The sequence below is a fragment of the Eucalyptus grandis genome, chromosome 5, assembly GCF_016545825.1.
Source record: "Eucalyptus grandis isolate ANBG69807.140 chromosome 5, ASM1654582v1, whole genome shotgun sequence".
Taxonomy (NCBI): domain Eukaryota; kingdom Viridiplantae; phylum Streptophyta; class Magnoliopsida; order Myrtales; family Myrtaceae; genus Eucalyptus; species Eucalyptus grandis.
In genome coordinates this window covers 23096448-23240626 of record NC_052616.1, presented here as the reverse complement: position 1 = coordinate 23240626, position 144179 = coordinate 23096448, and the positions used below count along the sequence as shown (strand labels likewise).

Genomic DNA, 144179 nt, shown 5'->3' with positions numbered 1-144179 from the left:
CGTTCATGCCCTATTTCTTCCATGAAATCAGGTGAAAATCACTCAAGTCACGAGCAATTTATTCGACTTTGGATAAAAGAAAAAGGAACAGATCAAAGTAAGCACAAAATCTTGTATCCACATGACAAAGCAAGAATGTAACCGGTCTGATATAAATAATATTCATATTACGTATCCAGTAAAGAAGAGAAAACCAATCTGGAATAGGAAGGAAGGGTCAGTCTGAAATCATCATAAATACAAGTTAAAAAATGTTCATCATGATTATCCTGTGCAAATCAAGGGGAAAAAGGACAAGAAAAATGAGCAAAAAAGCAAAGAAGCTCATTGCAGATTCGTTCTCACCTCTCTCAACCCAAAGAAAACGAACTCCTAATACCAACTCAGTAGTATAAGTACAATGACCTTAGTCAACAATCTGAAGGACTAAATCCTCAGTAGAAAAGGAGCTCAGGGGTTGCGGACCAACCATAGAATCCCATCGCAGCATTTGAGAACCACGGATCAACTATGACAAGACAGATTAGCCAGAGAATGACATATCTAGTTGGAGAGAGAGTACGAACACAACATGGATGCAGATTAGGCTAATTAGAGCTGTGTGAAATCGGAGGAATCAGATGTATAGAAGATACGAAAAAGTACGATCATTCACCTTAGCGAATCCAAGAAGAGATCGGCTAAGGAGCTTCGACTTAGTCGCCTCAACGTGGTTCGTGAAGCTGCAGACTACACGAAGATCGTTCCTTTGCCGCTATGATGAGTGAACAAGAGAGCTAAGGAGAAGGAGAAGGAGATGACAGGGTTTCGGAAATTGTCAATCTACGTGAATGCTCTATTTGTCTTTTTCCCTTTTTCACATGTGAAGGTACCGTCTGTCTCTGTCTATCTCTCTCATCAATTATTTGTTTCTCATGGGCGTGTGCACTCACGAGAAGGGGAAAAGGAAATGCATGCTTGGGACTTTTATTACAAGGAAAATGACACAAATAATTTCAGAATTTTGATTCAAAATCCTTGAATTTTTAATATATATTTAATGTAGTTCCTAAATTAATGAAAGAACTATTTTGAACATTCCACATTGAGCATATACCAAAAATATATGGATTACATTGAACAAATCAAAAATAACATTTTACGTTATCTGCTACGCAATAATTTTAAATAATGAAAAGAATAATGATGAATGCTTAGTTTTAAATAATCACTTATGAAAATAAAATAAAAAAAAAAACTGCAATAACCAATTAAAATCAGCTATTATTTCAAGCTTTAGTGTTTAAATCTTTTTTTCCCCTAAAAGAAAATCGTAATATGATAATCATTTAATTTTATGATGTTAACAAGCATAGTTGGAGAATACGAAATGGGGACAAAATCAAATGTCGGCAAATGGAATTGGTGGAAGACAAGATAAATCAAACTTGTGTCGGCAAATGGAATGGGTGGAAGACAAGATAAATCAAACTTGTGTCCGCAAATGGAATGGGTGGAGGACAAGATAAATCAAACTTGTGTCGGCAAATGGAATGGGTGGAAGACAAGATAAATCAAACTTGTGTCGGCAAATGGAATTGGTGGAAGACAAGATAAATCAAACTTGAATAAGATTAGATTGCCAGATAAGAGACATTAAACAGAAGTTATCTCATCTGTCAACAGATTACCAATCCTTATGAGCAAAGAAGGAAGTAGATTTATGTCACAATACCTTCTTTTAGCCTTCCAAAACGCGATATTTTATCCATATTGATTTATATCAACAAAAGATTCTTGTTCATTTTGCTGGGGAGCACGACAAATTTTTTTTGAGCAACCAAAATCACATTATAAAATTTGAGAGACGGCAGTTATCAAGGGCCTTAATACATACATGATGCAAAATAGTCAAAAGAAAACGTCAGCATTACAAAGGGAAATTGTGTTTGCAAAGTGTGATCAAATCAAACTCCTTTTGTTGAAGTTGAAATTCTAGATTCTTAGAGCTCAATGTAACAAGCAGCATCTTCAAACTGCGGTTAATGTCATGTAACTCCAACGAGTTTCGACCACATCAAAGCTGAACAAGCTCAGGACAATCCTCTAGACAAATCTCGAGCTTTTTCAAGTTAGACAAGGCAACTTCGCCAATGATGGAAGTCCCACAAGCTCTTATGATCTCAAATTCTCCAAACCTCTATAAGTCCTTCAATCTCTGTTACCTTAAGACGATACCAAATTACCAACCTTCATAATGATTTCAAAAACGAAAGATCATTCGTGGTTTTTGTTGGAGAAATCTTTCCAGAATATTTTGAAGCTGACAAAACATTTCTATCGCCTAAGTCTGATATCGATAGTTAAAGTCTCAAGAATTTATAGTCTCAAGACTTTGTTATCTCAAGACTCAAGACTCAAGACTCAAGACTCAAGACTTAAGATTGTTCTCTCCATGCGGTCTTTCTAATCCAAGGTTGAAGGAAATCCAAAATCGAGGTTTATGATTGAGGATTTGATCCTATCCTTTGGAATAGATTCTTTGGTTGGATAATCATTTCGGATTCTTTAATTCTTATCTAAGATCGATTGAAGATCCGATGGTCGACTTAAATAATCTTGGATTATTCTATTCTGGAAACCGAGATCCTGATTGTATGGGCGAACAGGATTGATGGGCTATCATCAGATTCCTTATATAGCTCGGATGATCTTCTTGATTGATTCCGTCCAACGGGTAGATTGGAGGAATTCCTTTGGTAAGTGCCAACGGCTATGATGGCATGAAGGAGTATAAAAGGAAGACGTTCTAGTTGTTTTAAGTGTGTGATCGATAGAAAAATTCCAGTCGAAGATCCTTGATTGTTAGTTGAGACCGAGCAAAATTGCATACCGAGAGTGTTTATACTTGGTGACGCTTGAGTGAGTGTGGTAGATCATCTACACCTAGAAATCAAGGAAGATCAACACCGTAACAACTCTTTGATTATAGTGGAATCCAGCCACCGGTCAGTCTGCGTAAGAGTGGACGTAGGCTTGAATCAAGCCGAACCACTATAAACCGAGTGTTCAATTCTCTCTTTCCCTTACTCGGTCTTGCGATTGAATTTTTAAACGTTGCAAATTCTCTAATTGTTTAAAATATCGTGCAAGCTTCGAGAAATTGTTTGTATACCTATTCACCCCCCTCTAGGTACTAGTACTAGCTATCTCAATTGGTATCAGGGGACCACAAAGAATGAAGAAGGGACCGACTCACTTCGATCTTACTGAGGAAGAAGACTTAAGAAGTCAGCGACAAAGTCCGATTCGCTCTCCTCCACGTCATTCAGCATCTCCTACCCCACAAGGTGCAAGTCACAATCTGGAAGAAGAGATAATCGAGGATGCCGACCCAGTAAGAGTTCAAAAGCCCTCCTTTTTGTATAATCTTTATCGTGCATTGAAAAGCATCGGTACTCCATTGAACTATATAGATGACTTCCTTAAGGACAAAAATTATGGAAATGAGTATCGTTTTCAAGAAAATGGAGGAATTGGGAATTGCCCGAAAGGAAAAGCAGAGGAAGCTCTTGCGAACATTCCAAGAGATCCTCGTATGCCGGAGGACAAAATCTGATTGACGGGAACGATGATGACAAAATGTTCCTTGAATTTAAACCTAAAATGGGTGTGGCAGCAAAGGTGAAAGGAAATCGGATGGATTTGTTTAAATCCAAGGATCGGGAAAAAGTGTATCTCATGCATTGAAAAGAGGGTAATCAACCCTAGAAGTGTCGATTTTGACTTCGGGATTCCATCAACTTGAACCTAAGAGAGAAGTTAAATTTGCTTCAACTTGAGACTTTCTCGCTTCCGACTCTGAGACGGGTATGATCATCGACCGCTTATTTCTATTCAAATCTTAGCTTTTGGATGCGAATAGAATTTCATTCGATGTTCGAGACAAAGTCTATGTGCTAGATGTGAATATGTTGGCGGACATAGTTGGAGTTGAACGGGGACGCTATCTCCCAATCAAAGTCTCACCTGCTCGAACTACTCTGGATCTTGTCAAAGATAGGGATGTAGATAAGAAAATTATCTATTCCAGGATGAATGCTATCAACATTGTGCTTCACAAGATTGTGATCAATTGTCTCGACCTCAAGTCTACTTCAAAGACTTCTGTGTCTCTTTCTGAAGCAAAATTGATGTATGCGATCAACTCAGGACGGAAGTTCTCTCTCCCGCACACTATTCTCTTCCATATGTACAGAACAGTGTCAAAAGACAAAGGACAATTGCCTTATCCTGGTCTGGTGACCAAGATCTTTGACATCGAATATTGAACCGCCACATTCTTTTTGTGTTCGAACATGTGATAAGATGGTGGTAGGGTTGAAAATGTTAATGAAGATGCGTCTGCAAGAACTCTCCAAGGAAATGGAGAAATTCAAAGTGAAATCTCCAGTCCAGTCTGATTCAAAAAGGAAAGGAAAGAAGGCCATTGGTGCTTCATCGAAAAAGAGGAAAAGAACTCTTATCCTGGAGGATGAGGATGAGGATGAAGATGATGAAGATCCCTCTATTCCAGCTCTGACAAGAACAAGACGTTCTGTATCTTATCCAACAGAACTTCAGCAAAGCAGAGAAGAAGAAGAACTCAGAGAGAAGGAGAAAGAAGTTGAGGAAGAAGGAGAAGAAGTAAAAGAACAAGTCGCTGAAAAATCTGAGAGAAGGGAAATCAAGAGATTGATCATCACTCTTCCCCTTTCGATGTCCTAGAGACAGGGGGGGAGTTAGCGAGCAAGAGAGGTCTCCACCTCATGCTACCGAAGATTCAAGACAATCTCCAGAAGACCCAGAAAAAGTTCAGATCTCTCAATTGCTCGAAGAAGGTGATACGTCGATACCAAATCTGCCGGACCGAATGAGCGCCATCGTCTCGCATTCTCACCATCCGAGAAAGTCAATGCCGCATACACGACGGATGATTCGCAGATCTTCGTAGTATCATGAATATTCTTCGGAAATGCGTAACTGGATATATATTCGGACTGTGAAATCCAATCTTTGAAGCATTGGACAAGCATCTTGATCTCTCTGGAAGATAAATACCAAGACCTCGCTCTGCAACTTCAAGCCAATGCCAAGAGAGAAGAGGTAGCTCATCCGAGAGAAGATCGAAGAAGCTCGAAGGAGTAGTCAGTCCATTGGGGATTTCCGGATCGTGCGCATTCCCAAACAAGACATGACTACTTTCTCACCCTCTTTTTAATGATGACAAAAAGGGGGAGAACCAATTTGAACAAACTTTATTTTGAAATGTCTTTTATATTTATGACTTGAGTATACTTGAACTTGAGTGTTAGACTGAATTGGCTGTGGATTTTGATGCTTGACTGGTTGCATTTATATCAAGTATTGCTACATGGTATTACTCATGAAAGACTAACCGATTTGCTGTGGATGCAGAAAGTCTCGGTTGTTTATTAATCTTTATGAGTTAGCCATATTGCTTGAGAAATGTTTTTGCAGGTCAAAGTTGTTCAAATCTTCAAGAAAGTTTTGTCACCATCAAAAGGGGGAGATTGTTGGAGAAATCTTTCCTAATATTTTGAAGCCGACAAAACATTTCTATCGATCTAAGTCTCTGGATATCGATAGTTAAAGTCTCAAGAATTTATAGTCTCAAGACTTTGTTATCTCAAGACTCAAGACTCAAGACTCAAGACTCAAGACTTAAGATTGTTCTCTCTGACAGTCTTTCTAATCCAGTGTTGAAGGAAATCCAAAATCGAGGTTTATGATTGAGGATTTGATCCTATCCTCCTGGAATAGATTCTTTGTTGGATAATCATTTCGGATTCTTTAATTCTTATCTAAGATCGATTGAAGATCCGATGGTCGACTAAATAATCTTGGATTATTCTATTCTTGAAACCGAGATCCCGATTGTATGGGCGAACAGGATTGATGGGCTATCATCGATTCCTTATATAGCTCGGATGATCTTCTTGATTGATTCCGTCCAACGGGTAGATTGGAGGAATTCCTTTGGTAAGTGCCAACGGCTATGATGGCATGAAGGAGTATAAAAGGAAGACGTTCTAGTTGTTTTAAGTGTGTGATCGATAGAAAATTCCGTAGTCTCGAAGATCCTTGATTGTTAGTTGAGACCGAGCAAAATTGCATACCGAGAGTGTTTATACTTGGTGACGCCTTGAGTGAGTGTGGTAGATCATCTACACCTAGAAATCAAGGAAGATCAACACCGTAACAACTCTTTGATTATAGTGGAATCCAGCCAATTGTCGGTGCGTAAGAGTGGACGTAGGCTTGAATCAAGCCGAACCACTATAAACCGAGTGTTCAATTTCTCTTTCCCTTACTCGGTCTTGCGATTGAATTTTTAACGTTGCAAATTCTCTAATTGTTTAAAATATCGTGCAAGCTTCGAGAAATTGTTTGTATACCTATTCACCCCCTCTAGGTACTAGTACTAGCCATCTCAGTTTTCAATATCCTGTTATCTCCTATCCATAAACATAACAAATTTGTTGAAAACCTAGGTAGGCATTGCAAATTTCTGCAGTCCAGCTTGAGTTCCTTCAGCTGAGAAAGGCAAATGATACCAAGCAATAGGGTGGTGATCCTAGGACACAACAAATACAATCTTATTAAGTTTAATAGGTTCGGGAGTGGCAACATCTTTATTGAAGTCGAAAGAAAAAATAGATCGATTAGACTTTCTGGCAGTTGTGGTGCCATTGAATTCTATAGATATTCATCCACAATCTTCTCAAAAGTGGTAGCTTCCCAATATTATCGGGAATCTCTCCTCCCAATTTTGAAAATGCCCCTACCTGTAACTCTTCGAGCTTCTCCAGCATTTCGATGGTGCTAGGTAGTTTTCTAAGGGAGCTTTTGCGCATCCTTCATGCTTTCAAATTTTTCATGTTGCCAATTGAATTGGGTAACTCCTGAATTGCTGCACATTAGATCCAACTCAGTTAGTGAATTGAAATTGTCGATCAACTTAGGTGATGATGTTGTGCAACCAATGAAATTGAACTTATTCAGTGATTTGCATTCAACCATGTTGAGGATTTCCAGTTTCTTCATCTTTCTCCATTCATGATCCCTTCTATTGATGTAGAGTCCAAAAGAAGTTCCCTTAAAAATTCTAGTTCCCCATCTCATCTGGTAATATGCGGAGATGATAATAATCCTTCAAGTTTAAGGAGACTAACCACTTAAGGTGACTAATTGATGGATGGATTTGAACCAAACTCCTACATCCTTCGAGAATCAGCTGCACTAAATTCACATTAAAAGACAAGTCTGGAGTTTCACGCAATTCTTGGCATCCAATTAGATTTAGGACTTTCAATTTCCCAGCACACCAAAAAGAAGACAACATATTTCTCTTCAAGTAAAATTAAGATAACATACAACAAAACACACATTGATTTTATTTGAAAAATCATACCTTGATCTGGCTCCATCCATCCCATTCTTTTGTGTCGTTACCCTATAATAAATCAAGGATTGCTAGCTTCCTCAAGGAGAAATTGGTCAGCTCGTAATCCATAGGAAAGTAATTCCATGAAAGCCATCGCAACTCTGGAAGGATAATTGTGGTTTGAAGAAAATTTGACCTCTGATAATATTGGAAACAATCCACTTGAATAAGGATAGACACTGAGTCTTCATTGAACTCTCTACTATTTATTTGAGGAATAATGAACTTTTTGTCCACTCCAAGGACCTTAAATTTGAAAGACTTGCTAAGAATTCTTTTATCAAGGAGTATCGACATAGTTCATCGAACTCAAGACATATTGCTTCAATGCTTCCAATTCCATGAACACTATCCCCATTCTGCCAAAATAAAAATAGAAAGAAGTTAGAAAAAAAAAACCATGGTTTACAACGTTGATCTCCTTCAAGGGAAAACAATTAAGTCTTCTCCTAACGTTGAAAACAATTGATAAGCCACATCAGTTAGTTCACTGGAATAATAAATCCACTCTTTAGAAATGAAAACTAAAACAAATATATTGGTGACCAATCTCCTTTTAAAGGGATGAATCAGTACGATTTACTTGCGTTTTTTCCAGAACATCCAATGCTTGCTCATAAGTCCACACCCATTGTTGCTTCTCTGGTTTCATGCCACTTCTTTCTTGTATAAAATTTCTTCCAATATCTCTTAACCAATCATGCATCCATAATCGGTCATCATCTCTAATCTTTATCAAAGATCTTTGCTGGAGGATTGAAAAAAAGATTGATGAGGGCAAAAGTTACAGCTTTCCCACATGTGAATCACAATTCTTTTTATCACACCCAATGAAGAAAACAGGCCACATCCAAAAATATATTTCTTTGGTTTTCATTTAATGCCTCAATGCTGATTATCAACTTCTTCTTTAACATTCTTCTGAGGAGATTCTTCAGCTCCTTTAATATGGCATCCCGGTCCTCTATGCTTTTTTCAAATAATAAAGAACCTATGACCACTAGAGCTAAAGGAAAACCGCCCCAAATCTTTACTGCTCTTTCAGATTGAGAGACGTATTGTTGCATGGGATAATCCCTTCTGAAGGAAAGTTTGCTAAAAAGTTCAACAGAATGATTAAAATTCATGCCATTAAGTTCGTAAGCCCCATCAACAAGTGTAAGGACTTTGAGAATTCCCTGGTCTTTACTAGTAATAATAATCTTGCTTCCCTAACTAAACCACTCCCACTTCTGCGTGAGCGCATGAAGTTGACTTTCATTATCAACATCATCAAGTAGAAGAAGCACTGTTTTACCTTCTTAGTTATTGTTAACACAAAAAAGGAATTTCTCTTTCATGTGACAGATAGCTTTCTCTGTTCCTAAAGAAGTTATCCCTAATTCCTTCTTTCGTTTGATGAAGAGGTTCATTTATATACAATTATCATATTATGGCATGATAATTTTAGTACTTAAAGTATGAATTATTCTAGCGATCCCTCCTATAGGAAAATATCCAAGTTTACAACCCAAAATATCAACAGCTGTTTGATCTTCCAAGGAATCTTGTGAGAGTCAAATTTATTTTAACAGGGTTGACTTCAAGCCCCAAAACTGCCTGTCAAAATAGAAAAATAAATCTGTCTAGAAATAATTCCATGTCACTTGTGCATAAGATCAGTTCCTTCTTAGCAGAAGTTGATAAAATAGGTTGTCCCTGAGAACTCTTACATAATTTAGAACCATTCACAAAAAAAAAAAAATCTTCTCAGCATTACTAATCCTTTCTTGTAATCCTTTCTGATTAAGAGAATAGAATACGTAGAATACTCTCTCTTTCAACACAAACAATTGCAGCTTTTTTATCCAATAAAACTTGCCATAATCTGCAGAACATATGTAGCATGATAACTTGCAAGCTTAAAACAAATTAGGTATTAGAGGAAACGAACACTTCAAGAAATGTTATTAACACGTACAGGATTATTTTTTGCAGTAATTTGTACTTGCAAGCTCATACAGTTCTCTGATACTTTGCCTCCATTAATAGAATCAAGCTCTGCTTCAGGTTCTTTGGAGTTGCGGGAGAACCCATCCGATTCGTGTGTATCTAAGGTAATTTAACTCAAAACTGATCAAATAAAAATAGCATGAGCGAACTCAGAAACTGACTATGCAAGTACCAGTATGATCAGGGATTTTGTCAAGTCCTCTACTCTTCATGTGTGCGAGACACATGCATGCCCTAGGACAAGCAAATGACACATAAAGATAATATCTTCCAGATTTAGCAGGGAAAGGAGAATCTAAATCTTGAGAAATCAATTTGAAAGATGCTGAACGTACTGCAAGAAAAGAACTAGATCCTGAGACACTGCCTCTTTTCTGACCTAAACACGGAGGTCTAATCTGTTACTGAAATAATAGGCATATAAGAAAATCCAGCTTCCCAGAGGTCTAATTTTCAAATTTTCTTTGAATTATTTTCAATAAAATCAGACTTAGATCACATTCGAATTCATTACCAACTCTATACAACATCAAATAATAAAATGTACAAAAATCTCAAAATTCTCACTAGGCCATCTCTGCACTTTCTGTTGATCTACTTTAGCAATTATGTTGATCCATGAACTAAGTTGGGAGTGACAGCATTTCCTTCATGGATCCTTTTGGTCAGATCTGAAAGAAGAGCATCTTTGTTGCTTTCGTAACAAGCAGTCATAAATGCAGCTAATGTTACACGATCCACTCTGGTTTCCTTGTCAATTAATTTATGGAAGAACAGTGCCGCCATTCCCACTTTTTTCTCACTGCAAAGCTTCCTCACTAATGTTTTCACAGTTCGGATCCAGAGTTTATTTTCTAATCTCTCCAAAATTAGCAATGCATTAGCAGATTCATCTTTTTTGCAGTATTCATAGGCCAACGTCAGTCGAGTAACCTCGCATGGGGAAAGTCCCTTGTCTATCATTGAGTCGTATAATCGACAAGCCTCCTTCAACCTGGACTCTTTGCAAAGTCCGCTGATCAAAGCACAGTAAGTGATACTGTCAGGAAGACATCCATGGTCACTCATCCTGTGGAAAATTTTATTGCTAAGTTGGCATTCCCATCCCGACAGAATCCACCAATCATGGATGTGTAGGTTTTTGGTAGGAACTAACCCAAGCCTGATTGCTTCTTCAAAAATCTTTTCGTTTCCTTCATTCTCTTTTGCTTGCATAAGGCAGAAATCATTATGGTGTATGTATGTATATCAGGTTGCACAGCAAGTTTAATCATCCTGCTCAGAAGTGCTAGGGCTTCCTCAATGCTGGCCCTCTTGCACTGCTCATTTATGAGTATACTATATGTGAACAGATCAGCTTCCAGTCCATTCAAACAAGCAACCTATATTCAGAGAGCAGCAAGAGTGGATGGCATTGTACCATAAAGACAGCAGTCCCCAAGCTTACCCTCCAAATTGGTACTGGCAACACAAATTAAGCAATAAGCAAGAATAAACATTAGTCCACACGCTCAAAAGCCACAGAGACGATACAAGAAGAAAGAGGCTCAAACAAAGCAGCACCAAGAAAGAGGCTCAAACAAAGCAGCACCTACACTATTGATTCATCTGAAAAGGTTTATCTACTGAGGGTTCCATAGAGAACATTGGCATTGCAACGTGATTTGGTTAACTGAGAAAGTGAGAATTTTTCCCATAGAAATTACTGAATATTGCCACATTGCAATTAATATGTGAAATCATGACATCTGTGGCAATATTCAGTCACTCCTTGTTCAAATTAACAGCTGAATTCTATAATTTTAGGTGTCATTGTTGAGTTGATCTTTTCTTAAATTCATTATTTTATCTACTAATGGTTACATCGAAAACATTGCCATCATTAACCAAAAAAGAAAAAAGCAAAAAGGAAAACAAGAATTTTGCTGATAGACGTAATAAACATTGCCACACTACTTTACCCAATAAAAACATTGCCACACTGCAATACACTAATATAAAGTGGAACAAGGTTCAAGAATTACTAAAGAAAGCCAATTTAGCAAGGAGAATCCATCCCATAAACAGAATCAGACTTCTAAACACAAGATTCACACGTTATATTTATTCTCAACTCTTTCGAACTTGTCTTCTACATGGAACTAGTATAAAAATTGTCAAGGAATTATGTCTGGAAGCTTCCAAGTTGGAAAGCAAATGTCAAGTATCACAATGTATTTTCTCCAACGGATAGGAACATCAAGAATCGGATAAAGAAGACAGCAATCTTATACTTTTGCTAATTTGACATGTTGTACATAAATTGTCAGTTGATTTATATAACTTGAGCAAAATTACCAAAAGTAGTGGTGATACTGAAGGACGGAATTTGACAGTGGGGCCTGAATAAAATGGAGGCAACAACTAAGAGACGATGAAGAAATGGGTCTTGAGTGAAGAAAATGGGTCTTGAGTGCTGCCTGCACTTATCCTCGTCCCACATCAAATGGAGAAAAAGAGAAGAGGAACCTCCCTTCTTATGTGGAACCGACGGGGAAATGTGGGAAGTGATCCCCCTTTTCTTGATTTCACACGCGAAAGCAGTTCTTTCGCCTTTCTTTCTTGCTTTTGTAAATTTCTCATCTGACCACTTAATTTCATCGCTTATGGTCCATACCCTACGCTCACGCTCGCTCAACCCAAAGAGTCAAAAGACTCTTTATCAACATGGCTAAGAAAAAGAGGCGAAAGGGGAAGGAAGACGACATGCTTAAATAAAATGACAAAAAAGAAAAGAAAAATTAAAAAGGGCAGACCATCCAGCAAAAATATACAAGTAAAGGGAGACCCTCCAGTTCATATTTTTCTTTGATTTTCTCGTCTTTTACTTTTCAATGTATGTCGTACTTCAAATTGAATTGGTGATTAGTCAAGGATTATATCCACAAAGAGCGGCTTTATTTAGATGGTGTGAAAGGTTAAGTAAATAAATATCAGAATCTACACGACAAAAAAGAAAACGGAGAAAGGTTATCATTATTGGATGTTGCGTCCAAAGATGTGAACTCAAGAGGAAGTGGAAATGTCAATCCATTACAAAGTGTGTGCTTGAATCTTAGGTCACAAGCATGTAGAGATGCCTTTTAAGGCCTTTGTTAGCACAATGGTCTTTGAGATACTTTAAGAATTACAACTTGTTGTAAGTCATAAATTTTTAAAAGAGTAGATCTCATAGCAATTCATAATTATTTATTATTTGATTTTTTATGGACTCGCAATAGATTAAAAAATTGTCACATAATCATTTCTCTTTTCTTAATAAGCCTTGATAGCAAAAAGACATTTAGGAAGATCGTTCTTCTTGAATTCAAACTAACACTTCCATAAATATATTCAAACTTGTTACAATTATTGTATCGAGCTTATTGTTACAATAAAGCACAAGCCACTGTACTGGTGTTTTTTATTATGTTGGGACAAAATAAATATAGATAGGAAATTTGCTAAACGGTGACTATTTTACCTTGTGATTACCGTTTCAATAATTTTCCTTTCTCATGTTTGCGAAATTGTGGGCGGCTATGTTAATCTTGAGATTACAATTGAAGTGATTTACCTTTTCATGTTTACTACTTTTGTGCATAGTGGGTTTTGCTGACATAGGTGGTGTGTTTTATTCAACTTTTCCAAAGGATCTTGGGCCTCAAGGACACTTGTGCAAAGAATGAGGTATTTAGTAATACAATCCCAAAAGCCTCTGAACCAAATTTAGCTTTTTAAAGTCCCTTTAGCCCAATACAACTCTCACCTAGCATTCGCATTTCCGCACTTTTGAAATGCTATTTAGGGACAATGAATTTTTTTTCAATCCAACTTTGCCCTCACTAATACAATGTATTCCTGTTTTGCCCTTATTCTACTGTTCATTGTCTCTCTCTAAACCAAACACACCCATTGTAGCTAGGGGTGAGCGTGGTTCCGGGTAGAACCGGGGAACCGGAACCGGAGGAGGTTCCTGTTCGGTTCGGGTTCTAAGGGGACCGGTTCCGGTTCCACGTTCTCTTTTCCAGAACCGGCGGTTCCCGGTTCGATTTCAGTTCCCATAGGAACCGGAACCTGAGGAACCGGAACCGGCAAAGTTAAAAAATAAAAAAACCCTAATCCCTTTCGCTCGATTTCTCCCCCTTCAATTTTCCCCCTTTCCTTTCTTTTTCTCTCTCTCTTTTCTCCTTTTCCTCCTCACGTCACTTCCTGCCCCCACTTTTTCTTTTCCTCTCTCTCTCTCTCCTCTTTCCTCCTCTCTCAGCCGAACCCTCCCACCTCTTCTTCTTCTTCTTCTTCTTCTTCTTCCTTCCTCTCGCCAGTTGATGCTTCACCCACCACCACACCGCCGCCCCACGCCCTACTCACCACCACCTCTTGGCCACCGAACCCCACCACCCACTGCTCGTCCGACAAGCCGTCTCACCGTTTAGCCCGACAAGCTGTCTTGCCGCCGCGTCGCCGTGAGGCACCGCCGTCCCAAGCCACCGTCACCACCTCTTCTGCCGCTTGCTTGGCCGTCCGGGCCGTTGTTGCTCCGAACCGTCACCACCTCCGCCGAACCCAACTGTTAGGTTAAGCCCCAAATTAATTTACCCTAGTCTCAGTTCCCACTTTCACTTCGCACTTCCTCTCTGTCTCTGCCCGACGTTGCTCACTATGCTCGTGCTCGCCCTCGACGAGTTCCTCGACGAATCTCCACACGGAGTCGGGCCTCAAGTCCTCGACGAGTTCCTCTCCGGCAAGACCTACATCTCCGGGTAAAGCTCATCTACAAGAAGCCGGCGAAGAAGACGACCACATCCCCATCTTCTCGGCTCGAGGACCTCGCGTGGAACCATGTATCATCCCACTGAGGCGCATGTGTGGCAAAGACCATAAGCTCTCTCTGCATCGTTCTTTTTAAGCTCTTGAGCATTTGTGTTGTATTCTCTTTGCTCGATTCGTCACTCTTCATGACAGACTTGTATTGCTGGGTTGGGAAGGATATATAATGATAATTTTGAGAATGCGATTGTGGGGTAGAAGTTGATTTTCCATGTGGAAACAATTCTAGGGTTAGCTTCAAGTTCGTGCATTTTGGTTTTGGCACTGACCAGAGACATAAGAAAAGAGTGAATGGGGTCCCTGATGCTTGATATTGGTTAAAACATGAAAACCTATGGTAAATTCGAACTTTAATCTTTTTAGCTTCTGTCAGCATGGAGTGCCACTGACTAGGTGTTGACAAAGTTACTGGCAGTGACAAACTTTTAGTGTTTTGCTAATTACTTCGAGCTTATCATTTTCTTCTAAATTTGGTTAGCAAAGCTCGACTTTGTGGCAAAAGCCGTTGATGTGGCTGCTGAAGAATTAATAGCACGGCAACACTGGACAAGGTTCATGCTGCATCTGTTTATTTTCTTCAATGTGTCATTCTTGTTATTTTGTTTCTAGTGTGCCCCGACACTAATTGAAATTTTTTTCTTTTTGGCAGTTACTCAAGTGCAACTTAATCGCACTAAAGAGTCTACAAAGTCTGCGGTCTGATGAATTTGGAATCTAGAGTATGGTTCAAACTCCATCTCGAAAAGCATGTATGTGAGGAAGCAGCCAAAGGATTTCATGATCCGGAATAGGACCTGGACTTATCGGTTTCAAGTGAAGGATCAGATTGGAGCGTAACAACTATGATTCTGAACCTATGCTGCGTTCATGCGGGTATAACAATTAGCAATAGCTTTACTCAAGTTGAAGGCCGTGTTCTACCGGCTCCTAAGGTGCCAATGCTAGTTTCCCTTTTTGCATTTTGTTTGCTGGATAAAAAAAAAAAAGAAATTTGTTTGTTTGCAATGGACTGTTAGACAATCATCCGCAATAACACAAACTGTGGCTTCCTTCCCAGCTAAACGTGGGCAATGGAGAGGATTTCTTCCCCCGCAATGGACGGTGGAGCTTTCATAATAAGGTTATTTGAATTATCTGCCACCAATTATTGTGTTCAATAAGTCTGTTTATGCTATCTTTTCACTCTTCGCAGAAATTTGTTGAGCCAGCTAAGATACAGAAATGGGCTGTGGTGAACTTCTTTGCTCGGTGTGACATGCGTGGGCTTATAAGAGACCCGACTAGATTAGCTGAAATGAAAGGACTTGTGAGTCTTATATCCCATCGCTGCAACATTTTCCTTGATGGTGATAGACACCTCTTTTATCCCCGATTGCCCCGTTAATTGTGTTTCTTATATCTTGTGTGTCAATTATAATGCAACATCTTCCGATAAGCTAATGAATAGTCCGTGACCATCAATGATGCAGCTCACCGAACAACCTTTTGACGTGTTTGAGGAAAGCCCCTAATTCAGAAGAGCCCCTCCCGCTGTTAGAGTGGATAAAATGTTTGAGGAGATACAAAGCTAAACTACCAAAGGTGCCGCTCTTCCTCAAAAGACTAAAGTATATCCTTATCAACCCCTGATGCGCATTCCTAATTTGAACGTGAGCATGCCGAGTTATTAAGCTGTTTAGTTATCCTGTGCAGCAAAAGCAGCATGGCTCTTTGTCACGTGCGTAAGTAACCCTTCTTAGCATATCTGGAAGTTTTAGTTGTTTGGGTCTTCTCTTTTTTAATTTTGGTGGTGCTAAGTTATGTTTGCTGCTGTTTTCAGCTTTTAGAGATGGGATACTCAATCCAATTGGAGACAGGGTACGTTAGTTCCGAGCACAGCAAGAAACTTTCGATTTGATTAAGGCAAAGATCATTTAGAATGAAGTGTGTTGTTCAAATGACAGCTTGTTTATTACTTCTAAAATGCTGTTTGCTGTTTGTGTTATATTATCTTCAATGAATGACAAGTTTGTTTATTATTGCTGCATTCATTTTCATTTTTTAACTAAAAATGAAAAAAAAGAACTGTTGGAACCGAACCACCCGAACCCGTGACAGCAGGTTCCAGGTGTTCTCGGTTTGACGGTAGGTTCCAGGTTCCAAAAAATGAGGAACCTGTACCCGAGGGTAGGTTCCAGGTTCCAAGCGGAACCTGTAAGGAACCGGGAACCGCTCACCCCTAATTGTAGCTCCAGATTTTCGTTGATGTGAGCCGACAGTCGACAGTCGCTGTGGGACGGTCATTGACAGTCAACCACCACGGGTCTCTTGGGCGACATCTGGAGGACCGCATGGACAAATTACACACAACTGTCCATTTGGTACATCTCCCGACTCATCCTCTGCAATGTGAGTGTTGGCTTCGTCGCCTGCAGCATGGCTCTGCTGCTGCTGCTCCTGCTCATCCCATCTACGCAGCCTCCATTTTCTCTCTCTGTTCGAATTTATTAGGAAAGACGATTCAGCATAAGCCCAGTAAAGTCAAAGATTATCATGTCTTGAATTCAACAGGATACAGAACATGGGTTACAAGTTTTACTGGGTTGACAGCTATCAACCTTGAAAAAGCAAATCCAAGAGTACCAATTGACACCTTTCCAAGAAGAATACTACTCCAGAACAGTTATCTTTGTCCAGCAGGCAAGATTAATAACCATCTGAACTTTTGTTATCTTGGTACTGGAAAATGTCAAGTCAGTCAATTCAATAGTAGACGACACTGTCAAAAAAGGTCTGCCTGCGCAAAATCTAAGTAGCAGACCCTGAAGAATAATAACTGAATGCTCGAGACTGAAAAGCGTAGCCCTGTAACAGATCAACCTTTATTTGCTCTGATATCTCAATATCTTTAGAATCACCATGTATTTAAATGTGAGGAAAGCAATAGCCTCCCTTCTACCATGATATAACAGATCAACCTTTATTTGCTCTCGAGAAACTCAGTTCTTCTGAAAGAATAGAACTCTCCCTACCTTTTAATTTGGATAAAGTACCTACTCTATCATGCACTGTCCAGTGTTCAGGACATGAGCACCATGTGATGCCCCAATGCAACACCAATTTTGACATGCCTACCATCACAATTATATTTACAGTCTCCCAGACATTTCCAGCGTCAAAGGCAAAGATAAAATGTGATACAAAACCAGGAGGTACATGACTCCTAGCTAAAGACAAACATTATGTAGTGTAATCCCACTCAAAGAACAGGTAACATAAGCTTTAACAGCAGCTTTCCTATGAAATATAGCTTAAAAATAAGAACTAACTTCTGGAACAATTCTACTTAATGTTCTTGGCGAAGAGGATTTATGTTCCTGTGAGGATCTGATAAGAGAGCCTGTAGATCCATAGTCCACCCGGAAAATCCCTTCCACTCATTGGATATGCACTTCATAATGAAAAGAAAAGATCAAGCTTATCAAAGGATCATGCAAGACTGAGGTAGACAGGAACAAAACCATTTCATAAAAGCCATGATTGACACGAGTAATTATGACATTTTAATGCATGAACCACAACTTGCTTAAATATGCAGATTTTGCAAAACTAAGAGCGACTAACCTGTCTGATCATTGATGTTATAGTTTTCAAAAGAAAGAAGAAGTACAAAAGGGAAATTACTGTATAGTTGCAGTGAGATCCATAGAGCAGATAACAAGATATGCTGAGCCACTTAATTGGAAATCACAGATAGATGAGAGAAGGGTGTCGGCACCCAGTGCATGTAAAATCCCCTCAAATATGAGAGGACACCAAACAGCAGGGAGAACCTGAATCCTAGATTTCTTTTCTCTACTTTCTCAATATTGATCTTCTTATTGCTTATTCTGTAGGTATGTACACCAAATCAACATTGTGATTGTGTCTTCCCAAACCGGACAAGTATATCCTTCCTAAGGCCCAAAGGCACTGGTGCATCCATCTCCAACCCATTTTGATTCCCCAAATAAGAATACCTTGAAGAGGGAGATGAAAGTGGTGCATCTATCTTACTGCAACAAGTCACTCTGTTATTATTATCTTTTCCTCCTCTCATCAAGACCAAAATTACACCAAGTACGCTATCATAAAAAACACATCGCACTTACAGAAGAAGGAATTCACATGTTAAATCAACACTATTTGCTTTAAGCTAGAAAACTCTCAACTTTCTAAGTGTCAGGTTTACACCACATCAAAAAAAGAAGAAACGAAGTAACACAACCATACCAGCAAATGCACTTACACCAGATAATGTAGCTAAGTCATCAATGCAGCCTCCCTACAAATCATGAAATCCTCCATTGTCTCGACATCCACTCATATCGAGACCAACCATTCAGAAAAAGAAGCAGTAACGACTATGACATTTCCAAGACTACATACACCAAATTCACAAGGGCTCCTCAATACTTTGATGGTGAATTCACCTCCCCTTCCGCAGTCTTGTGGTATTGAAAGAGAAGACGAAACATCCACCCACTGAGGTCGGCAATACAAGACATGACTTGCTTACACTGATGCAAAACATGCGGATAGAACATACGAACATGAGACATACATCTAGCCCATGTACACACCAAGTGAACACATCTTCATAGTAGGCCCATCATCACATGTAACAGAAAGTATACCAAATTACGCCGAACACTCGAGTAAAACTAATCCATAACTGTGCGTGCACACACACTTACATTTTGAGTCCTTCGTACGATCACCACCCCATCGCCGGAGTCCTGCGAGACCAAGATATTCCGCCTCAAGCATTTCCACGTCTCCCCTTCGACGGCCCATTTCGCCTCCACGGGACCACCCGCGGTCACGAGCTCCTCTCCTCCCGACCGGCCCTACGAATCGGACTCCAAATACGAACCGCCTTCAAAGAGAGCACAAACCGGATGTCTTTGGACAGCGGCGTAACCAAAGGTCGGGCCAACGACAGCACCGTCGAACGGGAGAGGGCGAAGTTGGGGAGGAGAGAGACCATGGCTTGCTCGTGCGAGGACATGGCGCGGTTTTGGGGACTTCAGTGGTGGTAGCATGGTGTGGGGTTCCTTGGCGGCCACACGTGAGCGGAGAGCGGTGGTAGTGAATGCGATCCGAGTTAAGTCGGTGGCGTGTGGGGGCAGTGGGAATGGCTCTCGGCGGTGCGGAAAGAGAACACGTCTTCACATTAGAAGAGCTAATTGGCATTCAGGTCATGTCCTGTTTGTTTGGTCAATGCCGAAGCAAAAGGGCTCTTTTAATTTTATCAGAATCATTTGTAATTTAGGAAACTGATGAGAAGATTCAAGATGACCTTGAAGGCTATTATTGTTCATCTAAATTGGATTAAAAGTCTGATCTCAAGCCATACAAGTCAAAAGAGAAAGATAGGAACCCAAAGTAAGAAATAGATGCAACTAAAAAACACCATGAGCTAGGGAGAGCCTCCTGCCATAATCTGTCCAATGGCAAACTTCTCAATGTGTTGATAGAATTTGAGCTTTTCAGTTGAGTTATTTTCAATAATACTATATCAATGGAATTAATAATGACATTGCATGAATGAGAGCTAATTCAGCTATCGGTGGTTCGTCTTATTTATGTAAACCCAATGCAAGGAGTTTCTCCCTAATTTGGCGCAGTTGATGTGGAACTTTGTTGATACATATCCGTCTTTCTGGTACTTGATATGAGCAAGCAATTCCAATGTTATACACCATAGCCAAACATTCTTGAAATATCTCATCGCTTTCAGAAAACAAATGCCAACGACTATAGGGGTCTAAATTGCCCTCTCTTTCTTGAAGCAAAAAAATGTCCGTAATTTCTAGCACTCATTCAGGTAGAGCTTCTGCAACAAAATTATGAAGAGTCAAATTGTCTCCGAATGTGTGACCTGTGGGACTTAACCCTGTGAATAACTCCAACAAGAGAATGCCATAACTATAGACGTCGCCTTTTCTTGAAGCCTTGCATCCCATTCCATATTCTGTCACCCATTTGGATCATAGTACAAATCAAGTTAAATTGCGGATCATCAAATCAAAATTTAATGTGCACAAGACTATAAGAGTTATCATTAGCTACCAAACTTAACACAAGAAGACCATCAATAATTTTTTGGTATACAAACTCTCTTGGTTAGAGAGAGAGAGAGAGTACAAAACTTAACACAAGAAGACTATCGATAATGTTTTGGTATACAAACTCTCTTGGTGAGAGAGAGAGAGAGAGAGAGAGAGAGAGAGAGAGAGAGAGAGAGAGAGAGTACCTGGTGGAATATAACCCGTTGTCCCTCTTACCACCGAGCTCATCTGATTAGTTAAAGTATCAAGGAATTTTGCTAATCCAAAGTCGCCAACATGTGCAACCATCTCAGCATCTAAGAGGATATTGCTTGGCTTTAGATCACAATGCACAATGGGGACGTGGCATTGGTGATGAAGATAATATAGTGCAGAAGCAACATCAATAGCAATATTTATCCTCTGAATGAAATTCAACTTTTTTGAAAGCCCATTACCATGAGATGATGTTGTACATGGGTGCAGCCAGCATTTTAAGCTTCTATTCTTCATGTATTGATAGATTAAAGCCTTAAAATAAAGTCCTTTACGATCACTATGAGAGCAAACTGTTAGTATCTTCAAAATATTTCGATGTCTCGTGTTCTTTGATACCTTGCACTCGACTATAAAGCTATTCAGAGCACTCGGACGGTATAAATGAAGCACCTTCACGGCAACAACCATTCCAATGTCCTCGACTATCCCCTTGTAAACAGAACCAAAGCCTCCAACACCGATCAAATTCCTTGAAGAAAAACCTCCAGTTGCTTTTAAGAGTGTTTCATAAGATATTTTCAATGTGAATCATGCACAAAATCTGAATTTGGTACATTTACGTTCTTCTTCACCCAATGAAGATATATAATAGCTCCATGTAGAGCCATCCCAAGAACTCTAGGAATAACAAAAGCGAAAACTATTATTATATTGATCTTTGTACTCTTGAGGCTTTTGGAAATGCAGTTAGGGAGGTGAAATTCTTGTAGTCCACCACAAAGCTCATTGTTCCCAACAATAGAAGTAGCAGTAGCATTCTTAAAGACTCCTTCACGTGGTAGCATGCCTTCAAACTTATTGTATGACAAATTCAGAAGTTTTAGGGAACGATATGTCGCTAAGAATTCTGGAATTTGTCCCGACAAATTGTTGCGTGAAAGATCTAGTTCTTCAATGCCTCCTAATGATATGATTGATTGCGGAATGGACCCATGGAAGAAGTTGCCCCCCATCCTTAGTGATGTCAATGCAATGCAATAACCTAAACTACTAGGGATTTCACCTACCAACAAATTGTTAGAGATGTCCAACACATTCAAATTTCTCAAGTTGCCAACTTCTATGGGTAAAACCCCAGTCAGATGATTTGAGACAAGTCCATAATGATGGCTGATGATGAGAGACCGATAAGTTGTTGGGGTATGACACTACTGAGATTGTTATTAGATAGGTCAAGTAGATAAAGAGATTGGCAATTTGATAGATGTGAAGGAATTTGCCCATGAAAGTTGTTCCCACCCATATGTAGCTCAATCAACTTGGTTAGATCTCCTAAAAAAGATGGGATAATCCCTCTTAGGTTATTATGACTTACCTGCAAAATCCTTAAGTTTTGTAGATTTGCAATATTTGAGGGGATAACACCTGAAAGATGGTTGAGATTCATAAACAATACTTCCAGTTGACAATATTCCCGATTTCTTTTGGAAGCTCACCAGATATTTGATTCTTGGTTGCATAAAATGCTTTGAGAGTGGTGGATAAATTACCTAGGCATTTAGGTAACACCCCACCAAACTTATTCTTGCCGATACTAACGTACTCTAATTTGGTGCTATTAGTTAATGAGCAAAGGAAGTTCAAGTCTTCAGGTTTTCCACTTCCAAGCTGATTACCAAAGATTTGAAAGTGACCAAGCTTAAACAAATTTTCCCAAGAAGGTACTTTCCCGGAAAACTTGTTACTTCCAATTTGAAGCACATCTAGCTTAGTGTAATTTGATATCAAGGGAGGAATCGGTCCCTCAAGTTGGTTCTCAGTAACACTAAAAAATTCAAGATCTGGGAGTTTAAGGCCTATGCCTGCTGGAAGAGTCCCTTGTATCTGGTTGTGTGCAACATCAAATTGAATTAAAGAAGAGAGATTGAGTAAGGAAGATGGAATTGTACCCAACAAACTATTAAATCCAATGCCGATGAGATGCAAGTTTGGTAGGCAGCCTAGAACTTGGGGAATGCTCCCGCCCAAGTTGTTCTGGGTTAAATAAAGGATCTCCAGTGAAGATAAGTTCCCAATGGAGGAAGGCACACTCCCGGCTAGATTATTAGCATATAAATTCAACTGCCGTAGCTTTAGCAATGAACCAATATCTCCTGGAATTTCTCCAGTTAGTTGGTTGTTCCCAAGTGAGAGTATGACCAAGTCCAAGCAACCCGATATGTTTTGGGAATCTCACCGATCAATGAATTGTTGTGCAATCTTAGGATACGCATGCTGTGCAATTGGCCGAGTTGTGGAGGGATTTCATGATTGAAACTATTGTTTTGGAGCAGCAATTCCCTTAATAAGCTGAGATTTCCGATATGAGGAGATATTGATCCAGATAGTCCTTGGGATGACAAGTCCAAGACCGTGACCCTCCAGTGCCTCCGACTGCATGTAACACCATACCACTGGCAAAACCCAATGCTATTATTCCATGAGTTAAGCACACCGAAAGGATCTTTGATTATGCCAGCCTTGAATTGGAGAAGCACAAATCTGTCTGTTTCATTGGTGGTGGAGACTTGGTTAAAACTCAGTGCAAGAGCAATACAAAGAAGCAAATGGCATGCTTGAAACTCAGCAAAACTAATGCCCACGAGTTTCATGACTCAAAGCTCAAGGAAGCGGTGGATATGAAAGCCAAGCAGGAAGAAACAAGAGGTAGGATCAGTGCTAATGGAAACTGGGAAAAGATTTGCAAGGAGGAGGGATTCTTCAGGACAGCTTTTTGTAGGATTTTTCTTTTTTTTTTCTTTCTTTTTTTTTAGCGCTTTTCTTCTATTCGAAAGCGCGTTTCTGCCTTTTGAGAAGACTTTTCTGGTCTTCTGCCTGTATTGTGGGGGCGGAATGTTGCTTTTCTGCCTCTCGAGAAGAAATTGTCTGGACATGGACCTGGGAGACATGGGGCTGCGATTGCTTTTCTCGAAAGCGCGTTTCTGCCCTTCGAGAAGATTTTTATGGCCATCTGCCTGTATTGTGGGGGCAGAACGTTGCTTTTGCATATATATAATTCTCTCTATGTTGTTCCTAGTTGCTTTAATCCTCAATCATCAATATCAATGGATTAAGGGAAAATTATGGCATTGTAAATGTGTCATTTTAATTATCAATTTCGTTTTTCACTTGTTAAAATGAGCAAATCCCCATTACATTTAGGCCCCATGGTAATGTTTCTGTTCCTTTTTCTTCCTAAGCAAAACAAAAAAAAAGTGTTTATGTTAGGAGAACGTTTTTGAACAAAAGAACGCGTTTGGTAACGTTTGTTCCGGGAATAAAAATGAATAGAAACATGTTTGGTAAATTTTATTCTTTTTTGTTTCTTTTAATTTTTTAAACATTTTTATTTTATTTTCATTTTTCCTTTCTTTTTTTTATTTTTCTTTTTTCGGCCGGTCACCGGCCTCTCCCGACCGGGCCGCGGGGCCGGCAGCCTCGCGGACGGGGCGAGCCCGAGCTCACCTAGCCAAGGCGAGGCTCGGCGTCGCCGGCGGGCGAGGCCGACGACGCTCCGGCGAGGTCGCCGACCCTCGACGGCGTCGCCAGCCATGGCCGAGGCCAGCGACCGGCCAAAGAAAAAGAAGAAAAAGAAGAAGAAAAGAAAGAAGAAAAGAGAAGAGAGAGAAGAAATTTTTGTTCTTTTTGGCTTCGAAGAAGTGTTTCTTTTCTTCAAAAACAACTTTTTGTGTTTCTTTTTTCTCTCCAATTTTGTTAAGGAACAAAAAAACAAAAAAAAAAAAAAAAACGCAACCAAACGCTAAGCGTTTGTTTTTTTTGTTCGGAACAAAATCCGTACAGAAGTGTTCCAGAAACGTTTCTTTGGAGCGTTTCCATGCACGCCCTTAGATGACAAGAAAGAACAGAAAATACATACAATAACCTTAATCTTCACTATCATCACAGTCCATGGAAAAAGCGACAAAAATTCAGTTATTTAACATTCGCGAATACCAAAAAAATACATCATACACTTATTAGCTATGTGGATCTCCAAACCTTCAAAATTTGGTTTCGAGCACATTAGTGTTTGAAAAGCGCTTAAAAAGCCTTCAATATATATATATATATATATATTTGAATCACGGGACATTCAAGAAGAGAACCAAATGCTTTATCTCCCTGGGGGCATTTTGGTGGTGTTCTAGCGAGAGACACTCTAACGAATGAGGACAAGAAGAACGAGAAATAGGGCTCGAGAAAGCTGCGACAAGGCAAATGATAAAAGTCCCTAGCGTGGCTAGGCCAGGCCGCCGGCCCTCGTCGACCGGTCGCCGGCCATGGCCGAGGCCGTGACCGGCCAAAAGGAAGAAAAAAGAAGAAAAATAGAATAAAAATATTAAAAAAAAAAAACAAAAAAAGAACACAAATTTACCAAACGTGTTTCTGTTCTTTTTTTATTCCAGGAACAAGTTTACCAAACACGTTCTTCTGTTCAAAAATTGTTTCCCTGAACAAAAATAAACTTGAACAATTTTTTAACAGAAATGTTACCAAACGTACCCTTATTCATGTTTCGCACTCCCCTGAGTTTCAGTCTTTGGATGCAACATCCAATAATGATTGGCTTTCTCCGTTTTATTTCGTGTCGTGTGGATTCCTATATCCCCTTACATATCCTTTCACACCATCTGAATAAAGCCGCTCTACGTGGATATAATCCTGGAATAATCACCAATTCAATTTGAAGTATGAATGGTGACAAGGCAACCACGAAGATATGCACTGAAGAGCAGAGGAAAAATCAACTATTGGGTCCCCCTTAATTTTGTTTTTCATTTTTGCTGATGGTCTGCCCATTTTCTTTTTTCTTTTCTTTTCCTGTAATTTTATCTAAGCGTGTCGTCTTCGTGTCCGTTTCACCTCTTTTTCCTAGCCGTGTTGGTAGGGTCTTTGACTCTTTCGGTTAAGTGAGCGTGAACGTGGGGGCATGGACCATAATCGACAACGCGCTGCGTATGCCTCACGAGAAAGCCTATTGAGACAATAGTTAGTGGTGAGATAAGAAATTTACAAAAGAAAGAAAGAAAGGCGAAGGAACTGCTTTCTCGTGTGAAACCAAGTAAGGGGAATCATTTCCCACATTTCCTCGTCGGGTCCACATAAGAAAGGGATGTTCCTCTCTTCTTTTTCTCCATTTGATGTGCCACGACTATAAGTGTAGGCAGCACTCAGGAATCATTTTCTTCACTCAAGATCCATTTCGTCATTGTTTCTTAGTTGTTGCCTTCATCTTATTCAGGCTCGCCACTGTCGAATTCTGTCCTTCAATATCACCACTACTTCTGGTAATTTCGCTCCAGTTATTCGCCATGCTTGCATCGGTTTATTGTTTTATCAAGTTTAAGATCAGATCTTTATTGTAATCAGTGATTGATTCTCGCTACCTGTAAAGTAGTTTAACGCCTTAAATCTTGATTTACGTTGGGTGGGATTAATTGATTTCATTCTGCTCAATTCTTGTTTATAGTTGGGGGTACATAAGCAATTCAAGAAAAAAGAATTATCACAACAGAAGTACACGGCCCTAAAACTTAAGCACACGAGAGATAAAAATAGAAGAGGCCAGAATAACATTTGATTTTGACGCACACATTCTTCTGTACGCCAGCTATGGCTTTTATATTCATCACATATTCATCCGCAACTACTTGATAACTTTGACTGTGTCTCCCTATGTTTGGAATCGGTTGCTTTGGAGTGAAAAGGAGAGCTTTTGCGAGTCACCAGGGAAAAGAAAACGAGAAAATAATGGATCTGATTTATCCCGTCTATTTGTGCACTTTCACATGCTTTGATTCCTTCAAATTTTCGCAGTTTCAACTACACTTTCAAATCTTCTTTAATATTTCATGAGCTAATTTGAGCTACGTCAAAGCTGTTGACTCTGTATGTAGTTGCGTTATCAAGTCTATCAGAGTCTAGCATTGCTCGAGAGGAATTCGCACAACGACATCTCTTCTTCAGAAGGGGATATAATAGTCAGGGATTCACAAATGATTGGTTTACTTCTCTATCGTTAGTAATTAAGTGATACTTGATTTCAATCGTCAATGCATTATTAATAGCTTTAACCGAAATATAAGCAATTTTCCATCTTAGTACTAACACACCGGCCACCTTTTAGCGGCCATCGGTAGTTTTTTACTTTTTTGGGGGGTCTAATCTATCAGTAGATTTCACTCCACTAAAAATGGCTACAAGTCATTGTATTGAACACCCTTGATTGCGAAACTTCCACGTTATATTCAGTGGTAAATTTCTGGAATTTGTCGATCATACATAAATGAGCCTAAAGAGAGAAAGCTAAGATAGCCGCCAAAAAGTAATTTTGTATAAAGACAATCTTTCATGGCATAACAAACTAATAGGGAATATAAGACAAATGTTAACCGCAAATGGAAAACTCTACATAGTTAAGATTGACACTCATTATCTCCCTAGAAAATTTCCACACAGATCTGCCTGCGCAACAACACAAGAAAAGTGACTTGTGAACCATAACCTGTAATTGAGCATTCTTCTCAATTTCCTTCCTACTGGTTTTAGACGAATCAAACTTTCGTTGCTATAGTGTCTTAAACTTTGCCATGAAAAAGCATGTGCATTTGTTGATGGGGTTTCATTATAATTACTTAAGAGTAAATCTCTACATTTGAATCTGATAGAAATCAGCCACACCGTACCATGTTATAGTAACTTTGAACTTATCTCTACTTTTGCTTCGAATAGAAATTAGCCTCATCATCCTGCATGTGGTCATCATTTTTTCGGGTAGCATTTCAAATTCTTGTTGCACAGACAAATTGCACCAACCTTTGTGGTTGAACTTTGCATTGACAGTAATTGGTACTAGTTTTCTGTCTTTTGTACTAAATGCAGCCTTATAAGGAGATCGTGTACAGAGACCAAATAAACATGTTGAACGCCTCTTCTAATAATCAGGAACTAGAGAAATTATTAGGATATGATTACGAAGTATTTTTGAGTTTCAGAGGACCAGATACCCGTAATGATATTACTGATTACCTTCACACCAGCATGATTGATGCTGGAATTCGGGCATATATAGATGATGAAGAGCTCCGCATTGGTGAAGAGATCAGCGGCCAGCTTCTCCAAGCGATTGAACAGTCAAAGATCTCGATACCAATCTTTTCCAAAGGATATGCAGACAGTACATGGTGCCTTAGGGAGTTGGTCAAGATGGTGGAGAGCAAGAACACAAGGAGACATAAGATCATGCCCATTTTCTACAATGTCGCACCATCCGAGGTAAAATACCAGACTGATCACTACAGCAATGCCATTGTTTCTCATACAAACAAGAAGCGGTTCGATGATGAGACTATCGACAATTGGAAGGCTGCTCTCAATGAGGTTGGAGCACTAAAGGGATGGGACTTCCAAAGCATGCCAAACAGGTATTTGATTATATCATGGACGGTCTACTTGTTCTAGATGCATTATTTTTTCAGCTAAACTTAATGTCTTGATGCTTTTTCCTCCAATATTTTCAGAGGTAAAGGTGAATTTGTGAAAGAAGTTGTCAATAATGTTTTGATTGAGTTGAAAACTGCCTACTTAGAAGTATCTGATTGCTTAGTCGAAGTAAACAATCATGTGGATGAAATCATGAGGATGATATGTACACACAATCATGAAACAAAGATCGTCGGAATCCACGGTATTGGTGGCATGGGAAAGACGACTCTTGCCCAAATAGTGTATAATCAAGTTTCTGATGATTTTTCTAATTGTTGCTTCCTTTCTAACATTCGAGAAACAGAGATTACACGCTTGCAAAATCAACTCATATCGAACATCCTGAAGAAAAGATGGCCCGATATCAACAATATCATGGAAGGAAAAAAGGTGATTAAGGAAAGGTTATGCTCTAAAATAGTGCTTCTTCTGCTTGATGATGTTGACGAAGCAAGTCAACTCGATGCGCTCGTGCAAAAGCGTGAGTGGTTTGGCAAGGGGAGCAAGATTATCATTACGACTAGAGATCGAGGAATTCTCAATGTGCCTACACTTGTTGATTGGACTTACGAACTTACTGGCATGGATTTTGATCACTCTCTTCAACTTTTTAGTAAGCATGCCTTTAGAAGAGATTATCTCATAGAACAATACATCTTTCACTCGAAAAGAGCTGTAAATATTTGTAGTGGTCTTCCTTTAGCTCTTGAGGTTATAGGTTCTCTTTTATCCGGAAAAAGTATAGAGGGTAGGATGCCACATTAAAGGAGTTGGAAGAATTTCCTCATCATAATGTTCAAAAGAAGTTGATGATCAGCATTAAGGCTTTAAATGAAGACCAAAGAAAGATATTTTTTGACGTTGCTTATTTTTTCATTGGGATTGATAAAGAATTGTGATTTACATGTGGGAAAACCGTAAGTTTCTTCCTCAACAATCTCTTAACACCCTCAGCAAAGATCTTTGATAAAGATTAGAGAAGATAATCGACTGTGGATGCATGATTGGTTAAGAGATATTGGAAGAAATCTTATACAACAAGGAAGTGGTTGGCAACCAGAGAAGCAACGATGGGTGTGGACTCATGCACAAGCATTGGAAATTCTGGAGAAATTGCAGGTAAAATCATATAGCTTCATTCCTTTTTAATGAGATTGGTCATAGGACATTCAGTTTGATTTTGCTTATATCATAGTTGATTTATTTCTTGTGCATGGTTTATCAGTTGTTTTCAACAACAGAAGAAAAGACATAATTGCTTTCCCCTTGAAGAAGATCAACACGGTAAATTGTATTCTAACTTTCATTTTCTATTTCTATTTTGGCAGATGGGAGGAGTTCATGGAATTGAAAGTATCGAAGCAATATGTCTCAAGCTTGATGAAATATCTCAATACTCCTTGATTAAAGAATGCCTAGCAAGTCTTTCAAATCTAAGATTCCTTCAAGTGGATAGCAAAGACTTTGATGATATCACAAAGTCTGTCCTTACTCAAGTGAGTGGTTTTCTAAGTTACCAGTGCTCAAATTTTGTTCAAACCACATTTAGCAGGCTTATCCTTCCGGAGTTGAGATGGCTTTCATGGAGATACTTACCTCTGGCTTTTAAGCTGACCAATTTCTCCATGAGGAGGCTACTAATCCTTGATTTGTCAATGAGTAGAGTCACCGAAAAATGGGATGGATGGAGCCACATCAAGGTATTTTTAGATAAAATCAGCGTGAATTCTTTTTCATGTATAATCTTAATTTATTTTGAAGACCAACATGCTATCTTCTTTTCAGTTGGCTAAGAATTTGAAGGTCCTAAATCTGACTGGATGCATGAAGTACCGTAAAACCCCAAACTTGTCTTTTCATGTGAATTTAGAGCGACTAATCCTCGAAAGTTGTGAGAATTTAGTTCAAATTCATACATCGATTAGTCAGCTTAAGAAGTTAGTCTTCTTAAACTTGAAGGATTGTAATAATCTTCGAGAGCTACCAAACGAGATGGGGGCACTAGAATCTTTGAGGGAACTTCTTCTTGACTCTACAGCTATAGAAGAGATCCCTGAATGGAGAAGGATGAAAAAACTAGAAATTCTTAGCTTGGACAAGTGTACATTACTGAACAAGTTCAGTTTTGTTGGTTGCGTAGCTGCAGCAACGACCCTCTCATTAGTGGATAGCCACTTGACTCAACTACCTAAGTCGATTGAAATTTTCAACTCTCTGATTCACTTGAATCTATCAAGTACAAATATGCGGGAGTTACCTAATGTAACTGGGAACATGAAAAATTTGAAAGTTCTAAAGATGAGATGCCCCTTGAGAAAACTATCTAGCACCATTGGAATGTTGGAGAAGCTTGAAGAGCTAGAGGCATGGGGTACTTTTAAAGAAATTCCCGATAATATTGGGGATCTACGACTTCTAAAAAAATTGATATTGGGTAGCCCCAGAATTTCGATGGTGCCTCGACTTCCAGAAAGTCTAGTCAATCTATGTTGTAAAACAACCTCGATGGAGACTTTGCCAAACTTCTCAAACCTAATAAATTTGAGAAATTTGAGGTTGACTTTGTTGCTTAATCACAAGGGTCCTTCTAAACTTGAAGCAACTCCAAGTGCACAGTGGATTGGAACATTACAGATGCTCGAGTTCTTGAAGTTGTCTTCTCCTTATATCGCCACCCTATCCTCTGATCTCATTCTCCTTTCTCAACTGAAGAAACTCAAGCTCGAATGTTGTCATTTGCAATGCCTACCTAGGCTTCCGACAAATTTGTCATACTTAAGTATCAAGTCTTGTCGGAGAATGAAAACAGCCAATGATCTTTCAAATTTAAAAGCATTATTAGATTTGGTCATTGTTGGTTGTGATGAGCTAACAGAGATTCGAGGCCTCGAAGGTTTGGAGAACCTAAGAACATTAGAGCTTGTGGCACTTCCATCATTGGTGAAGTTGCCTGATCTGACTAACTTGAAAAAGCTCAAGAAAATTCATTTAAATGATTGTCCTAAGCTGTTTGAGATTCTAGGTGGTCCAGAATCGTTGGAGATACTTCACATTGTCAACTGTTCAAATCTGCAAAAGTTTCCTGATCCATCAAGCTTGAAGAATCTCGAAGTTTGGAATCCTGAAACCAAGGAATCAACATCAGATCTTGTTTTCCAAGAATTCGTTAATGTCAACACATGAATGTAGAAAGTTATTCTTTTGTGTTGAAATAGCAGGTGTTCGTTTTTTTGTTCCCCACTTTCTCCTCTTAAAGTACAGTGAGAATGAATAAATGTGTAATTTTATTAGCCACGGACTAAATGAACATGATTTGCTACTGATTAGCTTGTGAGTGCTTTTGTAGTCATAATAGTAGAGTGAAAAAGACAAGGGAGGGGTGACCAGCCGCTATCTGGGCATTACAATAAGGATATCATACTTGTCACAAAATGTTCGATTTGAATCACAACTACTCTGTACAACCACTTAATCAAAGGTCTGAGGGTGGTGAACCTGCTATCCCAATCAGGAAGTCTCTTCATATGAGATATGCCATAACTAGGCAATACAACAAGAAAGTACCACAAATGAAATCATGGAAATACCGTAAAAGTGAACCCAAAGGGAGTTTTGTGGTTATAATATTTCCTTATCATGTAACAGAATCTGATCATCCATGCGGTCCCACAGAGAGATAAGTTCATCTTCAGCAAGGTTGACTTTAAGCCCCAAATATGCCTCTAAGCAAGAAAAACTGATCTATACATCGCATCGATGATGTCTCAGTTGCATAGGATCATTTTGTTATCAGCAAAAGTTGATAAAATCATTGTAACATGGATTATTTAGAAACACAAACCTGTTCTGAAAGCCAATCTTTGCAGCCTGTCTGGATTAGCATGGCATTTTGCTTGATACATCCATAACTAAAGTAAAAAGTATGGGGTAAAAGGGGTAGCCTTGTTTGGTTCCCAGAAAAATTGAACAGATCATCTGTGACTCCATTCATCAATTAGGGCAGAGAGGTTGAAACCATTGTCCAAATGCAACGTTTACTACCATTTATAACATTTTTCAAGTAGCCGTCTGAGAATTACCTTCAGCAAGTTGTTTTCACCTCATTCATTTACACATTATCACTCTTTCATAGAACATATTTGACGTTCCTATGGATGTCATTAGAAGAGTAGGGGAAGTATGTCCCACCTTGTCATTTGCTAGTCTATATGTTGTCAACCTCAAACAAGAGGGATGTTCTACCACTGTAACGAGAATAATTAAAAAGCACACATGTTGCAATCTTTTACATATAACACTAGTGACAATTAACAGTTGTGAAGATAGGACCTCTTTGTAAGGCACCTGCTGCTTAGCAAACCCACACTTATAAACACCATTGTGTATGCCGTTGTATATCCATCTCTTTTTTTCCCTACTCAGATAGACCGATATACTCATCCCTAATAGACGATCCCCCATTTCCTACCTCTCTCTCTCTCTCTCTCTCTCTCTCTCTCTCTCTCTCTCTCTCTCTAGAGTGGCCCAATTTCCAGCTACAAGAAAGGAAAAGGCGTTTGTCTCTGCGGTGTGAAAGACCAACACAAGCACACTTCAACAGCAAAAAGAGATCAAATCAAGCCTGCCTTATAGATGATAGAATTATCGCAGAGAGCATGCTGATAGCTCTCACATATATCAAGAATCAGAGACCCCAAGAGACACGGCTACACCACCTAAACTTTGTCACAGTGACTTCAGCACATATACTTACTTTTATTCAATACTAGTTCATTGACTGTAAAACCACATAGTCCAAAGCCTCATGTCAACTTGACCAACAGACAAATAGCAACAAATTCCCAGGTAAGGAAACTGTTCTGCTCAAAATAGAAAGGTTTTCTCTAAGCGTCTAACACAACCAGTGACTTCTGCATATGTACTTACTTTTATTCAATACTAGTTCATTGAATGTGAAACCACATACTCCATAGCCTCATGTCAACTTGATCAACAGAAACAGCAAAATTCCGAGGTGAGGAGCTGTTCTGCTTGATATGGAAAGATTTCCTCCGACTTTCTAGCATGACTAAATCTTAGATGCAAGTCAATTCTTACTTTAATTTCATCTCATGTTTCAATAATATCTTCAATAGAAAGGGTTATTTTTGTCAGTAGAAAATCTATATATTTCCCAATCCAAACCAAACGATTCATAGGTGCACCCTGAAAGTTCTGATATTTATTGTTCAATGATGAAGTACAGTATTGTATGTGCTAGTAAATCGAAAAAAAGAGTGCATTGGAGAATCAATCATACCTCATCAAATCTTATGAGTGTGACGAACAACCGGATATCTGTCTCGGTTAGTATATTGCCACAAATAAAGGGTTGCTTGCAAAATATTTGTTTACATTTGTCCAGAGCTTTGTATGACTTCTCCCAGCCTGCAAGAATGGAATGGAATCAACTAGAACGTTTCTTCCTTCTTCTTTGTTCTTTTTTCATAAAAAAGTAAACCTTCACAGGAGTGCACTGTCACAAAACTGATTAGAGAACCCGCAGCAAGTAGAAAGAGAGAAAGAAGGAAGAGAGAAGGAGGAGAAAGAGAACGTAAAAGAAAGAAAGAGAGGGCTGTAGTTTTTGTAATCACAGAAACCCTACACCCATTGTATTTATATTGAATATAAATTGTATATAACAATAATATCCTTACGTAAGTAAAAAGGAAATAAAACTCTGATAATAAAGGAAACTCAATTAAAGTAACTTAACACTCCCCTCAAGCTGGAGCATATAGGTCACCCATGCCTAGCTTGGAACAACCAGCAACAAAAGCAGGACGAAATAATGCTTTGGTAAACATATCAGCAAATTGATCTCTAGAGGCAACGTAAGGAGTAGCAACCAACTTCTGCTTCACAGCATCACGAACAAAGTGACAGTCAACTTCTATATGCTTAGTTCGCTCTTGAAAAACAGGATTCCCAGCAATATAAATGGCTGCTTGATTATCACACATCATGTCAATAGGTTGATTAATAGAAAATCCAAGCTCTGGAGAAGAGATTTCAACCACAACAATTCAGCCACAGTATGTGCCATAGCATGATATTCAGCCTCTGCACTAGACCTGGCAATGGTAGTTTGTTTCTTACTTCTCCAAGTAACCAAATTACCACCAATAAAAGTGCAATACCCAATTGTAGACCGTCAATCATATGTTGACCTAGCCCAATCAGCATCAGAATAACCAACCAAAGTAGAAGAACCATTAGATTTATAAATGAGTCCCTTACTAGGAGAGCTTTTAAGATATCGAAGAATGCGACATACAGCATCCCAATGAACTTTCTTAGGTGACTCCATAAACTGACTCACCACGCCAACAGCAAAAGAAATATCGGGACGTGTAACAGTAAGATAAATTAGTTTCCCAACTAGACGCCGATATTGATGCTTGTCTTCAATTTCTTTTCCATCATCAACTCCAAACTTTTGATTTGGATCCATAGGAGTATCAACTGGCTTGGAAGCTAGTGTACCTGTCTCAGACAAAAGATCAAGAACATACTTTCGCTAAGACAAATTAATACCTTTTACTTCGTAAAACTTCAATTCCCAGAAAATATCTAAGAGTTCCCAAGTCCTTAATCTGAAATTGCTGCTGAAGAAAGGACTTAATCTCAAAAATGCCAGTCCACATCACTACCAAAGACAATTATATCATCCACATATACCACAAGAATGACTACCCCGATTCCTTCTTGCGAACAAAAATAGAATGATCGAATAACATTGGTGGAAACCACATCTGGAAATCACCGAACTAAATTTTTCAAACCATGCTCTTGAGACTGTTTCAACCCATAAATTGCCTTATGTAGCCGACATAGTTTACTACGATTCTCCCCCGAGCAACATACCAGGGAGGTTGCTCCATATATACTTCTTCAGACAAATCACCATAAAGAAAAGCATTTTTGACATCTAATTGATATAATGGCCAATTGAAATTCACAGCAAGAGAAATAACAACACGAACAGAGTTGAGACGTGCCACGGGGAAAAGTCTCAAAATAATTCACTCCATAAATTTGAGTAAAACCTTTAGCAACGAGTCGAGCTTTAAGACGCTCGATTGAGCCATCCGGATTGTACTTGATAGTGTACACCCAACGACACTTCACCACATCTTTCCCAAGGGAAGATCAACCAATGACCACGTTTGGCGAGAGACTAGAGCTTCCATTTCCACATCCATAGATTTCTTCCACTCAAGGCGAGACAAAGCCTCAGTGGTAGAAGTAGGAATTGTGTGAGTTTGTAATGATAGAGCAAAGTCATGTAATGGACAAGGAAGATGTGAGAGAGACACATAACGCTCAATAGGGTAAGCCAAAGAGGATTTTTGTGTGCAAGACCGAGTACCTTTGCGAAGGGCAATAGGAAGATCGTCTGGACCGGGAGACAAGGAGGAAGATTGATTGGAGGGCATTGAAGAGCTGGAGGCGGTGGTGCCGTAGCGCTTTCGCCTGATACACTTGGAAGGGAGGAGATACTAGAGACGGACTAACGAGAATCTAAGGGGATTTGTTGTGGGATAGGAGGATCAGCTACAATGTCAGTTGAAAACTCTTTACCCTCAGTAGAATAGTATGGTGTGCCCTCGAAAAAAGTAACATCAGCACTAACATATTGAGTATAAGTTGTAGGATCATAACACCGATATCCCTTACGTGTACGTGAATACCCGAGAAAAATACATTTAGTAGCACGAGAAGATAGTTTATCGAACCAGAACGTAGGTTATGAACAAAAAGACACACCCAAAGACGCGGGGTAAGAGAGAATAACGGCTTGTCGGGAAATGCAACACGATTGGGTGATGATTGAGGACAGTGGAAGGCATACGATTTATGAGGTAACATGCGGTAAGGACAGCATCACTCCAAAATGATTTTGGCACATTCATATGAAATAAGAGTGAACGAGCAACTTCTAGAAGGTGACGGTATTTTTCTCGGCCACACCATTCTGCTGAGGGGTATAAGTACAACTTGTTTGATGTATAATGCCAAGATTAGAACCAAACAAAGAAATTGATTTCTGTGTATATTCTAGAGCATTATCTGTTCGCAAAATTTTCAGGGATGTATTAAACTGATTAGTAACCTCATGATGAAATAATTGAAAAACATGTAAAAATTCAGAGCGGTCATGAAGCATATAGAGCCATGTTAAACGAGAATAATCATCCACAAAAGTAACAAAGTACTTAAAACCATTTCTACTAGCAATACGGGAAGGTCCCTAGATGTCCGAATGAACAAGTTCAAGTAAAGTAGATGCACGAGAATCATTACGATTAGGAAAGGAACTACGATGATGTTTCCCAAGTTCACAAGCCTCACACTCAAGAGTAGAAATTGATTTACACTCGGGAATTATTTGTTGTAACTTAAATAAAGATAAATGCCTAAACGAGAATGCCATAATAGGGGGTAATAGAACTAGCAGCTAGACCATTGGCGTCAGCAGTGGAGACACCATTGAGATAGTAGAGTCCATCACATTCATGCCCTCCACCAATCATCTTCTTTGTCCGAAGGTCCTGAAAAATGCAATGAGATGGATAAAATGTAACTGAACAACTAAGAGCTTTAGTTAGCGACTAACAGATAACAAATTTAAAGGAAGTTGGGGAACATGTAAAACAAGAGGACAAAGATAAGGAAGATGTAAGTGGAGCAGTCCACGATCCAACCACTTGAGTCGATGAACCATTAGCTAAAATAACTTCGGATGAAGGACTAGAATTAGTGTGGGAAGAAAATAGTTCTTGCTTACCCGTCATATGACTAGAAGCCCCGAGTCAATGACCCAAGAGGCGTTAGGAGACAAAGTAGAGAAAGAGGCCATGTTACCGTACGTGCAAGAGTAGCGGTGGATGAGAAATTGGAAGCCTCTAGTTGTTGGACACGTTTCATGAGTTGTGCAACCATATCATCTCGAGCCGTAGACTCGGAAGAACTACCCCGGGTGGGAGAGATGGGTTCATGTCGCCATTTTTGTAAGACACATTTCGAGCACTCCCCTTCAGACATAGCAGTATTTGCAATAGCGATCGTTGAGCCCACTCAGGCTTGCCATGCTTGGCCCAACAAGTGTCAACAATATGACCAAATTTGCCACAATGTATACACTGACGGCTGTCTCGATCAGAACTTTGTCCATTACGTCCACCACCACGACTACGATTTCCCCCGAAACCACGACCTCTATTGGAAAATCCACCACGACCACGACCACCACTACCAGCCACATATGCTGAATTGTCTTTAGATGAAGTAGAAGACGGAGGGACAATGCGCTGAATTCACCAAAATGCTTCATTCATAGAAGGAACTCTCTCTCCAGCAAGAAGCTGACTCTTCACAGGCTGTAAGTCAGCATTCAAGCCAGATAAAAATTTGGCCACTTGAAATTCAGATCGTTGTGTCTTTAGTCTCTCAAGATCAGTAGTGATGGGCTAATAAAGATTGAGTTCTTCCCACATACCTTTCAAAGCACTATAATATTCTCCAAGAGACTTGTCTCCTGTTTAAAATTAAAATCTTCTCTTATAGTTCATAAACTCTAGACATATTTTTGTCTTGTGAGTAACTCTCCATAAGATCATCCCACACTCCTTTAGCGGTTTGTGTGGAACATGACATTAGCAGCGATGGATGGTTCCATGCTATTCCATAACCACACCAGAAGTGTATCATTCTCTCTCATCCAACCATTATAGTCTCTAGAATTTTCATCAGGAGGGTCTGTGGTAAGATAATGAAGTTTCCTTTGGCATTAATATAGACCTTCATGGCTTGGGCCCATAACAAGTAATTGGAGGATCCATTTAATTTAATAGTGGTAATTTGAACGTTGACACTATCTGTAGAAGCCTTAGTATCACTCATGATGATAATCTCAATATAAGTATATCTACCACTAATCAAGGAGACTGAAACTTTAGTGCAAGTAACAAAGCAGCAACGCTAATGTATAATCAGATGTAATTGGCTCCATCAATTAACTAAAGGGATGCTGAAAACTCATAAATAGAGACTGTTGTATAGAAGAAAATATCTGACCAGAAATCTCGATTCAAATAATTATATGTTTGACGGAAAACCAGCAAGACTAGTCAACCATATCTGGAAATCAATAGAATACTCTGATTCTTGAATCCGCTGATCAGCAAGTGTTGTAATCCATGTTCATAAACCGAACCTGATGAATCCGATATCTTTTGATCTCATATGTATCGAGACTTGAAGAGAAAATAGATAAAAATTGCAGCTTTAGGTGGCTACGCACCAGAGAAGAAATAGAGTTACTAGGGGACTCTCAAACCAGCAATATGATTAAGTAATCAGATAGTTAGACCTGCTCTGATACCATGTCACAAAACTGATTAGAGAACCCGCAGCAAGTAGAAAGAGAGAAAGAAGGAAGAGAGAAGGAGGAGAAAGAGAACGTAAAAGAAAGAAAGAGAGGGCTGTAGTTTTTGTAATCACAGAAACCCTACACCCATTGTATTTATATTGAATATAAATTGTATATAACAATAATATCCTTATGTAAGTAAAAAGGAAATAAAACTCTGATAATAAAGGAAACTCAATTAAAGTAACTTAACATGCACCAAGGAGGTGCAGCCCATATATAGAACTTGGTTTAAGATTGCGCTCTTCAGATATTTTATCTTTTGGTTAGAAAACAGATTACAAGGAAAAGGTGCAAAAAGTCCAATAAAGAAAGTGTATTAAGTTAAGAGACAGTAAAGACCCAAGGAATCCAATTTCCCTGAATTCGGATCAATTTTCCATCAGAATGAATTATTTGAGGAGCTTTACCTGTCTTGTAAAGAAAGAAGAAAAATTATCTTCACAAAATCTCTACAGATTCTCGAATGATGTTTCTTTTGTAATGATTTTTTTTTTTTTTTTTGGGGTCAAATTTTGTAATGATTAGGATGCTTGATTTTTAATTGAACTTTTGGTTTAGTTGTCGCACTACCCAAGACCTTTTCAATGCTTGAGAGGTGTTAGAATCCCTCTCTCGCAAGAGATTGTTTTAAGTTTACCAGCCTTGGTACTCATCAATTAAGCATTAAGAATCTGATCATCCATGTGGTGCCTCATAGAGATAAGTTCATCTTCAGCAAGGTTGACTTTAAGCCCCAAATATGCCTCTGAGCAAGAAAAACTGATCTATACAACACATTGATGATGTCTCAGGTACATAGGATCATTTTGTTATCACCAAAAGTTGATAAGATCACTGTAACATGGAATAATTAGATACACAAACCCATTCCAACAACCAATCTTTGTAGCCTACCCAGATTAGCATGGCATTTTGCTCAATATATCCATAACTAGAGTAAAAAGTATGGGGTAAAAGGGGTAGCCTTGTTTGGGTCCCAGAAAAATTGAACAGACCATCTGCAACTCCATTCATCAATTAGGGCAGATAGGGATCATAGGATGAAGCAATTGTCTGATGCAACGTTTACCACCATTTATAACATTTTCAAGTAGCCGTCTGAGAATTACCTTCAGCAAGTTGTTTTTCACCTCATTCATTTCCACATTATCACTCTGTCACAGAACATATAAGAAATTCCTATGGATGTCATCAGAAGAGGAGGGGAAGTATGTCCATGATGTCATTTGTTAGTCTATATTTTGTCTACGTCCACGATGTCATTTGCTAGTATATATGTTGTCTACGTCAAACAAGAGGGATGTTCTACCACTGTAATGAGAACAATTTAACAGCATAAGAGTTGCTATTTTTTACATGTAATATTAGTGACCATTCACAGTAGTGAAGATAGTACCTCTTCAAAAGGCGCCTGCTGCTTAGCAAACCCACACTTATAAACATCACTGTTTATGCAGTTGTATATCCATCCATTAACTTTGTCTATCTGGGCTGCACGTGAGGAGGATAAAGGTCAAGATTGGGAATCTAAGCTAAACCATTGAACTCAGAATTAAGCATGCGAATGATCTCTGAGCTCTCATTGTTCACGATTGTCTTCAGCTTCTTATCCCATAGAACCTATCATAATGCGCAATACATCTGTTGTGAGCTTTGGCAACTTGCAATCTTAAAACACATATGGCACTAACAGAAATAGAACAACACTTCACAGAAATGTCACATACAGGAACTGAATATTTTCCAGAGTAGATTAGACTCGTAAAGTCCTCTCACACCTCCTGCTCCATTTATAGGGTCAGGCTCTTCTCCAGGTTCTTCAGCATTGGAAGCAGGGAAGACCCACCTGATAATTGTGTCTCCGTCTTTTGTTCTCCCCCACTTCGATTTGACTACCTGACATGAAATAAATTAACTAAAACAGATCAAATAAAAACACTTTTACTATGCCCGTTACCATATGCCCAATGATCTTGTCAAGTCCTTTAATCTTCAAGTATGCAAGGCACCAGGAACAAGCAAATGACAAATAAAGATGGTATCTTCCACATTCGGCAGGGAAAGGAGAATTTGGATCCCTGGAAATTAAATTACAGAATCCAGAAGGGGTTTTAACAAAAGCACCAGATTCAGAGACCTACTCGATTGAGGAATGAGCATTCTTATTGAAAGCTGAAGGAGAAATCAGAAGGAGGACATTAGTTGCTTCCATCATTTTGCAATTAAGTCAAGGCATTATCATGCAATATTATCATACTCAGATTCAAAGAGCAGATCAAGTGGTACCAAAGGAAAGAAAGAAAGATCAGTTAAAATTTTTATTAGCGGAGGACTAACACAACATGATGGAAGGATCCCACTGTTTAAGTTGAACCTTTTGACTCGGAGGAAAAGAAAAACATTAAGAGGATGAAAATGGAAAACACAACATAAGTTAAATGACACCAAGTACCAACAGATGTTAACCAACTGAAGAAAATCTAACAAGGAAAGGCCCCATGATTCATGCAGCGGAACATCTTCACTTTATAGAGAAGTAGCAGGGTTAGTAATATGGTTCTTTGTGAGATCAAATCGACCTTGGATACTTAGATGAAAGTGACCAATAGTTTCACATCGACATCATCATATCCCAAATGTGCCTATGAGTATTTATCTACTGAGGGCTGCCTGGAGAACATTGCCATCTACAGCCTAAGTACAACAAAAAGAAAACAAAAATTTCTCCAATCGAAGTACTGACTGAACATTGCCACACTGCAAAACAGTAACTTAAATTGGATTAGGGTGCAAGAATGACTCGAGAAAGCCATTTTAGCAAGGAGGATCCTTCCCATAGAAAGAATCACACTTCCTAACACAGGATTCGCACATTATAATTATTCTCGAACCCTTCGAACTTCTCTTACACGTGTAACTAGAACACATCTAACATGTCAAATTGTCAAAGAATCATGTCTGGAGGGTTCGAAGTTAGAAATCTGAACCCAAGATTATCAGCTGACTTTGCAGAGTTCTTTTGTGTTTTTTCAAGACACACGAGTGGCTAAAAAGTGAAAGGGGAAAGAAGCAGAAAATCTCAATAACCAAACCTTCATTTCGAAAATTTATAACCAGGAAGACCGGAAGATGATAATAATTACCAACCAAAAAAAAATGATTATTGCCCACCAATCGCAAAACACCATCAGCAAGATTAATCAATCTTCCAGAATCATCAACGCATGGAAGAGGCACATGAACTTGTATATCGGTTCAAAGACAGACAAATACTGGCAATATAAAGCCACCGGCCTTGGTGGCTCCGCTGGATAAAAAACCTCAATCTTGGGAAAGGTCGAGGGGTCAAACCCTAGGGGAAGCATCGGCGTATGTCTGGGTGGTGGGTCCTCCGCTAGCATCGCTCCAGGCTTTACTTGGCGGCTATGTACCGCTGCAAGGCAACAAACGGCTAATAGGGTTTCTGGGTATCAAAAAAAAAAAAAAAAAAAAAATACTGGCAATATAAAGAAACTGAAGATAGAGAGAGAGAGAGAGAGAGAGATGAGACCTTATTAGGAGATGGCGAGAATGCGAAGCGTCTCTGCTTCCGACCGCGAGCAGCTGGAGGGACAAATATGGCCTGGGAAGGGCCGACAGAGACATGGTCCCGTTGTCTCCCTCTGTTTTTCTGTTTACCAGGCTTTTGACTCCAAATACTTCGGCGTATTTCCCTTTTCCTTTTTTCGCGGTTAGATTCTTGAACTATATAATATTTTTTGTTCGAATTGGACCTTTCATCGAAATTATGAACGAAAATATTACTGATAAATGCTGACGGATATCTTAAGTGGCATTTAAAAAAATCAAAAAAACAATTCAGAAATAAGAAAATGTTAAAAGCAAAACAAATATTTAAAAAAGAAAAAAGAAAAACAGAGACAAGGCCGCGTAAGCCCTGGCTACGACCGGTAAGAGCTCCCACCCTTCAATCGGTGCTTGGACAGGCCCCCACGTCCCCTTTTATCTCTTACTCTCGCCTCCGGATTGGTTTTACTTTTCTTTCTTTTTTCATTTTTCTAAATATTTTATTCAAACGCCACAAGAAGAATACATGTAGCCACTCATTTGTCTCGAATCCGCTCTGACGTAGAACTAATGTAAGAGTCCACATCAATATTTTCATTTTCTTTTTAACCGAACGATTAACTCAAATAAAAAGATACGAAATTTAAGGATCTAAATTGAGCCATAGAAATTCAAGAACCAAGTTGAACGTTGTGCGATTGCTTATGAATCTCTACTATTTCTATTCCTTCTACCTATGACTGCCATGAAAATAGATTTGAATCCATGATCTTATTTATTATTGAGTGGAATGATATAAGATAAATTTATGGTTGATAGCAGTACTTTGATTTGTCACAAAGTTACACCACCCGTGGTGGTGACGTAGGTGGTTGAGCAAGGGAACTTTTCACGAGAGGTCCCGAGTTCGATCCACGGCGTCGTCGTTGCTTCAGTGCTAGCCGCGCCTTACCCAGGGCACGTGGGTGGTGGTTTCCCACGTGTCTCCCCAGGGTTTACTCTCCACCGCGAAGCGGCGATTGGAGATTCCCTCGGTCACCAAATATATATATAATGAAGTTACTCGAAATGAAAAATAGCATTGCTATGTATACCATAAAAATCAATAAGCTTTTAATTTATTATTTTCAATATCATTCCCTAGTCCGGACATTAGATCCGATGATTTTATTGGGAAAATTTTTTCCTAAACAAAAGTTTAACCTGGCTTTCAATCCTAAATAAACCAAAATTGATTTAGTGCTCCTTGAATGATTGAAATTTTTTTTATTTATCTTAAATGTTATTCAAATTTGTCTAAGACAAAAGATTAACTTCTTTCATTTTTTCATCCAATTTGCCTTAGATGGAAGATTGAGTTTCTTCCATCATTTTTTCCCCTTCTCCCCAATAGTAATATTGAATTAGTCCGTTGCTCGTAATAGTTAGGTTTTTTGCTACATATTTAGGCTTTACAATCTCTAATTTTGTGAAACTTGTGAAGTATAAAAGCTAGTGGGATCGAAGCCCTTAGTTTAGGAGTTAGGATCCACATATCATGATATTCATTAGAAAAAAAGGTTAATACAAAATGAAGAAATGTAAAGTTGGATCCATGCGATTGCATCTCTTAATCTACAAAGAGCTGTCCCATACTAGTAGATGGTTTCTTATTTTGAAAACTTTTACTTATCATGTCAAAAAAGACTATCTACTACCAGTAAGGTGATGGGCCTAGTGATAAAGGAGGAACTGTCATCCAATAGATCACTAGTTCAATTCATATTGGGAACAAATCTCTAAAAGATTCATGCTTTTTTGCTTAGCTACAGTAAATCTTGTGTGGATAAACTTTTTGATTGAGACAACTCGCTCGCCAATCTCAAATATCTATTCACTAATGGTGTGGAGTAATCATGATTCAAATTAAACATTCTACGAGAGATTCTTATTATGACGCCCATCGAACGTCTTTAGAAGCTGGTCTTCTCCCCCCACATTTTTTCACTCATGATAAAAAAAAAGGCTATATCTGCTAAAAAAATAGAAAAGAAAAGAAAAGGCTATCATTTATGAAAAATCCTATATAAAACTTCAATAACCAATTAAAGTAATCTATTGTTTCAAAATTGTGTTGATTCTTTTTTCAAAAAAAAAAAAGCCTGACCCAATGATTACTTGGATGTCTTTCGTCAACGAGCGTAAGCGAAGAATACAAAATTGTGACAAACTCAAATTATGGCATAATGGAATTGGTGATGATGAAAAAATAAAATTTGAATAGGATTAGATTGCCAGAAAAGAAGTAGAATTATTTAGTTTGTGGTCAGAAAAATAAAACACGTATTAATTTTCATTGTGTTCACTTGATGATATATATTTATATCAATAATAGATTCTCCTTCATTTTGCAAGTAAGCAGGATTGATTTATTTTTCAGTAACGAAAATCACATCACAAAGCCAGAGAGACCACACTTATTAAGGGCCTCAATACATATATAATCTGAAATATTCAAAAGAAAAACGTGAGCATTACAAAAAGAAAAGGATTGTTTGTAAATTGCAATCAAGTCCGTTTCCTTTTGCCTAGAAGTGGAACTTTCAGATTCTTGAAGCTTGATGGATTAGGGGCTTTTGTAGTTTGTCACAGCTCCCAATATCCCGTGTCTCCAATGATTCTAGACACTCTGGAATCTCAACCAACTCAGTTAGATTAGGCAACTTCACCAGCTGTAATGACTCGAGCACTAACGTTCTCAGGCTCTCCAAACCATCAAGACCCTCAATCTCTATTAGCTTCGAACAATGATGCATTTCCAAACGTGACAATGCTTTCAAATTGGAAATATCATTCGTTGTTTTTATTTTGTGGCATTCCTATAAATGTAAGTATGACAAATTCGTTAGAAGCCTTGGTAGGCATTGCAATTTTAGGCAACTGATTTGGAGTTCCTTCAGCTTAGAAAGGAGAACAAGATTAAAAGATAAGGTGTGGACATGAGGACAATACAATTCCAAGACCTCAAGCATGGATAATCTTCCAATCCCCCAAGAACTTGGATCTACTTCAAGTTTTAAAAGACACAAGAATCTTACCCACAACTTCAAATTTCTCAAATTTAATAGGTTTGAGAATTCCAGCATTGTCTTCATTGAGTATGCATCAATGGTTAGAGTGATCAGACTTTCCGGAAGCTTTGGCATTGCTGGAATTTCACCGAATTCTAACAACAATTTTTCTCAAAATTAGCAGCTTCCCAATATTACTGGGAATTTCTTTCAATTCTGTTGGAAATTCCCCACTTGCCTCTAGCTCTGAGCTTCTCCAACATTCCAATGGCGTTGGATAGTTTTGTTAGGCGGCAACACCATATCTTTAGCACTTTCAATTTCTTCATATATCCAATTGAATATGGTAACTCCTGTATACCAGTGCTCGATAGATCTAACTCAATTAATAAGTTGAAATGGTTACCCACTAATGAGAGCTTCACTGCTGATGCTGAGCAACCAACGAAACTAAATTTATTCAATGATATACATCCGACCAAGCTGAGCATTTTCATATTCTTCATCCTTCTCTATTCATGAATCTTTTGTATAGATGTAGAGTCAAGAAGAAGTTCCATCAACGATTCCAGTGCCCCAATCTCATTAGGTAGCTTCTGAGATTTTTACAGTCCCTCAAGTTTAAGAAGACCAAGTTCTTAAGGTGACCAATGGATGATCAATTTCCGCCAAACACTTAGATCCTTCGAGAATCAGTTGCTCTAACTTCTTATGAGAAGACAAATCCGGATGTTTATGATAATTGCATCCAGTCATAATTAGGACCTTCAAATTCTCAGCCAACTAAAAAGAAAACATATTGCTCTTCAAGCCAAATTAAGATAACTTGCCACAAAATGCATTTATTCTATTTGAAAAATCGTACCTTTATGTAGCTCCATCCACGCCATGTTTCTCGGATTTCACTCCTTGAGAAATCAAGGATAATTGGCTTCCTCATGGAAATATGAGACACTTTAAAAACACTAGGGAAGTTATTCCATGAAAGCCATCTCAATTTTGAAAGGAGAAATCTTGACTCTAGAAGGATAAATGGGCCAAATTCGTCTTGAAAATAATTTTGGTCTTTAAAAAATTTGACCTCCAAATATTTATCATATAGAGCTTACCTAGAAGAAACATATACCTTGATGTGGGTTGAGGGCCTAACTTGAAGTCCATTTGAAGGAACCTTATATTTGAAAGGCTTTCTAAGAATTCTTTCATTAAGGAGTATCTAGATAGTTCAGTCAGCTCAAGACATATAGCTTCAAAGCTTCCAATTCCATGAACACCACCTCCACTCTACCAAAATAAAAACATAAAATGGAAGTTAGAATAAACCATGATTTACCGTGTTGATGTCCTTGAAGGGAAAACAATTAAATCTTCTCCTAACATTCATAATGATGGATAAACCGCGTCAAGAAGTGCTATAGAATAATTAATCAATGCTATAGGAACGAAAACCAAACTTATCTTCAAAGAAGGAATAAAGTTGTACGATTTACCTACATTTTCTCTAAAACTTTGAATGCTTGTGCATGAGTCTACTACCCATTGTTGCTTCTCTAGTTTCTCATCACTTCCTTGTTGTATAAAATTTCTTCCAATATCTCTTAACAAATCATGCATCCATAATCGATTATCTTCTCTAAGGGATTCTGAGGGATAGATGAGGATTGTATTTTTAGCTTTCGAGATGTGAATCGCAATTCTTTTATTATATCCAATGAAAAAACAAGCAACATCAAGAAATATTTTTCTTTGGTTAACCTCTTTTCAACATCCTCTAGAGGAGATTCTTCTAGCTTCTTTAATATGTCATCCCACTTCTCTACTCTTTCTCCAGATAAAAGAGAACGTTACCTCAAAAACTAAAGGAAGACTGTGACAAATATTTATTATTCTTTCAGAGTGAGAGATGTATTGCTCTAAGGGATAATCTCTTCTAAAGGCATGTTTGCTAAAGAGTTTAAGAGAATGATCAAAATCCATGCCAATAAGTTCATACGCCTCATCAACAAGTGTAGTCTTGCATGTCTAATCATTAGGTGTGGGCACTTTGAGAATCCCCCGGTCTCTAGTGGTTATGATGTTCTTGCTTCCCTTGTCAAACCACTCATGCTTTTGGATGAGTGCATCAAGTTGACTTGCTTTGTGGGCGTCATCAAGTAGAAGAAGCACTTTTTTACTGGGTAACCTTTGCTTAGTCACCTTTTTCCCTTCCAAGATATTTTTGATATTAAAACATTGTCCTTTAAGGATGGTCGATACGAGTTGCTTATGCAAGCATGTAATCTCTCTTTCTTGGATGTTTGAATGGAAACAACAATAAGAAAAATCTATAGAAAGTTGACTATACACTGTTTTGGCAAGAGCTGTTTTTCCCATGCCACCAACACCATGGATTCCAATTATTTTTGTTTTCAAGGTTGTGTGCACCTATCATCCTTGTAATTTTATCCACATGATTGTCTACTTTGACAAAGCAATCACATACTTCCAAGTACGCAGTTTTCAACTCAATCAAAACCTTCTTTCACAAATTCACCTTTGCCTCTGATAGTATTGGAGGAAAAAAGTATCAAGACATTAGGTTTAGTTGAGCAAAATAATGCATTTGGGTCAAATAGTCCGTATGTGATATAATTAAATACTTGTTTAGCATTCTATGGAGACCCCATCCCTTTAGTTCTCCAACCTCTTTAAGAGCAGCCTTCTAGTTGTTGATAGTCTCATCATTGAACCGCTTCTTGTTTAAATGAGAAACAATGGCATTGCTGTAATGCTCATTTTGATATTTGACCTCCGACGATAATACCTTGTAGAAAATGTGCATGATCTTTTATCCCCCTATGTTCTTGCTCTCCACCATCTTGACCAAGTCCCTGAGGCACCATGGACTATTAGCATATCCTTTAGAAAAGATTGGTATTGAGATCTTTGAGTGTTGAATTGCTTGGAGAAATTGGCCGCTGATCTCTTCCCCAGTGCAGAGCTCTTCATAGTCCCTATATGCCCGAATTCCAACATCAATCATGCTGACGTAAAGGTAATCAGCAATGTCCGTATGAGTATATGGTCCTCTAAAGCTCAAAAACACTTCATAATCATATTCTGATGACTTCTTCATTTCTTGATTATCAGAAGAGGCATTCCACATATTTTTTTGTTCTCTGGACATGCTCGCCTTATAAGGCTTCATTTATTACAAAAGACATTAAATAGTAGCAACTGCTATCAAAGCAAAGTTCAACCACAAAGGTTCATGCAAATTCTTCGTGCAACAACAATTTGAGATGCCACCTGAAAATAATGACCACGTGCAAGTTGATGAAGCTAGCTTCTACTAGAAGCAAAAGTGAAGATAAGTTTGAAGTCATTGTAACAACATATTGTGAGGCTAATATCTATCAAAAACTTGATGCTAAAATAAAATAAATAAAGCACCTATCAAGGAAATAGTATTTTGAGTCTTTTGCTCAAGTCAAGAAATTTTTCCATGTCCAGCTAAGCCCAGCTCCAATAATGCAGTATCTTCATGTTGAACTAACAATGGTGCTGGTAATTAATACGTAAACGACGCTTATTGATAGAAAATACTAGAGCATGAATAATTTACTTAATGCAATCACTACCCAACGGTTAAACAGAATCTGATGTTGCTGCCAAAAAGCGGAAAGTAAACATATCAAATGTCGAACACAGAGAGAGTTAACTATCTCCTTCTCAAATTGTGCATAGAATAGTTACCAAATATTCTGACCATACAGAAAAATAAGTTGAATCAGCTTCCAAATAAAAAGTAACAATAAACATCAAAGAAACGAAAACTAAAGGGCAACTTGAATGGCCCGACTTATTTTGAGAAAATTAAACATGTAGAGGAGGAGATGGAGTTCCTACTTTCACTCATCCAATTCAAAACAGAACACTGACTATAGAATGCACTTTGAGCTTACGTGGGTTTCTAGTAGGGAATAGAGCGTGGCAACTGAGCACGATCGTCGTCCTCCTACACAGAGCGTACGAAGTGCCTTGAGTTATAGTTGAAGCAGGGCTCACCTGGACATAGAAAAATGTCCTGATTTAAGCAAAAGACCCATAGCACTATTCCCTCGAATACGTGTTATTTTTTTATTTTTTTGTCCTATATGATCAAGTGACTCACTGTTGAAAATTAGCCTGTTCACAAACACATTCTCTTTAAATGGTCAATTTTTAGACCCTGTAGCAGCGAAAGTTAGATTCGTCTAGAATCTGTGGATAGGAAACTGAAAAGAATGCTCAATTATCAGTTGCGGTTCATGAATCACTTTCTCTGTGTTTTTGCCTTGACAGATCCATCATAACCAAAATGTAGAGATCTGCTTTGTGCAAATATAACGAAACCCAATACACAAATGCACCTGCTCAGAGTTCCATCACTTTCGATTCAGCCACTAATCCGATTTTCGTTTTTTCACTTTCCAGTGATCAGAAACTGAAGGAGAATCGAAAGAAAAAGAACAAAAAATTTATTAGAAAAAAAAACACACACACACACACAGAGCAGGAAGAAGATTGGGAGAGAAAGGGCGACGGACCTCGAGGTTGGAGCAAGAGCTGCAGAAAGAAGGAAGATGAGTTCGAGACCAAATGCGAGAGGGAGAGAGTCAAGGATGGAGGCGGACAAAGTAGGAGGAGAGTTTGTAAGGTTTTGCTGGCTTCTCGTCGGTTTTAGGATGGATATTTTAGCAATTTTATTATTCTTTAATAGTGATAATACCTTTAAAAATCCTACATCTATTGTTCGCGTCAAATCCCAACCTGCTAATGAAGGTCGATTTTCCATCAAAGATACCGATTTTGAATTTTTTTGTGATACAAAATTAATTTGGGTCATAAGGTGCAGATTTGGGTAATTCAATTTGGTGTAAATGTGCTAGGTAAGACTTTAGGATTCTTAGAGCGCGTTTGGTAACATTTATGTTTAAAAATTGTTCGAAAACGAAATAGAAAAAGTGTTTTGTTCCTAGGGAACAATTTTGAACAAAAACACGTGTTTGGTAAACTTGTTCTGGGAATAAAAAAAATGAAAAAAACACGTTTGGTAAATTTGTATAATTTTTTTATTTATTTTATTTTTTAATATTTTTTTATTTTTTCTATTTTCTTTCTTATTTTCTTATTTATTTTTTTCTTTTTCTTTTTCTTCTTTTAGTCGGTCGCCGGCCTCGACCATGGCCGGCGACCAGCCGACGAGGGAGGGCGGCCTCACCCAACCCGGCGAGGCTCGGCCTCGCCCGGCCACCGCCAAGCGACACCGACTGGCGGTGGCCCGACGAGGCTAAGCCTCGCCGGCCGTTGGGCGGAACTCGGCCTCGCTGAATCTGGCGAGGCCAAGCTCGCTCGGCAGCCGGCGAGGCTCTGCGTCGTCGGGGACACTTGCCAAGTGCCGGTGGCTAAGCCTCGCCGGCCGGGTGAGCTCGAGCTTGCCTAGCCAAGGCAAGGTCGAGCCTCGCCAGGTCGCGACGCTCGGCCTCGCCGGGGCCGGCAATGCTCGGCGAGGTCGCCAGCCCTCGACGGCCGGTTGCCCGGCCATGGCGAGGCCGGCGACCAGCCAAAGAAAAAAAGAAATAAAAAGAGAAAAAATGTTTTTAAAATGTGTTACAGAAACAAGAAACAACTTTTTTTTGTTGCTTATTTCTGTTCCAGATGTGTTTCAAGGAACAAAAAAATAATTTTGGAACAAAACGCAAACAAATGCGTTTCTGTTCGTTTTGTTCCCAGGAACAAAATAACAAAAAGTTGTTTAAAAACAGAAAAAAGAAACGAAAACAAACGCAGCCTTAATGTCATTTAAATGATTTTCTTTGATCAAAACTCGGCAAATTCTTTTTGTAATTCTATATCATCATGAAAAAACGATAACGACCTGGATTGTTTTTTCAGTTCTGGTCTATGCGCATGGAGTCACAAAATATATAAATCCTTTATGTCCAAGTCAGGTTGGTTATTAGACTATTAGTGGAGACTCAAATCGAACAAGTCTATTAACACTCCTAATGGCTGCCATTTTATTACTTTGTAGGAAAATGGTCGGATTTTGGTCGAAGCATATCAATTGCCAAAAAGGTTAAGAAAAGATTGTAGCGCATTGATGAGTGAAATCAAATATTCCTTTCATGCTAATTGCAAAATGTTGCCAATTTTCAATAATCATCAAAGAAGGTTTTTTTTTTAATTGAAAATCATCACAGAAGCTTACCCATATGTTTATTTCGATCGAGAATGTGTCCGGTTCATAAAGAAGTCAAGATTTGGAAACCATTTTTCGAAAAATGATTACTTGTTTTCTTTTTTAAAAAATGATTGAATAAAAAAGTTTCATCATCCATGAAAATAGTAAGAAATAAATTATTATCGGTATTGAGATTATTTTTCTTTGAGTAATTGTCGCGACCAATTTTTTTCGGGTGTGAACCACCTAGGTTTTAGCTAATGGATTGTTAAGCCTAAACTTAACTTGGGCTCTCCCAAGCCCATACCAATTTGCGACTTAGGTTTGAATTTTTAACATGCAAATTGATTTTATTTAGGAGTCGCCACTAATCAGTTTATGGTAGGTCGATTAGACACCTAAGTAAAATAATGAGAGAATTACTTTACTCCTACGAACCAGAGACTAAGGGTACGGGGACTTGATTACATTAGATTTTTCTAATGCCCTTTCGGTACCATTCTTTTTATTTTCAAAAAAATGTTTGGCAATTGAATTGATTTTAATTTAACTTCCTAACATGTGAGGTGATCATACATGTGCGCATACCACCAATTTAACACTCAAGAAAGCAATTAAATATTGCAAAACATACCTAGGAGCAAAAGCATCGCATTGTTAAATCAGAATTCACATCAGTGACCCTAGATATGATTTCTAATTAACACGCAATTTCAATTTTTGTTTTCACTTTATTTAATGAAAATCATGACTTATGCAATGCATGTTAATAATCTAATATGACATGGCAGCATGACCTAAACTATATGACATGAAGAAATGCAATAATTAAATGCAATCTAAATGGCCTAATTCTAATGACATGCAATGCGATGCAATGACATACAAAATTATTTAAACTAAGATGACATGCCGCATATAATTTAGCACGAGAGTTATATATCATGCAACATTTATTAAATGATTTAGTCTAATGACGATTAAGTTCTAATTAGAAATGAACCTAACAATAATCACTAAAATGACATGCATTTCATGGACTTAATTCCATATGACGTGGACATTTTTATTTTCTTAACAAAACATGCAATTTATCTAGGAGAGATTATCTACCTATAATTGATAAACATGCAATCCTAACATGCAATGACGTGCAAAGAATGCCCTAATTCAACATGATATATGGATGATGATTTTTTAGTTTTTATATTAATTTCGAAATCAAAATTTCATATGCAATTCAAATAATGATAAAACTAACAACCTAAATGAATGCATTTTTTGTTGTTGTTTTTCTTATATTTTTTTAGATTTTTTTTTAGTGATTCTCTAAATCAACTAAACAATAAATCTAAACAATCAAGATATGCAATCATATAAAGGATCAAAATAATCGAAAAAATAACTGTTGTCTCACGGGTTAAATTAATGATTATCCTAACCCTAATTATCACGACAAAGGGTTCAAAATAACTAAAAATCTGATCCGAATTCTTACGGATCAAATTAATAATTATATTGATTTAGTACTTAAAAAACTATCAACAAACCCCAAAAATTAATGTAATTAAAAAAATAACCCGACATCTTACGGGTCAAATTAATAATTACAATAAGTTTAGGGATAACTTATGCGGATAATGCCTACAAGATTCATAAAGTGAACATTGGGATCCAATTAAGTAAATAACTAAAGAATATAAACAAAATAAAGAAATAAATGAACAACCTAATAGATTTTGCTTTTTCTGTTGTTTTTCCTTTTCTTCTGAGCAAGGCAGCACGTGGTGGCCGGTCCGGTGAGAAGTCGCCGGCGAGGCAAGGCAGGTGGGTTGGGCGGCAGAAACACGTCGAGGCAGAAGCAGCTTCGCGGGTTGCTGCAAGGGCGTCGGCTCAGCGTCCGGTGGGGCTTCGAGCGAGGCGGTCGCGAGTGAGGTTGATCGGCGATGGTGCAGGCGCGGCGAGAGGAGGCGCGGCGGTGCGGATCCGGCAGGCTTAGGCGTTGGGCACTGCAGGTGGAGCTTCGGATTGAAGTCGGGTTAGAGCAGAGGGCACAGAGCGGCTTCACGGGGGCAACGCCTCTCGATTGCGGATTGCAGGTCGTCAAGTGGAGCGATGAGGGTGGCGACAGATGCGGCACAGCGTCAGGCAAACAAGGACAGGGGCAACAGAGACAAGCGGCGCGGCGGAGAGGCAGGCGCGGGTGAGTGGGGCTCCGGCGCAGTGGCGCGGGTCGTCGAGGCTTGCAGACGGAGACCGGCGGCCACGTCGGCGCGGGGAAGGAGGCTCGGCTGCGGCACGGCTCGGGGCCTACTCGCGGAGGGTGGAGCGTCGAGCTTCGGGTCGCCGGGGCAGGGGCAAGGCTCGGCGCGGCACGGTGGCGGAAGCCTCGCGGATGGAAGTTGCAGAGGAGGGGCAGCGATTTGGGGAAGATGATGAACAGTAGGGGTCAAATCACCCCTTTGCTTTTCTCTCTCTCTCTCTCACGTCACTCTCCCTTTTCCTTAGCTTTTCTGCAGAACCTTTTTGCTTTTTTTCTTTTCTTTCCTTTTAACCTCCACGGATGGCTTCTCTCCCCTTTCACTTTTTCTGAATTTTTTAACAGAAGCTCCCCCCCGGACGAAGAGAAGGCCACCCCTATTTATAGAGTGGAAACTTAGTCTGCTCAACCTACGAAGATTTGCATAACAACTCAATCGCTGAAAATCATCTTTTCGAGATTATCGCGTATCTTCACTCATTCAAAATGAAATCATATTAAAATCTTCCAAGTGACTCATTCGACCATTGAAGATTTTATATGCCGACTCAAGCAATTGAAGATAAACTGGAATTTTTGTGAAGATTTTCCAAATAATTCACTTTAGATAAAACTCCATTATCCAATTCTAAAATCTTTCGAGATATCCATCCGCAACAAAATATTTTAGAATATTCCTTATCCTCCTTAATATTCCCAACTTTAAGATTACGGTGCGATTTTAAATTTCCAAAAATCATCATAATATCGCATCAAATCTTAAATTTTCACAAGATAATCAATTAAACAACAACGACGGGCTTTTCATGAGCCTAGCCCGGCCTATTAATTTAAAATTCAAAACCACCGATTCAACCCATCCACCACCGGTCCAGGTAAATGCAAATAAAAAATAAATGCACCTACAACTAAATGCTATGCAATTAATTAATTATTGATTAAACCCTAATTTTAATGCGATAAATGACTAAACGGACCGTCAAAATCTAGGTGTCAACAGTAATTATTTTAAATTAATGACCAATTATTTTTCGAAAGTGTTTTTCAAATCATGAATTTTTCATGATTCAAATGCCCACTAAATAAGAGATTGGCCACATGGATTCCCCATGAAAACACGTTTTTTTCCTCTAGCACCTAAACTTCAAGATTTTGAATTCTTGACCAATATATCCCCAAAGAAGAGACGTCACTAATCCGATTTCTTCTCTACCGCCACTAGACTTTGAGGAGAGAATATTGGGTAGATCTCGAAAGCACATGGAAAGTACACAACATATGACTACATTAAAAATCGGAAAAATATTTCTATTTTTTTTTTTTTTTTTGTTTTCCACATTCCTACTATTATGTTTCACTATCACCTGCTCTTTACTCTCTCTCTCTTCTCACTTTCTTTTATTCCACTTCCTCACCTTGACATTCCTAAATGTAAACTCCAAAAGGAAAATTCGTTAAAACGACGTAGCTAGTCACATCATGGTAGTAGCCGTTGCAATTTCGCGGTTGTAGCCGGCACGATCGGTCACCACCGTTTGCTGGTCTCCTAGGTGGCAAAATAGAGCATGCCCATGTCTCGATTGCAATCATCGCCCCTCTTGTGTTGCCTTCCTAACCGTCAAGATTCGTTGTTTGCAACCATTTTCCATCGCTATTTGTTGTTTGCTATCACAACAATCACAATTGCAGGGCGAAACGCTTTTGGTGGGTTCCAAAACCGACACCATTTGCATTGGTTATTGCTATGACTATCCAAGGTTGTCTACTATCCATGATCTGCAAGAATTATTTATTTTTTGAAAAAATGCTTATGCAACTATTCTTTGGATGTATTTGATAACTATTCTATTTCCGGAAACAATTTTCGTTCATAAATTATTCTTTTTTATCCAATTCCAAAAAAACAATTTCGAGCATTTGGAGACATTTGGTAACTTGTCCAAAATTTTTATTCCCAACTTAGAAATGCGTTTGGTAGAACTATTAAATTTTTTTGTTTCTTTTGGTTTTTTAATACTTTTATTTTTTTTCTTTTTTCATTTTATTTTCTCTTCTTCTTCCTTCTTCTTTGGGCTGGTCGCCGACCACGGCGATGGCCAATGATTGGCTATGCAAGGTCCGGTGAGTTTGTCGGAGGCTCGCCTCGCCATTAGTAAGGCTTGGCCTCGTCTAGATTTGTGAGGCTGAGGCTCACGGTGGCCAGGCGATCCTTTAGTGAGCTCATCGAACCTCGCCCTAACCTAGCAAGCCTTCGACAAACTTGTCGAACCTCGCCCAACTGGTCATCGGCAATGACGGCAATGGCCAGTAGTGATCAATGACTGGCTAGGAGTAAGAAGAGAGAAGAAGAGAGAAGGAGAAAAGAAGAAAAAAAAAAAAAAAAGAAAAAAAAAATTGGGCTTGATTACGAAATTGTTTTCTAGGATAAATAAACGATTTTTTTTTTTTTTTTTACTTCTTGATTTTGTTTTAAATTTATTTCCGGAAACAAATTTGTTCTCAAGAATAAAAAAAATTACCAAACAGATTTATTGTTCCTTTTTGTTCTTGTGAGCAACAAAAATAGAATCGGTCACTAATGTGGAAGTTAACAAATAGACCCTCAATCTATTACGAGAATAATAGCACGTTTTGGGCACAAAAAATAAATAGCCTATAATCAGAAATGGTGGTGGGGCCTACTCATTTAAGAATGTGTACCTCACAACATAGATGCTATTATTTTAACAATAGCCAAAAAAGACCCAATAAATAAATTTATTTTTTAATGAATTTTGGGCAAAAGTTGTGGCAACCAATCAGGCCTGAATTTTGACATCGTGTGTAGGATGTGGGGCAAAGTCGGACCCTGTGTTTTCGATTCTAGATGGACTTTCTTTGGTAATTGACTCGTCTAGGAGATATAACATGCCAGTATAGAACAAGTTAATATCCCAAACAACATTTTCTTTTTTTATGGAAGTAAAAAGTATAGAATTTAATTAGTCGATTAAACAAAAGTAAATTGAAGAACCAGGTTATCCGCTAGGCAATAGCTTTAAATAATGAAAAGAATGATGATAAATGCTTAGTTTTAAGTAATCACTTACCACCAAAAAAAAAAAAAAAAAGAGGCTACAATAGCCTATTTAAATAAGCTATTATATCAAGCTTTAGTGATCAAATCTTTTTTTTTTCCGTAAAAGAAAATCGTAACCCGATAATCATTTAATTCTTTGACTTTAGCAAGCGTACTTGAAGAATAGGAAATAGGGACACAATCAAATGTCGGCAAGTCGAATCGGTGAAAGACAAAATAAATCAAATTTGAATAAGATTGGATTGCCAGATAAGAAAAACCAAACAGAAGTTATCTTATTTGTCAAAAGATTACTAGTCCTTATGAGCAAAGAAGGAAGCAGAGTTCCGGCCCAATACCTTCTTATAGTCTTCCGAAAAGACGATATTTTATCCATATCGATTTATATCAGCAGAAGATTCTCGTTCATTTTGCTACGAAGCATGACTGATTTATTTTCTAGTAACCAAATTCACATCATAAAGTCGGAGAGACGGCACTTATCAAGGGCCTTAATACATACGCGATGCAAAATAGTGAAAAGAAAACGTCAATGATACAAAGGCCTACAGCGTGAGCAAAGTGTAATCGGATCATACTCCTTTTGTTGAAGTTTAATATGTAGATGTTTGGAGCCTGATGAAGCAAGCAGCATGTTCAAATCGAGGTTATCAACGAACTCCACTGAGTCTAGACTACACCAAAACTTAAAAAGCTCAGGACAATCCTTTAGATGAATCTCCTCGAGCTCCTTCAAGTTAGTTAGATGAGGCAACTTCGTCAATGATGGAAGTCTCTCGAGCTCTAATTCTCTCAAGCTCTGCAAACCTTCAAGGCCTCGAATCTCCGTTAGCCTGTGACAATCCCGAACTAACAACTTCTGTAATGATTTCAAATACGAGAGATCATTTGTAGTTTTCCACTTGTTACTCTCCCTTATCCATAAATATGACAGATTTGTCGGAAGCCTAGGTAGGCATCGCAAATTCTTGCAGTGGATCATGAGTGTCTTCAGCTGAGAAAGAAAACTGATATCGGGCGATAGGGTGGTTATACTTGGAGAACACACATTCAATATTCTCAAGTTTAATAGGTTCGAGAGTGGCAACATCTTTGTTGAAGTCGAAAAAAAACGTAGATCTATCAAACTTTCTGGAAACTGTAGTGCCGCTGAAATTCCACAGATATTCACCACACATCTTTTCAAAAATCGTAGCTTCCCAATATTAAAGGGAATCTCTCCTCTCAGTTTTCCAAATGCCCCTACCTCTAACTCTTCGAGCTTCTCCAACATTCCAATGGCACTGGGTAGTTTTTTTATGGAGCTGTTACGCATCTTTAATACTCTTAAATTCTTCATGTTTCCAATTGAATCGGGCAACTCCTGAATTGCTGAACGCGTTAGATCCAACTTAGCTAGTGAATTGAAGTTTTCAATTGACTTAGGTAGTCGAGTGCAAAGGCTATCCACTCCCACTATTGCACAACCAACGAAATTGAACTTTTTTAGTGATTTACATTCAACCAAGCTGAGAATTTTCAGTTTCTTCGCCTTTCTCCATTCAGGGATCTCTTCTATAGATGTAGAGTCCAAAAGAAGTTGCTCTAAAGATTCTAGCTCCCCCATCTCATTAGGTAGCATATGGAGATGATAACAATCCTTCAAGTTTAAGATGACTAACCTCTTAAGGTGACTAATGGATGGATGGATTCGAACCAAACTCCTGCATCCTTTGAGAATCAGCTGTACTAAATTCACATTAGAAGACAAGTCTGGAGTTTCACGCAATTCTTGGCATCCGGTTAGATTTAGGACCTTCAAATTCCTGGCATGCTGAAAAGAAGACAACCTATTTCTCTTCAGGTAAAATTAAGATAACATACAACAAAACACACATTGATTTTATCCGAAAAATGATACCTTTATGAGACTCCATCCATTCCATTCTTCTGTGATGTTACTCCTTAATAAATCAAGGATTACTAGCTTCCTCAAGGAGAAAGTGGTCAGCTCATAATCCATAGGAAGAGAATTCCATGAAAGCCATCTCAATTCTGAAAGGATACATCGGTTTGAATTCTGGTAATATTGGAAAGGATCAGCTTGAGTAAGGATGGACATCGAGTCTCTATTGAAGTCTTTACTATCCACTTGAGATATGGACTTTTTGTCTACTCGAAGGAACCTTAGATTTGAAAGGCTAGCTAAGAATTCTTTGATGAAGGGATATCGAGATTGTTCATCGAACTCAAGACATATTGCTTTAATGCTTTCATTTCTATGAAAACCACCTCCATTCTACCAAAACAAAAATAGAAAACATAAGTTAGAAAAAAACCATGATGTACAGCAGTGATATCCTTCAAGGGAAAACAATTAAATCTTCTCTTAATGTCGAAAACGATTGATAAACCACATTTGTAAGTACACTGGAATAATAAATTGATTCTTTAGAAACGAAAACCAAAACAAATATATTGGTGACCAATCTTCTTTTAAAGGAATGAAGCTGTACGATTTACCTGCATTTTCTCTAAAACATCCAATGCTTGCTCATGAGTCCACACCCATTGTTGGTTCTCTGGTTTCATACCACTTCCTTCTTCTATAAAAGTTCTTCCAATATCTCTTAAGCAATCATGCATCCACAATTGGTTATCATCTCTAATCTTTATCAAAGATCTTTGCTAGAGGATTCCAAGAGATTCATGAGGAAGAAACTTACAACTTTCCCACAAGTGAATAACAATTCTTTTATCATACCCAATGAAAAAACAAGCAACATCGAGAAATATTTTTCTTTGGTTTTCATTTAAGGCCTCAATGCTAATCATTAACTTCTTTCTAACATTCTGTTGAGGAGATTCTTCTAGCTCCTTTAATGTGGCATCCCACTCCTCTTCGCTTTTTCCAGATAAAAGAGAACCTATTACCTCAAGAGCTAAAGGAAGACCGTAACACATATTTATTGCCCTTTCAGAGTGACAAATGTATTGCTCTAGGGGATAATCTCTTCTAAATGCATGCTTGCTAAAAAGTTTGAGAGAATGATCAAAATCCATGCCAGTAAGTTCATAAGTCTCATCAACATTGAGAATTCCTCGATCTCTAGTTGTAATGATAATCTTGCTTCCCTTGCCAAACCACTCATGCTTTTGCACAAGCGCTTCAAGTTGACTTGCATCATCAGCATCATCAAGTAGAAGAAGCACTTTTTTAGAGCGTAACCTTTCTTTTATCTCCTTTTTCCCTTCCATGACATTGTTGATATCAAGCCATTTCTTTTTAAGGATGTCTGATAAGAGCTGATTCTGCAAGCGTGTAATCTTTGTTTTTCGAATGTCACAAAGGAAGCAATAATCAACAAAATCATTAGAAAGTTGATTGTACACTATTTTGGCAAGAGTTGTCTTTCCCACGCCACCCATACCATGGATTCCAACAATCTTTGTTTCATGGCTGTGTGCACCTATCATGCTCATGATTTTACCCACGTGATTGTCTACTTCGACAAAGCAATCAGATACTTCCAAGTAAGCAGTTTTCAACTCAGTCAAAACATCATTGACAACTTCTTTCACAAATTCACCTTTGCCTTTGATAGTATTGCTGGAAATAGCATCAAGACTTGAGATTTAGCTGAGCAAAATAATGCATCTGGAACAAACAGTTCGTATGTGATATAATAAAATACCTGTTTAGCATGCTATGGAGATCCCATCCCTTTAGTTCTCCAACCTTTTTAAGAGCAGCCTTCCAGTTGTTGATAGTCTCATCATCAAACCGCTTCTTGTTTAAATGAGAAACAATGGCATTGCCGTAGTGCTCATTCTGGTATTTGACCTCAGATGGTGCAACATTGTAGAAAATAGGCATGATCTTTTGTCCCCTTGTGTTCTTGCTCTCCACCATCTCAACCAACTCTCTAAGGCACCATGGACTATCAGCATATCCTGTAGAAAAGATTGGTATTGAGATCTTTGACTGCCGAATTGCTTGGAAAAGCTGGTCGCCTAGCTCTTCCCCGGTACGGAGCTCTTCATCATCCCTATATGCCCGAATTCCAGCATCAACCATGCTGACGTAAAGGTAATCAGCAATGTCTGTACGAGTATCTGGTCCTCTAAAGCTCAAAAACACTTCGTAATCACATCCTGATGACTCCTCCATTTCCTGATTATCAAAAGAGGCATTCCACATATTTATTTGTTCTCTATACACGCTCGCCTTATAAGGCTCCATTTGTTACATAAGACATAAAATAGTAAGAACTGCTGTCAAAGCAGAGTTCAACCACAAAGGGTCGTGCAAATTCTCAATGCAAAAAAGAAGGCTAGCTTCTACTAGAAGCAAATGTGGAAATTAGTTTGAAGTCATTGTAAAAAGATATCGTGAGGCTAATATCTATCAAAAGCTTGATGCTAAAATAAAATAATTGAAGCACCTATCAAGGAAATAGAATTTTGGGTCTTTTGCTCAAGTCAAGAAATTTTTCCATGTTCAGCTTAGCCCAGCTCCAATAATGCAGCATCTCCATGTTGAACTAACAATGATGCTGGTAATCGGTACATAAAACTTATTGATAGAAATTATTTGGAACATGAGTAGTTTACTTTTAATGCAATCGCTTGGAGACAGTTACCTAACAATTAATTCTATGAACTGATCCAATCATAACATAATATCGAGATAATTCCTCTTGTAAGTGGAAGTAGAAGAAAACACTATAATTAGTTTCAAATAGTTTTTAACTTTCGCTTCTCTCTCATTTCATGAATTTGTATTAAAGATAACTAATTACATTGCTCAACGCCCGTACAATGCATAATAGCAATATTCTTAAATTAAAAACATTATGTTAACTGTCTTAATTTACCAACATGTTCATGGGTTGAAATTATTCTCAGTTTTTAATGTAGGGTTGGTAAAAAGCCAATCAGAGGCCTAAGCTAATTTCGTTGCCAACCCCGCCAATTATGTTACTCATAAAATTGGACGGCTATTATTTTTAAACCAGACATGCTTTTTATGTGTTAGTTCAACATGGAGAATGCTGCTTTTAGCAGGTACAAGGAACAATCGTTTGTCCTCTCCCCTTCACGAAGTACCTTGAGTTGAAGTTGAAGCAGGGCTTGGCTGGACATTGAAAAATGTCTTTACCTGAGCAAAAGACCCATAATACTATTCCCTCGAATAGGTGCTATTTTTTTTTTTTTAATTCTATCCAATTGAAGTGACCCACTGATGGAAATTAGCCTGTTCACAAACACATTCTCTTTCATGGCCAAGCTTTAGACCCTGTAGTAGGGAAAGATCAATCTAAAATCTATAAGAAGGGAACTGAAAAGAATGCTCAATTATAAGTTATGGTTCACAAACCGCTTTTCCTATATTTTTGCTTTGGCAGATCTATGTGGAAATCTCATGAGAGATAATGAGGGTCAGTCATATCTATGTAGAGTTCTCAATTCCTGGTTAATGTTTAGATCAATTGTCTTTCGCATAGAGATGCTTATCTGTCATGCAAAAATACTCTTTCGCGGCTGTCCTAGTCTTTCGAGCTTGTTGTTCCAGCATTCCCTACTCGTGCGGCCTTAGAAATTACAATCATGAGTCAGCTTTTACTCACATTGGCACAAGAAGTCTAGAGAAGGAAAATATCATTCAAAGAAGGATTCCACCTCTTCAATCTATCTTGAGTTGGCAGCTTATTCAGAATACAAAATTGTGTTTAGGTATGTTCGAAGTGAACCGGATCAGCGTATGCCTGGGCACTTCAGCAGATGAATATCAAACTTTAACCTACATATCAATAAAAAAATTTCCCAGTAGGAGAAGGCATCCAAACCATATTATGATACTGCTAAACATTTTGCTGCATTCCACATAATGCGGACTGAATACGAAGTAGGTTCTCATACCTAGCAGTAGGCCACTTATGTCACGTACTTTATGTCACGTACTTTTGCAGTACGAAGACTATCTGGATAAAATATATTACGAATATATTACGTAATTCACTATTTGACCAAAAAAAAAAAAAGACAAGAATATATAGCATGTTCTTCTCATTAGATGTGGCAGATAAGAGCTATAACATCATTTTAACTCCAGTGAAATATTTTCAAAACAGAACATGTCCACCTGAAGCAGAGGATTTAAGAGTGTTTAACAAAGTATGACAATGGTCTGACCATGACCATTCATGCCCTATTTCTTGCAAGAAATGAGGTGAAAATCACTCAATTCACTAGCGATTTATTCGACTTTGGATAAGAAAAGGAACAGATCAACGTAAGCACAAAATTTTGTATCCAACTGAGAGAGCAGGAATGTAACCAGTCTGATATAAATAATATTCATATTACTTATCTAGCAAGGAAGAGAAAACCAATCTGGAATAAAAAGGAAGGGTCATTCTGAAATCATCAAGAATACAAGTAAAAATGTTCATCATGATTATCCAGTGCAAATCAAGGGATAAAGGACAAGAAAAATGAGCAAAGGAGCAAAGAAGCTCATTGCAGACTCGTTCTCACCTCTCTCAACCCAAAGAAAACGAACTCCTAAATACCAACTCAGTAGTATAAGTAGTATGACCTTAGTCAACAATCTGAAGGACTAAATCCTCAGTAGCAAAGGAGCTCAGGGGTTGCGGACCAACCATAGAATCCCATTGCAACATTTGAGAACCACGGATCAACTATCACAAGATAGATTAGCCAGAGAATGACATATCTAGTTGGAGAGAGAGTACGAACACCACATGGATGCAGGGTAGGGCTAATAAGAGCTGTGTGAAATCGGAAGAATCAAATGAATAGAAGATGAGAGAAAGTATGATCATTCACCTCAGCGAATCCAGGTAGAGATCAGCCAAGAAGCTTCGACTCAGTCGCCTCGACGTGGATCAAAGGCTGCAGACTACACGAAGATCGTTCCTTTGCCGCTATGATGAGTGAACAAGAGAGCTAAGGAGCTAAGGAGAAGGAGATGATGGGATTTCGCAAAAAGTCAACCAAAGTTTTTTCATGTCAACCGGAACACGGCACCTCTCTCTCTCTCTCTCTCTCATGAATTGTCAATTGTTTTTGTCACTCTTGGGGGTGTAGTGGGATATCGCCTAGGTTGTACCGACACGCGACACGGACACGCAACACGACACGACACTTCATTTTTCAAAAGTAGAAAATTTCGATACGTTAGGACATGTTATATATTAAATGAATATTTTTATTTTTAATTAATTTAATTCAAATTAAAAAAAAAAAAACCTACAATGAATTTACACTAATCATTCAACATACAGTACTTTTATTTTTCAAAATTATTTTTTAATTTCATTTAACAATTTTTTCGATTAAATAAAAAAAACCCCACCCCATTCGATTAAATAAAAAGCCCCCAACTCGCGCCCAAACCCCTTCAATTAAATAAAAAGCCCTCAACCACCCCCCCCCGGGCCAAACTTCCTTTTCCCTCGTCTCTTTCTCACCCCCAATTTTTTTCATTTTTTTCCCTCCACCTAACACATGACACCGTCACTTCCTCCTCCCTCCAACACACCAAGTCCATCTTTTATTCTTTTATTTTCCTTCTCAAAACCCTAACAACGACTTCTTCTCCTCCTCATCGCCGCACAACGGCTTTCCTCTACTCTTCCTCTCAATCTCTGCTTGCCAGAGATGGAACACGCGGTCCCTGTGCACCGAGAGGCTGCACACCGTCCCTCCTCCTCCTCCTCCTCCCCTCCCCCTTGCCACCACTGCCACCACCCCACTCGACGACGCCACCCTCCCCCATGCGCGACTCCCTTGTGAAGTTCCTCCTCACGGCCCTCGCCTCAATCTTTGCTCTTTCTCTAGCCGACTATTGCCGTCGCGGGCTCACCTTCGCTCAGCTCGCGGCCTCATCTCTGCTCCCTCGCCCTCGCCTCCACCCTCGGACACGTGTGTAGAAATGTGTCGATAAAAGTTGATCACATGTCGACAAATCCGACATGCGGTCAATGCATGTCTGAGCGTGTCGATGTATCCGACACACTCCGACATGTGTCGGACACGACACGGAAGCACGTGTAATGTGTCCATGCAACATAGGATATCGCCCTGTAAAACAGAATCATGAGACACGACAAAGGCAAAAGAAAAAGCATGCTTGGGACTTTTATTTTTTTGCAAATAATCTATAAATTTTAACTTAATATACAATATGATTCATAAATTCTTAATTTATTTAATGTGATCTTTAAATTTTTACCTAATATATAATATGATCCCTTAATTTTTAATTTGCTTAATGTATTCCTTAAACTTTTAATTATATTTAATTTAGTTTTTGGATTTTATGAAAATTTCAATGCTGTCATTGATCTTAAATTAATGAAAGAATTACTTTGAACATTTTGGTGTGGTTCGAGGACTATATTGAACATGTACGAAAAGTTCATGAACTATATTGAACAAATTAAAAGTTCAGAAATCATATTGAATATTAAAGTAAAGTTTAGAAATCTCATTAAACAAATTAAAAATTCATGAACCATAAAGTACATATTGTGGCATTATCCCTCTATTATTTGGCTTGTCGCAACATTTTCGTGGTCAAAAATAGGTACACACTAAACTAAACCACACTGCACAATTCGCAAGTTCTCTTTTTTTTTTTTTTTTTTTTATTATTCGTTAGAGTGTCTCCTACTAAAACACGACGACAATGCCCCAAAGGAGACAAGAGGATTTGGTTCTCTTCTTGAAATTCATGCGATTCAATGAAAAAAAAAATACTAGGGAATCTTAAGTGCTTTTGAAACACTCTATAAGCAAGAATTGGGTGGGCTCGAATCTTGTGAGCTCAACTCGCATCTACCAAAATCATGTGAATCTCATGTGAGACCTACTTCATCTAGTAGTAGATGTAAATTGAGCTCACATGCATTGAGTTAGCTACAATTTTTCATTTGTTTCTATTCATTCAAGTCATATGCTATGTATGAAATTATCATTATTCTAGCAAGAGAAGGAAAAAAAAAAAGTCATACTGTTTAACATAAGGTGCTTCATTTGAGTGGATAAGAAATTCATATACAAAGAACATTGAGTTGTTGACAGTTTAGGGAAAAATTCATCAGATTTTTTAGGCATAGTGTTGTTATGATAATGTGTGTGCATATATATCGTTAGATATTTTTGTCATATTCACATTTGGTTATAAATATATGATCAAAGTTGACACGTGCAATCATCACATTTGAAGGAGATATGGAATATATCCTTTTCCCAGTTAATAAATAATTTCTATAATTTTAGGCCCCACTGTTGAATTGATCTTTCCTTAAATTCATTCTATTTTGGAGAAATGAACTAGGAAACAGTTTCTCCTCTGTGCATGCATTATTAATATGGATTTGTGTCCGTCTCATTACAAATAAATCATCTAATAAAACTATGTAAATTAGCAAAGCTAAGTACACAAAAAATCGTGTGATTTTTTAGTGTACATGCTTCTCAATGTAATTGAAAATGATTCACGAAAAAAACTCAATTAGATTCTTTCTGTTGGATAAGACAAATAGGAATTTAGTTTGATAGAGAAACACGAATCCCAAAGTTAGAGCAAAGATCGAGGCTTGCAAGTGAGGAAGATAGAGGTCAAGGTCGGCATTCTCTACTAAACCATTGAACTCGAAATTAAGCATGCAAATGATCTTCGAGCTCTCGTTGTTGACGGTTGTCTGCAGCTTCTTATACCATGGAGCCTATCATACTATGCGCAATTCAAATGTTGCGTAATTTCAAATCACTGATATATAGCGGCCACTACGCTTTCATTCTACTGATCTACCCCGAAATTGTTGCAGGTTTCAAATCACTGACTTGTTCAAGAATGAAAGAGTGGTGGACACTAAGTGTGGGGCAACGAAATGTGACGTTGTTGCAACGGGAATTGATCAGCAGGAGACGCTGTTTAGGTGCTCTCTCCAGCTTTGTAATGTGATTTTGGTTTCTGAAAAATGATTTTGTGATGCCCACAAACCAAATGAATAGGAATCTTTTTATCGATATAAGTCGATATGGAAAAAAATCATGTTTTAACGAGATTAAAAGAAGGTATTGTGACATTATCTCTTCTTTGCTCATTAGGATTAGTGGTGTTTGTCGAACGGGATGAAAAGATGGTTCTTTTTATTGTGGGCCCCAGACATTACGAATTGAAAATGGGTATCGAATATAGGGTGCATAGCGACATGAATTATAAGCTATTTCTCCAGAATAATTAGAATCTCTAATACCTAACATAACCAAAAAGTCCCTTCCAGATAGATGCCCCAAAACACACCAAATGGCAACATTAGTCAAAGCCAATCTCTCCTCGACTGCGTTTATATGTCAAATTCTTAGATTCTTGAAGCTTGATCGATTTGGCAACCTTTGTAGTTTGTAACACTTTGTAACGTCAAGTATCTCCAACGATTTTGGACTCCCTTGAGTCTCTGATAGATTAGTACAATCATTTAGATCAATTTTCTTGAGCTTCTTCAAGTTAATCAGATCAACCAACTCCGCCAATGATGGAAGTATTGAGAGCTTTAATGTTCTCAAGTTCTCCAAACCTTCAAGGCCTTGAATCTTTGTTAGCTCATCACAATCAAGAATTTCCAAATTTGATAATACTTTCAAATTTGAAAGATCATTGGTCGTTTTTATTCTCTTGCAAAATTTGATACCTAAGTATGACAAATTTGTCAGGAACCTAGGTAGGCATTACAAATTACTGCACCGAAGTTGGAGTTGCTTTAGTTGAGAAAGGATAACGAGATCAAAAGATAGACTAGAGATATGAGAAGTATACAAATCCAAGCACTTGAGCATGCGTAATCTTCCAATCCACCAAGGACTTGAAGATTCTTCAAGTTTAGAAGGACCGCTACAAAAAACTTGCAACTGCAAAGATCTCAGATTTAATAAGTTCGAGAGGTCGGGAATCGTCTCCATTGAGAATGTATAAAAGTGTAGAGTGATAAGACTTTCTGGAAGTTGAGGCACTACTGAAATTCTAGTGGCTTTCAATACCAAGATTCTTAAAAACCGTGACTTCCCAATATTGCTAGGAATTTCTCCTCCAACATATGGAACCCCCCAACCTCGAGTTCTTCGAGCTTCTCTAACATTTCAATTGGCACTAGGTAGTTTTTTAGTAGAGTTGTTGCCCATCTTGAGCACTTTCAAATTCTTCATGTTCCCAATTGAATTAGGTAACTCCCCAATTTTGGATGACGATAGATCCAACTCAATCGGTGAATTGAAACTTTCAATCGACTTGGGCAGTTGAGTAAGACAGATCTCTACTAATGAAAGCTTTTCTATTGATGATGTGCAACCAACCAAGCTAAATCTATTTAGTGATGTGCATTTGTCCAAGTTAAGAATTTCCAATTTCTTCATTCTTCTCATTCAGGAATCTCTTCTATTGATGTACAATCAAGAAGAAGTTCTATTAAAGATTCTAGTGCCCCCATCTCCTCTGGTAGCTTTTGAAGACTATGACAATACTTCAAGTTTGAGAAGACTTAACTTTTTAAGGTGACAGATGGATCGATGAATTTGAACCAAACTCTCACATCCTTCGAGAGTCAATCGCTCTAAATTCTCATGAAAACAAAAATCTGGAGTTTGATGTAATTTCTGGCATTCTGTTAGATTTAGGACCTTCAAATTCTTAGCGAACTAAAAAGAAGATAACACGTTGCTCTTCAGATAAAATATCGATAACCTACAACAAAAGAACTCACATTGATTTGATCTAAAATCTTACCTTGATGTGGCTCAATCCATTCCATTTTTCTGTGATTTTACTCATTGAGGGATCAATGATTACTAGCTTCCTTAGGGAGATATGAAAGTAATTCCATGAAAGCCATCTCAACTCTGGAAGGATAAGTGGGCCAAATGTGTTTTGAACAAAATTCGAGCACTAGTAACATAGGAAACAACCCACTTGAGTAAGGCGAGACTTTGTCTTTCCATTGAAGTCTTTGCTATCCACTTGAAGGAACCTTAAATTTAAAAGCCTTTCAAGGCCTTCTTTAATCAAGGAGTATTTAGATAGTTCATCAAGCTTGAGACATATTGCATCTATACTATCAATTCCACGAACATCACCTCCTATCTGGCAAAATGACAAAAAAGAAAATGACAGTTAGAAAAAAAACATGATTTACCTAGTTGATCTTCTTCAAGGGGAAAACAATTGTATCTATCTCCTAATCTTGAAAACCATTGATAAACCACAAATGGAAGTACATTTTAGAGACCAATCTCCTTAAAATGGAATGAAGCTTTACAATTTACCCACATTTTCTCCATAATCTCTGATGCTTGTGCATGAGTCAAGCGAGGAGGACCAATGTCAAGATCTCCATTCTCACCCAAACCATTGAATTAAGCATGCGAATGATGACTCAGCTCTCATTTGTCAACAAATTTCAGTTCATATAATCTAATAAAATGCCAGAACATATGTAGCTTTGGCAATTTGAAAGCTTAAAACACATGTAGTACTAGTGGAAATAAACATCGCAATAAACGGTACCTACAGGTACCCAGTATCTTTACAATAGTTTGTATTTGCAAGCTCATACAGTTCTCTGACCGTTCTTGCTCCATCAAGAGGATCAGCCTCTGCTCATGTTCTTCAGAGTTAGAAAGCAGGGAGAACCCATCTAATATGCGCGTCACCATCTTTTGTTCTTTCCCACTTCAATGGGACCACCTAATGTAAAATAAATAACTGAAAACTGATCAAACAAAAAATAGCATGAGTGAATTGTAAAACAGACTATGCAGGTTCTGCTATGACCATAGATTTTCAAGTCTTTTAATCATCATACATACGAAACATCTACATGCCAAGGGACAAGCGATTGACATATAAAGATGAGATATTTAAGTTTGGCAGCGAAAAGAGATCTAAATCTTGAGAAATCATATGTTGAAGGTACTGCAACAAAACAACCAGATTCTGAGACACCGTAATATGATGACCAAACCATTCTTATGACGTGAGGTGAAATGAAGCTAAGGGCCCTTTCACGCTTAGACTAAAACAGCAAATCACATGGAAGGTGAACTGGATGAAACTTATCCTAAGTGGTACCCTATTTTGCAAAAATTTCTATATCTAAGAAGATTTATCAAAAAAAAAAAAAAATTGCATTTAGAATGGTGCCAGTGCAACTATAAATGCATGTTTGTCTCTTCCAAATTCTAGAAGAAGAAGCTGGAGAAAAAAAAAAGTACTCCGATTGAAATACTAAACTTTATTGTCTAGCCACGACATGATTGAGTTCCTTTTTCAACAATAATTCAAAAAGAGAGCTGCATTTGCAAGGAAGATCTGTCACAGGGATAAAATCATGCTACCTAGCAAGAACATCCGCCCTTATGTCATTTGAAACTTCTTACACAAGTAGCACACACATAAGTCCAGAACCATGAACTGAAGGGTCCAAATTTGGCCATGGAGATAAAGCTAATTCAATATGAAAATGATACTTCCATACAAATACTATCATCAAGAAATCGCATCATTGAAACATCGCATCTTTTCTGACAATGGAACAGGGGTCTAATCTGTTACTGAGAGAATCCAGCTTCCCAGAGGTCTACTTTTTAAACTTCCTTTGAATTTTTTACCTCCTTAGTTATCATTAAAACAAGAAAAATATTTCCTTTGCATCTCTTTCATGTGACAGATAGCTTTCTTTGTTCCTAAAGAAATTACCACTAATTTCCTTCTTTCGTTTGATGAAGAGGTTCATTTATATACAATTATCTTATTATGGCACGATAATTTTAGTACTTAGAGTATGAATCATTCTAGCGATCCCTCCTATAGGAAAATATCCAAGTTTACAACCCAAATATATCAACAGCTGTTTGATCTTCCAAGGAACTTGTGAGAGTCAAATTTATTTTAACAGGGTTGACTTCAAGCCCCAAAACTGCCTGTCAAAACAGAAAAATAAATCTGTCCAGAAATAATTCAATGTCTCTTGTGCATAAGATCATTTGCTTCCTAGCAGAAGTTGATCAAATAGGTTGTCCCATAGAACTCTTACATAATTTAAAACCATACACAAATTAAAGTCTTCTCAGTATTACTAATATAGCTATCTATTAAATTCAACCAAGTTGCTTTTCATCTCATTGATTTCTACATTATCATTCAGTCATAGATCACAGTCCTGTAAAAGTTAAGAGCAGAAGAGAGGAGGAGAACTCGGTTCAAAATGTCAGTTGCTAGTCTACAATCAACATGTGGTCCACAGCAAACAAGAGGGATGTGCTACCATTCTGATCAGAATAACTAAAAAGCATACAAATTGCTATTTTAAATATAGAGGCTGATAATTTACAGTGATGGAGAAGTACCACTTCATAAGGCACCTGCTGCTTTGCAACCCTGCACTTGTAAGCACCAATGTTTATACTGTCATGCATCCATTAGTTAGCTCCTTCGCTTTGGGTTTGCAGTGAGGAGGATAAAGATCAAAGTCTCCATTATCAGCCAAACTAAGGAGCTTAGAAGCATGCAAAAGTCATGGAGCTCTCATTTTCAAACAATTGAGCTTTTTATCCAATAAAACCTGCCATAATCTGCAGAACATATGTAGCACTATAACTCGCAAGCTTAAAACACATTAGGTATTAGCGGAAATGAACACTTCAATAAATGTTACTCACATGTACAGGAGTACTTTCCACAGTAGTTTGTACTTGCAAGCTCATACAGTTCTCTGATACTTTTGCCTCCATAAGTAGAATCAGGCTCTGCTTCTGGTTCTTTGGAATTGTGGGAGAATCCACCCGATACATGTGTATCTAAGATAATTTAGCTCAAAACTGATCAAATAAAAATAGCGGGAGTGAACTCAGAAACTGACTATGCAAGTACCAGTATGCCCAGGGATTTTGTCAAGTCCTCTACTCTTCATGTGTGTGAGACACATGCATGCCCAAGGACAAGCAAATGACAAAAAAAGATAATATCTTCCAGATTCAGCAGGGAAAGGAGAATCTAAATCTTGAGAAATCAATTTGAAAGAAGCTGAACGTACTGAAAGAAAAGAACTAGATCCTGAGACACTGTCGATTGATGAACATGCCATTCTAATGGTGAAAGGTGAACTGGCAGAAAGTTATGCTAAGTGCCATTTCATGCTTAGATTTAAACAGCATATCAAGTGAAAGGAAAACTCAAAAAAACTTATCCAAAGTGCTATCACATCGTGAAACAATTTCTATATCAAAAAGATTGATCAGTAATCACCGGATTAGAATAGTCACACGGCCTCTTTTCTGACCTAAACACGGAGGTCTAATCTGTTACTGAAATAATAGGCGTATAAGAAAATCCAGCTTCCCAGAGGTTTCAATAAAATCAGACTTAGATCATATTCGAATTCATAACCAAATCTATACAACATCAAATAATAAAATGTACAAAAATCTCAATATTCTCACCAGGCCATCTCTGCACTTTCTGTTGATCTGCTTTAGCAATTATGTTGATGCATCAACTAAGTTGGGAGTGGCAGCATTTCCTTCACGGATCCTTTTGGTCAGATCTGAAAGAAGAGCATATTTGTTGCTTTCGTAACAAGCAGTCATAAATGCAGCTAATGTTACACGATCCACTCTGGTTTCCTTGTCAGTTAATTTATGGAAGAACAGTGCCGCCATTCCCACTTTTTCTCACTGCAAAGCTTCCTCACTAATGTATTCACAGTTCGGATCCAGAGTTTATTTTCTAATCTCTCCAAAATTAGCAATGCATTAGCAGATTCATTTTTTGCAGTATTCATAGGCCAACGTCAGTCGAGTAACCTCACATGGGGTAAGTCCCTTGTCTAGCATCGAGTCATATAGTCGACGAGCCTCCTTCAACCTGGACTCTTTGCAAAGTCCGCTGATCAAAGCACAGTAAGTGATACTGTCAGGAAGACATCCATGGTCACTCATCCTGTGGAAAATTTTTATTGCCAAGTTGGCATTCCCATCCCGACAGAATCCACCAATCATGGATGTGTAGGTCTTTTTGGTAGGAACTAACCCGAGCCCGATTGCTTCTTCAAAAATCTTTTCGCTTTCTTTCATTCTCTTTTGCTTACATAAGGCAGAAATCATTATGGTGTATGTGTGTATATCAGGTTGCACAGCAAGTTTTATCATCCTGCTCAGAAGTGCTAGGGCTTGCTCAACACTGGCCGTCTTGCACTGCTCGTTTATGAGTATACTATATGTGAACAGATCAGCTTCCAGTCCACTTCGGAAACATTTTTTCAGCATTTTACAAGCCTCTTCAAACCTACCCCTCTTACAAAGACCATCAATAAGCGCATTGTACGTACAGATGTTAGGACTGAAGCCCGCATCTGTCATTATGCCCATCAACTCATATGCTCTTTCGAAATTCCCACCTTTACAATGGCCATCAATGAGAGTCGTGTACGTATTGGTGTTAGGAATCAATCCTTGTTCTTGCATTCTGCCGAATAACATCTCTGCACGGTTCATCTTGTTTTCTCTGCAATAGCCACTAATCATGGCAGTGTACGTAAGCACGTTCGGTTTGTAATTTTCACTCCGGACTAGCTTAAGGAAGAGTCTAAATGCCTTATCACTCCAACCCTTCTTGCAGAGACCATCAATTAATGCCGTATGAGTATACACATTTGGCTTCCAACCCTTTCTAACCATTTCCTCCAGGAGCTCAAATCCTTGCTTGATGCTGCCTTTCTTGCATAACCCATTGATCAGTGAGGTATAATTTAACACATTCGGTGCCAAACCCATATCAGCCATCTTCCGAAAATACCAGATAGCTCGAGTCACAAACCCCTTCTCACAAAACGAATTGGTGATCAAGGTAAGAGTAGCATTATCAATAACGAAATCTCTATCAATCAGTTTTCTCAACCAAGCGTCTGCCTCCAGAATACTCCCCATTCGACAGTAAGCAACGACCATCAGCTTGTAACTATTAGGATCAGGACAAACCCCTCTCTCAGACAAATAATCAAACACGCTCTGTGCATAGTCAAGAAAACCCTTCCAATGGCGACCTCCATGACGAAATTCATCAACCGGGTAGTGGGCACCAGACCCTGATTCTGCATTTCAAGCGCCATATCAATAGCCTCCTTCAACCTCCCAATCTCAGCAAAGCTTTTGACCATACACTGCATCACCTCATTGGCCCTCTCCGAGTTACCATTCTCGATCAACGACGCGGCACAGACTATATAAAGCCGCATAAAGTGCCGAAACTTATCATACCCAATAGCCCAGTAGAAGAAACTTAACGCCACCATCGAGCCGGCCTCATTGGCCAGGGAGGCGACGACGGTTATGGCCTGTTCAGGAGTCAAAGTCTCACAATTTACGTTCAGACTGAGGCGCGGAGGCGATGCTCTCACGTGGGCACGCTTGTAGTAAGCATCGCGCACCATCGAGCAGATCGATGCGACGACGGAATGAGGCTGGCAGGAAGGTGAAGAGTCGGGTTGCGGGGAAGGGTAGTTACCGGAGGAGGAGTGACAGAGTGGTCGGAGAGTGGGTCGGGGGTGAAGGAGGGAGTAGGCGCTCGAAGTCGGCGAGAATGTCTGGGAGAGTCGCCGGGGTCGGAGAAAGTTGAGGGAAACCATGAAAGATTCGACGACAGATGATGGAGGATTTGACGATGGCGGTCTTGAGTTGCAGAAGAAGAAGAAGATGATGAAAAGAATCGGTTCGAGTTACAAATCTCAAAGAGAGTCATAAATCGTTTGTACAATTTTGCCAATCATTTTTATCAATTTTAACCGAAAAGATTACATTAACAATTCATTAAAAAAATTGGATTAAACTGACAATTAAAATGTATAAAACTGAAGTGACTGTTGCATAATAAATTTACGACTTTTCGGTAATCGACAAAGCTTATTGTGAAAGATGGGAGGGCAAACGGTTCTAAACTCAAAAGGATTTTAGTTTTGGGCCAAAAGCTTGATCATATATTCTAATAATTGATCAAATCGATATAACTTTTTTTTATATTAAATAATATACTAAAGACATTTTAGTAGAAAATTCAAAGTCAAATCAACCCTATGTTATCTAACAACAATTTTAATTCATCTCGTTTAACAAATCAAATCTCTCCATGCTATCGTAAATCTATGTAGACTCAAATGATTCGTCGAAGAAATTTGAAAATTATATGATGAATATGCTTGGAGGAACCACAAGGGTCTTCCATCCCTTGTCAATAATTTAAATGGTATTGTGACCTTAAATCTAGATTTTGTCGTGGCGATCTATTGCAAATATTATAACTTCAAATGCATTGATAAGTTTTGTAATTTCGGTAATCAATGCTTTCAAAATGTTACATATCATTGAATGACATTGATGCTTAGTGGAACAAAAACACAAATTTAAATCAAAACTTTTCTGCATGAAGTATAACATAAAAAGTATCGCCACTGGGTCAAATCGCATGAAAAAGCTTTAGGCAGAAAATCAATAGGGCACTTAAATTATTTTCCAATAAAAATGAAAATCACAAATCTGGAGTACCAACTGTCAACCACCGGCCGTTTAACCGTCTTTCAGATTCCACCGCCATTTTCTCACTATATAAGCACTCCTTGCCCGACTTTATTCACATCCATCTCAATCGATCGCTCTCTCCTGCCCCAACACTTTCTCACGCTCTCGTCTCGCTCTTTCGGTCCTCTCTTGCCGTCATCCCGAGGCAAGACTTCCCCCGTAAGTCTTGACTCTTTCGTTTCAGATCGGTGTTGGAATTGGTGGGGCTTTATCCTTCTCCTTGGAGTTCTCTTTGACTCCGGTGACGTTCTGATCCCTTCCGATTGCTTCATAAACATTTTCTTTTTCTGGGTATTCATCGTCAATTCCTTGGCTGTTGTTGATTGGGGCCAAAAGATCGAGTTCCTGTTCGTGTTTATTGTCGTCATCTGGTAAAGAGGCCAAGATCATGACGTGGCCATGCTTTATGAAGTCAGCCGTTTCCTTTTGTATCGTATTTTCGGTCTTGTTCAATGAACTCCGAAATATTGTGTGGACATGGCATTTCTCACTGAATATTTCTTGTTGGTATCTTCTCGGTCCAGACTTTGTTCAAGTGAACATCGTTTATGGGAGATTCTTGGCAATGCCACTTTCTTGATGCTGGTGAGGAAACATCGTGATGCTTTTCTTTTCGCTTGCTCAAATTTTCGTCTCCTTTGGCCTCAAGTAAATTTTTGCATGTTAATCTGATTCTCATAGGCAAAATCGGAAAGTTTGCGGAATGGTACATTTATCTGTTGATGACTGCATCAAGAGGGCCTTATCGTATGTTCTTGCTGTTGAGCATTCCCTGACGATGCTATTGAAAATGCGCAAGGCCTTGACCTTCTCCTCTTAATTCTCTTCCACTCCATTAATGTTGAAATCCCTACCGATGGCTTCGTAGTTTTTATTTTCTTTCATGGGTATTAATCGTTAATTTGATGGCTATTGATAATTGGGGCCAAAAGAATTAAGTTTCAGTTCATGTTTATCCTCATCATCTGGCAACAAGCACAAGATCATTGACAAGGCCATGCTTTCTGTAATCATCTTTTTCCCTTAGTATTGTATTTTCAGTCTTGTTAAATGAACTCTGAAATATTTTATGAGCATGGCATTTTTCACAAAATATTCCTTGTTCATATCTTTTCGGTCCAGACTTCATTCAAGTGGTCTTTTATGGGAGATTCTCGGCAATGCCACTTTCTTGACGCTGGTGAGGAAACACTGTGATACTTTTCTTGTTTCCTCCCCTTTTGCCTCGAGTCAGTTTTTGCGTGTTGATCTGATTCTTGTAGGTAGAATCGAAAAGTTTGTGGAAGTGGTCAACAGTTCTTCGTTGATGACTGTATCGAGAGGATCTTATTTCATGTTCTTACTGCTGGGCATTCACTGACTATGCTGTTAAAATTGTCGTCAGTGAAATCACAGACATAGGCAAATGATATGCCTTGTTCTTGGTAATTCTCTTACTCTCATAGAAAGAAGATTTCTTTTTTTTTGGGGATTGGAGAGAGAACTTATTTTAACTGCTGAATTCCCTTGCTCATTATGGATTTCTCCGGATCTCAGCATATTAGGCTTGAAATGTGTGCAAATGGAACGATTCCGAGAACAGCAACTATTGGGGGAAGATCGCCAGTTATAAATCATAAAAATGTTTCATCTCCTCATGCCTTTTGAGTCCTGCAAGTCTTGCTTGGTGAAATATCCCAGAATCAGGCACAATGCTCTCTGCAGGTAGAATCTTCTTTTACATCTTATTTTTTATGGACAGCTATTCTTATGTCTTGCATATAGCACCAAAACTTGTTGACTTGCTCACAAAAATTAATTAATTTGTCACAAGCTGCTCACATCTGCATGTAGATGAATGTTTGGAGTGAACATCGGTGTTTGGGATTACCGAACAGTTGTTAACTTGTTATCTAATAATGTGGGACAAGCACATTATATCGCTGGTTCAAACCGCTGATAGGATCAAATAAGCATTACTGGAAATTATTTATGTATTATCTAATAGAAGTCAAGGTGGATTGAACTTTTTTTTTTCATCTGATTCTTTTTAAGGTGTTTCCATTCCCAAATGCATAGTGAGCCACTAAACCAGATACACAACAGGCATTGTACCCGGTACCTGACTCATTCCGTGTATATGGCAACTACACGGGCAGGCAAGAGGTGGCTCAGCATAATAACTTTGTTGTGGAGGACTGAGGAAGAAGTGAAACAACTTGAGCAGAAGTGAATATTGGATTTACGAAGGAGATCAGATCAAGTCATGACCAGAAGGCTTGTCATTTTGGAGTGGTCTCCAAACCTGGCAGGCCGTGGAAAGACTTTACCGGTCACCCTGTCTCTCGGACCATTCCACTGCCTGTCTCAAGTGAACTGATTTTGAAGCTTCAATGGCTAGCTTTGTTTAGTTTAGGTGGGCAGAACACTTGTATTCTTTTGGAGATTGCCGAAATATTTGTGAAAATGGCTTGCTATTGTCTATTGAGAGACAATCACTTGTCCGGGTTATGAATTCAAATTTGTATGGAGTATTTGGCTCCTTATCAACCAAACTGTAAATTTATTTTTGAGATAGTGGATTTAAACTCCCGGCAAGGCTCGGGGAGTGGACGTAGGCACCGAGTTTGGGCCGAACCACTATAAATCAATTGAGCAAATTCTCTATCTTGCTCCCATTTTTGTTTTACTTCACCTGTTTATATACTTGTGCATGGTCTTGCATATCAATTCAACATATTTGCTTTAGTGTTTCCTTGTATAGAAGAAGTCTTGAGTTTTTGCTAGGAGGACAAGACTGGTGTTGGCTTAGCTATCCAATAATTCAGTTGCTTCTTGTTTCTTCACACCATTATAAGACAAGTCAGTAACTGCTTTCCCAGTTTCAATATCTAGAGCAGACAGGTCAATAGAATTCTGAGAGCAGAGGATGCCTGCTCCTTTGCTGAAGGTGGTGGTAAACATAGGACAAACTCCAAATCAAGAATTTTGGAAATGCTCTAAGGATTTTCTTCTGATCTGACTTGTTTCGTTTATACATAAGTTATCATAGTTTGTTCAACATATTTTTGTCTTACTAATCTGGCCTTGTGATCTTGGATCGATTCGTCTTTAATTCGTTGGCGCATATCACTTGTAAACCGATGACATACAATAACCGGTAAAGCTTGTCGTGAAGGCCTGATCAAATCTCTTGATAATTAGTAAATGACAATCAGTATAGTTTTTTTAGTAATAAATAAGATACCAAAGAGGTTTTTGTAGAAAATTCTAAGTTAGATTAACTCCTTTTTATTGAATATCGGTTTTAATTCATCTCTATTTACCAAATCAAATCTCTCCATGTCATCGCAAATTTATCCAAGCTCAAAAGATTCTTTGAAAAGACCTCGAAATTATGTGATAACTCCTTGGATGAACGACTAAAGTCTTCCATCCCTTGTCGACAAATTGAATAGTGTCGTGACAAAATGGCCATCTACTGCAGACATTATATTTCTAACGCATAACAATTTTTGCAAATTCAGTAATCACCACTCCGAAAAATGTTACCTTATCATTGAATGACATTGACGTATAGCAAGATAAAAAAAAACACAATTTCAAATCAAAGATTTTCTTTATAAAGTACATTATATAAAATGTGTTATTATGAAAAAACATTTGTCAGAAATCAATAGAATACTTAAATTATTTTCCAATAATAATGAAACTCATAACTGTATTTCAAATACCACCGCCATTTTCTCATTATATAAGCACTTCTCGCTCGATTCTTCACGTCCCTCTCTCACTCAATTTCATTTTCAAGCTCTCGTCTCGCTCTCTTGGTCCTCTCTCGCCGTCATCACGACTGTAGTCGCCCGTTTCCTTTTGTATTTTATTTTCAGTCTTGTTCAATGAACTCTGAAATATAATGTGAACATGGCAATTTTTTCGCAGAATGTTTCTTGTTCGTATCTACTCGGTCCAGACTTCATTCTGGTGAACATCTTTTTTGGGAGATTGTTGGCAATGCCATTCTTGATGGTGGTGTGGAAACATCGTGATGCTTTTCTTTTGCCTTCATCTGCTCAAATTTTCGTCTTCTTTCGCCTCATGTAAATTTTTGCACGTTGATCCGATTCTTATAGGTAAAATCAAAAAGTTTGTGGATTGGTACATTTATCTGTTGATGACCGCATCAAGGGATCTTATTGTATGTTCTTGCTACTGGGTATGCACTGACAATGCGTAAGGCCTTAACCTTCTTGTAAATCTCTTCCACTCCAGTAATGTTGAAATTCCTACTGATCGCTTCGTAGTTTTTATTTTCTTTTATGGGTATTAATCATCAATTCAATGGCTGTTGATGATTGGGGCCATAAGAACCAAGTTCCGGTACATGTCGTCACCTAGCAATGAGCACAAGATCATGACAAGGCCATGTTTTATGTAATCATCTGTTTCCTTTTCTGTATTTTCAATCTAGTTCGAGGAACTATGAGATATTGTGTGAACATGGCATTTTGCTTTATGTAATCATCTGTATTTTTTTGTATTGTATTTTCAATCTTGCTCATTAAACTCTGAGATATTGTATGGACATGTACTTTTTACTGAATATTTCTTGTTCGTATCTTTTCGGTCCAGATGTTGTTCAAGTGAACATCTCTTATTAGAGATTCTTGGGAATGCACTTTCTTGATGCTGGTTGAGGAAACATCGGGATGCTTTACTTTTCCTTCATCTGCTCAAATTTTCATCATTTTTCGCCTCAAGTTTTCACTTTATCTGATTCTTATAGGTGGAATCGGTACGTTTGTGAAAGTGGTCAACATTCTGTATCAAGAGGGCCCTAATGTTGTTGCTGCTGTGCAAGCATTGACGTTTCTGTTAAAAAAGTATAAGGCCTTAACATTCTACTCCTAATTCTCTTTGACTCCAGTAATGTTGAAATCCCCACCAATCGCTTTAGAGTTTTTTTTCCTTGGATTGCTGTTGATAACTGGGGCCACAAGTAACAATTTCCAGTCTGTGGCTATCATTGTCATCTAGCAACAAGCACAAGATCATTAATAAGGCCATGCTTTCTGTGATCATCTTTTTCCCTTAGTATTATATTTTCAGTCTTGTTAAATGAACTCCGAAATATTTTGTGAATATGGCAAATTTCACAAAATATTTCTTGTTCATATCTTTTCGGTTCAGACTTCGTTCAAGCAATCTTTCATGGGAGAATTTTGGCAATGCCTTCTCTTGAGGCTGGCAAGGGAACACCGTGATACTTTTCTTTCCTTGATCTTCTCAAATTTTCATCCCCTTTTGCCTCGAGTCAGTTTTTGCGTGTTCATCTGATTCTTGTAGGTAGAATCGAAAAGTTTGTGGAAGTGGTCAAAACTTTTTTGTTAATGTCTGTATCAAGGGGCCCTTATTTTATGTTCATGCTGCTAGGATTCACTGACTATGCTGTTAAATTTGTCTTCCGTGACATCACAGCCGTAGGCAAAAGATATACCTCGTTCTTGGTAATTCTCGTACTCATAGGAGATTTTTTTTTTTTGGATTGGAGGGAGAACTTATTTTAACTGCTGGATTCCCTGGCTCATTATTGATTTCTCCATATCTTAGCGTATTGGGCTTGGGATGTGTGCAAATGGAACGATTCCAAAACAGTAAGTACTGGAGGAAGACCAGCAGTTATAAATCATAAAAGTGTTTCATCTCCTCGTGCCTTTTGAGTCAAGACTTGCTTGGTGAAATATTCCAGAATCAGGTACAATGCTCTCTGCCGGTAGAATCTTCTTTTACTTCTTTATGGTGGACTACTATTACCTCTTGCATATTGCACCAAAACTTCTTTACTTGCTCATAAAAGTGAATTAATTTGTCAAAGCTGTCCGCATCAGCATGTAGATAAATGTTTGGGGTGAACCCTGGTGTTGGGATTCCCGAACAGTAGTTGTCAAATCATCTGGGGCAAGCACATTGCTGTTTCAGACTGCTTATAGGATCAAATAAGCATTATTCGAAGTTATTGTGTGACTTATACCAGAAGTCAAGGTAGCTTGATCTATTTCTACGTATGATGCCTTTCAAGGTGTTTCCACTCCTGAAGACATAGTGAGCCACTAAAACGGATACACAGCTGGTCTGGTACCCGGTACCAGACTCATTCAAAGTATATGACAACTACCCAAGCAGCCAAGACGTGGTTCAAGATGGTAACTCTGTTGTGAAGGACTGAGGAAGAAGAAGTGAAACAACTTGCGCTGAAGTAAATCATGGATTTATGAAGGAGATCAGATCAAGTCATGACTGGAAGGCTTGTCATTTTGGAGTCGTCTCTGGACCTAACAAACGGAGCATGTCCCTCGGGCCAATTGACTGACCCTGTTTCAAGTGAACTGATTTTGAAGCTTCAATAGCAAGCTTTTGTTTAGTTTATTTCCCAACATAGTGAGGTCTATCTTGAGTATCTTTAAGTGGGCAGAACACTTGTATTCCGTTGGAGATTGCTGAAACATCTGTGAAAATGGCTTGCTATTGTCTATTGAAAGACAATTACCTGTACGGGTTATGAATTTGAGATGTACTGGAGTATCTGGCTCCTCATCAACCAAACTGTAAAATTTGTTTGAGATAATAGTGGATTTAAACTCCCCGCAAGTCTCGTGGAGTGGACATAGGCACTGAGTCTGGGCCGAACCACTATAAATCTATTGAGCAAATTCTCTATCCCTTACTCCTATAATTTCATTTGCTTCACTCATTTATGTACTTGTGCTCAGTCTTGCATATCATTTCAACGTATTTGCTTTAGTGTTTCCTTGTATAGTTTGGGAGAGAAGTCCTGAGTTTTAGCTAGAAGGAAAAAATCAATGTCGGCTTAGCTATTCGATAATTCAATTGCTTCTTGTTTTCTTTGCACCATTATTAGACAAGCCGGTAGCTTGTCTCCCAGTTTTAACATCTAAGAGCAGACGTTTCAATAGAATTCTGAGAACAGAGGATGCCTGCTCTTTTTGATGTAGGTGGTAAACATAGGACAAACTCCAAATCAAGAACTTGGGAAATGCTCTAAGAATTTCTTCTTCTGAACTTACTTTTTCCTTTATTCATAAGTTATCGTAGTTTGTTCAACATATTTTTGTCATACTAATCCGGCTTTGTGCTTCTGGATCGATTCATCATTATTTTAATTTGGCACGTAGATCCATTAAGACCAAGAAGATCTTTCTCCTTCCGAGATGATCAATTGATAATGGTCGCTTTAGCCAAGGAAGATATATTTCTGTCTGTACAATAAGGGCGTGAGAGAATAAGAAATGCAACCCAACGGTTCTGGGATTCTGCTTGTGCCATGCCTCATAAGGAGCTCTAGGGCTGCTTTGGGGTGATGAAATCTACAGCGAAAATAGACTCATGAACTTCTATTTTTAGTAATACCCTGCTTCTGCCATGCTTATGAATTCCTACCATGATCAACTTCAGTTTCCTTCATTTCTGCATCAGACTACATGCCTAGTTTTTCTCTGAGGAATGTGGTAGTCCAATCTTAAACACAGGAGACATCCTTCAAAATAAAAGAACGAGCTCATTCAATGCTAAAAAAGGGATGAGGACAATAGAACCTAAATGTAATTAATCCAAGCACAGTTTCATCCCTCTTCTAATTTCTATTATCGGCATGAATCCAGTTATGAAAATGATGACATCAATAAGCCGGCTGAACAACCTTATATAACGATCTTTGTACAAAGGAAAATCACAATGCAGACACCAGCAAGACCTTCACCCAATACCAGCATGGCCAAATAGCAAATAGCAGACCAACGATCTCACATGATTTTTAACTCAGAGAGTCCTCCACCTAATTCATACTAATCAAAGTCCAGCGCCTGTGAATACTAGTTGCTTGAAAATTTTTGCCAAAAACCATTGACCCTTCTGGAGTTTGTCTTGTTCAAACATTCTGAGCCCAGCAGTGATGAACTTGCACGTTAGCAAGAAAGATGATCTCCTTGCCATCAATGACAGATTTGCTGAATGGATTCACTGGATTATCAGGATCTCCATCTGCCAGTATTTGGCTCAGACAGGTAGGGAAAGAGTCTGCGGACGAACCATACCTTTTCACAATAAAAAACCAAATGGTCAGAGAAGAGGGTAAAAAAGTCCATTTCCTGTTTATCCTGTGAAAGCAGCTAAAGCAAATGTAGTTTTGAGCTCTTTACGATTTACTTAACAAACATGGACAGGAACGTAGTTTTGAGCTCCTTAAGATTAACTTATCCAATCAGCAAAACAAGAGAAATCTCGATGCTCACAATTTCAACTTCACTGCAAGGTCAAAGGTTTTTTCGATTTAACTGCCATGCAAATTGATCAGCAGCCATTACAGCACCCGATGCCGCTCCAATTGAACCATCATACCTGTCACAGATGAGGGAAATGCATGCTGAAGCATTATCTGCAATATCTGATTACTTAAAACTGCATAATGTGCTTTCATTATAGTCCTAAACCAATTCTATCTGTCAACATCTATGCTCACAGTGCCACCAAGATGAAAGCTGTTGTCTGCATGACAATAGCCCCTTCACCAGCAGAATTTGATGCGCTCATGCATCTTGCGCAGAACCAATTCTCATGGATTGACGTGACAAGGTCTGCCATCAAAATCACATACACCACACATTAACCAATATATGTACAGCAAGCCACATCAAAGTGAATGTCAAAGTCTAGCTTGTGCATTTGATGCTTACAAGAAAATGTGAAATTTGGATTAAAAAAATAACTGCAATATTTTATCTCTTTTCTTCCTCCTTCAATGTGAGATATTTTGGGGTGTGGATGAGGTACACAACCTCATGCACACTTCGATTCACATAAGGCACACACTCAAGCAACTTGACTAGAGAATTGACAAAAAAATGAGCAAGAACAATGACTTCTAAAATACTGTAACTTTTAAAATCATATTATAATGAATGAGCTTTGCTATTCTAGCTTCAAAGGAACTCATGGCCCAACCCTTTAAAAGCCTAAAAAGTCATTACACTCCCTTAAAACAAAGAACCAGAGATACAATGCTTGAAGTTTAGAAATGAGAAGGTGTGAAAGAGATGACAGAAAGAGATGTACGTACATTGGTTTGGCCCAATAAAGAAAGTCTCTGTCTGGAGCTTTCCACATTTGAGAAAATCAAGAAATTGCCTCAATGGAATGGGATCTGCCTTTATTCCTTCTTGTTTGGCACTACAATCGTCAAATCAATTTTCAATACCTCAGATATTATATGGAGGGACTCATCAAAGAAACAGGCTCACATAGGCCATGATTCAACTGATTTGTAAAGAATTAAAGAAGATGGCGAGACATGCACCTATCAACATAACATGGATCTCTAAGCAAGAGCATAGCTTCTGCTATAGTCAATACCCCAGGCATAACTTTTGAACTTTGTCCTTATTCCCAGATACAGGATGCATAATAATATATAAACAAGATCACAGGCACCCGAATCTGTGTTATCTATACAGAACATTTACAAGCACATTTTTTGCAGGAAAGACCCTCCACAACACCTGAGCCAATACAGCTATATCTACATAGGTTTATTACATGTCAGTATAAGACGACTCGTTTCCTTCTCTTCCACAAGCAGTGAGTACTGTGATGTGCTAGTTCATCATAAATTTTCCTTAGGAGGACTATTCACCTAAACAATTTATGGACTGGCAAACAGAAGAAAGATTTTACATCATATCACATCAAATCCTGGTCCATGATGGACAAGCATATCTCATTTCAACAAGCAACCTATTTCAGAGAGCAGCAAGAGTGGATGCCATTGTTTCATTAATACAGCAGTCCACAAGCTTACCCTCCAAATTGGTACTGGCAACACAAATTAAGCAATAAGCAAGAATAAACATTAGTCCACACACTCAAAAGCCACAGAGATGATACGAGAAGAAAGGGGCTCAAACAAAGCAGCACCTATGCTATTGATTCATTTGACAAGGAGCATAAGGAATTCACAAATAGGTCACTTCTCATGTGCAAATTAATTATGAGGGAAACCTCTCTATCATTACACCGTGCTTAGAAAGTGTGGTAGAAATTAGAGCTCTTCCATTTTGTCACCAATGCTCAGTCCCCTTGTCAGTGCTGGAATCCATTGTCAAAGGATCCCTGAATGGCATTCTGCCAAAAAAAAAAATGTCCTGTCCTTTCTCATCTCTTTTTTTTAGATGACTTTTTTTTTTTTAAAAATGCAATAGAGACAAATGCAGAAAGAATGAAGAAAAATGCTATGTGACTACTGCATAGGTTCAGGCCAGAGTACAAGTGTCCAAAATTTTTTTATGTTTTTATGTTCAAATGTCAAGGATGAGACAAAAAGGTGTGGTGGGTGTATGACATACAAATAGTCCAGGAAAACATCTAGGTCTCCCCACTGGGCAGGTCTAAGGTGGAAGCTTTACAGTTTTGTCAAGATCTATAGAAGTTGCAAGGGTGGAGGATTCATGCTTTCACAGGCAGCAAGAGAAGTATTCGTGAAGGCGTGGCCTATGCAATCCCCACAATACTCTATGGGATGGTTTAAGTTTCCAAAAATAATTGTGTAATGAGGTTGACAGGACCATAGCTAATTTATGGTTGGGTCAACAAAAGAATGGAAATAACTCCATTGGAGGAATTGGGATCTTATGTCTGAGTCCCAAACTAAAGAAGGGAAGGGATATAGAGATTTCATGAATTTAGCCCTACTTGCAGGAATAGCATTTAAAATACAGCATAATCCTACTACCTTCTGGTATAAAATTTTAAATGTGTCTACCTTTCCCATTCTGAACTTTTAAATGCTCAGATAGAAGGACAGATTCTTGGGTTGGTCTAGTATTGTACAATGGATGGATAGAAGTGACTAAACAGGGCTCCATGTGGCAAGTAGGTGATAGAGAAGTTATTGAAGTGTGCAGAGATGCATCAGTTCCTAGAAGTCAATCACGATGGAGTTTACCGGAGAAGGTCAAGTTGATCCAGATTGAAGGATAAAGCCTTAATTTGTCTCTAAGTCACTCTTGGGATCAGAAAGAGTGAGGAATAATACTTTGAGGAAAAGCAGAAGCCTACCGGAAATCCCTCTGTGTGCTAGAATGTCTGAAGACAGACTCAATTGCCCACTAGAGAAGAGAGGGGAACTAAAAGTAAAAGAACTATATTATGTATACAGGGAGAAATGATTAGAGCTAAACACAAAGGCCCATCTTCCTCTTTGTTTAATAGATAATAGAGTATGGAAAATGATTTGGAGCCTTCGATGCCCACCAGAAGTGTAACACTCTTCATTTGGAGATTGTGCCAAAATGATCTTACTGCTAGAAAAGACTTAGTTATCAGGAGAATTAAAGAAAACGTGGCATGCTCATTTTGTAGGGAGGAGGAAACTGTGGAGCACATGTTTTTCCTTTGACCATGGAGTCAATGTGTTTGGTTACGTCTGTTGGGTTGGGTCTCAAAATTCAGAATGAGGTATGCGAATCTTTGATTCATGGTTTAAACTTGCTCAATCAATGTGGACAAAAAGAAGAACCAAAGATGCATTCTTTTTCTAAAGTAGGATTTGGGATGGGTAAATATGGATTAATAGATGCGAGACAACCTCTCAAGGAAGAGTTCACAATCCCTTGAAGACTTTGCTTAAGTGAAGCTCTACAGTGAAGGAATTCTTCCAGGTCAAAGCCTTGACAGAGACCAAGCAAACCAGAGAACTTCAAAGATAAAGGGAAGGCACAGGTGTGGAGGAAGCTTGATTATGGAGTAGAGTGGTGAAAATGAATAGTGATGGTGGTGTAATCGTGGAACATGGTAAAGGGAAAATAGGAGTAGTTGCTCATGATGAAAGAGTAGTTTTGCTAGGCAGAATAGGTGTTTCAGTTCAGGCAAACGATGTAAAACTTGTGAAATATTTTGCAATCCAAAGTGGTCTTCAAAAAGCTGCTAAAGAAGGTTGTAGAGACCTCGATATAGAAACAGATGTCAAGCAAGGTTTTTAACTGTTGACATTTCAAAATACTCCATGCAAATGGAAATACCGAATTCATAGTCTAGGACGCCACAGACAAGCTTTGAAGACACTCCATGGAATTGTGTTCGTAGATCAGCTAACCAGCCCGTCAATCGGGTAGCAACTCATGCTCATGACCAATCTTCCTTTAGCTTTGCAGATTTCACTTGATGCTGATTGTAAAGAGAAACCTCTGGGAACTTTGTTTTGGCCCAAAAGGAAAACACAAACATAAAAGAACCACATTCCTCCTTATAATCTCTCTAGCTACACCAGTAACAGTAGCAGCCAAAGAACAACACCTCCAACTCTCAATTATTGTCGAAACACTACCGAGCCCCATAAAAGTTTCACGCAAGGAAACGAGGACTCCACCCCCAAATTAGACAAGAACATCACCAGACTAAGCCACACAACTCAAGTCCTCCAATTAGATCAGCAAAATCCCAGAACGGGAAAACCACACTGAACCCATTCAACCAGAAAAAAAAAAAAAAAAAAAAAATTCACACGCAGGACGAAAGGAAATGGGTACAAGCCGTACATGGTAGACAGCAATCGAGAGGGCCCAGTTGGGTCGTGATTGAGCAGCAAAGCCGCCTTCAACGGCTGCCCTGCGCATTGCCAACAAAAAGGCAACGAAAATTTAAACCGTTTCGAGCATTCCCAGCCCAATTTGACCAAACTGAAAATGATAAAGAACCGCATCGAGCTTAAGCGCTTGCTCACCAGGACCGGACCCGACATAAGAAGAAGCCCACTTGTCCCACGTCTTGTGCACGAAGCTCGCGTCCACCGTCATCGTCACCACCCTCTACGGAGCTCGCTCGCTCTGCGCACCCTCCACCATCGCAGTTCAGCCTCCGCCTCCTCTCCCGCCACCGCGAAGAAGACGTTAATGGAACTCCACGAGGATGGTGGAAGAAGCCCTACTCACTTTCCATGCTTCCCACCTTCGCAGCGGGGGTAATTAAACCCAGATTTGTACCCAAAAGAATTACCACTGTGGTAAATTTACTTTGCATTACTTTTCGTAAAGTTATAATGTTAAATTAGTAAATTAGATAACAAGTAACATTTATACTAGTTTGGAATTTTACCATTCATTTTACACATATATACCATTTATGGTTCTTCGTGGTGTTTTAATTTTTTGTGTTTATCACAAATATATTAATTGGAGTTTTTTGTAATTAAAAAATTAAGAAGAAATTCCAAATAAACACCTCAAGTAGCCATGTCAATCTTAAATAAGAGTTTGAAGTTGCAATGATAATTTTACAAATAAAGACCTAACTTTACTAGTTGGCTAAATGTTTTGACTTGTCTAGGGATATTTTGGTGTAATGTAATTTTAATTTTAAATATTATATATATTATATAAAAATATTTAAATAAATAAATAAAAAAGAAAGTAAATCAAGTGTGGCCTTGCTATTGTCACCACTCCACTGTGGTCGGGAAGGAGTGGCGAGTGCTGACCTTTGCCCAAATCTAGACAAGGTTTTGTGGTCAACAGAAGTTGCTGACCCTTGGCTAGCCAACCCCACCATCGTTGGCCCTTCTCGATGATGGTGGAGTGGCACAATGAGGCCTACATAGCCCTTGCTATCTTCCTTTCCCTTTCCTTTTTTTTTTTTAAATATTTTTTTAATATAGAAAAAGAAAAAAAAAAGGAAAAAAAAGAATAAATTTTGAAAAAATAAAGGATGAAAATGCTCTTATCAGCTAGTGAGTTAAGCCCTTTTTTTTTTATTATATATTGATGTGATAAATTTAAGCTTTAATTTGAAATAATGTTCATTTAATACTTTTATTTAAGAAAATAATGGTACTTTAAACTATTATATGGCATTTATTATATTAATTTGAGATAAATTTGTCATAAGTATATTAATTTGAAATTTTTCGTAATACTAACTCTTTTAAAATAAAGATAATTTTTTTAACAGTTTTACATAGTAAGAGGTAAAAATAGAGGTTTCCAATTATTCTTTCCTAATTTATTGTATAATATTATTTAATGAGTATAAAATAATGTGAAATGAGGCAAAATATTGATAGATAATCAAAGAAATGGAGAAGATGCATTTATTGAGGCATTGGAAGTCAAATGTATTGCAAAAAAAAAAGCAAATAAACAAATAATTAAGAGCACAAATTTAAAATATCATCAAAAGCATCAAGAGGAGAAGTTCACGGGAAGCCAATTCAGCTGCCGACTGGTTAGCGAAGGCAAACAAAACAAAATCACTCCCCCAAATTGGAGATCCAGTCCTCCTCTAGCTCTTTCGGAAATTTTATATTCGGAATCTTATTTGTCGTCTTCTTGTATTTCTCGTTTATGAATGAAAGCATCTATCATTTAAATATATCAGAGAAGATGATAAAGGAATATACTCTTTGAGAAATTATTTTCCATAAAAATGTTCTTCCCCCTTCAGATTAGGTTGCATGCATATTTTCTTAGAACATAAATTGGGTTTTCCATTAATTGATCATTTTCAATAAATCAAGCATGCGAAAATCTAGAAAATCAATTTTGTAAAAATTCTTTTACTCAAACAAACATACCCTAAAAAAATCTTGATGAGACACCCCATAATCGGAACAAGGCTAAGCAGCTAGGTATTCTTGATGTATCGTATTTCGGGGCATCTAGGCTACAAGTAACAACTTACCTTCCTTTTTTGAAGATATATTTAATTTGACTGTTTTCCCCTCCTTTGAAAGACGGATAAGAGCAAGCAAACCAAGGGCTCAATCAATGAGGTGAAATTGCAGTGTAGATTTCCAGATTTGGAACGTAAAGGAATATCCAGAAAAACATATGATTCCCATCTTCATCCATGGAAATTACAGAGGTAACTGAGAGAGGAGACCAGCATGCTCCACATTAGCAACCAATCTTTGGTGTTCAATCGATCATGTAGAGTAAGCTAAGGAAGAATGGAAGATCTATCATTTTAAGAGGAATAGAGTAGGACAATGAAATTGCACTTATATATAGCATTAGCTATAAACACACGATATATATATAATAATAAGAGTTTGTTTGTTTCATTGAAAACTTCGTAATTAAGAAAATACTTTTTATGAAAACTATTTTCAAACAAAATGGATAGTTTTCATTTGTTTTATGGTTTAGAGAAATTGATATCATTCTTACTAAAAGGGAAAGTCGTTTTGATTAAGTCTAAACTTGTTTTTTTCAGTTATTGAAAAATGTTTTTCGTATATTGATTAGTTTTCTATTATTTCAAACACCTAAAAGTCGGAAAATAATTTTCTGAGAACATATTTCCTTCAAACAAATAGATCTTAAAATTAATAATGACTTTATTAAAAGAAAGAAGATTTGATAACCCTCTCTAAGATATAATCATTCCCCAAATCACCATGTATGGTAACCAACATCCAACGAACTCTAATCACTTTTACTTATTATGAAAGTCAAACTCGGGTATATTGCATTAGCGAGAGCACGTATAATTCGATAGTAAAGCATAATACAAGATCCTAACAAGGAAAAAGAGGAAGATGTATCATTATAGTACTACAGTACACTTTTGTTTCATAATAAGTAAATTGAGCTTTTATACAATTTTCACATTAGATACTTGAAAATGGGAACATAGGCTATTAACTCATTCATTCTTTTTCTCTTCCTCTATGATTCTCCTTTTCAATTGGAACATGGGTTGGCTTAATATATCATAAAGAATTTCACTCGACCCATAATGCGTACGGATTTTTGCGTACCTTGCGAATTTGAATGCTGCTCCTTCAGAGTTCCATTGTGGTGGAGTTCTGGACTTCTAAGAACTTATTTCCGCATGTTGGAAGAAGGGAGTTTTCTTATCTACTGCAATAAGAGTTCCAAACAATTTCCATCGTTAGTCGTTTACACAGCTGATATATGCTCGGCGTGAAAGTGAATATAGTTAAAATAAAGAAGTATTGTAGATTCTCGTATTATAACTCTCACGTGAATGAAGTTTTTAGCTTGCTTTTAAGTCGTTTACACAACGAAACTAGACTGAAATATCCTCCGCTTGACAGTGAAAATAGTTAAGATGAAAGAAGCTTTGTAGATTCTAGTATTATAACTCGCGTGTGGATGAAGTCTTTAGCTTGCGTTTCAATCCATTGGAAGAAACTGTGAGTGTATCCTTTTGTCTTCACATTTTCCTTCTGCCTTATGCTCTCAATTAAGGCAAAACAGAAATAGCAAATTGGAGCCTTCATTCTGCATGCGTGTGTGAGAGAGAGATGTTTATCGAGGATGAAGGCCTATTCTAGTAAATTACCGATCTGAACTTTTGCATGAATTGTGGGTGCACATCACAAGTGTATCAAAACTCATTCTCTGATATAGTTGGTATAACAGATATTTAGGATTTTTCCGTTCATTTTCTATATGTCTCATTACAAATGCATGTACCTAAGAGATTCTTTATATGTCACTTTAATTGTACATATATCATTAATCAATATGTTACATAGATAATCATTCCATAAATCTTATGAATAGGTTCATGGACTTTTCGTTTAATCATATTGAAATATACAAAAAATTCACATTTTCTCTCTTTGACATATACTTTATCTTGGTGTGAGAGCTAAACTATCCTGAGGTGCATCTAGTGCACATTGTAGTTAGTGAACATCTAAGTGCACACCCAGAGTACACCTCTTATCTTGTGTGCTTTTCTTTTTCAATAACTATTAATAACTCCATCCTCAACATTATTCGTCTCGTTCAATAGTCACTTCAATCCGTTCGGTTATCACATTATTTACACAGTCGCCACAATGGTCTCCCACAACAACGGCCCTATGGCAATAGCAGCCTTTAGTGACAATGACTGCCTCCTACTGCGTAGTCCGCATAGCAGCCATGACAACACACAACAACCATGTAAGTAGCCACATCAACGTCAGGCGCTTCTTCAGCACACTGAATTGCTTTGACAATCCACTAGGCTTTTTTCAAATATTTTTTTTTCAAATATTTTATTCAACCTCAAGTTGACTTTTTTTCAAATTGACTTGTTTTACATCAATTTGACTTTGAGAAGAGATGTTAAAGATATTTAACATATTTCCCTTGTCTTTTCATAACTCTCATGAAGGTGCATATTTCTAAGAGATTCTCCATATTTTATTTTGATTGTGCATATTACATAGATAGTTATATAATAAAGTCCATAAATAATGTCACATACTCTTTATCAAAACACATCAAAAGATTAAAATTTTCACATTTCTTTCTTCCACGTATTTCTTATCTGTTGGAATGACATAAAATGCATGATTTCAGGCTTCATTGCCACCTCCAGGTCTTACATCGAAAAGAAAAGACAGACATAAATAGGAAGGAAACAACTTGTTCATAGAAGGAGAGAGGAGAGTTAATTAGTGTGATTACGAGGAGAAGGCTATAAGTACAATGGTAGGTTTTGCTGGGATTGGTTTACTCTACAAACTCCTTGTACACCCTTGGTTTAGTACTAACCTATTCAAGAAAATTATATGTCTATTAAGATTTTAAGCAAACAAAGAATAACGCTATATTTTTATCTCATATGTCTATTAAGATTTTGAAATTATTATAGGAAAAAAATCCATTTTTTTTTTTTTATCTTTATACTCTCACTGATTTGTGATCAAGTCCTTCCAGCACCAAATCTAATTGACGTGGCCAGCAAACGTTGTCTAATATGTTGCGGAAAAAAAAAAATTCAGTGCGGATGTTCACATGGTTGTGCACATTGACTAGATTTTATCCACATCATACTCCTATGTTTACATGTTTACATTGACTAAATTTTTCCCCACACGTCCATGTTGGCATCAGCATTTTTTATCTGCGTCATAGTTTAGCATCAATGTCAGTTGAATTCTGGTTGAACTCAGTATCTGAGGAACTTGGTTTATAATGTGACAATAGAAGAATGTAATTAAACAAATTAAAAGTACATTAAGTTAAAAAAGAAGAAAAAAAAAAAGTAAGGATGAAAAGTAGATCTTTTCGGATGTACATGCACCGCCAGTTTACTCCACTCAGAGGTCTCTTTCATTAACATAGTCGAAATAAGAAATTGAAAAGAAAACTACGCATGAATAGGATCTGATGTTTATTCAAGTTTCTATGTCGATACATAATGTATTTGAAAGAAGGTATTTTAGCAGCTGAATTGAAGTATCTATTGGAAATCTTCATTACTGCAATATTTTCTGTACAATTTCGATTAGTTTCCAAGCATCCGATTCGTTCACTCTATTGAGGAAGTCCAGGGATAATGCAATAGATTCCCTAAAACCTTGAAGCAGTCACTCACTTTTGACTGTTATTCCAATTTGAGTATGCTTGATTAGTAGTTTACGTAAAAGTTATTTTAGAATCTCTTTGTCGATCACCTTGTTTGTTAGTTAAACTCAAGGACCTCATTAACCATAGTAATCAAAATTGTATGATTGTTGATTCGTATTGCAATTCAAGGCCTTTATGATATGTAACTATTAGGTGAATCGCTAATTTTCTTAATCACAAGTGAGTTTATTGATTCTCTAAGAAATTTATGACTCAATTTGTATCTATCATTTCATCAATTCGACTTTTTATACTTTGACCTATGGAATGATGTACTTAAATTTGTATATTGTATTCCGATTAGTTACAAATTAATCAAAAGTAAAATTTACTCTTTATAATGGAATGTAAATGAAAAGCCATACAAAAAATTATGATTAATATTTGAAGTAATATTAATCCTATGATTCGATTCGATTTTCAATTCACAATTTACAGTTCATAAATTTAATATTTGGGTTTAAGATACATTATTTCGATTTAACAATTATGCTGTTAACCAAACTCTCAGTGGGCTCTACATCTCAGCAACTCAAGCAAGCATGCACGAGACTCATCGCACTGTCTCCATTGTAAGCAGAGCATATATAAGTTAAATTGAAACAAGATGTGTGATAAGGAAGAAGATGTCTATAGTTCATATATTTTGCAATACAATCCGTGGAGAATAAAATCAACGAAAGCTATCGTGGTGCCATACATAAATATCAGTCTTTATACAATCTTTGTATTAGATACATGAAAAGTGAATCTATCAGCCATTAACTTGTCCCATGTTCTCTTCCTCTATGATTCTCCTTTTTCTTTTCCATAAGCAAAGGGAAACCTACGTTGCCCTTGCTCATGCTAATTGCAGTAAGTAAAACACCTCACGGAATGGTAGGGGAGCCCTAAACTTGCCACAAAGTAAACCTGTCATACAGGTGACCAAGTCGGGGTTTGAGTGAATCAAAAATGGATCCGACCCAAATTAATCCACTTAACCCATATTGATCTATTTTTTTATGTGACGCAATTTTACTGACTCATACCCGACCCAAAATCAACCCAACCGGCTCCAATTGAAACCAAATATCCAGCGAAACTGGCCCGCTGGTGAATCTGAGTTTCGAGGTCAAGGTGGGAGAAAGAAACTGGCCCGCTGATGAGGTCGATGTGGAATCCTAGGGTTTCACATGGACGACCACAGCCTTCCATTTAACAGGAACACTTTTTTGGTAAATCGCTAATCCGACGTTTATTCGCAACTCTGTTGCTGGTCAAGACTAGTGTGATGCATGATTCTTCGTTTGCTTGGCATCGCAAGGCTTCTGTCGAGGGAGCAGCAGCTTCTCCACACAGACATAGACCAAGAAGAGAGATTTTTTTCCCCTTGAGTGGCTAGGGCATGGCTGACCAATAGATGAAAGGCTCAATAAATAGGACAATAATTGGTCATGCTCATTATTGCTGTGGATAGACTTGTACAATCCCAAGTAAAATATACATTACCATATTCAGAGATATTATCAATGGCAGGTCTTTTAATGGCAGGTCTTTTTTCTAGGATTGCTTTCCTCTATAAGCGAGACCAAATGCATCCCTTAGTGATTTTCAACTATTTGAGAAAATTGAAATCTGGACCTTTAGATTGTTAATAATTTTGATTGAATGCATGGTGGACGGCAATATTGCAATATTAAACGCAGCTCTTACGTGTATTTGATAAAGCTCAAGATAAGGTACACAACTGAATTAAAATAGATGATTATATAACAGAGTTATCACTCCCTTTGTTTTCGTAGTAGAAGTAATTGGACTTTAAATTGATAGGAAAGATTTTCAATAACGTTCAAACTCATTTATCATATCCACTTTTCTTTGATTTCGTAAAAGGATAGACACATATGTAACATGTGAACAAGCAAAGGAAAAGATGTAGAGAAATAATTGTGCCACTACAGGAAATTTACCCACTAGTGAAAATTCTCAGGCTAGGCCATTATATTGATATCCTCAGGTAAAAGCTTTTAGCATTGATTTACAACGACTTGGTATGTACTGTGTACTAATTGATTTTAAAAATAATAATTGCTCTATTTGGAAAGGAAAATCGAGTAAAATTGTCCATTGCCTATGAGAGGCCAATTGAGTTGCTAATTGGGTTGCTAAAACCCACCGAAACAAAACTTTTCCTATCAATTGATCGCATTTACATACTCAACCTCTTTGGAATATTTTATGTTCAAAGAGTTAGCTAGCCAACCCTAGTAGAGATTGTGTTTGGTTTTTACGAATGAATGATAGTGTTTTTTACCCCAAAAAAAAGTAGAGAAATGGCTATATTTTTATAAGGCATATACCTCAATTATTGTTTCGTTTTCTATTTTGCATTTGAACCCTTCTTTGGTCATATTTCCCTTTTCTAGGATATGATGCAGTTCAACTGGAGCTACTCAACAAAATCCTCCTATGAACTACTTGAGCAAGCAACGTTAGCACCAAAAAATGCCAAAATACCTTGGTTGATAGTTTGATCGATGGAAGCCACTAAAAAATCAATAGAAAAAGCAGAAGATTGCAAATGTCGGAAGTAGACAGTTAGTGACGTGAACTCAGTCATCAAGAAGACCCAATTTTGGTGGACAAAGATATCAACAATGAGACGGCTAAGTGCTAAAGCAAGGGGTCAACGAATGAAATATATCATCTTGATTCACTGGGATGAGTATAGAATGTAATAGTCAAATAAGGAAGTCAATGATTTGAGAAATTGTAACTATTTGTACAAAAGTATTGCTAAATAGTAAGAGCCATGTAGGGCATGCTTGAATTCTCCTTTTTATGTAAATGTTGTTTATGGGTTATCAATACTTCAATTCTATTTTTTGTTGTAGAGTGTTGGAGAAGATGGAAAATAACAACTTCCAGGGCTTCCTTAAGGATAATTTCGACCATTAATTTACCAAACTTGGTGCAGTATGCCTTAGCAACTATTCTCTTAGGACAAAGAAAACCTTCTTCTTTACTCCACGTAAAATAATAGAAGGAATAGGAACAACTAAATTGTGTATATAAACCAGCAAAAAAAGAAATGGTGAGGAGAAGATTTTCAATATGTCTCGAATTATTGTAGTTTGGAGTTTCAATTTATAGGCAAATGAAAGAGATAGCCATTACAAAACCATTAAAAATCCATTGGTAATAATTAAATTGATGATAGCCATTACCAAAAATGGAAGATTTATGAATAAATAAACTATTATATAGGCGTTATAAAATGATGACTTTCATGACGGTCAATGGTCATGGTTTCTTTTACAATAATTACTTTCAAATATTTCAAAACTGTTAAAATATCCAAACATTTTCTTACAAAGGACGCTCAATCCAAAACACATGTTGAATGTCTTTATTTTCCACGTGTTTTACATTTTTAGTACAATTTACATTGATCACAATGATTGATCCTGGAACTTTAAATTTCTTGCCATTTGCTTTCTCTATCCAAAAATTAACAATGGAAGCTTGGAGCCTTTGTCGATCGAACTAGTTTTTAATTTGAAAGATCAAAAGAAACAAGTAACCTCTTGCGCTTATACACATTTAAATAGGGAAAATTGTCCAAAAAGTCATAATCTTATTGCACTTTTGCCAATTCAGTTCTAAACATTTTAACTTTACCAATTGAGTCATAAACATTTTCACTTATTACTAATTTAGTCCATCGGACCAATTTTGGCCGGAAATGCCGATGTGGATGCCGGCAGTGCCACATAGGTCTGCAAGTGCTAACGTTGATAATTTTTAATATTTTAATATTTTAATATTTTTTGAATTTTTTTTTTTTTTTATTTCCATTTTTCCTCTCTCTCTCTCTCTCTCTCTCTATTTCCCCCTCTTTTTGGCTTTTTTCTTGGCCTTTTTGGTGGTTGGCCATTGGCCACAGCGTCAACCACCGACCACCGACCAGCGAGGCCCGGTTGGGTGAGGAGGAGCCCCGGCAAGGGGAGCCCTCACCCAAGCGCGACCCAGCCAGGGTCGCCTGGGCGAGGCCGACCCTCCCCCAAGCCAAGGTAGCCTCGCCAAGGCTTGGCCTTGCTAGATCTAGCGAGGCTCGCCCTCGCCCAAGCTAGTGTCGGCCTCGCCTAGACCAGATCTGGTGAGGCCGGCCCTCGCCCTTGGCCGAGTGGGCATCTAGCCAAGGGCGAGGGCTGGCCTCGCAGATTTGGTCTGCGGGCGAGGCCGACGCTTGCACGGGCGAGGGCGTCCTCACCCAGCATTGCCATCGCTCGGTCGACACTCGGCGAGGCTGCCCTGGCCTCGGGGAGGGTCGGCCTCGCCCAGGCGACCCTGGCTAGGCCACGCCTGGGCGAGGGCTCCCCTCGCCGGGGCTCCTCCTCACCCGGTTGGGCCTCGCCCGTGGCGAGCAAGGCCGGCCGGCTGGTATGGCTAGTGGCCGGTGGCCGGCCATTGGAAAAGGCCAAGAAAAAAAGCCAAAAAAAAAAAAAAAGGAATAAGGGAAAAAAAAAAAAAAATAATAAAAAATAAAAATTAAAAAAAAAAAAATTAAAATATTATTAAAAATTGTCAACGCGTCGTGTCGGTAGTCCTACGTGGCATTGCCAACGTCCACGTTAGCATTTTCCGACCAAAATTGGCTGGATGAACTAAATCGGCAAGAAGTGAAAATGTTTAGGTCTCAATTGGCAAAATTAAAAGGTTTAGAACTGAATTGACAAAAATGTAATAGGTTTAGGACTTTTTGGATAATTTTCCCCAATTAAATAAGTTATTGAAACCATGTTATAATTCATATATGAAACAAAATAAACATAAATATCGAACGGGCATGTCAATTTGAGGGCGGGGAGCAGAGTGGGAGACAGAGAGATCTCTAGAATTGAGTGGGATATGACAGAAACTCCTGCATTAATTTTTTTTTTTTTTTTTACATTTTTTCATAAAGAACGGATTATACTAGAGAGTGCATTTTAGGTATTTAATCATTTGCAGGTTGGGCAAACTATTACACACTTCCATAGGACAAGTTTTACGAACAACATAAACCTGATCTTGTTTCAATTCAGTAGCACCGAGCGCATTGACACATCAGCCTCTGTAAACACGGGCTCCATCTTCACTTCTTGGAACTCCTTCATCAGCCTCCTGGAATCGTCAAGAACGGGATCACTCAGTAATTGTGCACGCGTAGTCTTAATCATATCGTGTCGAAGTAATTGCAGGGATAAGTCCATGGTACTCTTGACGCCCCGAATTCCAAGTCATCGTTATATATACCTTCACTTCATTTGAGTGTTTCCCTCCTTTAAAAGTTGAGCATGCCTAAGCAACCTGGGGCTCGATCAATGAGGTGAAGTTGCAGCAAAGATTTGCACATTTGCAAAAAGAAGGAACATCCCAAAAAGCAAAGGATTCCTATTATCATCAGAGGAATTAGAGACGCAGAAGAGAGAAGAGAACTGCATATTCCTCTTAGTTAACCTGTCTTTGGTGGTCAATCGATCATGCATAGCAAGCCAAGCAAGAATGCAAGATTTGTCATTTTCAAGAAATATAGGAAGACGTTGAGATCCTACATGTATAGGATATTAAATACCTGCCGTTGGGGCCCTCTTTTAAGATAGAATCATGACCAGAATCACCTTTCCCGGTAACCAAAATCCAATGAACTTCCCTAATTTTTTTTTTTTTTTTTTAAATTGTGAAAGTGAGACTCGGGTATACTTCAAGAGCGAGAGCGCGTATAAGTGGAAGATAAAGCACAATACATGATCTCTAATAAGGTAAATGAAGAAGACTCATCACTAATGGAACTACGGTAAACTTTTAAATTCGATGATAAGTACATTGAGCTCTTATAGAATTTTCATATTATATACTTGAAAGTGGAACTGATGGCTATTAACTCCTTCCTTTTTATTCTTCCTCTATGATTTTCCTGAATTCCCCTCGACCCACTAGATTTTTTCTCGTGCCACGCGGATTCGAAGACCTTTCCTTATGGACTTCAATTGTGGTCAGGTATTGGACTCCCAGAGCTCCATTCCACGTGGTGCAAGTACTCCTATCGTCCATAGGCTTCAAAATTGTTTTGAAACCAGAAAGTTCAGATTGGAGGAATCACGTCCTCTCTTATTGTAACTTACTGGGAATGATATGCCAAGTGATGCTTTTGAAGTTACTTTTTATGATTTACCTTGATTTGGAAAAGGCACGTAAAAATAAAGCAATCTGATCATATTTCATCAATTTGTAATTCCACTGGATTCCAATATGGCGTCTAGAGTGTACAACAATTTCGTCGAAGAAAAACATGGTGCGATTATTACTCCTTTGTCATTCGATTATGCTCTCCTTCATGAGAAAGAGTAGCTTCCTCTTCTTGCATACACAGTGGCTTCAGTTTGTTTCGCTGTATATGCTCGTAGTAGTCCTCGACGCCTCTTCCCGTTCGGATTAACAGTGAGAGTATCGTTTTGTCCTCACATTTTCCTTCTGCCCAAGCAAAATAAAATATTAAATGAGAGAAGAGTCGTCATTCGGTAATTGAGAGAGAGAAATAGAGAGAGAGATGCTTACCGGGGATGAGAAAGCCTATTCTGGTAGATCATTGATCCGATTTTCGCATGCGTTGTCGGGGTATGTGAGAGATGTGTCGAAACTCATTCCCCGAAAATAGTTTGGACGACAGGAAATGCATGATCGTTGGCTTCTTTTTCATCACCAGCTCTTACATCATAGAAAAGACACATAAAAAGGTCAAGGAAAACAATTTGTTCATCCGAGGAAGGAGAGCTAATTAGTTTGACCACAAGGGGAGAACATAATTTGACAAAGGTTAAAAAATGAAACACCAAAAGTTTAACGGCGTATTTATATGCAACATACTGGTCATCCTCGTTATTGCTGTGGATACACTTGCATATTTTGCCTCTATGGTAGGATTCGTTGGGATTGGTTTACTCTACAAACGTGACCATGTACACCATTGGTTTATTACTTACTGATTCAAGAGAACTAAAATGTAGACGTTAGATTTCCTTCATCATTTTGATAATGGGTTGCAGACAGCAATTTCATGCCATGTTGAACATGGTTAGTAGATCTATCTGATAAATACTTAAGCACATAAACCTAATGGCTAATATACACGGATGAAAGTTACAGCCGGCTTATAGTAGGGTTGCTTCTCTTATTTTTTGTTGTGTTTTAATGAACTTTACTCACTTTTCTAGGGAAAAAAAGGTTGTAGATTGAGAATTGTTTTATCTGACTTACATCTCTTCCCTTTTAAATCATCATACTACAATTATTATATCGTATTGCTCATGAACAAATAATAAACTTAATGAGTTAGACCATGCGTATGATAAATTGCTAAACCAAATTAACATGGCTTATGTCGTCAACATTCAAGGAGCTAAGTATGGAATAATATGAGCTTCTCATAAGACGAAGAATTTCATATTCTCTCTATGCGTATGATAAATTGCTTCCACCGATAAAATCGAAATATGAGTCACTCCCCGTTTACATTTCTATTCTTTTAGCCTTTTCTACGATGCCTCATCGACTTCTGTGTCCATTGAATTTTTGAGATTCCAATAGGAAAAATCGTACTTTTCATTCCTTATAATTTTATAATTATTTCTAATCAAATCCTCATAATTTTAATTTATCTAATTAAGTCCTATTTTTACAAATTTTATGATCTAGTCCCCATAATATCAAATTTGGCCAAGTCCTGTGGACTTGGCCATCGGACATTATCATACTCTGACGTCGAAATTTTTTTCCCAATGTGGACATCCTGAAATGGATAAAATGTCCACGTTCGCTAGATTTTATCCATTTACTCGGACTTGCCTTAGAATGGCTAAGCTTCTCCAAACAACTCCATGTGGGCATTAGTGTATTTTATCTACATCATACTCTGCCATCATCCGATGGTTATGTTAGTTGAATTTGGTCGACTTCAATGTTCAATAGACTTGATTATAAAATTTGCGGAAACGGAAGGTTTTAATTAGATGAATTTATAATACATTAATTAGAAAAAGGCATGAGGATGAAAAGTAGCACCTATCTTATATGAACCATCAATATACTTCACTCAAAATTCTCTTCCATTAACGGAGTCGAAAAATAATATTGAAATGGAAAACTAAACATGAATGGCATCTGTTATTTATATCTGTTGGCATCTGATAAATTTTTTTAATAATTTTTTCTTTTCCTTTTTATCTACGAAGTCTAGCAACCTCACCGGCCACTACTTCACACTTCCATTGGACAAGCTACAAAGCAACATAGTCTTGATCTCGCTTTCATCCTATTGCACCTGAGAGCAGCAGCGCATCCTTCAGCCTCCCAAACGGTTCTTCCATTTTCTCTTCTTGGAACTCCTTCATGCTCCTCCTGCAAACTTCAAGAACAGGATTTAATAAGTGACAACAGCCAGCAGACGACAAATTTGGTCGGTTCTCCGCATCTTTTTGCACGCACGACACTCCAATGCGGATACAATTTGACGCTTGAACTTCGTTACACGTATATGGATCCAATGATTTAATTTTTCATACATTTACCTAAATGTATATTTAGTATTTATATTGTATTTTCATAGTTACAAATTAATTAGAAGTAAATTTTATACTTTTAACGCTATAATGGTAAATGAAAAATGACATTCAAGACATTAAAATTATATTGCAACGTTATTTTTATTTTTAAGAAAACAATAGGAAATTATATAAACTTATTCATAACAATCACCACATTTACATAAATTTAAAATTATTTTTTAAGATCATTATTCTTCCTCAAATATTAAGCATCATTTGATTTTATCTATAAAATTTATAACTGTCGTCAACACAAAATACTAGTCTTCAAGTATTTTGCCAAATCTTACTATTCAATCAAATTTTCTGTTCACCATTCATAAATTTCAGATTTCTATTCAGAATTTTTTTTTCTCAATTTAACAATTATGCTATTAAACAATTCCAGATAGAGCATGCCAACATTTGAGGCCTCCGATTGTTAAGGCAAACTCTTAGCATGTCCTGCAGCCATGCATATAAGACTCATCACAGTATATGCTTTCTAAGGGAGAGCATATATAACTTGAAATGAAACGCAATGTGAGATTGGTGATAAGGAAGAAGTATAAAATTCATGTAATCACAGAAAATTCATCACCTCATGTGAAAAAGATCAATCCTTATACAATATTTTATATTATATAAAATTTTATAAAGCAACTGTCAATTATTCTAAAAATTTAATATGTTCAATGAATGTGTGATTTAATATGTAAATATTCTATCACGTTAGATACATGAAAAATCGAATTATCAACCATTAACTTGTCCCCATATTCTCTTCCTCCATATTCCTCTTTTCATTTTTTGCGATAACCTTGGGAGAAATCTGTTTCCCGTGCGTAGGCCAATTGCGGTGTCTAAACCACGCGCTGCGATTTCACATGGACAAGCAACTTCCCCTGGGGCAATTCTCCCTTCAATGGAAGCGAGGATGAGCATGGTACCAAAGCAAATCCCTACCCACTTCAATTGCCTTTGCCAACATAGAATGGCGGATATTTTGGTCCCCGGAACTTCATCCCACAGTAAGAGTTCATTACTGCAATAAAAGTGCGACAGAACCTAAATTAGCGGTTTTCCTAGTGAGTAAAAATTATACACAGCTAGCTAGTTGGACCAACAAACAAATTGTTAAGCATAGATAGTTTAGTGGATCAATCAGTAACGATGTGAGGATGTACTATTGTGGCCTATCCAGATCTAGACATAGCGCTCTTTCACCCTCCCACCGTCCCGATGCCTGAGCAAGATTTAAGCAATTCTCTAGTAAATTGCTGTTCCGACGTCTGCCTGCAAGTTTGGACCACGTAGGACCTGATCGTTGAATGAAACTCAAAAGCGATTGGTGCGAAAGCAAGATATAAGCTATGATTCTTCCTTTCATGGGCATCACAAAGGTTTTACATTGACGGAGCAACTTCTCTACATAGATAGAGACTATCCTGTGGCTAGGGCATGGAACACCAATTGATGAAAGACTGTACAAATACGCAAATATATAGTTACGTTCCTGTGGATAGACTTGCCCAACCTACCACAGATAGTACATACATTCCCATGCTCGGAAGTATTACCAAAGACAGGTTTTATTTCTAGGATTCCTTTCCTCTAGATGCCAGACCGTATGCATCCCCTAGGTTGTTAGTTAACTATTTGAGAAACTTGAAACATGCATATTTAGATTGTTAACGATTTTGATCAATGGAACAGCGGAAGGGAATTTCACATTTTCGAACGTGGCCATAGATGTATCCTATAAAAGGTGAAAGTACCATAAACAACCGAAAATGTTAGATCGTCGTATATCAAACTTATGACTCCTTCCTTTTTGGGATGTTATGAATGTTTAATCTACTGTTTTTGGTCAAGAAACGATTCTTTTTGTGAAGAGTGATCTCTAATATAGAATCTAAGTTTACCTCGTCAGGAATATGCTAATGTCAACACACATGAGATGCATGATTCTTGGCTTCGGTGTCAACATCCAAGCTTACATGGTCCAAAAAGATGGGCATAAAAAAGATCAAAAGAAGTTGTTCACCTAAGTAGGGATGAGAGTTAATTAGTGTGACTATGAGGAGAGACCAAAATTTGACTTGGGATAAGGTGTGAAGCACCAAATGTTGAAGGGCGCAAAAATAAAACATACCGGTCATTCTCCATATTGCTGCATATACACTTGCATATTTGTCTTTAAATAGCTCTCATACTTAGAGATCGAATCAATGGAAGGTTTTTTGGGGATCGATTTACTCTATAAACTTGACCACATTGATCCTTTGTTTAGTACTTACCTATCAAGAAAATTAAAATCTAGGCCATTTGATTTTTTAATCGTTAATAAATGAGACTGAAGATCGTAATTTCACAATGTTGAACATGGTTATTAGATGTATTTTATAGGTACTTAGAGTTCATAAATCTAACGGTTTACTATATACATATGAAAGTCAGACCAGCTCACGGCAGGGTTCCATCTTTTGCTTTTCGCTATGCTTTAACGAAAGAAAAATTAGTTATAGATCAGGGATTGTTATATCGGACATACATTCTTTCTTTTTACTTTATCATAGTTGAATTATATAATATTTTTGCACTTGAGTAAAAAAAAAAATAGTTTGACCATGTTTTTATCCATATCAACCCAAATTATATACAGGTCATTCCCATTATTCTTGTAGATACACTTGCATAATTTGCCTCTAATCAAACTAAATTGAGTATGTTTAGGGAACCTTCACGATTATATTACCTTGTTGTACAATTTTGAGTGATCGTCCAATTATTGAGAATATTTACCGCAATTCCAATTTTGAGTTTTGTTGGTTGATAGTTCACGTAAAAGTTATTATGGATCACTTTGCGAATCACCTCATATGTTAATTAAACTCAAGAACCTCAATCAATTACTATTAATCATAGATATTAAAATCGTATTATTATAAACTCAACTCGTGCGATTTGATTAATTTTGACTCGAGGCCTTAATGATACGACACTATAAGATGAATAACTGATCTTCTTAATCTCAAACGAGTTTATTGATTCACCAAAGAATTTACACCTTGACATGTGTATATGGATTCAACAATTTAATTTTTCATACATTTACCTAATTGTATGTTTACTATTTATATTGTATTTTCATAGTTACAACTAATTACAAGTAAATTTTATACTTTAACACTATAATGGTAATTGAAAAATGACATGCAAAATATTATAATTTATATTTGAACATAATCTTTATTTTTAAGAAAACAACAGGAAATTATCTTATATTGTTCATATCGTTCATATTGATCACCACATGTACTTGAATTTAAAATTAGTTTACTAGATCTTTATTAGGCTCCGATTTTAAATATCATTTAATATTATCTATAAAATTTATAACTATCAATAACACAAAATATTATTCTTAAGTATTTTGTCAAATCTTACGATTCAATTCAATTTTCTATTCACTATTAATAAATTTAAGATCTCCATTCACAATTTTTTTTCTTGATTTAACAATTATGCAATTAACCAAAGTCCAAATGGACTGTCCTGATAGAGCATGGGCACGTGCACATTCGAGGCCTTTGCTTGTCAAGGAAAACTCTTAGTGTGTCCTACCATCCCAACAACTAAGGCAACCGTGCACGAGACTCATCATGCTCGTGAGCAAGAGCATATATTGAAATTACACGCAATATGATATATGTGATGAGGAAAAGATGTATACAATTCATGTGCTAATGGAAAGTTTGTCACATCATACAAAAAATATCAGCTGTTATACAATCTTTACATTAGATACATGAAAAGTCGAATCCATTGACCATTAACTTGCTCCCATGTTTTCTTCTCCCGTGATTCTCTCTCTTTCTCTCTCTTTTTTTTTTTTTTTTTTGGTTAAGGGGGGATAACCTCGAGAGATTCCTGTTTCCTACGCGTATGCCGCTTGCAGCGTGTATTCAACTCACGGAACATTCAAGAAGCTCCAAACTTGCCACTGGGTGAGTCCACTCCGGTTTGGCTAAGTTCCAAACCTCCCACAGCGATTTCCTCTGGACAAGCAACTTCCCGTGGGGCGATTCTCCCTTCAATAGATGCAAGGATGAGCTGGTGGATATCCTGGTCCCCGGAACTACATCCCTCCGTAAGAGTTTTTACTGCAATAAAAGTGTGAGAATTAATAAACATGTGGCTAAGAATTATCCCGCTGTAAGTGTTCGTAAGTGGATCAATTAATAACCATGTGAGGATAAACTATTGCTGCCAAGCCAGATCTTGACATAATGTTCTTTCACCTTCTTCGCCTGCGGATGTACCCACAAAATTGAAGCACTTCTCTGGTAAATCGCTGATCCGACTGTCTGCCTGTAATTTGGATCATGCAGGGCATGATAAATGGATGCAAGTCAAAAGTGGTTTGCAAGGAAGCGAAACATGATCCATGATTCTTCCTTTCATCTGGCATCTTAGAGGTTTTGCACCGAAGGGGCAACTTCTCTGCATAGATAGAGACAATTAAGAAAGAATACCAACTGATGAAAGGCTGCATAAATACCCAAATATATGGTCATGTTCTTTATTGCTGTGGATAGACTTGCACAACCTACTTTATGTAGCACATTTATTACCATGCCCAGAGGCATTATCAACGGCAGGTTTTTTATTCCAGGATTGCTTTCCTCAATAAGCGAGACTGTATGCATCCCTTAGGTTGTTACTCGACCACACGAGGGAATTGAAACATGGACGTTCAGATTGTTAACGTTTTTGATCGATGGAATGGTGGGCGGCAATTTCACGATATCTAACTTGGCTATTACATGTATCCGATAAAAGCTCAAAGATATACAACTGCAAATATTAGATCATTTTGTATCAGTGTGTATTTCAGTAAGTTTTGAAATATTGAAAACTCTAATTTTGTAATGATTTTTTAACGTCATCAATTTGTAACGGCTTGTTTCTGCCATTAATATAAAACGGTTTTGTAACGTTTTATAACAGTCATATAACAACGACTATTTAACGGCCATGTAACGACTTTATTACGATTTTGTAATGTTTTATTTATTTTTTCATAAATCCTTCATTATTTTACAACGGATTTGTAACGGTTTCTTAATGACTTTCTCTCTTTTTTGAATATAAAGTAAACTTCAAATCACAATTTTTTAAGATACATAGAATTCTCATATCATTCCTTTTCTTTTCGCTAAGCATTACTCCTATTCATTCTAATATTCAGTGTGGTGTGTTGTATATTGAGGGGATGCTAGAACCTTACGCACTCAGTTTTGTACTCCAATAGACAGAATTATTCCTAGGGACAATGATTACATTGAGTTTCGTACTCCAATAGACATAATTATTCTTAAGGACAGTGATTACACATCTAGGATGATTAGGGGTGGCAAATGGGTGGATTGGGTCGAAAATGGGTCGACTCATATTTGACCAATTTAACCCGTTTTGACGCATATTCTTGTAGTGTAAATCTAGTAACCCATAATCGACCTGGCCCGACCCAACCCGTATTGCTAAAACCTATTAATATTTTAGGAAAACCCACTTCTACTATATGCTAATTGGATTAAAACTTTAAATTAAATTAAAAATAGTAAATAAAATAAAATAAAAAGTTAAAAAAACCTATAAATTGAAATATTAATAAAAAAAATTAGACTATGCACATGCTTTTCTTATTTGAAGTGAACATATCATTGAATAACTAAAAACTGTAATATGAAATTTTTTTAACTAAACCTAAAAACCTCATTTTTATGATTTTTTTTTTATAGAAAAAAAGTATTGTTAAAACATTTTTATGCAATACAAATTTTTTAACAATTTTTATGCAATACAAATTTAGGAAATTTTTATAATTCTTTTTTAAAATATATATTTTTAAAAATTCGAATTTTTTTTTTTAATATAATTTTTAATCATTTTTATTTTTTTAAAATATAATTTTTAATAATTAATTTATCTTTTTATCTTTTATCTTTTCTTTTTCTTCTTCTTCGGTTGGTCGCTGACCATGATGACAACCGGCGACCGGCCATAGGCGAGATCAAGCTCGCTAGCGTCAAGTGAGGCTCGATCTCGCCGATCCGGTGAAGTCGAGGCCCGCTCCATGTCGGCGAGCTCGAGTCTCGCCAGATCTAGCGAGGCTTGGCCTCACCAATCGTCGGCAACTCCGCTAGTGAGCTCGAGCCTCGCCTCGCCGTCGTCGGCCGGTGGCTAGCCATCGCCTTGTCGACCGCCGGCTAAGGAAAGAAGAAAAACAAAGAAAAAAGGAAAAAAAAAAAGAAAACAAATTGAAATATGAAAAATAATTATAATTTCGAATTTTTTTTATAAAAAAACATTTTTATAAATTAAAAAAAAAAAGGCCATGGTTTAAACTTTTAAGTGGGTTTCCTAATAACCCATTTAGACTCATTTCTTTGTGTGCTTTACTTTCTATGCCCATTTCGATCTATATTTAACTTTTAGGCTGCGTTTGTTTGTATTTCTTTTTTTTTTGTTTTTAAACACTTTTTCTGTTCTTTTGTTCCTGGGAACAAAAAAGGAACAGAATCGCGTTTGGACGCGTTTCGTTTCCTTTTTGTTCTTTTGTTCCTAGGAACAAAAAAAGAAACGAAACAAGAAACACAAATTTTGTGTTTCTTGTTTACGAAACACAAATCGAAACAAAAAAGGAACAAAATTGTGTTCCTTTTTTATTTATTGGATAGTGCTCGAACAACGCCTCTCTCCCCCCCGCGACGAGCTTCTCCTCCTGCGACCAGCGACGAGCGACGAGCTTCTCCTCCGGCGACCTGCGACGAGCTTCTCCTCCTGCGACCTGCGACGAGCGTCTCCTCTGCGCGAGAGAATTCCATCGTCTTCTCCCGCGGCGACAGCGGCCTCTGTCTCGACAGCCCGCTGCTCCTTCACCCAGGTAAACGTGGTCACTTGCTCCTCCTTCACCGATTGTCTTCACTTCGGCGAGAGCTCGAGTGTTAGGGCTCGCTCGAGCCAGCGCTTGCCCAGATCTGCGAGCCGCTTGCTCGGCGAGTCTCGCAAATCTAGGCGGCGTTGCTCACCCGAGATCTGCGACAGCGGCTCGTCCGCTCGCTCGAGATCTGGGCGAGCGAGCAGAGCAGCGAGCGTTGTTGCTGCTCAGGCTCGAGCGAGGAGAGCAGCGAGCGTTGCTGCTGCTCAGGCTTGGCTCGAGCGAGCAGAGCAGCGAGTGTCGCTACTACTCAGGCTCGAGCGAGCGGAGCGGCGAGCATCGTTGCTGCTCAGGCTCGGCTCGAGCGGCGAGCCGAGCGGCGTCGCGCTGCTCGAGCTCTAGCGAGCCGCCCGCTGTGTGTCGGAACTGGAACCATCGGCGGCTCTTCTGCCGTGCCCAATGGTGCTGGCACTGGTGATGGGGGAAAGGGCACGAAACGGGGCAAATATCTGGCCTTTGCTGGCGTTCCTCGACACCATGACGAGTTGCTGTTCTGTTGATCTTTGTCCCGCGATCCTGTTGTTCTGTGGCAAAAAAAACGATGCCCTATCTAGGCCAATATCTTCCAGTGGGTATTTTCCTAGTCTTTCTCCATTTATTGATCTATTAATGTCAATCAAAGTAGTTAGCAAGAATCATGCAAATGCCTGAATTGAGCGAGCGAAGCAGCGAGCCCCGCTCTGCTCTCTCAAGCGCTCGCAACAGCGAGCATAGAAGTTATTGTTGCCAAGCGAGCGTCGCTTCTTACTGCTGCTACACTTTTCATTGTGTGTGGACTGTCAATTGACAACATCGGGCATGACAAAATAGCCTTTTATCACTCTCGAGTTCTATACATTATTGTTTCTTTAATCTCAATCTCTATGACATCATGTAGATCTATGGATTTGTGGCTGAATATATCAAAGTGATGTGAATCAATGTCGAAGTTATTGTTATTTATTTTTCTGCCTTTGTGTTAAAGCTTCTCAATTTGCGTTTTGTCCCGTATTGCTTGGATTTGGTCTAATATTAGTATTTTCTGTGTGTCTCTATGAACCCTTGCGACTCAACCACATTTTGATCCAATCGGAAGTCGAGGAAGAAAAAGGAAAAAATGGGTGTTAAAAGTGAGAAAGACAAAAGGAAGAAGATGACGCCCGAAGAAGAGAACGTGTAGAGGGGTAGACTAAAGGGGAGGAGAAAAATAAAAGTGAAAGAAAAGAAAAGAACAGAAAAAAAAAGGCACGTGAGAAGAACAACGTTGTTGACTTGTTCATTTAGTACATTCTTTGTGAATCTATAAGAACAACGTTGTTCGACTTTTTTTTTGTAGGAATGTTGGGGATTATACATTATGCGAGATCCTTCATATCTTATGGCTATAATGCTTCGATTTTTTCTCTTTAAGTTATGGATTTGCAGAGAATGGAGGGTGCTGTTTCGTTGTTGCCTTATTGCTTATTGTCTTGAATTTTTCTTTACTTAAGGTACATCCTCAATTGGTTGATTCATTCTCAGGTGAACGCTGATGCTTTGAGAACTTCAGTGGATCCATCCTAAGTTCCATGCGGACCTAAAGAATTGGAGGTTGCAGATGATACATTGCATGATGCACCTGGAATAAACATGCTTAGGACAAGGATTGCAAATAAAATGGCGAGGGATCATAATATGCCTGAAATTTCATGACTTTGTGTTTCCGACTTTTGTAATTTTGTTTTTAAGTATTCACTTATCAAATCCAATGTGATGAAGTTGAACAATGAACTATATTACTTCATTATTGTGATGTTATGTATGAAAGGGTCTACGTAGAGATCTATGAAGTATTCTTCTTTTAGGTAGCTCTTATTATGGGATTTTTACTTATGAAATTTTGTTCCAAGTATGCACATGATCATGTTCAAAATGTTTGTCTTCACCAACCATGAACAAAATTAAATTGATGAGCATTTCATTAGAGTGATAATGCAATACCAAGTTTACACTTTATTGAAAAAAAAAAAAGGCACGTGAGAAAAATTTGGAACAAAGTTTATTTATAAAATTTTCTTCAGAGTATGCACTTATAACCATGTTCAGAATGTTTGACTTTACTCACCATGAACAAAATTAAATTGATGAGCATTTTATGATAATGAGAATTCAAAGTCAAGTTTACACTTTAAAAAAAAAAAAAAACAAATGGGAAAATTCTGGTACGAACTTAAAAAAATTTATTCCGACTAAGCAAATATGATCAAGTTTAGAATGTTTGTTTTCACTTAATATGAACAAAATTAAATTGATAAGCATTTCATGAGAATGATAATTTAATACCAAGTTCACATTTTATTAAAAAAAAAAACAATTGAAAAAAAATTGGAACAGAAATTTTGTACATAACCAAACGTGTTTCTATTCTTTTTCTATTCTAGAAACAGAATTTTTTACAGTTACCAAATGTGTTTCTGTTCTTTTTCTATTCCAGAAACAGAAATTTTATACAGTTACCAAACGCGTTTTTTTGTTCAGAAATTGTTCCCCAGGAATAGAAACACTTTTTTCTATTTCTGTTTCCTGGAACAATTTTTAAACAGAAACGCAAACAAACGCACCCTTACTTGACCCATTTCTAACCCACCTTCTCAAGAGAGGTTGGGGTGGGGACGCGTTAGTTTAAGGAGTGGGTTTCGACTCTCACGCCCTGCAAAATGGGTAAAAAACAAAACTAAAAATAGATCATAATATGAGTTTATGACCCACTTTGCCAGCTCTAAGGATGATTAATCTTATTTTATCATCTTTTCCAATAGTTTTCAACATTTTTCATTTTTCATATTATATAGTATTTTTCCAACAAAACTTACGATTCCTTCCCTTTGTATGAACAAGCACAGACAAAAAAAAAAAAAAAAACTAAAAATGGGTCATAATATGAGTTTATGACCCACTTTGCCATCTCTAAGGATGATTAATCTTATTTTATCATCTTTTCCAATAGTTTTCCAACAATTTTTATTTTTCATATTATATAGTGTTTTTCCAACAAAACTTACGATTCCTTCCCTTTGAATGAACAAGCAAAGGAAAAGACATGAGGAATAACTGTGTTATTTTAGGAAATTTGCCTAGTAATGAAAATTCTCACGCCGTAAAAGTATTTATAGCACAGATCTACAAATGACTAGGTATGTTTTACGTATCGTTGATACTACAAATCTTTTTTTTTTTTGTAAAAAAAAGCTTCATTTGCAAAGGAATATCAAGTACAAAAATGGTTGTATTTTTTACAAGGCATAATACCATAATTGTTTCTCTCGTTTTCTATTTTGTATTTGAACACTTCTTTATCCCATTTACCGTTTGTTTAGCAGTATATGATGCATTTGAACCGGAGATACTTCAACAAATTCCTCTTGTGAATTGCATCGACCTTTTGCCCAAAATGCACATTTATATAAGTTTGTGAGACCATATTATGGATCATATGTCAAACAAAATAAGCATAACTCACTTGTCTTCACATAAATATTAAACGAGTGTGTTAGTCTAAGAGATGGAGAGACCTCTAGGATTGAGCTTGATATTTTAAACTCCCTTGAATTAAGTTAAAATTGTACTTTTTTGGTAAAGAAAGGATTATATTAAGAGAAAATGTCTGAAAATCTTGCATATACATCAGTTGGAGACATGCCTCCAATACAACCTATTACAAACTATTAGCAAAAACACCATAAAAGTTGTAAATTTATCACATTTGTATCAATTCGATCATAAACCTTTTGATTTTACTAATTTAGTCTGAAATCTTTTAATGATTAATCAATTTTGCCAAAAAAATCGCTAACTTAGATGCTAGTGGTATCGTGTGAGACGACTGGTGATGGCGTAATTTTCTAAATTTTTTAATAATTTTTTCTTTTCCTTTTTATCTACAAAGTCTGGCAACCTCACCGGCCACTACTTTACACTAGGGGTGAGCGGTTCCCAGTTCCTTACAGGTTCTGCTTGGAACCTGGAACCTACCATCGGGTACAGGTTCCTCATTTTTTGGAACCTGAAACCTACTCGTCAGAAACAAGAACCTGGAACCTACCCTGTCACAGGTTCCGGGGTCGGTTCCAGGTTCCAACATGTTCTTTTTTTTTCATTTTTAGTTTTAAAAAATGGAAATGAATGAAGCAATAATAAACAAACTTGTCATTCATCAAAGATAGGATAGTAAAAGGAGGAAAATAACAGATGATGAAAGTGCTTTGATGGAATCAAGTTCATCAGATTTGATTGAACAACGCATAAACATATTTCATGAATTTAGATGCCCATAACCTCAAGCTATAGACTAACTGACCAAGCAACAGAAGCAGTATTAGTAGAATGGACAAGAGAGCTTCAACAGCCTGATTTCTATTCAATGAAAAAATGTCACTACCCAACAAAGTACATATAGATGCGCCTCTTGCTGAGAATCATCAGTTCCCCATATCTATTCCACAAACTGACTTTCCTACTTTTCAAAATTTATTTCGAAAACAATTAAATAATAATATTCATATTTTTCATGATCCACGCTCAATTTATAATATCCAATCATCAATTTCAAAATCTAACTATACTGCAATCGGCACGAAATTCGAGCAACCAGGATCAAAAATAGTTTTTCTGTTTTTTTTTTCAAATAATAATATTTTAATAATTTTGGAATTAATATAATATTATAAATTTCCAGAATTTCGAAGCAATTAAATAATTCAAAATTAAAAACCCTATTATGTCACATCAAGGCTTTATATTAAAAATAAACATACTTAACTTTAAACTAAACACACTTTAACTTAATTAAACACCATAATCTAATCATCAACCAAATAAACTAATTTAACCAACTAAGCTTACTTAACTTTGCTAAGCACACTTAGGGCATCATTAACCGTCTAATCAAGGTTTAGTGAGTTAAACTCACCGGATTAGCGAGCCGAGCGGACCAAAATAACGAGGATGACGCGAGGATCGACTATCCTCAAAGCGGGCCGAGCATCCGGGCTCGGGAAGGCGGCCAAAATGGCCCACGAAGGGGCTGCCATACCCATTTTCTTCCTCTCTGTTTGCTGCTGGGTGGGGGCGAAGGAGGGCAGATCCGGGGCTGGTTGGGGTCGGGAGTGGGCGGAGGAGCTACGGCGGTGGCTGGCGGCGACGAACGGCGGTGCACGGCGGCGACGAACGAGCTCCGGCAGCTCTTGCGCGAGCTGAACAGTAGCTCGGGACGACGAGCTGGGCGAAGCGGGCGAGGGACCGAACGGCGGCGAGCTGCGACGGCGAGGAGCTCCGGCTGGCGGTGCACGACGGCCATGGCTGCTCGGGCTTGTTCTTTGGGCATCCGACCAGATCTGGAATTTTCGAGCAGCAAAAGGAGGGAGAGAAGAAAGGCGGAGCTGCACGCACGCGGGCGAGCGGAGCGGTGGGCGACGGACGAACGGCGACGGCAAAGCCTCGGCGACGAGCGGGTGGTCGGCGAGCTGCTTTGGCGGCGTCCAAGGAAGAAGAAGAAAACGTCCATGGAGGAATCGCACGGGAGAGGAAGAAGAGAGGGAGGAGAGAGAAGAAGAGAGGCCAATTTCTTTTCCTTTTTCCCTTTTCTTTAATCCAACAAATTGGCCCACCACATGACCTCATGGGTGACATCACACTCCACTCACCCAATCCCCACAACCTTTCCAATGGTTGCAATCTCATTTTCTGCCGGGGCATAAAATTTTGTACAACCAATTCTTCAATTCCACTTTATTCTCTTCCAATTGAATCAAATTGAAGTTCATAAAATTAATCTAATGTCACCACACTTCAATTAACATATTCACTGATCCGTAGAACCAACTTAATTCCCAAAAGTACGACCAAAAGCGGGCCTACTAATTTCTCGAGCCAAATTAGCCATACCTTGATTAATTTGCCGAAAAACTCGGCTTGCATGAAAAATCTTCCGAAGATAAATCAATGATCCTAAAATGATTTGTGACACACCCAGACTTCCAATTTCTGAATTCGATCTCAATTCCACGGTTAATTTCACTTTGGCACGATACTAGCGCAGCCCAACCTACCGGGTAGCCTTTAGAAATTTTCATGCATTTGACCTGTGGTTGATTATCTCAAGCCACGATGTACATCTTTGAAACATTGGCAACTTTTGGTTGTCGGGGTAATCTCAAGGTTTCAAATACGAACACAGGGTACCAAATCGATAGAAAAGTCGGTCTAGTATCGATCGACAAGAATTGTGCGATCTGGTGGAATCACCCACACCTGATCACATGCCTCTGTCAAGTCGACCTATTTCCGATCTCTAATCGATTTTAATTGTGCCGTAATGACCCTTGCAGACTAGCTCGGTCGAAATGTCGCTTCCTGGTCAAATTCTCAAGTCTGATGCATTAGAAACTCTTAACAGCTTTCCCCCGATAGACTAGTTTCCACATGAGTGGCCAACTCAAGGAAAAGAACTATATGCGTGCCAACGAAATGCCCGTATCAATTTATTGAAAATAGAATTGGAAAATCGGGATGTCACATTGCGGATCCGTCCTCATATAACTCCTCCACTACATCTGGCTCAATATATTCTTGATCAATCTAAGCAGATGATTCGGATGACTTTTTACGAAACATTGACTTGAATACTCCTTTTCCTGGCTTCTTCGGTGGTGGCAAAGAAGCCATTGGTTTATCTTGCGGTAATATATCGATAACAATGCATGTTGTATCATCTCGAAGTCCTTTTTCATGTAAAGCTTCCTGTAATAAAAGAGGCCGTGAGTTTACATCTAATATAAAGTACATCAAGCTACATCATGTACCAGATACAATTTCACCACACAATATTTACCACAAACAAATTAAATGTTATCCTATTAAGTAGGGTTAGCCATATGAATTCTTCCAATGCCATTGCACTTTGTGTCAAGACTTCCATAAGATCTAAGTGGTCCACATCTTTTCTTATAATCTCCTTCCTACGTCTTCCCTCTTCCCATTTAACTGAGTCTTCATCTCATACCCACATCTCCTCACCGGAGCATCTGAAGGCTTCCCGTTTCAAACATATAAGCCTTGTCTAGGTTGTCTCTTCCTCTCCTCCTGAGCATGAACAAGAGAATGCAAACTACTCTTGTAGCAGGCATGCCACATATTCCATGTCTTTCAGTGAACATCTCTTTCCACCAATGTTGGTAGGTACTTAAGGTTAAAGCTGCATTCATGAGGGAAGAAATATTCAAGAATGTTTTCTTCTCCTTTAAACAGCTTATGAGAAATGAACCTATTAGGGATATAACATTGCATAAAGGGGACTATATCAACCAAAATCAAACATTTAAAGCACAATTCATTACATCAAATAAGTAATCATGACTCCCAAACCAGGGTCCATAAATCCCGATGGAATTACTCCTGTATTGAGCTTACTAAAAGAGCACACCTCAACGGCATAAGGACTAAAGACTTTCAGAATTATAAGAAAACATCATATATATTGGCCATCAGGTTAAAGAAACAAAAGAGACAGCAAAATAGGGGCTTCTTCTCTGCACTTATCCAGTAAAGTGCAACCAAGTAAGCACGTCACTAAAAGACATTTTGTTTTCACATGTTCTACTCAGATTTCCAAAACATCAAGCCCAACTAACTACAAAACAACAACGAGTGTCAGACAAGCACCAACGAAAAACATAAGACTCTAAGCAATGTTTCTATTTCGAAGATTAAAAGAAAAGACAAGGCAGAGCTGCGGCATTGCGGGCTTTGGGGCACGGCTTCGGGCGCGACTTCGAGTCACGGCGAAGGCAGAGCAGTGGCGTCGTGGGCTGCAGGCGAGGTGCGGCGAAGGTAGTAGTAGGCTGAGCAGGAGCGACGTCGGGGCACGGCGAAGGCACGGCAGAGCAGCGGCGTCGCGGGTTGCAAGCGAGGCGCGGCGAAGGCAGCAGCAGGCGGAGCAGGGGCGATGTCAGTGCGGGCTGCAGGCGAGGCACGGCGGGGATGCTATTTGGTGGCGTCGAGCAGAGGGCGAAGAGAGAACAGACTCGTGGGTGAAGCAGCAGCCAGCAAGAGGAAGGAAGGAAGGAAGGAAAGAAAAGAAGAAGAAGAAGAAGAAGAAGAAGAAGAAGAAGAAGAAGAACGGGGTTTCGGTCGAGAGAGGAGGAAAGAGGAGAGAGAGAAGAAAAGAAAAAAGTAGGGATAGGGGGCAGGAAGTTACGTGTGAGAAGGAAAAAGAAGAGAAAAAAAAGAGAGAAAAAAAAAAAGAAAGGGGAAGGAGGGAAAATCGAGGGGGAAATCACGTGGGGGAAGGGGAGAATGGGAGGTTTAGGGTTTTTTTTTTTTTGAATTTGACCAGTTCGGTTCCGGTTCTGTTCGAGAACCGGAACCGAACCGAGAACTGCCGGTTCCTAGGAAAAAGGAACCGGAACCGGAACCGGCCACTTTAGAATCGGGAACCGAACCAGACCCTCCTCCGGTTCGGTTCCGGTTCCCGATTCTACCCGGAACCACGCTCACCCCTACTTCACACTTCCACTGGACAAGCTTCAAAGCAACATAGTCTTGATCTCGCTTCCATCCTATTGCACCTGAGAGCATTAGCGCATCCTTCAGCCTCCCCAAACGGTTCTTCCATTTTCACTTCTCGGAACTCCTTCCTGCTCCTCCTGCAAACTTCAAGAACAGGATTTAATAAGTGACAACAGCCAGCAGACGACATATTTGGTCGGTTCTCCGCATCTTTTTGCACGAACGACACTCCAATGCGGATACAATTGGACGCTTGAACTTCGTCACATGTATATGGATCCAATGATTTGATTTTTCATACATTTACCTAAATGTATATTTACTATTTATATTGTATTTTCATAGTTACAAATTAATTAGAAGTAAATTTTATACTTTGACGCTATATTGGTAAATGAAAAATGACACACAAGACATTGGAATTATATTTCAACGTTATTTTTATTTTTAAAAAAACAATAGGAAATTATATCATGTTGTTCATAACGATCACCGCATTTACATAAATTTAAAATTAGTTTACTAGATCATTATTCTTTCTCAAATATTAAAAATCATTTGATTTTATCTATAAAATTTATAACTGTCGTCAACACAAAAACTAGTCTTCAAGTACTTTGCCAAATCTTACGATTCAATTCAATTTTCTGTTCACCATTCATAAATTTCAGATTTCTATTCACAATTTTTTTCTCAATTTAACAATTATGCTATTTAATAATTCAAGATGGATTTTCCCGATAGAGCATGCCAACATTCGAGGCCTCTGATTGTTAAGGCAAAATCTTAGCATGTCTTGCCATCTCGACAGCTTAGGCAGCCATGCATAAGACTCATCACAGTATATTCTTTCTGAGGGAGAGCATATATAAATATTCTATCACGTTAGATACATGAAAAATTGAATCTATCAACCATCAACTTGTCCCCATGTTCTCTTCTTCCATATTGCGCTTTTCATTTTTTGCGATAACCTTGGGAGAAATCTGTTTCCCATGCGTAGGCCAATTGCGGTGTCTAAACCACGCACTGCGACTTCACATGGACAAGTAACTTCCTGTGGGGCAATTCTCCCTTCAATGGAAGCGAGGATGAGCATAGTACCAAAGCAAACCCTTACCCACTTCAATTGCCTCTGCCAACGTAGAATAGCGGATATTTTGTTTCCCAGAACTTCATCCCACAGTAAGAGTTCATTACTGCAATAAAAGTGTGAGAGAACCTAAATTAGCCGTTTTCCTATTGAGTAAGAATTATACACAGCTAGCTAGTTGGACCAACAAACAAATTGTAAAGTTTAGATAGTTTAGTGGATCAATCAGTAACCATGTGAGGATGTATTATTGTGGCCAATCAGATCTATACATTGTTAAAATATGTCTTGAGTTTAAGCCCAATGCAAAATTATGAATATTCCGAATTGGATATGTTGCGAATGTTCGAAATCTAGTAAAGAAAATCCAAAGATCAACTTCCCCAAATTTGAATCAGCGTTGGGGAGTCTGGCTACTAAAATAGGAAAGTCCAACTTTGACTAGGATTTGGATTTTGTTTAAATTATACAAAGATATGTTTTGGATAGGAAACAAAATCCTACGAGAAGTTGGCAAAAGTATAAGGGTTTCACTTATATATAGACTTGTGGCCGTGGGTGGTAGATGTGGATCACAAATTGTTTTGAAGCGCCGCATGAGTGCTTGGTGTTCCACCGTTGATCGTGAAGAATTGGTCTTGAAGCGCCGCCTTGTTGTCGAGTGCGTGGGAGGGATTTTCTTTGTCATGAATTACATCCAAGAAGATTTAGTGTTCAAGCCAATTAAATCTTGTGGTAAGATTTGCGTGTAATTCCTTCGTGAGATTGAGAGATTATTTCTTGAGGAATTTCGGGGTTAAACACTATGTGTGTTATTGGGTGTAATTGGCTTGGGAAACATCGAGAGAGTATTTTAGTGACTTAAGTGTGTAATCTCCTTGTATCGCTTGATCTATAGTGAAATTCGCTGCTGCTCTCCCCGTGGACGTAGGTCTTTACGACTGAACCACGTAAATTTGGTGTCCGATTTTTTTTTTAAATTTTTTTTTCTGTCTATATCATTGTTCAATCGCTCGCCTTATCGCAACAAGTGGTATTAGAGCTAGGCTTGGCTAAGTTGAAGCGAATTGATGGCGACAAAAGAAGTAAAAGTGAGAATCGACAGATTTGATGGGAATGATTTTAGTTTCTGGAAGATGTAGATTGAAGATTATCTTTACCAGATGAAACTGCACTTGCCCTTGTATGGGGAGAAACTAGAGACGATGAAACAAGCTGATTGGGATTTGCTAGATAGATGAGCTATGGGTGTTATTCGGCTGACGTTGGCTCATAACGTGGCGTTAACATCCTGAAGGAGAAGACCACTGGTGATTTGATGCAAGCCCTGTCGGATATGTATGAGAAGTCCTCTGCGATCAACAATGTCTGTTTGATGCGACGCCTATTTAATTTGAAGATGAGCGAATGTGCGTCAGTTGTTGATCATATTAATGAATTTAATGTGATTGTTTGTCAATTGAGTTCAGTAGAGATTGACTTTGAAGATGAGGTACGTGCTTTGATTCTATTATCCTCATTACCTAATAGTTGGAATACTACTGTTACTGCTGTTAGTAATTCCTATGGGTCAACAAGTTTGACGTTTGATGGGGTTCGAGATTTGATTTTGAGTGAGGATATTCGTAGAAGAGAATCTAGCCAATCTGTTTCTACTGCTTTAGTAGGTGAAAATAGAGGAAGATCTGTAACACGTGTGGGTAAAAGTAGTACCAATATGAACAGACGTAGTCAATCTAGGACTGCTAATGTTGTCTGTTGGAGCTGTGGTAAGAGGGGGCATCTTAGAAGGGATTGCCTTAAGCTGAAGAATGAGAAGGGTAAGGAAATTGTAGTTGATTCTGCAGATAATGTTGCAGCTATAGCAAATAATGCCGATTATGTCTTGTCTGTCACTAATAATCCGTCGCTTGATGGATGGGTTATGGATTTTGGTTGTTCTTTTCATGTTACACCAAATAGAAAATGGTTTATCACTTATCAGTGCACGGGTAGTGATACAGTCCAGTTAGGGAACAACGTTGAGTGTGATGTTGTGGGTGTTGGTGATGTTAAAATCAGAATGCATGATTGTATCGTGAGGACATTGACTGGAGTGAGACATGTTCCAGAATTGAAAAAGAACTTAATTTCCTTGGGTGCCCTAGATTCAGCTAGTTGCAGGTATTCTTCAAAAGGTGGAGTTTTGAAGGTTGTTTGAGGTGCCTTGGTGATAATGAAAGGAATCAAGCATGGAGGCCTGTATAAACTTCAAGGTGAGACAGTGACAAATTTCGCTGTAGAGACGTCGGATGCATTTGTTCGAGAGTCTATTGACTGCTCGAGGAAGACCTAGGTGTTTGTGCCAAGGCACAAGTTTGATGCTAGTGTCAGGATCTCGTAGTCAAGAGCTTTGATTGAGATGGAAACTGGTAAGTCAATCAAGCATGTGCGGACTGACAATAGCATGGAGTTCTGCTCAGAGCTGACAAATAAATTCTGCATGAAAGAGAGCATAGTGAAACACCGCACTAGTGCCAGTAAATCACAACAATTTGCAGAATTGATGAGTAGAATATTACTAGAGATGGCCCGTAAAATAATCTCTAGTGCTGGTATTGCTAGGACAATTCTAGCTGATGTGCTTAGTACGATAAGCTACCTGTTGAATAGATCCCCATCAACTGCTATTGAATGGCGGACTCCTGAAGAAGTGTGGTCAGGTAACGTTGCTGATTATTCTATTATTAGAATGTCTGGTTGCTCGTATTATTTTCGAATGAGTGATGGTAAGCTCGATGGGAGGGCAAAGTGCATATTCCATGGCTATGCACAAGGTGAGCAAGGCGATCGGTTGTGGTGCCTAGATATAAATTCACCTATTAATAGCAGAGAAGTTACTTTTGACAAGTCTTCAGTACTTCTGGCTAGGAGTGATTATAGCAGCGTTCAAACGGATCTGAACGGTGTTCATCTTGAGGTGGAGTTGCGACAAGAAACTTTTGAGGTAGCGAATACGAGTACTAGCAAAGTAATTGACATAGATGGTGCTTATAGCGAGGTGGAGCCTGTAGAGCCAATGGTTGTTGTAACTGCTGAAATTAACAAGGTACGTATTCGATCTCTTGACAAATATGGATGCAACAATGGTTTTGCTTTATCTGCGGTTAAGGAGGTTATGTCAGAAAATCCTTGCAGAGTAGTTAAAGGTGCATGTGGAGTTGGTATTCTGATGAGGTCCTCAGTTATGGTGAAGTTCAAGCGATGCTTGGATTTAGACAATATCTGTGGCGGTTGAGCCCATCGGGGGCTATAGGAAAGTAGCAGCAGAGTTTGAATTTTTGCAAAGTGATTGTGACTTAGCTCAAACGTCGAGCAAGGTGGAGATTGTTAAAATATGTCTCGAGTTTAAGTCCAATGCAAAATTCCGAATATTCCGAATTGAATATGTTGCGAATGTTCGAAATCGAGCAAAGAAAATCCGAAGATCAACTTCCCCAAATTTGAATAAGCGTTGGAGAGTCTAGCTACTAAAATAGGAAAGTCCAACTTTGACTAGGATTTGGATTTTGTTTAAATTATACAAAGATATGTTTTGGATAGGAAACAAATCCTACGAGAAGTTGGCAAAAGAATAAGGGTTTCACTTATATATAGACTTGTGGCCGTGGGTGGTAGATGTGGATCACAAATTGTTTTGAAGTGCCACGTGAGTGCTTGGTGTTCTGCCGTTGATCTTGAAGAATTGGTCTTGAAGTGCCGTCTCGTTGTCGAGTGCTTAGGAGGGATTTTCTTTGTCGTGAATTACATCCAAGAAGATTTAGTGTTCAAGCCAATTAAATCTTGTGGTAAGATTTGTGTGTAATTCTTTCGTGAGATTGGTAGATTATTTCTTGAGGAATTTCGGGGTTAAACATTGTGTGTGTTATTGGGTGTAATTGTGGCTTGGGAAACACCAAGAGAGTGTTTGAGTGACTTGAGTGACTTGAGTGTGTAATCTCATTGTATCGCTTGATCTATAGTGAAATTCGCTGCTGCTCTCCCCGTGGACGTAGGTCTTTACGACTGAACCACGTAAATCTGGTGTTTAATTTTTTTTTTCTATCTATATCATTGTTCGATTGCTTGCCTTATCGTAACAGACATAATGCTCTTTCACCCTCCCACCGTTCCGATGCCTCGAGCAAGATTTAAGCACTTCTTTATTAAATTGCAGATCTGACGTCTGCCTGCAAGTTTGGACGACGTAGGACCTGATTGTTGAATGAAACTCAAAAGTGATTGGTGCAAAAGCAAGATATAAGCTACGATTCTTCCTTTCATGGGCATCACCAAGGTTTTACATTGACGGAGCAACTTCTCTACATAGATAGAGACTATCATGTGGCTAGGGCATGGAGCACCAATTGATGAAAGACTGTACAAATACGCAAATATATAGTTATGTTCCTGTGGATAGACTTGCCCAACCTACTATAGATAGTGCATACATTCCCATGCTAGGAAGTATTATCAAAGACAGGTTTTATTTCTAGGATTCCTTTCCTCTAGATGCTAGACCATATGCATCCCCTAGGTTGTTAGTTAACTATTTGAGAAACTTGAAACATGCATATTTAGATTGTTAACGATTTTGATCGATGGAACAGGGGAAGGGAATTTCACATCTTCAAATGTGGCCATAGATATATCTAATAAAAGGTGAAAGTATCATAAACAACCGAAAATGTTAGATCGTCATATATCAAACTTATGACTCTTTCCTTTTTGGGATGTTATGAATGTTTAATCTACTGCTTTTGGTCAAGAAACGATTCCTTTTGTGAAGAGTGATCTCTAAGGCCTTGTTTGATAACCATCCCAATAGTAACCGATTCTGATTTTTTGTTCCTGGGAACAGTTTTGTTACCAAACGCACCCTCATATAGAATCTATCTAAGTTTACCTCATCAGGAATATGCTAATGTCAACACACATGAGATGCATGATTCTTGGCTTCGTTGTCAACATCCGAGCTTACATGGTCCAAAAAATGGGCATAAAAAAGATCAAAAGAAGTTTTTCACCTAAGTAGGGATGAGAGTTAATTAGTGTGACTATGAGGAGAGACAAAAATTTGACTTAGGATAAGGTGTGAAGCACCAAATGTTGAAGGGCGCAAAAATAAAACATACCGGTCATTCTCCATATTGCTGCATATACACTTGCATATTTGTCTTTAAATAGCTCTCATACTTAGAGATCGAATCAATGGAAGGTTTTTTGCGGATCGATTTACTCTAAAAACTTGACCACATTGATCCTTTGTTTAGTACTTACCTATCAAGAAAACTAAAATCTGGGCCATTTTATTTTTTAATTGTTAATAAATGAGACTGAAGATCGTAATTTCACAATGTTGAACATGGTTATTAGGTGTATTAAATAAGTACTTAGAGTTCATAAATCTAACGGTTTACTATATACATATGAAAGTCAGACCAGCTCACGGCAGGGTTCCATCTTTTGCTTTTGGCTATGCGTTAATAAAAGAAAAATTAGTTATAGATCAAGGATTGTTATATCGGACATCCATTCTTTCATTTTACTTTATCATAGTTGAATTATATCATCTTTTTGCACTTGAGTAAAAGAAAAAAAAAACTAGTTTGACCATATTTTTATCCATATTAAACCAAATTATATACAGGTCATTCCCATTATTCTTGTAGATACACTTGCATAATTTGCCTCTAATCAAACTAAATTGAGTATGTTTAGGGAACCTTCATGACTATATTACTTTGTTGCGCAATTTTGAGTGATTGTCCAATTATCGAGAATATTTACGGCAATTCCAATTTTGAGTTTTGTTGGTTGATAGTTCACATAAAAATTATTATGGGATCACTTTGTAAATAACCTCATATGTTAATTAAACTCAAGAACCTCAATCAATTACTATTAATCATAGCTATCAAAATCATACTATTATAAACTCGACTCGTATGATTTGATTAATTTTAACTCAAGGCCTTAATGATACGACACAATAAGATGAATCACCGATCTTCTTAATCTCATGCGAGTTTATCGATTCACCAAAGAATTTACACCTTGACATGTGTATATGGATTCAACAATTCAATTTTTCATACATTTACCTAATTGTATGTTTATTATTTTTATTGTATTTTCATAGATACAGTTTAATTACAAGTAAATTTTATACTTGAACACTATAATGGTAATTGAAAAATGACATGCAAAATACTATAATTTATATTTGAACATAATCTTTATTTTTAAGAAAACAACGGGAAATTATCTTATATTGTTCATAATGATCACCACATGTACTTGAATTTAAGATTAGTTTACTAGATCTTTATTAGGCTCTAATTTTAAATATCATTTAATATTATCTATAAAATTTATAATTGTCAATAACACAATATTATTCTTAAGTATTTTGTCAAATCTTACGATTCAAGTCAATTTTCTATTCATTATTAATAAATTAGATCTCCATTCACAAATTTTTTTCTCGATTTAACAATTATGCTATTAACCAAAGTCCAGATGGACTGTCCGATAGAGCATGGGCATGCGCACATTCGAGGCCTTTGCTTGTCAAGGCAAACTCTTAGCGTGTCCTACCATCTCAACAACTAAGGCAACCGTGCACGAGAATCATCATGCTTGTGAGCAAGAGCATATATTGAAATTACACGCAATATGAGATGTATTGAAAAAGATGTATACAATTCATGTGCTAATGGAAAGCTTGTCACATCATACAAAAAAAGATCAGTTGTTATACAATCTTTACATTAGATACATGACATGTCGAATCCATTGACCATTAACTTGCTCCCATGTTTTCTTCTCCCGTGATTCTCTCTCGCTCTTTTTTTTTTTTTTTTTTGGTCAAGGGGGGGATAACCTCGAGAGATTCCTGTTTCCTACGCGTATGCCGCTTGCAGCGTGTATTCAACTCACGGAACATTCAGGAAGCTCCAAACTTGCCTCAGGGTGAGTCCACTGCGCTTTGGCTAAGTTCCAAACCTCCCACAGCGATTTCCTCTGGACAAGCAACTTCCCGTGGGGTGATTCTCCCTTCAATAGATGCAAGGATGAGCTGGTGGATATCCTGGTCCCCGGAACTACATCCCTCCGTAAGAGTTTTTACTGCAATAAAAGTGTGAGAATTAATAAACATGTGGCTAAGAATTATCCCGCTGTAAGTGTTCGTAAGTGGATCAATTAATAACCATGTGAGGATAAACTATTGCAGCCAAGCCAGATCTTGACATAATGATCTTCCGCCTTCTTGTCATGTGGATGCACCCACTCGATTGAAGCACTTCTCTGGTGAATCGCTGATCCGACTGTCTTCCTGTAGTTTGGATCATGCAGGACATGATCAATGGATGCAAGTCAAAAGTGGTTTGCAAGGAAGCGAAACATGATCCGTGATTCTTCCTTTTATCTGGCATTTAAAGGTTTTGCATCGAAGGAGCAACTTCGCCGCATAGATAGAGACTATTAAGTGGCTAGGGCATGGAACACCAATTGATGAAAGGCTGTATAAATACGCAAATATATGGTCATGTTCATAATTATTTTGGTTAGACTTGCACAACCTACTGTAAATAGCACATACATTTCCATGCTTAGGGGTACTATCAATGGCAGGTTTTTTATTCTAGGATTGCTTTCCTCTATAAGCGAGACCATATGCATCCCCTAGGTTGTCACTCAACTATACAAGAGAATTGAAACATGGACATTCAGATCGTTAATGTTTTTGATCGATGGAATGGTGGACGGCAATATCACGATATCTAACTTGGCTATTACATGCACCCGATAGAAGCTCAAAGATGTACGTTCGAACATATTAGATCATTGCGTATCTAACTTGTATATTCCTATAAGTTTTGAAATATTGAAAACTACTTTTTGGAATGAGTTTTCACTTACATCAATTTATAACGGTTTTTATCTGCAATTAATAGAAAATGTTTATGTAACGTTTGATAACGGTCATATAACAGCAATTCAATGGCACGATTTACAAATATTGATGTGGAGAAATAATAGCTTTATTTTTTCTTAAACCCTCGGATATTTTATATAACTGTTTTTCAATGGCTTTCTCTCTTTTCTTTGATTAATAAATTAAACTTCAAACCACAATCTTTTAAGAGACAATGAATTCTCATATCTTTCCTTTTCTTTTTATTTTTCTGAAAAAATTGTATTCATGGCTTAAAAGGATACATGAGAAATACATAGACTTTCATGGTAAAGCAAAGCAAAAGCTAGAATACTATAAAACAAATCCAAATCCAGAAAACAAGGAGGATCATGTAGGGTTAAGCACACACTTGCTCCAAAAGAATGGATCTGTCAAGCAAAATAATTGACGGCAAATCACTGGATGCCGTATCATTGTCAATGATGAGCACATATAGGAAATTCATTTTCCAATAACTATGGCGTTGCCCGTTGAAGGTGCACGCCTAGGTTCGACTTCCGCCTAGGTTCGACTTCCTCTAGACCATTGTTGTCACACCCTGATCCTCCGAGCGCATGCCAATCCCTCAGCGGTCGAATAAATAGTGACGTCTCAGGATGCGTCGCCGATTCATTCATTTTAATGCGCATGCAGAAGCGAATAATAAATCCCCAGACAACAACAAGATGTGATAGAAAAGTATGACCATAATTTTTTCAAACCACATCACTCTTATATACATATAGCAAACTATGTCATATGCAATACTAGCTGATATATACAAGGTCTGCAAAAATGGGGATTTAAAGTACTATAGATCCTCTAATCATTTGAGTCTTCAACTGAATACTCCGAGGTCCCTGGATTCAAAAGATCTGGGTCTACCACTGAACCACCGAGAGGATTTGTCATGCCTTTTCCAAAAGCAACCTATAGCACATAAATAAGTATTTTGGGTTCCGGTATGGGACCCTCTCTTTGTCCATTCTGCTCACAATGGTACCATGATCTGTATTGATGTGGTACATTATGGAGAAGACCCACATCGACCCAGACCATGGACCTCATGAGTTCATAGACCCATCCCTTTGGATTCCCATGAAGCGGAATATAAGATACTTAGTCAGTGACCTTCTTTAGTTGACTAAAATGCTCGGGAGGAGCTGCCATCTGGGGACTTGAAAATGTTATCCCACAACGAGGTGAGACGACGTCTGAGCAAGTTCACCCCTTAAACTCCGACTAGGATGGAAATACGCCCCAAGGGCTGAAAGGGTTAGTATGTACACCTAGAGGGGGGTGAATAGGTGTAAATAAATTTTTTCTCAATACTTAGTAGATAGTAGACTAAAGACGTAATTAGCTTTAAACAAATATATAAAGCTATGAATAAAAATAAGGAGTTAATGAAAGAGAATTGGAGCACAAGGTTTATAATGGTTCGGCTTAGATCAAGCCTACATCCACTCTCCCACGCTGACAGCCCATTGGCTGATTCCACTATGAATCAAAAGAGATTTTACAACTTGTGATTTTCGACATTCTCAGTGAAGAGTCTCTACTAGTCTCTTACAAAGTCTCACTAAGAGTTTTTCTCTTTTGTATACAACTTTTGAGCTCAATGAGTGAAAGAGCAAGGAACTAGAAAGCTTCATACTATGAAAATTTTTCCTTTACGCACTTCATCAAATAACTGGAGAGTCTGCCTTAAATACTCCTTCATGCCTTCACGACTATTAGCACTTTCCAAAGAAATTCTTCCAATCTACCCGTTGGACAGAATCAATTAAGGTGATCCTGAGTTGTTAGATGATCTATGATGAAGGCCCGTCAATCCCGTTTGCCCATACAATAAGGATCTTTGGTTTCCATAAATAGAACCTTCCAAGTTTGCTCGCCTTTCAAAAGATCTTCATATCGGAGTAGATTCCAATAAGAATAATCAATCATATAGATGCTAAATCTAGCCATAAGGTCTTCCAAAAAAAAAAAAAAAACATACGTATCGAATCCTTGAAGATAATCTCATATTTGGATAAGTCTTCATTCTTCGGTCTAGAAACTATCAGTGAAGGTAGACTTTGAACATTGAGTCTAGCAGTCTTCAGACTTTGACGGTAGAGTTTGGAGTTTTTCAGACTATAACACTTAAGTCTAGAAGTCTTCAGACTAATCTTTTGGAAACATTCTGTCAACTTCAAAACAGTAAATGAGTTTTCTCCAACAATCTGACAAAACTTTCCTATAGATTTGAAAACTTTTGACTTGCAAAACAACACTTAAGCAATACATGATATCTTATAAAAATAAGTTGATTAGGACTTGGATATCATCAATTTTGCAACCACAGAAAATAAGTTAATCCTGTAAGATAAGATAACTATCTAGCTACATTCAGTATCACAAGCTTAGTAACTGCAGGCGTCAAAAGGATTCAAAATCAAATAGCAGTATCAAATAGCAGTCAAAAGTCATGGTTGAAGCCCTCCTGATCACTATATCGCAAAGCATTCCACAGTGGAAGCGAAAAGGCAGATTATCGGGAAGTTGAAAAGATCCCACTTATTTGCAATCACGAACAAGAGAATACGGATACACAATGAATCAGGGCGCGGAAAACAATTTCTCTGTTGATTAGCGTGTGAGACTGTATATCCAATCAGGGCCTTTATTTTTCCGACGGGCCCAAAAATTTAAGGGATGGATTGGACCCACCTGGCTTGACCACGGCATGCCAAGAAGCACTTCGGACTAATGAAGAACATGCGATTTTTAAGTATTTTTTTATGTTGAAATAAGCAAACCAATGCGAATCATGTTTTACCGACTATAACAAGAATTTTATGAAAAATAAGTTACATGATTTAAACATGGCACTAACAATTCCAGAGTATCATGCTTCCCATATCTCATTGAAGAAATGAATTTTTCTGCTATCGTATTTTGATGAAATTTCAAAAAGAAAATTATAAGAAATTTGAGATATTAACAATCGCATCTAACGGATTATACAAATATATTATTGGTAACCAATTGTAAAATAGAGGCGAACAATTTAACAGTTTTACATCACTGATGAGGTAAAGATGGAGGTTTTCAGCTATTATTTCCAAATTTATTACATAGATATCATTTTTTAAGACTATAAAATAATGTAAAATGAGTAAATATGACAGTCAAAGAAATGGAGAAGATGTATTTAGCATGTCATTGGAAGTTAAATGTATTGCGAAAAACAAAATGAGAGCATCAAATATATATATATATATCATTTGAAGCGGCCGCAAGCCGCCAAATGAGAAACTATACTTTAGGAATTAAGAAGTCTCGACAAAACATCCCAATACAAAAATGAGGCTAAGGTACTCCTGACATGTCGTGCTCCGGGTCACCTTCACCTGCGATAACAAGTCACCTTCCTTCTAAGAGATAAACGGGACCAAGCAACCCGGGGGGTCGATCAATGAGGTGAATTCGCAGTATAGATTTGCAGATTTGCAGAGGCAAGGAAAGTCCGAAAAACAGACTCGTTAACCATAGTTATCGGGCTTGTATGATTGTCAATTCGTATTGTATGATCGAGTCCTTTATGATATGTAACTACTGAGTGAATTGCTAGTCTTTTGAATAGTAATGAAATTTATCGGTTCTCTAAGAAATCTATGACTGAATATATATCTATCGATCCATCAATTCAACCTTTTATACTTTAACTACGGAATGATGTATTTTGTATATTGTATTCTGATTAGTTACAGATATATTAGAAGTAAATTTTATATTTTATAATGAAATGCCATACAAAAAATTATAAATTAATCCTACCATTCGATTCAATTTTTAATTCACAATTTAAGCTTCATAAATTTTAATATTTCCGTTCACGAATATGTTATTTTGATTTAACAATTATGCTGTTAACCAAAGTCCAAATCGACTTCCCTAAAGGAGTGTGGGCCTGCCCACATTTAGGGCCTCTAGTTGTTAAGGTAGATTATAATTCACAAAAGAAATTTTTGGTTCATAGAAGTTTCAAATTTTACCAATAATTTCATGAATTATATTTCATTCTTTTTAGGGCTGGTCCATAGCCTAATAAGCACTAGTTCCAATGCATTATACTCCAATAATCCAACATCATTATTAATTTATTATTTTCAAAATCTTTTGAAATATGTGGGGGATTGTTGGATATTTCCATAATATTTTGAAATATTTACAATTATAGCTTTGATAAAAGTTATGATCGCATTGAAAACCATCATTATTTTTAATGGTTACATAACGGTTTCTTAACGATCATATAATGGCTTTTCAATCACTTTGTAACGTTTAATTTATTTCCCAAATAAATCCTCCAGTATTTTACAATGGCTCTATTTTGTCTTATATAAAAACAAAATCTCATAAGACAATCTTGACATATACACTAAATGAAAGAGACAATATTCCCTTTCTTTAAAAAATCTTTCATTTCCTTTCTTTTCCTTGTTGGGTTATGCACAACGTTGTTTCTACTCCTTCCAATATTTAGTGTAGAATATAGAAGAAGGTCTATTGTATCTTGGGAGGATAGCCATCAGAAATCTATCACATCGAGTTTTGCACTCCGATAGGCAGAATTATCCTTAAGGACAGTGCCTGTCCTTGCATGTCTCAGACAAATTTATTTATTCTCATTAACTTTTTCAACAAGTCATACTTAACTTAGATGCATCACTAATCATTTTAACCGCAAGTGAATTTATTAATTCACTAATGAATCTACGGCTCGATAAGTACATCAATTTGGTGATTCAATTCTTTATGCATTTACCTATTGAACAATATATTTTTACTATGGATAAAGTATATTGATAGTTAATGATCAATTATAATCCTAATTTGAAAAAAACAACGGGAAATTATATTGTCTTATGCATAAGATCATCAAATGTACTTAAATGAAGATTTTGTTTTCCTGGATCATAAATTCTTACTCGAATATTTATATCTTATTTAATTATTAATGAAATTTATAACTATCTTCGACATAAAATACTAGTTTTAGGCATTTTACTGAATTTTAGGATTCCATTTGATTTTAAGTTGACGATTCACAATTAATAAATTTAATATTTTGATTTAATATACGTTTTTCGATTTATTAATTGTGCCATTAAACCAAAGACCAAATGGACTTTTGTGACAGAGGGTGGGCACGATGCGAGGCGTAAGAGCATACATAAGTTAAAATGCAACGCGCTAGGAGATTTGTGATGAGGAAGAAGATGCGTACATTTCATTTCAGTACAATATAAACTCTTGGAGACTAAAATCAAGGAAAGCTCATCACACCACATATAGAAAAGATCCATTGCTATTGCATCTTTACATTACATTCATGGAAAGTGAAATCCATCCACCATTAACTTGTGCCCATCTTCTCTTCCTCCTTTATTTTCCTTTCGTTTTCGTAGGACCAGAAAACCTCGTATATTCATTGTAGCGTTCTTCTAACTACCTGAGTAATTTCAAAAAATGCTAGCCGGATGGTGTTCCGTATCTCCACTTTCAGGTTGATGCTTTAGGCGGCATTATGACATCGTCTTTTTTAATTATAAGGTTGATCATGGGGTTTAAAGGTAATGGACGCTTGCTCAGCTTGTTCTGAGCAACGGACAGTTTTAACACCAGCAGGTGGCCAGCAAAGGTGGTGAGCGGTTTTTTTTTTTGCATGACGCACCCCGGGACCCTATCTTGGTCATTTTTCAAGAAAGTCAGACTCTGCTGCCTCTTCTGGCAATCCATGTTTTCCCTGTGTTGTAACTCCGTTCTTGGGCCTCATTGTAGCTTCCTCTTGCTGGATGTGTAGGGAGTCTTCCTTGTTTCACTGTCAGTTGTAATGAAAAGGACTAGTTTAGCAAATCATAGTCACATTTGATATCAGAGCGCACGAGAGAGAGAGAGAGAGAGAGAGAGAGATACCATGGTTGAGAGCCTATTCTGGTGAATCATTGATCCGACTTTTTACAGGAATTATAGGTGCATGCGAGAGATGTGTCGAGACTCGTTCTCCAAAATGGGTGCGACAACATGAAATGCATGATTCTTGGCTTCATTGTAATCACCAGGGCTTACATTGGACAAAGAAACAGGACATAAAGAGGTCAAAGGAAACAATTTGTTCATAAGGGGAGGTGTGACTGCGAGGGCAGAGTAGAATTTGACTTAGGCTACGGTGTGAAGCACCAAACGTTGAAGGGCATATAAATATGCAAAATACCGGTCAATGTCATTATTGCTATGGATACACTTGCATATTTTGCCTTTAGTCAGTTCCCATATTTGGAGATCGAATAATTGGTAGGGTTTGTTGGATTGATTTACCATACGAACTTGACCATGTATATCCTTGGTATATGACTTTACCTATTGAAGATAATTAAAATCTCGGCCTTTAAATTTTTTTAATCATTTTGAGAAATGAGATCACATATAGTAATTTCAAAATGTATCTGATAAGTACTTAATACACATTAACCTAATTAATATATATATATATATATATATATATATATATAAGTGAAAGATACAGACCGACTTAAGGAAGGGTCAAATCTCTTTCTATTCGTCGTGTTTTAATGGATCGAGATATCAAGCATACATCTCTTTGCTTTTCTCAATCATAGTAGAATTATCATATCTTAGTGTACGTGAATAAATCAAAATAAACAAGCTCGACGACACTGCTATTCATTCCAAATTAAGTTAAATACAGATAATTCCCATTATTGTAGCGGAGACACTAGCATTTTTTTTTTTTTTGCCTCTAATCAATTCACACTTGTAAATAGAATTGAAGGTAATTTTCCTTGGGATTGATTTACCCTACAAACTTGACCACGTACACCCTTGATTTAGTATTTAACCATTAAAAAACAAGAGAAATATAGGCGATTAGACTTTATAATCATTTTGATAATTGAGATAATGAGTGTCAATTTCACATGTTGAACATGATTATTAGATATTTCCGAAAAGTAGTTAAAGCACATTAACCTAGCACTTTACTATATGCGGTTAAAAGTAATGATCGGCCTATAGTAGTGTTACATCTCTTGCTTTTTCGTGCTTTTTTAATGAAATTTACTCACTTTTCTAAGGAAAAAAACTTATAGAACAAGAATCGTTATATCAGTATTTCATCTCTTTCTTTCTTCTATGATAGTAGAATGATCATATCTTATTGCACATACGTGAATCAAAATAAATTACTTTGACCATGCTATTGTACATGCCAAACTAAATTAAAATGCTGGTCATTCTTAATATTGTTGTGGATAGACTTGCATATTTTGCTTTGAATCAGTTCTCATACTTAAAGACAGAATTAGGGTGCGTTTGGGAGTAGCTTTAGAAGGGGCTTTGGGCATCAAAAGCCCTTTGGGCAAAAAAATGGGTGTTTGGGAACCAGCTTTCGAAGCCTCTTAATGGGAAAGCAAGTCACTTGGAAGGCTGAAAGCCCAAGGCAGCCTTGAGGCTGCCTTGGGCTTTCAGCATTCTCGGCATGCTGGGAGCTTACTGTTCATCTTTTTTTTTTCCAAAATTATCCTCACGAATTTTTTGTTTTTCCGGTGCGTGTCCTTGTATGAACACTATTCATCTTCTTCGGGCGAGCCTCGGGGTCGGCGACCTCCAACGAGGGTCCGCGGAGGTCTCGGGTTAGCCGGAGGTCGCAGGTCCTCGCGGCGACCGGATCTGGTCGCGGCGACCTCGCTGCACGACCTCTGCGCAACCAGATCTGGTCGCCGGAGGTCGCGCGACCTCGCGGCGACCAGATCTGGTCGCCGGACTGGTTGCCGCGAGGTCGCGCAACCTCCGGCGGCGAGATCTGGTCGCGCGACCTCACCGCGCGACCTCTGCGGGACCGGATCTGGTCGCGCGACCTCCGGTGACACGCAGAGGTCGCGCGACCTCTGCGCGACCGGATCTGGTCGCGCGACCTCCGGCGCCGCGCAGAGGTCGCGTGACCTCGCGGCTACAGATCTGGTCGCGGACTGGTCGCCGCGATGTCGCACGACCTCCGCGCGACCTCTGCGCGACCGGATCTGGTCGCGGAGGTCGCGCGACCTCCGGCGACGCGCAGAGGTCGCGCGACCAGACCTGCCTCCCACGACCCAGATCCGGGGTCACCGGAGATCGCCGGCGGTCGCCGGAGGTCGCTGACGGCCGCTGCCCTTGCCGGTCATTTTATTTTTTAATTTTTCTTTTGATAATTTTTTTTACCACAAAACTCTTTTGTAAATGTAATTTTCCAAACACTATTTTGCTCAAAGCACTTCACAAAGAGCTTTCAAAGTATAATTTACCAAACACAGTTTGCATTTTGAAAAATACCTTTAAGTCAAAGGTCTTTGCATTTTCCTAAAGGCTTTCCCCAAAAGCGGTTCCCAAACGCACCCTTAATGGCAGGCTTTTGTTGGGATTGATTTACTCTACAAACTTGACCATGTATACCTTGGTTACCTATTCAACAAAACTAAAATGGAGGCTGTTAAAGTTTTTATTATTTTGAAAAATGAGATCTGGACAGTATTTTCACATTGTCGAATATTGTTATCATATGTATAGGATAAGTACTTAAAGCACCTAACAATTTACTATATACGAAGGAGTTTTAGACTGCTTTAGGGTACGATTACACCTCTTGCTTTTTGTTATGTTCTGATGAACTTTAGTCACCTATCTAAGTAAAAAAGAATCAATATATATATATATATATATATATATATATATATATATTGAGCCTAGTTTAACGACCTCTATTGTTTTTTTTTTTTTTTTACTTTTGTCATTACCCATTGGGGTATCACTCCATTGCAAATACATTATTTCTATTTGCCTACCTGATACTTTTCCATGCTTAGCTGCGTAGAAATACCTGAAAGCGCATCCCCTATGTGTTTTAATGAGCTAAGTCGAATCAAAAGCAATTGAAATTTGGGCAGCCACACTCCTTTTCCAGGGACAATGCCTCAACCCGCTCGTACACTAGAAAAATGGCATTAAGATAATAAAAAAATGAAATAATTCTGGAAAATTTTGTTGGAAAAATTTAGAGAATATAAAATTGAGAACCATTGAAAATTTGTTGGAAAAGATGAAAAAGAAATCAATTGTTGGCAATCACTACCTAACCTTAAGGATAATTCCTTTTCTCGGAATATGAAACTTGGTGTGATAGGCTTTAATGACTATCCTCTCAAGATATGATATGCATTCTTGTTTGCCCTCCATAGAATAAAAGAAGGAACATGAACAACACAATTGCATGGATAACCCAACTAGGAAAGAAATGAAAAAAGAGGAAAAAGTTCTCTTTTTATCTAGCATGTCTAAAAAGATTGTGGTTTGACATTTTGTTTTATAGGCAAACGAAAGAGAGAGAAACCGTTATAAATTAATCGGTAATTATTAAGTTGGTGATAGTTAGAAAGTCTTCAAATAAGTTGCAAAGCCATTACAAACCATTGCACTGTTGTTACACAACAGTTCCAAATCAATGACTTTCATGGCGGTCATAACTTTTAACAAAATCGTTACTTTCAAATGATTCAAAATTGTTGACATATCAAAAGGTGTTGTTGCTTCAAGTTTAAAGGCTTAAAGCTCACTTGTGCTCAATTGATGTGTTAGAAGGGGAAAGAGAGCGTGAAGCTGACAGAAATTGAAAGGAATGGAAAGGAAGAACCAAAGCTTTGTATTTCAGTATGTTTCTTGTACACATTAATTACACTATTTGTAATACAAGACTAAAGTGTAAAACAGGAAAGAAATATACATTGATTCTAATTCCTATTTTACCAAGTCAATTACTGATTAAATGAAGTAATCATTGATACTCAGGATCGATGTTTCCCAAGTTATCAAACCATATTTCCAACACTCCCCCTCAAGCTGGTGGCATATATATATCGAGGACACCAAGCTTGCTCAATAAGTATGCATGTTGTCTATGACATAATGGCTTGGTAAAAATATCTGCAAGTTGCTCCGTAGTTCATATTCCTCTTGTTGTGATGACTCCTTCTCGAATTTTGTCTCGAGTGAAATGACAATCGACCTCTATATGTTTAGTTCTCTCATGAAACACTGGATTGGCTGCTAACTTGAGTGCAGCGTCATTGTCACTGAGAATAATTTCTTGGGTCCATCGACTTGTACTCCAAGATCTGCAAGCAATCCTCGTATCCAGATTATTTCACAAACAGTCTTTGCCATAGCCCGATATTCTGATTCTGCTGATGATAATGACACGGTTGACTGCTTCTTTGTTTTCCATGAGATAAGAGATTTTCCAAATTTTATGCAAAAACCAGTGATGGATCTTCTCGTCATCCGACAAGTGGCATAATCCATATCACAATACGCCATCATTTTCATGTCACAATCTCGAGATAAAAAAAATGCCAAGTCCTGGACATCCCTTCAAGTATTTTACCACTTTCAAGGCTGCATTCATGTGAGACTGTTTTGGCTTGTGCATGAATTGACTGAGTATTTGCACAGCATAACATATATCCGGTCTTGTCATCGTGAGATAAATCAATTTTCCAACAAGTCGTTGGTATACTGATGGATCTTCCAGTAGCGAATCATCGATGGAAGGAGATGAGCTTGAATCATATTCATGTGTTGTTAACTTTGTATTATGCTCAATCGGGATAATTGTCGGTTTACATCCTGACAATCCTGCTTCAGAGACTATTTCTAGAATAAACTTTCTTTGACTGAGAGATATTCCTTTGTCAGACCGAGCTATCTCAATTCCGAGAAAATACTTAGGAGATCCCAAGTCTTTTATATGAAAAATGGAATGCAGATAGCTTTTGAATTTTGCAATGGCCAGTTCATTATTCCCCATGATAAGAATGTCATCAACATATATTAAAAGGTAAATTGATGAAGTACCTTCAGTCCATGTGAACAATGCATAATCATGTTTGGAATGCTGAAAACCTGTGTTGGTTAAAGCAGCGGTGAACTTGGCATACCATTGCCTAGAGGCCTGTTTGAGTCCATACAGGGATTTCTGGAGATGACACACACGAGACTCCCCCTGTTTGCGTAATCCCTGTGGAAGTTCCATATAAATCTCTTCATCCAGATCTCCATGCAAGAAAGCATTATTGACATCCATTTGATGCAGTGGCCAGTTGCGAGAAGCAGTAATGGATAGAAATGAGCGAACAGTGACTTCTTTGGCTACAGGAGAGAATGTTTCATGATAATCAAATCCTTCCCGTTGTGTGAACCCCTTCGCAACTAAACGAGCCTTGTATCGCTCAACAGATCCATTTGCCTTAAATTTGATTTTATAAACCCATTTGCAGCCAATAGGTTTCCGTCTGTCGGTAATGGAACAATGTCCAAAGTATGGTTCTCATTGAGAGCCTTGAGTTCACCTTCCATAGCATGTTGCCATTTAGCATCATGTGCCGCTTCAGAGTACGATGACGGTTCCTGTTCTTCAGAAATTCTACTGATGCAACACATGTGTTCTGATGACAATCTACTAAAGGAAACATAAGATGATACTGGATACTGCGTACCTGGACAATCCAACGTAGGACATATATAATCTTTTGTCCACGTAGGGGGTCGAATATGACGTCCATAACGTCGAGGCTGCTCAATTCTGTTTTCTTCTGATAATACGGGAGAGGGACTCTGTTGAGTCATCGGTGAAGAGGCTGCTGATGGAGAATTTGATGAAGGATCTGTCTCGTAAAGAAAGGCGGTGAGATGCGGAGCAATGAGATCTTCTTCTAACAAAAAAGGTCGATGATCGACTCTGAAGTAGAAGATGTCGACGTAGTCTCTTGAAAAGGGAAAATATCTTCGTGGAAGATAACATCCCTACTAACAAAAAATACACCGAATGGCACGAGGATCCATTTTACTTCGGTGACCTAGATTTGCCGCATAACACAAACATCCGAAAACTCGAAGATGATCAATTTCTGGTTGTTTTCCATAAAGCAATTCAAAAGGAGTTCGCCCATTAAGAATTCTAGTAGGCATGCGATTGATCAAATAGGCTGCAGTAACTACACAATCACCCCAAAAATCTTTAGGTCTGGAAGCTTGATATTTTAAAGCTCGAGCTACCTCTAAGAGGTGGCGATGTTTTCTTTCAACAATTCCATTTTTTCTGGGTGTGTAATTACATGAACTCTCATGTAAGATTCCTTGAGAAGACAAGAAAGAGTTACATTCCGCAGAAAAAAAAAAAAAACTCACGTCCATTATCAGTGCGGATCTTTTGGACAGGTTTGTCGAATTGATTTTTAATGAGAGAGAAAATTCGACAGTGTTGAAAAGTTTGACTCTTGGATTGCATAAGAAAAACCCAAGTAGCTCGAGTATATTCATCAACAATGGTTAAGAAGAATCGAGATCCATCACGATGTGGAGTGTGATAAGGTCCCCAAATATCCATATGTAGCAAGGAAAAAGCACTAGTGGATCTAGATGTGCTAATAGGAAAATGTGTCCGAGATTGTTTTGCCAATGGACAAATTGAACATTTAGGATAGGGAAATTTTGCGGTATGACCCAAAATTTGATGAAAAACAAGATTTTAATTACTAGCAATGGCATTACAAGAAATGCTCTTATTGAATAATTCAAAATTCCTTTGAGGATCAATCCAAAAATATAGCCCTTCTGCAACACTACCCAAGCCCATGAGTCTGCCAGTCAAAAGGTCCTGAAAGAAACAATCATTGCGATTGAATATGGCACGACAAGAATTATCCTCACAAGCTCTTGAGACTGATAAGAGATTGAACTCGAAATCAGGAATGAATAGAACATTTTTGAGAATAAAATCTGGACTAAGGTGGACAATACCAATTTTGGTAACATGAGTGGTATTTCCATTTGGGAGGCGAACAAATACTAAAGAATATGGCCTCTTTTGAATACTAGAAAATAACCGCTCATTGCAAACTATATGATCACTAGCACTCGAATCAACTATCCATGCATCAACTGATATTGAATTTTCCTTGTATGAAGAAGTACCCGAGAAATTCGCAGCCTTATCATTGGTTGCCAGCTGATTTAATGCCTTCATTATATTCTGATACTGGTCTTGGGTAATTATCTGATTTGCCCCATCAGTCCTTCGTGCCGAAACCTGGTAAGCAGCAATTTTGTTTTCCTTCTTATCACCTGGCTTTCCATGTAATTTCCAGCATGCATCAATAGTATGATGAGGACGCTTACAATATTCACAATATTTACCCTTAATTTTGGAATTTTGCCCAATATTTTTTTATGGATGACGTGGCATTTCATGGGCCTCCGGATGCCCTATATGCGGGCGCTGTCGTGGCCGAATAAGGGCCGTTCGATTCGATCGGACTGGCGAGCCAATATGGGCCGTCTGATCTCTTATGATATGGACCGTTGGATCCTAAATCTCGGATCAAACCACATCCGTCCATCTTGGTTCCATCCCAGCCGTCCATCTTAGGGTTTTCACCTAACCCAAGTCCAGCCCCATTTCGTCCGCCCCTCCTTGCCCGAAGCTCTCGGTTCCTCCACCTACTCCGCGCGACGTTTCCCCAGCAATCCCGCGACCGCCATGGACTCCGCGCGCCATTTCTCCAGATCTGAAGCTGGTCTGGAGAGCAGCAAGGGCGACTCTGATATTGCTAGTATGAGTACCTAGAGGGGGGTGAATAGGTTTATAAAAGATTTTTCTTCAACAATATCACAATACTAGACAGTTGATGGATGTGTGACAAACGATAATCAAAGTAACACTGAGAGAAGAGAAAATTGAACACGTGGTTTATAGTGGTTCGGCTTATATCAAGCCTACGTCCACTCTTCTTCACCGACAGCCTATTGGCTGGATTCCACTATGAACAAAGAGAAGTTACAGCACAGCTTTGCCTTGATTCCACAAAGTGTAGATGTTCTACCACACCTCCTCAAGATTTCTCACAAATATAGACTCTTTTTGTATACAAGTATTCGCTCAAAGGAATTGTCTAAACAAAAGGAGCTTCAGACTTTGGAATTCTTCTATCGCGCACACCTTGAACAACTAAGACCGTCTTCCTTATATACTCCTTTATGCCATCATACCCGTTGGCACTTACCAAAGGAATTCCTCCAATCTACCCGTTGGACGGAATCAATTGGGAAGATTGTTCAAGCTATTAAAGGAACGTGTTGATAGCCCATCAATCATGTTCGCCCATACAATCAGGATCTCGGTTTCCATAAGTAGAATCTTCCAATAATATTTAGGCAATCACCGGATCTTCATTATCGAGTCAATCTTCGATCAATCAAAGGACTCCGTTATGTCTTCTCCAGCCACGAGATCTTCTCCAGTTGATAAGGTTAAATCCTTAACGAAACATCCATTCGGGATAACCTTTCTTCAACGGATTAGAGACTGTCAATGAGGATTAGACTTTGAGTCTTGAGTCGGCTGTCCAAAGGTCTTCGGACTTTAAGAGTCGCAAGCCTTCGAGACTAGACTAATAGAAACGTTTTGTCAACTTCAAAACACTTCGGAAGATTTCTCCAACAATCTCCCCCTTTTTGATGGTGACAAAACTTTCTGTAGATTTGGATAACTTTGACCTGCAAAACATTTCTCAAACACATATGCATATCTTATAGAGATAAGTGGCTAAAAGAATAACACCAGAATCTGCAACCACAGAAAATAGGTTAGTCTAGTATATAATAAAGCCATCCATAAGATATCAATACTAGTTAATAGAAGCAGTCAAATCCAAGTCTAGTTCAGTTCTCATTCAGACACAAAACAAAGTCAAACAGAGTTCAACAAAACAATCCAAAAAACAGTTAAAAGTTTAATGATTGAAAAGTTTGTTCAAATCCTTGCATCTCTCCCCCTTTTTGTCAGCATTAAAAAGGATGAGATGAAGTCAAGATTGCTCGGAATGCGAACAAGCTGGAAATCTTCCATAGACCGAACGATGCCTTCCGGCCTTTTCAAGTCTTCCTTCGGTTGTGCAATCTCCTCACCCTTGGCATTGGCCTGAATCTGAAAGAGAGGGCTTGGATATTATCATTCAATGAACATGAAGAAACTTGACCCGCATTCTCCCGCAAGTTTTGAACCTCGCATCCCAAGGCATAAATTTGACCTCGCATCTCCAAGAGAATATCCATGATTCTGCGAAAATCTGCTCCATTATCAGTCTGAGTACTTGCTTCGGCTCGATCTGATGGAGTAAATGCAGACGATGGTAGATCAGCATAATCTCGCAGGTTTGGCGATGAAACTTCATGACCTTCCTCTCGGAAACCGAGAGGCATAAACATCCTCCGGGTCCGCTGGTGAGCGCCCGACTCCTTCACTTGCATCGGGATATGAAGACTTCCTCCTTTCTCCCGATCTCCCCCTGTTTCCATGCCTACGGTGGAGAAGAGTGTTCCTCGGGTTCTCCTTCTTCTCTTCTTTCTTCTTGAGTCTTTCCTCCTCTGTTTCTTTTTCAGCTTCTATTTCTTCTTCTTCCTTCTCATCTCGCTTCTTTCATCATTTGTTCCGATTCTTTCGTGGAACAGGACGACTTAAATTCTTCAAAGCCAATGCGAGAGATGGTGATGTCTTCCTCATCATCTTCATCCTCAACGAGGAGAGCTCTTCTTCTCTTGGATGGAGCAACCATGGGCTCCTTCCCTTTTCTTTTAGGCTAGAGAAGAGATTTGATGAGATTTTGCGGGGAGTCTTCTCCTTGAATCTCTCCAACTCCTTGCTCAGTTCCTTTATACGCATTTTGGTCACCATTTTCAGTCCTACCACCATATGATCGCATGGTCGAACACAAAAGATTTGAGGAGGCTGAATATTCGGATGTCGAATAACTTCGTAACAAGGCTTGGATAAGGAGTTGACCTCTGTCCTTCATCATTGCTCTATACATGTGAAACATAACGGTGTGAGGAGAGAAAACCTTTTCCAAAGAGAATTGCATACATCAACTTGGCCTCTAAACTTGAAACATCGGTCTTGGAAGTTGATTTCGGTCGGAGGCAATTAATCACAATCTTGTGAAGCAAGATGTTGAATGCACCCATCCTTAAGTAGGTGATCTTTTCATCTGTTCTCCTGTCCTTCACAAGTTCAAGTGTGGCCCGAGCAATGGAAACTTTGATTGGTTGATATCTTCCTCTTTCAACTTCTAACACATCTGCCAGCATATTCATATCCACAACATAGTCTTGGTCTTTAACTACGAAAGAGAATCTATTCGCATCTAAAAAGCTAAGATTTGAATAGAAATAAGCAGTTAATTCAGCATAGGCCTCTGTAGTGTTAGACCAGAACTTTTCAAGTTGAAGATAACTGAACTTTTCCCTCAAGTTCATGTTCATAGCATCCAGAAAATCAAAATCCACACTCCTAGGGTTTATTACCCCACGCTTCAGCAATTTCGAGTACATATCCTTTTGCTCCTTCGATCGAACAAATCTCCCATTTTTCCTTGAGTTTCAACCGCAACACCCATTTTCGGTTGAAATTGACCGTACAATTTGTCATCATCATTCCCATCTACAGGATTCGACCCCCAGTCACAAGGATCACTTGGGATATTTGCAAGGGTTTCCTCAGCCACCCCTTTTCGAGCAATTCCCAAACTTTCCATTTTTCGCAGAAAGATATATTCGTTCCCATGTCCTTTGTCTTTAAGAAAATCATCAATGTAGTTCAAAAGAGTACGAATTCCTTTTAAGGCACGATATAACTGGTAAATATAAGCGGGCTTTTGAACTCTTATAGGGTTTGCATCCTCGATGATTTCTTCCTGTTGTTGATGATCAACGCCTTGAGGACTAGATGGAGGAGAATGACGCTGCTGAGAATGTTGTGGGCTCGCTTGCTGTTCTGGAGTCACTTCTTCTTGAGTAAGATCGAAGTGTGTAGGCCCCTCACTCATTTGCCGTGGTCCCCCTTTGCGATTCTCGAAGACTTTCTTGAAGATGACATCTTTCTCACTTTTTGGAAAATTCATTGCTTGACTTTCCGGGAAAGATGACAACTTTTTGAGGATTAAACAAAGAAGACAAACGAGAATGGAGGATCGATGCTTTCTAGGGTTTT

General features: G+C 38.1%; 7 protein-coding genes, 3 long non-coding RNA genes and 2 pseudogenes across 23 annotated transcripts in view; 4 read left to right on the top strand and 8 right to left on the bottom strand.

Moving 5' to 3' along the window:
* LOC104444585 (disease resistance protein RPV1) overlaps window positions 1-854 on the bottom strand; it is a 3671-nt gene extending 2817 nt beyond the window's left edge. The window contains exon 1 of one of the 3 annotated variants that reach the window (XM_039313174.1): window positions 656-854. The gene's annotated coding sequence lies outside the window, so the exon portion shown is untranslated. The remainder of the gene's footprint in view (window positions 1-655) is intronic. The other 2 variants (XM_039313173.1, XM_039313172.1) reach the window with 2 other exon arrangements.
* Window positions 855-14158: 13304 nt separating this feature from the next.
* On the top strand, window positions 14159-15845 carry LOC120293741 (protein argonaute 4B-like). Its single transcript, XM_039313466.1, has 5 exons — window positions 14159-14259; window positions 15141-15258; window positions 15384-15446; window positions 15519-15632; window positions 15796-15845. The coding sequence occupies exons 1-5, from the start codon at window positions 14159-14161 to the stop codon at window positions 15835-15837; spliced, it is 438 nt and encodes a 145-aa protein (XP_039169400.1). The 3' UTR covers window positions 15838-15845.
* A 9776-nt stretch (window positions 15846-25621) lies between these two features.
* On the top strand, window positions 25622-28905 carry LOC120293740 (disease resistance protein RUN1-like). The gene is made up of 3 exons (XM_039313465.1): window positions 25622-25943; window positions 27538-28079; window positions 28176-28905. The coding sequence occupies exons 1-3, from the start codon at window positions 25797-25799 to the stop codon at window positions 28903-28905; spliced, it is 1419 nt and encodes a 472-aa protein (XP_039169399.1). The 5' UTR covers window positions 25622-25796.
* Window positions 28906-29098: 193 nt separating this feature from the next.
* LOC108959857 (disease resistance protein RPV1) lies at window positions 29099-31440 on the top strand. Its single transcript, XM_039312219.1, has 3 exons — window positions 29099-29259; window positions 29469-29840; window positions 29926-31440. The coding sequence occupies exons 1-3, from the start codon at window positions 29137-29139 to the stop codon at window positions 31321-31323; spliced, it is 1893 nt and encodes a 630-aa protein (XP_039168153.1). The 5' UTR covers window positions 29099-29136; the 3' UTR covers window positions 31324-31440.
* A 139-nt stretch (window positions 31441-31579) lies between these two features.
* On the bottom strand, window positions 31580-33529 carry LOC120293231. Of its 2 annotated transcripts, none has more exons than XR_005550973.1 (2): window positions 33440-33529; window positions 31580-32048 (listed from the first exon to the last, which is right to left on the bottom strand). It is a non-coding gene; the product is annotated as an uncharacterized LOC120293231 (long non-coding RNA). The 2 variants fall into 2 exon arrangements; XR_005550972.1 differs by having other exon boundaries at window positions 31580-32115; window positions 33440-33522.
* Window positions 33530-39713: 6184 nt separating this feature from the next.
* On the bottom strand, window positions 39714-40577 carry LOC120293739 (annotated as a pseudogene).
* A 5903-nt stretch (window positions 40578-46480) lies between these two features.
* LOC108959519 (disease resistance protein RUN1-like) lies at window positions 46481-63779 on the bottom strand. 9 transcript variants are annotated; one of them, XM_039312225.1, is made up of 6 exons: window positions 63610-63778; window positions 60453-60931; window positions 59281-60367; window positions 58679-59056; window positions 58440-58591; window positions 57031-58141 (listed from the first exon to the last, which is right to left on the bottom strand). In XM_039312225.1, the coding sequence occupies exons 2-3, from the start codon at window positions 60926-60928 to the stop codon at window positions 59446-59448; spliced, it is 1398 nt and encodes a 465-aa protein (XP_039168159.1). In that variant the 5' UTR covers window positions 60929-60931; window positions 63610-63778; the 3' UTR covers window positions 57031-58141; window positions 58440-58591; window positions 58679-59056; window positions 59281-59445. The 9 variants fall into 9 exon arrangements, with proteins under 9 accessions (XP_039168161.1, XP_039168159.1, XP_039168160.1 ...); XM_039312226.1 differs by having other exon boundaries at window positions 57031-57611; XM_039312220.1 differs by having other exon boundaries at window positions 57031-58591; window positions 63610-63779.
* Window positions 48062-48400, bottom strand: LOC120293738 (TMV resistance protein N-like). The gene has a single exon (XM_039313464.1). The coding sequence runs from the start codon at window positions 48398-48400 to the stop codon at window positions 48062-48064; it is 339 nt and encodes a 112-aa protein (XP_039169398.1).
* Window positions 63780-68663: 4884 nt separating the features above from the next.
* Window positions 68664-69238, bottom strand: LOC120293232. Its single transcript, XR_005550974.1, has 2 exons — window positions 69113-69238; window positions 68664-68926 (listed from the first exon to the last, which is right to left on the bottom strand). It is a non-coding gene; the product is annotated as an uncharacterized LOC120293232 (long non-coding RNA).
* A 136-nt stretch (window positions 69239-69374) lies between these two features.
* Window positions 69375-74531, bottom strand: LOC104444560 (annotated as a pseudogene).
* A 956-nt stretch (window positions 74532-75487) lies between these two features.
* Window positions 75488-77990, top strand: LOC104444575. The gene is made up of 4 exons (XR_005550770.1): window positions 75488-75996; window positions 76093-76835; window positions 76948-77115; window positions 77446-77990. It is a non-coding gene; the product is annotated as an uncharacterized LOC104444575 (long non-coding RNA).
* A 5018-nt stretch (window positions 77991-83008) lies between these two features.
* LOC104444574 lies at window positions 83009-88397 on the bottom strand. 3 transcript variants are annotated; one of them, XM_010058277.3, is made up of 6 exons: window positions 88181-88397; window positions 87996-88065; window positions 84524-84633; window positions 83927-84041; window positions 83700-83805; window positions 83009-83495 (listed from the first exon to the last, which is right to left on the bottom strand). In XM_010058277.3, the coding sequence occupies exons 1-5, from the start codon at window positions 88251-88253 to the stop codon at window positions 83721-83723; spliced, it is 453 nt and encodes a 150-aa protein (XP_010056579.2). In that variant the 5' UTR covers window positions 88254-88397; the 3' UTR covers window positions 83009-83495; window positions 83700-83720. The 3 variants fall into 3 exon arrangements, with proteins under 3 accessions (XP_010056579.2, XP_010056577.2, XP_018728444.1); XM_010058275.3 differs by having other exon boundaries at window positions 83009-83501; window positions 88181-88396; XM_018872899.2 differs by having other exon boundaries at window positions 83009-83501; window positions 87996-88060; window positions 88181-88377.
* Window positions 88398-144179: the final 55782 nt, after the last annotated feature.

Bases quoted from the DNA above. Each gene is read 5' to 3' on its own strand.
- LOC120293741 (XM_039313466.1), top strand. From the start codon at position 14,159: ATGCTCGTGCTCGCCCTCGACGAGTTCCTCGACGAATCTCCACACGGA. The intron at 15,447-15,518 runs GTTATTTGAATT...CACTCTTCGCAG, and splicing joins GGTGGAGCTTTCATAATAAG to AAATTTGTTGAGCCAGCTAA. The intron at 15,633-15,795 runs GTGAGTCTTATA...TCAATGATGCAG, and splicing joins TAGCTGAAATGAAAGGACTT to CTCACCGAACAACCTTTTGA.
- LOC120293740 (XM_039313465.1), top strand. From the start codon at position 25,797: ATGTGCCACGACTATAAGTGTAGGCAGCACTCAGGAATCATTTTCTTC. The intron at 25,944-27,537 runs GTAATTTCGCTC...TACTAAATGCAG, and splicing joins CAATATCACCACTACTTCTG to CCTTATAAGGAGATCGTGTA. The intron at 28,080-28,175 runs GTATTTGATTAT...CAATATTTTCAG, and splicing joins TTCCAAAGCATGCCAAACAG to AGGTAAAGGTGAATTTGTGA.
- LOC108959857 (XM_039312219.1), top strand. From the start codon at position 29,137: ATGCATGATTGGTTAAGAGATATTGGAAGAAATCTTATACAACAAGGA. The intron at 29,260-29,468 runs GTAAAATCATAT...CTATTTTGGCAG, and splicing joins AAATTCTGGAGAAATTGCAG to ATGGGAGGAGTTCATGGAAT. The intron at 29,841-29,925 runs GTATTTTTAGAT...TCTTCTTTTCAG, and splicing joins ATGGATGGAGCCACATCAAG to TTGGCTAAGAATTTGAAGGT.
- LOC108959519 (XM_039312220.1), bottom strand. From the start codon at position 59,403: ATGCATGATTGCTTAAGAGATATTGGAAGAACTTTTATAGAAGAAGGA. The intron at 59,057-59,280 runs GTAAATCGTACA...TTGTTTTGGTAG, and splicing joins ATGTTTTAGAGAAAATGCAG to AATGGAGGTGGTTTTCATAG. The intron at 58,592-58,678 runs GTATCATTTTTC...TCTTCTTTTCAG, and splicing joins ATGGATGGAGTCTCATAAAG to CATGCCAGGAATTTGAAGGT.
- LOC120293738 (XM_039313464.1), bottom strand. From the start codon at position 48,400: ATGTCCAGAGAACAAAAAAATATGTGGAATGCCTCTTCTGATAATCAA.
- LOC104444574 (XM_010058277.3), bottom strand. From the start codon at position 88,253: ATGACGGTGGACGCGAGCTTCGTGCACAAGACGTGGGACAAGTGGGCT. The intron at 84,634-87,995 runs GTACGGCTTGTA...TGACGATTGTAG, and splicing joins TCTCGATTGCTGTCTACCAT to TGCCAAACAAGAAGGAATAA. The intron at 83,806-83,926 runs GTGAGCATAGAT...CATCTGTGACAG, and splicing joins GCTTTCATCTTGGTGGCACT to GTATGATGGTTCAATTGGAG.